This window comes from Gopherus evgoodei, chromosome 22 (assembly GCF_007399415.2).
Source record: "Gopherus evgoodei ecotype Sinaloan lineage chromosome 22, rGopEvg1_v1.p, whole genome shotgun sequence".
Classification (NCBI taxonomy): domain Eukaryota; kingdom Metazoa; phylum Chordata; order Testudines; family Testudinidae; genus Gopherus; species Gopherus evgoodei.
Genome location: NC_044343.1, coordinates 8,105,673 through 8,227,242, shown reverse-complemented (window position 1 = coordinate 8,227,242; position 121,570 = coordinate 8,105,673). Strand labels below are relative to the sequence as shown.

At 57.2% G+C, this 121,570-nt stretch overlaps 4 protein-coding genes across 6 annotated transcripts; 1 reads left to right on the top strand and 3 right to left on the bottom strand.

The window, feature by feature from the left end:
* Nucleotides 1-3,231: 3,231 nt before the first annotated feature.
* On the bottom strand, nt 3,232-4,281 carry LRG1 (leucine rich alpha-2-glycoprotein 1). Its single transcript, XM_030540612.1, has one exon. It carries the CDS (start codon nt 4,279-4,281, stop codon nt 3,232-3,234), a length of 1,050 nt encoding a protein of 349 aa, XP_030396472.1.
* Nucleotides 4,282-22,011: 17,730 nt separating this feature from the next.
* SEMA6B (semaphorin 6B) lies at nt 22,012-115,611 on the bottom strand. Of its 3 annotated transcripts, none has more exons than XM_030540593.1 (17): nt 115,139-115,611; nt 58,842-58,981; nt 58,075-58,204; nt 51,918-51,978; nt 51,352-51,414; nt 47,416-47,517; nt 45,309-45,399; nt 43,971-44,090; nt 43,563-43,651; nt 42,016-42,233; nt 39,061-39,192; nt 37,355-37,504; nt 33,783-33,977; nt 31,076-31,216; nt 29,173-29,250; nt 26,905-26,963; nt 22,012-26,636 (listed from the first exon to the last, which is right to left on the bottom strand). In XM_030540593.1, exons 2-17 carry the CDS (start codon nt 58,948-58,950, stop codon nt 25,636-25,638), a joined length of 2,739 nt encoding a protein of 912 aa, XP_030396453.1. In that variant the 5' UTR covers nt 58,951-58,981; nt 115,139-115,611; the 3' UTR covers nt 22,012-25,635. The 3 variants fall into 3 exon arrangements, with proteins under 3 accessions (XP_030396453.1, XP_030396452.1, XP_030396454.1); XM_030540592.1 differs by lacking the exon at nt 115,139-115,611 and adding an exon at nt 94,093-94,172; XM_030540594.1 differs by lacking the exons at nt 51,918-51,978; nt 58,075-58,204; nt 58,842-58,981; nt 115,139-115,611 and having other exon boundaries at nt 47,416-47,578; nt 51,352-51,383.
* On the top strand, nt 37,511-39,054 carry LOC115638701 (basic proline-rich protein-like). Its single transcript, XM_030540611.1, has 2 exons — nt 37,511-38,182; nt 38,222-39,054. Exons 1-2 carry the CDS (start codon nt 37,868-37,870, stop codon nt 38,984-38,986), a joined length of 1,080 nt encoding a protein of 359 aa, XP_030396471.1. The 5' UTR covers nt 37,511-37,867; the 3' UTR covers nt 38,987-39,054.
* LOC115638705 lies at nt 45,406-47,405 on the bottom strand. Its single transcript, XM_030540616.1, has 2 exons — nt 46,518-47,405; nt 45,406-46,478 (listed from the first exon to the last, which is right to left on the bottom strand). Exons 1-2 carry the CDS (start codon nt 46,656-46,658, stop codon nt 45,804-45,806), a joined length of 816 nt encoding a protein of 271 aa, XP_030396476.1. The 5' UTR covers nt 46,659-47,405; the 3' UTR covers nt 45,406-45,803.
* Nucleotides 115,612-121,570: the final 5,959 nt, after the last annotated feature.

The window sequence follows — 121,570 nt, the reverse complement described above, 5'->3', positions numbered from 1 at the left end:
GGGGTCAGTCCTGCCCTTCTGCCCCACGGGCAGGTGATCTAATAGGTCCCGTGTCCACGTCTCATTCCTCATGGTGCTGACGGGTTTGTGGGTGCAACAGCTTCGACGCGGGGCCTAAGGTCCAAGCAGCACCACGCTCTAGCGGAGACGTGCTGCTCCCGGCGCGAGGAAGCCCATGATCAGGAGACGGGGCAGTCGCGTGCCACGATTGCCCCTGCTCTGGAAGACTGGCTGTGTATGGCCGAATAAGAGGGCAGATCCAAAACCCACTGAATCAACCCGAGTCTTTCCACTGATTTCAGTGGGCTTTGGGTCAGGCGGGCCCCTTGGGGAAGCGTCTCCGTCGCCTTCAGTGGAGGTAGGAGGGTCTGCTCCTGTGTCCTTTGGGCCCTCTGGCTGTAGCCCCAGGCACCTTGAGAGGCTCCTGCGGCTGCCATGGCTGATGGCTGCGCTGTTCCCATGGAAAGCCAGGTGCAGGTGGAGAGAACAGAAGCCAGGTTCATTGTGCGCTAGCCCCTGCCAGACCCTGCAGGCATCACCCGGAAGCACTGACGGTCCAGGGACCTGGGGCTAGCGGGGGGCGGCTGCCTGGCGCTGCGACTTCTGTTTCTCTGAGGTGCAGTGGAAATGGTGTGGACATTTCTGGGCTCAGGGGGACGCCATGAGCGTATGGTTCACCAGCCGGCTGGGTTAGGGAAAGGGCTGGATTGCCAGTGATAATAACAATGCTAGGTGCTTCTGGGGCCCGATCCTGCGAGGGACTGAGTGCCCTCAACTCCCATTAGCTTCCCTGTGACACTAGGGTGCTCGGCACCAGCAGCTCTTTCCATGGACGAGCTCAAGCGGGGATGGAGCTCGGTCTAGCCACTGGCCCCGATTTGCCTTTTGCTGTGAACCAGAAGCAAGCCAGTGGAGTCACTGGGGTGCCCAAGTTATTGAGAATCAGGCCCCACGAGCTCTACCCTCTCCCTCTCCCCAGTGGCACAGCACTCAGCTAAGGGCCCATTGGAACGTGCTGCCCCATTGTTCTGTGACGCACTCCCTGCTTTGGAGCTGCTCGTGGGCTGAGTGCTGCCCAGCCGGTGGCCCCTGCGTGGATGCCGCGCCGTGAATCGTAGGTGGGACTGGGCCAATGGACCCAACAGCACCTATTACAGAGCTCTAGCTCGTACAGGGGGCCGTGCGCTGTGGGATCGCGGGAGGAAATCTGCCCCGAGGCCTGTCACGCGTGGCAGTGAGAAGCTTGGCATGCTGCAGCTGCAGATTTCCAAGCGCTTTTACACGTCCACAGATACTATCACCCCTTACAGCAGCCCAGCCGCCAGCCCTGGGCCTGGAGCCTGGGGCGGAGAACCAGGAACAGAACCCAGGAGTCCTGACTCCCTTTTGGCCAGGAAGTGGCCATCTGGAGCTGAGCTTGGCCATTGGGTCCATCTCTTTGGAAAGGGCTAAACTGAGCTTGAGTCAGGACCCCAGAACTTTTGGGGAAGCTGAGGGTCCAGGGTCAGGGGCTGAAGCTGCATCTCAGGAGCATCTGTAGAACAAACCGGCTCCTAGGAAGGCCCCCCCCCCCACACCCAGCCTGAGTTTGCAGATGGTTAAAGTTCCGAGAAGGGGCCAAACTTTTGGAGGCTTTCCAAGGCCACCAGTTAACCTTCACTCCCACCAGCCCTTATCCTCCTCCCCCATGCCGCATCGAATCAGAGACTCCTTAGTGTCCCCCGTATTCACCGTGATGATTTTCAAGTTACGCCAACAGCCAGCAGCCTCTCTTTATAAAACAAAAGCCCAGCCACCCACACCGGGGTCCGGAGGTGCCGCTCGCTCACGGTTTTTATTGGCATGATAAATCAGGACAAATTGTGCGACAGCTTTAAACAATTCAGTTTAATTTAAACCTTCCTTAGGACCCTAGTTGCGCTATAAATTTGCCAGCGAGACGTTAACGTGTAACATTCCGTGTTTTGTTTCCAATTAAAAAAACACAATGGCTGCAATCAATGTATCACGAGGGCCAGAACATTCACAGGGACGGGGTGACATTGACCAGAGCAGCCGGATTTAGGCATGGCTTATGTTTCTCTCTCTCTAGAGCTTTCCTTTCAACGCCAGCCTTCCCTGATCTTTGGGACCAGGATGGGATGCCTTGTCCTAGCATCTTTTACGGGATAACAGAGGCCTGGGATGGGGGATTCATGTTCTTGGACCTTGTAGGGGGAGCATCCATCCAGCCTGCAACTGCCTGCCTTTGCTTCTACAAGAAGATGCATTACAGGCATGTGGTTGAGCTAAGCTGACTCCCCTTGGTAGCCAGATCAGGTCAGTCCTATTAGGATCTCTTTCTGAAGAGGCCAGCCAGGGGAAGGGCGGGAAAGGGAAACACTGCCCGTAGCCAGCTCAGAAGGGAGCTTTGCGTACGTGTTGCTGATTGCGGAATGGTGCTATGTTTGGGATGAGGTTGGAACCTTGCCCAAGGACAGGGACCCTGATCCAAGCCAACCTCTTGCAGAGCTTAACTCCAGCCCATCCTGTTTCCTATAAAACCAACTTCCCAGAGCCCACCCAAACCCCACAATTTAGGCTCCTTGATGCCTCCAAGGTTACTCGGTGCCAGGCAAGGGATGTGGGTGCCAGGCTCGAAAGCTGGGGCCTGAATAAGAACAAATCCCAGGTGGACGAGAGTATCCTAAGAGACGTCTGGGCTTTTTTCTAGGGAGGGGTTTCCTGGGTAGGGGAAGCGGGAGCTGTTGGGTGCTTAGTGGAGACCATCCCACACGAGCGTGTGGCTGTGCAAGGGAGCTGCCTGGGGGGAGGCGTGTGGAAGCTCCTGTCTCTGAGGCATTGTAGGGGTGAGGGGCTGAAAGGATCAGGCAGGAGGGCATGGAGGAGGGGTGTGGTGGGGGTGTTCTCCTCCTGGGAAATGCTGTGCAGCCATGGGCTTCTCTGTGGGTGGGACTGATCCTTCCTGCTGCACGTGGGCAGGTATTTGATCAGTGACCTGGCAGGTGAGCTGGTAGTGGCAAATGGGAAAGACCTGAGCTGGAAAGGCCAGTCCTATGGGAAGGGTGGTGGGTGCTGCTGGGATTCCCTGGTAAGGAAGGCACCAACATCATCCTGCCCCGGGGGCCCAGTGGCGGGGTGAGGGGTTGAAAATGGCAGTGCCCGCAGCTCTCACCATGTCTAGCTGCCCACCGGAGCTGGGTGTTGCCACCTGGGTCAGCCACGCTCAGCTTAGGAAGCCTGGCCCCGAGGGAGGCTGCAGGGGCTCGGGCGCTCGGCTGGGGCAGCTGAACAGGAAGCAGTGAGCTTGTCCTTGGTCGCGGCTGCTACCGTCTGGCCCTTGAGGTTCTCGGGGGTCCCACAGAGGGTGTACTGTGAGGCGTACAGGCTGACTGAGTGGCCCGTCACCCACTGCACGAAGGAGAGCATGGCGCAGTCACACGCCCACGGGTTCCCGGACAGATCCAGATCCAGTGTCAGGTTCTGCTCCGAGAAGCAGGGGGCCAGTGAGGTCAGGCTGTTGTTGGAGAGATCCAGGTGGCGCAGCTGGCCCAGCTCCCGGAAAAGCTGCCCAGGCAGCGAGCTCAGATTGTTGTGCTGGAGGAAGAGGTAACTGAGGTGCGGCACCAGGTCGAAGGTGTGCTCGACAATGGAGTGGAGCCGGTTGCCTTCCAGGTTTAACCTCTCCAGGCTGGGCAGGCCGGCCAGCAGCTCCGGGGCCAGCCTGTCCAGGTGGTTATTGGACAGGTCAAGGCTTTTCAGGCTGCTCAGGTTCTGGAAGCAGTTTGGAGGCAGGGCCTGCAGCCGGTTATTGGACACATCTAACCACTCCAGCTGCCCCAGCGTCTGGAACCACGCTGGCTCCAAGGCCGCCAGCCTGTTCCCATTCAGAACCAGGTGCTGCAGAGGGCTATAGGAGTTGACGATCTCTGGGGGCAGATCTTCCAGGAGGTTGTTGGTGAGATCCAAGACCCGCAGCGCTGGCAGATCCCGGAAGAGGCTGCCGGGGATGCTCCTCAGCTGATTGCTGGAGAGGTGCAGCTCTTGGAGCTTGGGGAGCTTCTGCAGGGCATCGGGGCCGATGCTGGAGAGGTTGGTGAACTCCACGGAGATCATCAGCGTCTCCTCGGGGAAGCCGGTCGGGAAGCTGCTGAGGGATGGGGAGACGCAGACGAATTGTGTGATGTTGCTGGGGGTGGGCACGGGTGGGCAGGGGGCGCCCAGCCAACAGGGAAGGGAGGACATGAGTACAGCCAGCACGGCGATCCCCAAGCGGCTCATTCTGCAGGGAGGAACACACAGTGGGCCATCACAGCTAGTCGGTGGTAAAGGGACCTGGGAAGCAGAGAGGCTGAGCAGGGAGGCTGGAGTCAGGCAGGTGCTGAACAAGCACCCTGCTCCCTGTGTCCGCACAGGGCTCCTCAATCGTGCCCCACAGCCCTAGGATGCCCCCCGCCCCACAATCCTGCCAATGCCCCTCCATCCTCACCCGCTGCCCCCTGCCGGTCCAGCCCTGGGCTCCCAGCCTTGTTCAGAGTCTCCATTTTTTCATCTCTGCCCAGGCACACTGCTGAGGTTCCCCTCCTCCCCCAGCCGGGAGGACACTCTACTGGAGGGGAGAGGGGAGATCCTTGCTGGCAGGTCCCTCCTGGGGCCACATTTGGGCTCTGCTCTGGCATGGCAAAGCAGCTGCAAAGCTCCCTTGGTTGGCCACCTGGGGTTCCCTTAGAGTAAGGGGGGCACACAGGCTCTAGGCCAGCCCTTCCCAGTCCCCATCCATGGGGAAAGCGGGCATGGTCAGGGCACGTCTTCACCTGGCCTGTTCCAGAATGGCCCCTGGGGGCTGTCGGCAACAGGTCCTGACCTTACACGGGGGAGCAGATTGGTCCTCAGGCAGCCCCTGGTCAAGGACAAGTGGCGTTGAGCCCCCTGATCCCCAGTCTCGTACTGAGCTCAGCCAGGCTAGAGGATCTGGCCTCATTGCCCCACGTGCTGAACACCCCGCGCCCCCCTGAAGGTAGCAGGAGCTGTGGGTGCCCAGCACTGCTGGGAATCGGGGGCTCCTGAACACCCCTGGGAAGATTATCCTGGCTGGGATGTGCCCCGACTCCCTTTGCAAGAGAAACTCTCCCAGGCAGAATCAATAGCGAAAGCCTCGAGTCTGTACCTACCTTTCCCTGACTGCGATGCCACCTGGCTGAGTCTCGTCTCTGGCCGCTCCTCGCTGCTGGGACACTGGCCTGTGTGAGCCCGGGGGTGGCTCTTTATAGCGGTCCCGCTAGCCCATCGGCCCTGGGGCTGGGGGAGTGAGCGAGGGGCGGGTGCGGGGCGGCCTTGGGTCTCCTTCTGGGAACTGCCCCCTCGCTCTGTTGGGCTGAGAAATCGCCTCTTTGCGAAACCCGCAGGAGCGACGGGCCTGCTCCTGAGTGGCTAGACAATGACATCGCTGAATTCGATGGAGCTGCGCTGGTTTACACCTGCTGAGGATTTGGCCCAACACCTGTGATCGCTTTCCCACTCTCCTCCCCTACCGAACTTTGTTCCCCTGATGGGTAAAGGCTCCCCAGAGGGGCCGGGGTTTGTGCTGCTCCTTGCACCAGTAGTTCCCTGGGCTCAAATTCACATGGCCCTGGAGTCACTGACCCCAGGGCAAAGCGGGGGCTGGGCATGACCGCCCTGAGCTGGCAGCATGTCATGCCCACGGCGCCTTGATGCGAATGATGGCACAGGTGTAGGGCAGCCCTGAGAGATCCCTGTATCGCCAGGCGCTCTTCCCCCAGCCCCCCAGCTCTGGGTGTGGGGCTCTGCCCTGCCCCACCTGGCAATGCACAGTTAAACCAGTGAGCAAAGTGCACCTTGACAAACACATTCCCCTGCGCCGTGCCCCCCCCCCCAGTGTTTACCATGGCAGGGAGTTTTGAATATGTTTATCTCTGATTGATGCAATTGCCAGGACAATGCCAGCAGCTGTGCAGATTGAAAGGGGCTTTTGTGGCTGATTTCCCTGTGGTTTATTTAGCCAGCTCAGCTCCACGCCTGGCTCTGGGTCTGGATTTGCTCAGGTTGGAACCCAGGGGATGGGGCCAGGGGGGTAGTGTTTTTCTGGCAGTTGCACAATTGTTTGCTCGCCTGTATCCCCACGCACGATCCGTCTGCAAACACAGCTCCCGATCCCTTGTCCTCCAGCTCTGGGGATCGGGCAGATAAATCATTGAGCAAAGGCCAGCGAACGTCTGTTTTCCCAATCTCTCCCCCCACACCCCGATCCTCTGCAGTGTAGCTACTGGCTATGTTTGCCAGGCGACAGACACAGAATTTGTTAACTGTGGGCATAGACTGGCATGATGAACCTGCTGTGTGGGTGGTAGTGGAACGAGTCAGGTTTGATGCCTGCAATTTTTTGGGGAGGGGGGAGCAGAAATGTGGGTGCTGTTTGCACCCACAAAATGGGGAACTGGGCATCAAGAATATCCCCCCTAAAGTCCCTGGAAGCAGATGGGTCCAAGGACAGGGGAAGGGCTCTTCTTGCTGTGACAACGATTCTGAGCAGGGGTCTGCCGGTTGGGATAGACCAGTGTTTGTGGGCTGGGGTGGGAGGGCTAAGTCTGCTCTTATGGGGAGATCCATGGGGTGAGCGAACTCTGTCCCTGGGAGTGACAGCCGCTGGCCTCAACCATAGCCCAGAGCCCACGCAAAGCTCAGAACCCAGACTCCCCATCCCGGCCGATCAGCGCCGGACCAGCCCCTTCCCGAGAACCCTCTCTCAGATGCTAAATGTGGGGTCTGCACCCTGGGCCTTCCCCAAAGGCGCCAGTGGGCGACCCCCGGGGTGGGAACGTTCGCTCCCGGGGCACCTTGGAGGCGGGTTCCGAACTCGGACCCGGGGGGCTGAGTCCGGAGGGCCTAGCGGGGAACAGGCCAGCCCCTTGCGAACTCAGTGTCCGGTCACAAGGAACCTGCGATGGCGTCAGCTGCATTCTTGGCCGCTGAGTTATTCTCTGTTCTGAGGCTGAGTCATCTGGGCCCCTGTTTCACTCGCTTTTTGCTGTGTGGTTTCCTGCCTTCCCCTCTCTCCAAGGGATCATTTCTCAGCTAGACCCTCCCCCAATGGGATTCCCGGGCCAGTCACTCCCACGCCCCAAACCTGGGCCACTTCCAACCGGGCCACAGGTGACAGAAAGAGACAAACATCCTGGCAGCATCTTTCTGGCAGGTGCCACCTTTGCTATGACCAGCCGGCGGCAGCCTTACGGCTCCGTTAAATCCCGGGTCTCTCCCAGCTACAATAAATTCCTCCCCCAGCTTCTGCTGTTCTCCGGGCCCCGCTGGGAGGCTGCATTCCAGACCCCTTCCCATATGGCTCGCAGGCTAAAGGGACCCCCCACCCACCCCCACCAGGGTGCAGGGAAATGCAAGTTGAAAAACAATCCATCCTGTTCCTCGTTAATCTCAATAATTCCCAGCTCTCCCAGAGCCCTGTGCCGATGTGGACAGATGGATCCAGCTCCTCAGCGTTCAGGACAGGCGCCGAGAAGGCGTCACGCCCGTCCCGTCTGGCTGGTGGGAGGATATTGTGGGTGACCCCCCCCGAGCCACAGAGCCGTGCGGGCAGTGCCCCGCCAGCCACTCCCCTTCTGGCCTTGGACGGCGAGGTCCGGCTGCTGCGTGCGTTGTGCTGGAAAGGGGCAGAGGGACCCATGGCTCGCAGGCAGGAGAGGGAAGTCGGTCTCTGGACTCTGCTCTCGGCCAAAACCCCTGGAGCCAGAGGGCGTTTGCGGAGTGTCAGAAGAGAATTGTATGGGGGGGTGGCCTGCGATTGCTGGGGAATGGGCTTGAGCCAGAGAGCCCGTCCCGTCCTATGCTCCTGTGGGGTGCAAGGCGTCTGCCCATGGGCTGCAGCGGGATTTCCAGCGGGCTGCTGCTTCTGCCAGCTCCCACCTCTAGCCTAGGAGAGGGCTGGGAAGCCCGGCTCGGAGTGAGAGGGGCATCCAGCCTCCGCTGCCATCCTGCCTTTGCCAGTTGTGCCAGTGAGCGCCAGCCCTTTGTGACGTGGGTACCTCTCGAGTCGGCACTCGGCTGAGACCCAGCAAACTCATTTCTCCCAGGCCACTGCCAAAGTGCTGGCAGCTGGCTGGAGCCCTTGGTCCCAGCCGGCCCAAGATGGGCTTTGTACCAGTAATGGGTGCAGGTGGCCAGATACCACAGCAATGGTCGCTTTAAAGAAGGAGGCCGTCTAGGGCAGGGCCATTGCCAGCAGTTCTTCCCCTCGCCTCCTTCTGCTTGCCCGCAGGGTCCCAGCTCTCTTTGCGCACCAGCCTCCCCCTGCCTGCTGGTGCCCCTCTGCAGCTCTTACGCTCAGCGAGCCAGGTGCTCTCAAGCAAAGCTTGGCCAGGACAGACCAGGGAGGAGGGAGCAGAATGAGCCAGCTCTGCCCCTTTTGAATGTGTATCAAAATCTCCATGCCACAGAGGGGGAAACTGAGGCACGGGTGGCATGGGCCTGATTTTCAGCTCGTCTTGCTCCCAGTGGCGTCAGTGAGGGCTGTGGCTGCCACATGCCTCTGGAAAGCAGGCCTGAATGAGACACACCCGGCTCGCCCAGCAGGTCAGTGGCACAGCGGGGAAGAGAACTCAGGAGTTCTGATGCCCAGTCCACCGCCCGTGAACCCGGAGATCCTCTGGCCTCCGAAATCAGGGCACTGTGCTGATTTGCGCCCGTTTCCAGCCTCACTGGCGGGTGAGCAGCACTAAGGGGCACGCGGGAGGCTGGCAAAGGGGCACCGGTGAGCCCTGGCCAAAGGCAGGATTGGTAGGCAAGGCAGAGCCCGGCGCAGCCCTGCAAGGTGAGCGCCTCCCCCAGGGCCGCCCCCCTCCCCCCAAGCTCTGTACTGCGCGGCTCCGCCGTGAAGTTTTTCATTGTGTTACCGATATTGTTTTCTCTTTTATTATCTCCTGGGGAGCAATCGGGCTGTGGATTTACAGCAGGGCTAAAATCACCTCCCCATCTAAGTGAGCCATCCATACTCCCCCCTCGCTACGCGCAGGCAGGCTGACGCTGTGGGGAGCGAAGCTATTTAATAGCATCAGGCCTGGGCCCGGGAGCCCCCCACTCTGCCCTGGGAGGGGGGCTGGCTGGGCTGCAGGGGACTTGATTAGCAACAGCACAAGATACTTGGCGTCTGTGTAGGACTTTCCGTTCTGTGTTCCACGGGGAGCCACTGCCCGCCCCCACCACCTGCCCCTGCCTCCCCTTCCCTCCCAACCCCTGACACCTCCCCTCCCACCCCCACCTACCCCCCAACCACCGAGACCTTCCCTCCCACCCCCACCTACCCCCCCAAACACCGAGACCTTCCCTCCCTATTCCCCAACCTCTGCCACCTCCCCTCCCACCCCCACCTACCCCCCAACCACCGAGACCTCCCCTCCCACCCCCACCTACCCCCCCAAACACCGAGACCTCCCCTCCCTATTCCCCAACCTCTGCCACCTCCCCTCCCAGCCCACCTACCTCCCAACCAGCGAGACGAGACCTCCCCTCCCACCCCCACCTACCCCCCCAAACACCGAGACCTCCCCTCCCACCCCCACCTACCCCTCCAGCCACCGAGACCTCCCCTCCCACCCCCACCTACCCCCCCAAACACCGAGACCTCCCCTCCCTATTCCCTATCCTCTGACACCTCCCCTCCCACCCCCAACCACCCCCCAACCACCGAGACCTCCCCTCCCAACTCCCTCCTACCCCAACCCCTGACACCTCCCCTCCCATCCCCCCAACCACCAAGATCTTCCCTCCCAACTCCCTCCCTATTCGCTAACCCCAACTCTCCTCCCACCCCACCTACCCCACAACCACTGAGACGACCTCTCCCTATTCCCTAACCCCTGCCACCTCCCCTCCCACCCCCAAACATGGAGACCTCCCCTCCCAACTCCCTCCTACCCCAACCGGACACCTCCTCTCCCACTCCCCCAACCAGTGAGACCTCCCCTCATCCCCCCTACCTCCAACCACCAACACCTCCCTTCCCACCCCCACCTACCAACACATCCCCTCCCAACCCCACTTACCCCCAACCCGGCACCTCCCCTCCCAACCCCCCCACCAAACCCTGACACCTCCCCTCCCAACCCCCCCACCAAACCCTGACACCTCCACTCCCAACCCCCCACCTACCACCAACCCGACACCTCCCCTCCCAACCCCACTTTCCCCCAACCACAACACCTCTCCTCCCAACCCCCCACCTACCCCCAACCACTGACACTTCCCCTCCCAACCCCCTGCCTATTCCCTAACCCCAACTCCCCTCCCACCCCACCTACCCCACAACCACTGAGACGACCTCTCCCTATTCCCTAACCCCTGACACCAGGGGCACGGAGCAGCAGTGGCCGTTTAGCCACCTTGGCAATTCCCAGCTTCTGCAGCTGCGCAGGGGCTCTGCAAAGCAGCAAATAGCTCAGTGCACTTGGCCACCCCGGAGACGCTGGGAGAGGCTCCTGGAGCCCAGCCAGGCCGCTGGATTCTGGATGATCTGCAGCTGCGGCTCCTTGACCATCCCACGCGTCAGGTTCCCTAATTCAGAGTCATCTTGGCTTCGTGTCCATCCTGTGGCTGGCTTCCTGCAGCGCAATCTCCATTTGCCAGCCGGTGCATCCCCTTCCAATCCTCCCCTGCCCCAGCTCCTTGCACCCATCCCCTGCCTGCGTGCACGGGAGTCATGGGCCGGTTGGAGAACTCACAAATCCCGGTGCATGCTCACAAATTCAAAAGCTCGAGCCTGGCATGAATTCCATTAGTGCAAAACCAAGGAGGAAGCAGATTCAAATGACATGCGGCCCCCATTGGTTGGCTTTGTTTTCACACGGTGAGTGTGCATGTGTCGGGCAATGAGGGTGTGTTTGTGTAGCTCTGCATGTGGTTGGCCACATACAGGCACATAGATGTGTTAGTGTGAGCATGTCGGTGTGCACAATATAGGTATGCTAGTGTAAGCATGTGTGTGTGAGTGTGAGCATGTCAGTGTGCACGACATTGGTATGCTAGTGTAAGCGTGTGTGTGAGCGTGAGCATGTCAGTGTGCACGACATTGGTATGCTAGTGTAAGCGTGTGTGTGAGCGTGAGCATGTCAGTGTGCATGACATTGGTATGCTAGTGTAAGCATGTGTGTGTGAGTGTGAGCATGTCAGTGTGCATGACATTGGTATGCTAGTGTAAGCATGTGTGAGAGTGTGAGCATGTCAGTGTGCACGACATTGGTATGCTAGTGTAAGCATGTGTGTGAGTGTGAGCATGTCGTGTGCACGATATGGGTATGCTAGTGTAAGCATGTGTGCACATGTGTGTGAGTGTGAGCATGTCAGTGTGTACAAAGAGGGTATGCTAGTGTAAGCATGTGTGCATGTGTGTGTGTGAGTGTGAGCATATCAGTGTGTACAAAGAGGGTATGCTAGTGTAAGCATGTGTGCATGTGTATATGAGTGTGAGCATGTCGGTGTGCACGACGTGGGTAGGCTAGTGTAAGCATGTGTGCACACCCGTGTGGGGCTGTAGCTGTGTGACTGTTCGTGTAAGTCTGTGCATACAGGTGTGTGCCTATCAGCATACTGATGAGTGCGAGTGTGCACAATGGGGCGTGTCGACGTGTGTGTCTATGCACACGAATGTGTGTGTTGGTGTGTCCGCACATGCTTGTGCATGTGAGCAAGTAGCTGAGTGAGCAGTTCTGCCTGTTAGCATGTGTGAGTGTGTTTGCGAGTGTGGCTGTGTGCAATTGTACATTAGCGTGTCTGTGTGAGTCTTTGTGCATGCTAGTGAGTGTCTGTGTGTGCACGTGTGTGTTAGTCAGTGGATCTGTGTGCACGCAATTGTGTGTGCGCCGCCCTGCTCTGCTCACACCTCCCCGGAGCTGCTGCTGTGCTTTGGGTTTTTAGTCTGGGTTATTTCTAACTCCCGTGCCTGAAGAATCCCAAGTAGGTGGGTTGATGAGCCCCACTGCAGCGCCGCAGGGAGAGTTATCCCTGTTGCAGTGACATGGATGGTGGGATATTGGCACAGCAGGGCTGGGGGTGGGGGCTCTGCGCTGCTGCAGGGCCATGGGGCAGGCTCAGTCGCAGGCTGGGTTCACTGCTGTGTCAGCTCTGAATGGTGCCGGTCTCTGTGCCCCGAGGGAGTGGGCTCAACCCTGTCCTGGGGCTGGGCTTGCAGCCCGGGAGTGGGATTCTGCAAGGTGGGGCCATCCAGCTGGGGCCCAGTTAATCTGGGAGGTGCACGCGGAGATGGCTGGGCTCCCGGAGGGCTGGGAAGTGGTTGGCTACATACAGGGAGAGCAGGCCCAGAGGGGGAAAAGGGAGCTTCCCTTCACTGGACTTGGGCCATTACAGAGAAAGCGGGTCGGGTCCCCGGGTAGCGTACGTTGCCCCAGTCACGGCAGGGGACTTACCGCACGCTGGCCCCGCTGAGCAGCAGTCACCGAGTTCTGCCTCCAGCCTGAGCTTTTCCACCGGGGGTTAGACTACGGGTGCCGACTCCAGGGAGAAAAATGGTGGGTCCCCTCCCCATAGCGCCTCCTGCCCACAGCAGTCAGCTGTTTCGCGCTGTGCAGGAGGCTCTGGGGAGGAGCGGGGAGGAGTGAGGACATGGCGTGCTCAGGGGAGGGGGTGGAATGGGGCAGGGCCTTGGGGGAAGGGGTGGCGGGGGTGGGGCCTGGGGCAGAGCTGGCAGTCAAGTCCCCCCCACCCCCAACACATTGAAAAGTTGGCGCCTGTGGGTTAGCCCCATCTCTCCCCTTTGCTGGGAGAAGCCTGAGGGGTGCAACCCCCAGTCTTGATTATTGTTAGTGCAGCGAGAGCCTCCGGCCGAGATCAGAGCCAGGAGCAGCACAGACCCATAGCGAGATGGCCCCTGCCCAAGGGCTTGCCCTCTGAGCAGCCGCCGGGGTGGGGGCGTAGGAAGCCGTATTATCCCCTGGCACGGGGGCGGAGAGCTGAGCCCCAGAGAGCTTCAGCGATTTACCCAAGGGCGTCTGAGGCAGAGGTGGGACCTGAACTGACATCTCCAGGCCAGCGCCTTGGCCACCAGACCAACCGTCTGCTCAATCCCCGCAACCCTGCGCTGCGGCCCTGCGCGTTCACCCCCCCAGCAGCCTGGCCCCTTTGCTCAGGGCTCGGCTAGGGTAGCTGAGCTGCCAGTCCCTCAGCAGCTCCCAGTGCCCCTTTCCCGGAGCAGCGGCCCCCAAGCACAGACAAGCCAGAGCAGCGGTGCAGGCCGGGCCGGGCATGCTCCAAACGCGAGCCGCGTGGCACCGGGTGCTTTAATGGAGGCCATTGCACGTGACTGGCGCGAGGCTGGCCGGGGTGAGCTGGAGCAACGCGGACATCGAGGTCTGCCTGGAAGCCTCGGCTAATGCGCTCACAACAGGCAGCTGGGTAAGAGGGGTTCTTATGGCCACTTTCGAACAGGTCATTACGCAGGCGCCTCGTGCCCGCGGCGTTGCAGGCGCTATGCGGCTGCCAGGGCCAGGGGGGGCTCCCTCCCCACCAGCATGGGCCCCGAGGGGCCTCAGAAAGCCTCTGCCGAGACGGGCGGCTGCCCGGCTGTGCACGAGACGTATGCGGCTGCCGGGGGAGGTCAGCGGGCGGTTCTGGGGAGCAGAGTGTTAGCCGAGGGAGCTGGTCTGCACTGCCAAATGCCTGCTGGGTCAGGGGCTGGCCCAGCTGCTGCCCCAGGGCAGCAATTCTGGGGCAGCGCAGGGCCCGATCCTGTGCAACGACCACGGACGGTGCCCAGCACAGGTGCATGGCTGAGCTGCGGGCCGAGGGTAACGGCTCCCTTGTGGGTAACAGGAAAGCCAGCCCCAGGCCTGGCACCATGCCCGTAGCTCAGACTCCAACGTCCCCTTTCCTGGGTGGGAGAAGCGGCTTAGGCAGGGCTTTCCCTGCACACCCAGGCCCTGTCCACGGCTTCGCTCGAGGTGCAGAGGAGCCCAAGGGGGTAGGGTGGCAGGCCTGGGAGGCAGATGATCTCTGAGATGCATCATCATGGTCAGCGGCACCCTCGGGGGTGGCAGACCCTGGGGAAGAACTTGCAGGTCCTGGGAATAGGACCACGGTCTACTTGGCCCAGGCCTGCTGGGAAGCTGGCTCAGACTCATCCCAAGTTTATCCTTGGGCAGCTGCTGCCGCAGGCCTGGCTGGAGCCTGGGGCTCCAGGCATCTTTAGGGTGGATTCCCGCGGCTCCTGCTTGCTCCCCAGTACTGAGGCAACGTGCCCGACTCCCAGAGGGTCCGTCCTTTGCACCCCTCCACTTCGGAGCCTGTGCCGCATGTTTCTAGGCTGCACGTACATTTCACTAATGTCAAGTCTCACCCTGGCTTGCCTGAGCCCCAGGAGGGGGCCCTGCCTGTTTGCCAGCGTCCAGATGTGTCCCTCTTCCCGGAAACCATCAGCAGGCAGGGCCAGGGCCAATGGTGTGGCAACCGCTACCCCCCGTGCCCAGTGGAGCATCGGACTAGCCAAGCCAGGGGCAGGCCGAACGCCTTCCCACTCCCGCCCGGATTCCGCAGGTGAAGCTGGCTGCTTCTGTGGCTGCTGTTGCAGGCAGTAAAACCCGGGCTAGCGTCTCTGTTTTCTAATGAGTCGTGGCAGGCGGCGGCTGCAAATTGGACACTGAAGGAATTCATTAAGCGAGCAAGAGGCAGGGAGCAGGCAGATTCCGAGAAGGTTTTTATTAAACCCCAGCCTGCCGCGATGCATGCATTAGTTTGTATTATTTCTCACCATCTGTTAGTGCCAGCTCAGAGCTGCCCCACTGGGTCATTTATTGTCCTTTCTTCCCCCGCCCCGTTAAAGGAGAGTGTGCATGTGCGCGAAGGGGGCTGTATCTTTCTCCATGTGCCTCGTTCCGCCTGCAACCTGCTAATTTGTTACCTAAAAAACTCGAGACACTCTCCGAGATCAGTTTCTGGTTTGGCCGTGCTGCTAATGCAATCTGATAGGCTCGCGTTCGCTCCTGTGCTTGCCCTCCATCTAGCGTCTCCTGCTCTTGCTAGCTGGTTCATGTGCTCTGGCTCCGGTGTCTCTCGCTCGGCTCGCTCTCAGATCTCTGTCCTAGCTGTCTGGCTAGCTATCGCTTTTCTGTAGCACTCATTGCCAGCTTGGCAAGTACAAAACCAAAGAGCTGATTACATTTGTCTCTAGAGTACACTGCTGGCCACCGCGCCTCGATTCAGGTGCCGTTAATCCACCTTCTCCCCCAACGCCTGAATCTTCTTTTTTCGTCTCCCCGCCTGGCATTGTCTGGCCATGGGAAATGGTTACAAGAAATCCTGTCGCCTCCACTGTTGTGGGAAGGGTTTTTCTGGGCTCCTGCTGTCGCCCATCCCACCATGCGTATGACCTCCCCTGTGTGTGCCCCTATGTGCAATGTCACCGGGGCGCACTGCCATCGGCGCAGACACTAGCCCAGACACTCTCGCCCTCACGCGCTCTCCTGGTGCTGCGTTGCCCTACCTTCACCGGCAAGCACCCACTAAAACAAACACAGCCCACCGCTGTCGGAACAAAGGCAGCCCCCCCAGTGCAAGGCAGGCGCCCCACACGTTAGCATGGCCCTCATGTCGCTCAAGGGAATTAGCCATGCTAAGGATGCTCAGCTTTCTGTGGTGTTCACAGAGGCCAGGGAATTCCAAATGAGCCTGAAAGTGGGTCATTTTATCCCGTTTTAGGCACCTAAGTGTGCTTGTGAAAGCGCCTAACGACAGATCCAAAGGCCGAGTTTTAAATCCCCAAGCTTGAACAGTTTAGTCTAAGGTCCCAGCCCTTTTCCTTGGGAAGGTAGCCCTGAATATGTAACTTGATCACTAGGAACACAGGAGTTGTCAGGGCCAACCAGACCATCAGTGCATTGAGATCTATGTCCTGGCTCCAGGAGCAGCTGGTGTTATGTGCCTCAGAAGCCCCACAAGGAATAATTACGGAGTAACCTACCCATCAGGGAAGTTCCTTCCTGACTCCTATCAGTGAGGGGTTTGGGTTTTGCCCTGAAGCATGCGGGTTTATATCCCTTAATACACCTTTTAAATCTTCCCTGCTATGATTGCGGATGCTCTCATTGCCCATTTAAATGTCTAATCCTTGATTGTATCCTAATAAGCTCTTGGTCTCAGTGTACTCTTGTGGCATGGAGTTCCATGGATTAGCGATGATGTGTGTAAAATAAAGTGTATTTCCGTCTATCTCTTAGAAATGAATTGTGGTTCAGTTTCATACTGTGAATGGATGTGAGTGCTGTGTGTGTGCGCACACACACACACACACACACACACACACACACACACACACACACACACACACACACACACACACACACACAAAATACCGCCAAACATAGCAAGGTGAGTGCATGCAGGTTTGCAGTAACATAGTCAATTTCACGTCAATTACATTCAATAAACTTTACTGGCATGAAAGGGGGCTGCCAAATCTCAATCCCCTCTGTTTGCAGGCGAGGCCTTTGCTCTTGCAGCGCTTTCCAGGCTATGTCTGTGTGGGCGGATTGTTCACTTCTAATCCGTTGGCTGGCTGCCCCATATCAGGAAGCCAGTTCTGCCTCCTCTTGTACGTCTCCCAGAACCCTGATGCCTCTGCCTTTCCAACTTTGGCATGGGAGAGCCGTTAGTTCGACAAATCATTCCTTACTGGGTGTCTGGTGGCTCTTACACCTCCCAGGCTGACTTCCGAGTTTGCCTTCGCTGCCTCTGGGCTGGCTAGTTCACGTCAGCAAGCCAATCTGGTAGAGCGAACTGTCGGTGCAGGGATCTATAGCAATCTAGCCTCTCCGTGAGTTTAATCTGCTCTTCCTGGAGGCTGTGTTCTGATGGCCATTTTTAGAGCTCGGCCGGCGCGTTTGAACATTCTCTGTTTCTCCCTGGGACTGTTCAGGTCCTAGCCTCAGTGTTATTTAAGACGGGGAGCAACGTTGCATGCAAGCGAAGTGTGTTTTTCATGAATTTCCACCTTTGATTTTCTCCTGCTTTGTGGTGGAAGGAGCAAGTAGCGCTTATAAGATGAGTCTAGCAGCTGTGTCACTTTGGTGATATTGATTGGGAGCGAGAAATGCCCTAGTTCTGCTCTGCAGCCATGGCCAAGAAAGAGTTTCCGGCTCCTGTATGTATCGTGCTGCATGTGGGGCTTTGTCCCCTGGCTACATTTAGGGCTTAATCCAGCGCTCATTGCAATCAATGGAAATAATACTAGGAATTAGCACCTACTTTTCCACTTGCAGATCTCAAAGCACTTCAGGGGCATTATCCCCATTTTACAGATGGGGAAACTGAGGCACTAAGCAGGGAAATGACTTGCTCACGGTCACCTGCAGGCCAGTGACAGAGCCAGGACTAGAACCCAAGCCTTTTGAGTACTAGGTCAATGCTGTCTCCACTAGGCAACGCGGCCAATTGACTTCATTTGTGCCTAGATTTTGCTCCTGTTAAATACGCTGGCAGAGAGAGACAGTGCCACTGGCCTTTGCTCTCAGAGACTCAAGTTCAATTCTCTCTGCCACAGGCTCCCTGTGTGACCTTGGGTGAGTCACTTGCCTTTGTGAGGGTCAATACAGACTGTGAGCTGCCCAGATGCTATGACAGGAGCCATAAAAGTACCCAAGATAGGCAGGTGAGTTTGAAGGAGGAGACTAATATAGATTCTTATGGGGTCTGAGGGAGCATGATCTGGACCATGTTCCCTTTAGTTGGGCCTGATTCTGATCTTGTTTACACCCCTTTCACCCTAGAGTCCCTCCTTAGCCTGCCCTGAGTTACTCCAGGCTCCCAGCTGGAGCAGTGGGAGTCAGATTCATTGGCTCTACAATATCAAGGTGGGTTTGGTGGCTTTGCTGAAAAAGCTCCCGTTTTGTCTTTTCCCCACATGTGTGAGGAGGCCTTTGGTGTGCGAGGCCCTTTGTAAGGCTGCCTTGCATGGCCTTGCTTGCCTAGAGAAGGCATTTGATCACGGAGACAGCCAGAGGCAGAGCTGACATCTGCCCCTGTGCAGGTGCTGGCGATGCTGGAAAGGCTGGGGTTGTGGTCACGTCCTTACATGCCCAAGTCTCCATTTGCATGTGGCTGGACTGCCCCAGCATGCAGGCTGAATGGGGGCATATGTTTCCCTACCAGTTCTGGTTTCAGGCTCACCCTGGCTGCCAGATTGATGCAAACGCTCTGCTAAAGCCTCTCATGCAGGCAAATCGCTTCCCCTGCGCTGTGCGTTTTACATGTTTGTTCAGAAGGCAGGTCTTGGGGGGGCAGATGTGGTCAGAAGGCGGAAGCTAATGTGGCTTGTGGGTTATGTCGGCACCAGTCAGGTTCAATCTTGTTCTGTGAGGGTGAAATTAACCCCGTACCATCGGCCATGCTGAGCCTTATTGAGTGGGACTGGTTCCTAGACCTCCGGCCCCAGGGTCACCCTTAAGGAGAATGCTCCCTCCAGACCCGTTTGCTGCTGCTCGTACAGACACAGCCAGCGTTGGATTGAACCACGGGGATCTGTACGTAGCCACATATGCATTCAAACACATATATGCACACAACCACACATGCAAGTCACACGTATGCACACACAGGCAGGCACCCACATAAACACACCTGCGGACACACACAGCATTCGTACCCCCACATGCACCCCCACAGACACACCCCCTACACAAACCCACAGCCTCTTTGTCTAAGCTTAGGCCTGGTCCACACTACAGCGTTAAATCGATTTAAACAGCGTTAAATCGATTTAACGCTGTACCCATCCACACTATAAGGCACTTTAAATCAATTTTAAGGGCTCTTAAAATCGATTTCTGTACTCCTCCCCAACGAGAGGAGTAACCCTAAAATCGATATTACTATATCGATTTAGGGTTAGTGTGGACGGAAATTGAAGTTATTGGTCTCATTCTTTTACTGAGCTACCCAGAGTGTACCGCTCCAGAAATCGATGGTAGCCTAGGACCATGGACGCACATCACCGAATTAATGTGCCCTAGTGTGGACGCGTAAAATCGATTTTATAAAACCGGTTTTAATAATTTTGATTTTATGCTGTAGTGTAGACGTGGCCTTAGGCTTCATTCAGGAACTACCGTGCTTACCTTACCCCTCCGGCTCTGTGCTCCTCGGTCTTGCCCATACTAAGCTGGGCCAGGCCTGGCCAGCATTTAGCGGGCAGACCTCTGAGCATGCTACAGGAGACGGTGGTGGGAGTCTGGTAAGTCGTGCTGTACTCTCTGCGTTGGTGCTGAGTTAATGAGACCAGGAGGCTCTCTGCAGCTGGAAATGTTCTCTCAGGGATGAGACCTTAAAAAACCCAAGGTCCTGCACACCTGTGGTCATGAAAGATCCTCCGTCACCTTTTGTAAAAGGAGGCATGTTAACCCCAGTGTCTTGGCCAAATTCCAGCGTCGGTAATTACATCGTGCCTGCTGGTGCAGTTTGATCTCTCCTGTCTAGGCTTGGCAGGTTGAGGGTTTTATCGGTCAATGGCAGTAAACATGGATTTCACAGGACACAGAAACGCTGACGATAATTGAAATGGAGAGCTGGGAAAATGGAGTCTGAGGCCTTATGCGGGGGGGCCCCACCTTTATGTGTATGAATCGTGTCGTAATGCTGGCCGTAGGGGCAGCTATTTAGGTCGCTTTAACTTTGTGGGTCTGCCGATCTATAGGCCTTAAACAATTATCGTGCAACTCCTTCGCCCGTGATTTCCCACAACTGTGAACATTTCAAGCGATGAAAAAAAAAAATGCTTAAGACTCATAATTTTGCACAGCTGTGACCATTTACATGGATTAAAAAAAAAACCGCTTCAAAAGAAACATCAATATTATCTGTTGCAATTAGAAAAAAAATCAAACGCAAATTCTGCCAGGCCTACACACACCATGGCACCTCCTGGGCTGTGGCGTTGCTGGGAGCTGTTGTGCTCCACCGCAGAGGTGGCTGCATTTCAGAGGCAAGGAACGCAAGGCCTGTGCGCACAGATGCTGAGAAAACGCCTGTCAATGCATTTGTTTTATGTCATGCTTTAGCAAACGCAGGACGAGGCCCATAGTGAGCAAGACGGGCCAGCTAGGGTGTGTATTCATCAGCCATTACGTACACACCTTGGGTGTGCTGGCCACTAGCCATGTACTGGCGGCTAGTGTTTGCTATGCGTTGTATGACAGTACCGCCTAGCGGCCCCAGATGAGCTCAAGCCCCTGTTGTGCTAGGTGCTGTACAGACCATAGTGACAGCTGGTCCCTGCTCCAGAGTCTAAACAGCCAAGAGAGTCCAGGGGTGAGAAGCAAACGCACATAGTGAGGAAGGGCCGTGCGCAGCAGGTCAATGGCAGGGTCAGGCACAGGTGACATGGCTCCCAGCCCAGTGCTCTCTCCACTAGACCTCACTACCTCCTAGAGGCACTGCGTAAGTGACTGCCCAGCCAGAGTGCATCACTGTGCTTATAACATGGGCCAGCTCTTTTTCATATTAAAGGTTTCGCCTGGAAGGGCAAAATAATCAAGCCGCAGCCAGGCCCTATAAAAACAGGCTGTCCTGTCATTTGTGTGCAGGGCTTGCCTGAAAAATAGCAGCCCCCAGCTCCGCACTAGCCCTCTCCTCTGCCAGGGCCTTTGCATTTAGCAGACTCTTTGAAAAGGCCGGCTTACCTGAGCTGCTGGCATTGCCAAAACCACCCGGGTGTCACCAAAACGGCATTTTAACCAACCAGCCAAACATGCTAGCTCTGGGCTGAACGCAGGGCTCCCCAGGGAAGGGGCTCTGGCTGCCCAGAGGATTCAGGGGGCCTGGAGCAAAGCAATTTTGGGGCCTCCTTCCATAAAAATAAAGTTGCAATACTATAGAATACTATATTCTCGTGGGGGGCCCCTGTGGGACCCGGGGCAAATTGCCCCACTTGCCCCCCCCCGGGCGGCCCTGCTGTGCAGGGGATCAGGTGGGACGCTCGTCATGGTCCCTCTGGGCCTAACCGCGCTGACAGTCGTTGGCAGACTTTGGTGCTTGCAGCTTGTCTCCTGCTGTGCTTGTCTCCTGCCGCGCTTACCCACGGCACCAGGTGGGAGCACACGGGGTCTCTAGTCACACAGCACCATGAGCTGGGCTGGGCTCATCCAGACAGCCTGAGGGCGTTAGGCACCCGGCTCCCACTGATCTCAGTAAAGCAGGAGTCTTTGTGTCTGGAGACTGAGCACCCCTCAGGCAGCTGGTGAGCAGACCCACACAGAGCCTGGGGAACTCCATGGGGCTGGGAACATTGCAGCGAGCGAGGGTTGCAGGAGCTAGGCCTTTGTTTTCAAGCTGGCTCCGTTGGTGTGATCCAGGCCATTCTGCCCCTAGGGGAGATGATTATGGTCATTCCTGTCACTCAGCTCCGACCCAAACACTTGCCAGCCAGCCAGCGCCAAGCCCCCGCTCTGGGCTAACAGCAAGCAACCAGCCACCCAATACTGGCGTCGCTCTGGGGCTCACAGGGACCGAGCCAGCTGCCCTGAGTCCAGCTGGTTGGGAGCCTGTCCACCAGCATGACTGGCTGCCCATTGAGAAGCTGAAGCCTGAAGGAGACACGCTGGCCCTAGTGAAGGTGGTAGGGGAAAGCTGGCCCTTGCTCTGTGGGTGGGATCTGCCATCTGGATGGGGCACCATGGGGCGGCGGGGTGGATCTTCCCCCGGCCCTGTGTTCAGTCCTTCAATTGCTGCTCTCAGCTACTGCGCTGCAAACTGCCTTTAAGTCACAGCAGATCTCAGCCCACTGGCCATGGCAAAGTCAAGCTGGCACAGGTGCCAGGGACTGGCACAGGCTGGGTGCCAGGGGCTTTTCTCACCGGGTTAGTCCCAGAGCTGGATACGACACAGCCTGGTTCTTTGTGGATTCCCGTCCTCCCACCCTTGGGGAACCTCTGGGGCAAACGAAAGCGAGAAAAGACAGCGATGCTGGGAGGGGCGGGGGGTGTCCAGTCTTGTAAACAGAACTTTATTGGCAGGGGGAACTCCAGAGTTATACAGAGAAGGTTACTGCTGTAGCATGCATGGCCTGCACAGGTTAAGAGGAGGAAGGTCACAGGGGGGCACAGGTCACAAGAGAACTTGCATCGTACTGGCCCACTCGCTTTGCAGTGGGTCGGCTCCTTGAGGGCTGCATGCCTCGCACACCGTATTTACAGTGGTGGGGAGCGGGCGGCCTGCAGGCCCGGCTCCCCCGGGGGGCAGTTAGAGACGCTCACCCCTTCTCGCAGAGCCCATCACAGCTGTCCTGTCCCCCTCCGCATCACCACGGTCCCCTCCCCTCTTCCCCCAGGCCTGGCTCTGCTCCCTTGTCAAACTCCCCAAGGCGGGGACCTGGCCCCCCAGCCTCCCTTGGGAAAGCAGGGGCCTGGCTGGCAGGGCCCAGGCTCCGCAGTGGACAGGGCAGGAGCCCTGCTGAGCAGTCACCATCTTCCCAGAGCTTTGGCTGCCATTTTAAGCTGGCCTGGGCAGCGCGTGGGCAGGATCCGTCCAAGTGCAGGCTAACCGGGCCACAGCCTGGGCATGGTACATGCTTCACCCACGGGGCCGCAGCCTGTGCATGGTATATACTTCACCCACAGAGCTGCGGCCTGGGCATGGTGTACGCTGCACCCACGGGACCGCGGCCTGGATGTGGTATATGCTTCACCCACAGGGCCATAGCCTGGGCGTGGTATATACTTCACCCATGGGACCGCGGCCTGGGCGTGGTATACGCTGCACCCACGGGACCGCGGTCTGGGCGTGGTGTACGCCGCCCCCATGGGACCGCGGCCTGGGCGTGGTATACGCTGCACACGGGGCCAGCAGCCTGGGCGTTGTGTACGTCGCACCCACGGGGCCGCGGCCTGGGCATGGTGTACGCCACACCCACGGGGGTGCAGGCCTTGTTGGCCTGATTTTCACAAGAGCTCAGCTCCCATTCAGGCCCCTAATGGAAGTGGTTGGATTCACCCAGCCCTCAGCACCCCCCATTCACCTGGGGCTCCAGCACCAAGCTGGTGCCAGGCGAGAGCTGTGCTGGGGGCAGGCTGCAGGCTAGCTCGAGGAAGGGGGGCAGCTGCTTCCAGATTACCTCTCCCAGCCCAGCAAGCACATCCTGCTGCCTGCCTCCACTGCCCATCCAGCACCCAGGCGGTCACCCCCTCCCTCAGGTGTCTTTCCTTGCCCTGGCCCCACGCTGCCAGAGGGGCCGGCCTCCAGGCAGAGACTCTTCATTGGGCTCTGGGTCTCAGGCCCTGCCTGTCCTGGTGGTCAGACGGGACCCAGCAGCAGGATCTGACCCTGGACCCAGTGCTTCAGCTAACAGGCCTGGAGAGGACAGGAACCCTGCTCCCACCTCCAGCCAGACCCTGTGGCCCCAAGGGGGCTGGGGACCTCGTTCCAGTGGCTTTTGTGCTTGTGCTGGGACATGCCGAAATGCCGCGGGGGAAGCCGTCCCTGTCAGCTCTGTGGTCTGAGTGGGGTGCAGGGTACCTGGGGAGCAAGTGAATCCCCGCACCCCACTGGTGACTTTGCACCCTCAGCGAGACTGGGAGAAGCAGCTGAGCATTGGGGTGACCGTCTGAACCAGCCCCATCCCTTGCAATCTTCACTGGTCCCCACCACCCGGGGAGCTGCTCCACCGGCTTAGCTGCCACCAGGAGCAAGTGTAGACGAGAGCCAGCCCCAACACCTCAGGGAAGATGAGAGCTGGAGGCACCCCGGCAAATCGCAGCTCAGGCCCGGAAAGGCTGGCTGGGTGCCTGCAGGGGGCAGCGCCAGGCGCGCACACAGACACGCCGACGTGTGCCCGCGTTATCGTGCGCTCCCCGTGCCCGGGATCGGTGCCAGCAGCTAGGCTCCAATCTGTGCTTTAGTGAGAGGGGGGCAGGAGCCAGACTTCCCAGAGAGCCCCTTCCCCGCCTGGCTGCGGGTGGGTGGAGGCGGGGGACCCTAGGCGGAGATCTGCTGGCAACACCCCACCCACTGCCCTGCCACAGCCGGAAACGCTCCTGACCCCTGGCCCGAGAGACGCCTCCGCGCTGGAGGGATTGTGCAATTCGTGACAGAGGAAAGGAAAGAAAAAGAAAGGCCGCCACGCCCCCCAATAAAATAAAATATAAACAGGCCAAGATCCGATCCTGGAAGCCCCCAAGGAATCCGCGCCTCCCCAGAGCAAGCCGCACACCCGGAGCCCCTTCCCGCCTCGCGGGCAGTAGAAAATCAGCCACCAAACAGGTTTAAAACAAGGACAAAAAGATTGTGCTTCCTATTGTTCCAGAGACAGACACCTTTGCTTCCTGTCTCCCCGGGGGAATCCACAGTCCCCAAGGCTACGGTTGTGCCAATCCTGTGCTCCCCCCTCCGCAGTCAGCTCCTGCTGGAATCGGGTGCCATGTGACCGACTGCATGAAGGCACGGGGGCAATGGAGCCGGCAGTGGCACCACGCGGCTGTGGGGAGGCAGCTGGGAACCGTTTCACCAGCCAGTTCAGAGGTGCCTCTTTAGGGTTGCGGAGGGGCCGGGGGGGGGGGCAGTATCAGGAAATGCCAAAGGGAAGGGGGATGGGTGGTTTTGGGGAGCGTAGCGGTACCCTTGCTGCAGTGTCAGCCCAATGCCATCCGCTGGCATCTGCCCGGCAGGGGTGACGGGTAAAGTGCTGGTCTGTCTGCAGAGAGGCAACCGGACGGGCCATCGGGGAGCCAGGACAGATCGGCCCCAGCCAGGCAGGAAGAAAACACCCCTGCGGTCCTCCCCTCTCTTTGCTGGTCCACCAGTGGAGCGGCCACTGCCACCACGCCAGATCCTAGTGCTAGCCAAGCTGGCAGGGAGCCAACCGGCCGGATTCCCTGGAGGTCGCAGCCCGAAGCCCTGTCCTGGGATAGACAGAGGGGGTCTTGCCCCAACAGAGCAGGGCAGAAGGGGTGCTGCCCACCGCAAGTGGAGGAATGGGCCCAGCCCTTGCCAGGGGTACCCAGGCCCTGTGCCCTCCCAGCAAGAGGCAGAAGGAGACTTTGGGCACTGTCCGTGTCAGGTGGGGGGAACAGAGGGGAGCTGTGGCTTTGGCCCCTCCCAAAAGAAAGAGGAGAACTCTGAGATCCTGGGGAGGCCGCTCTGCACCGGGGGTGTCAAGGAGCAAGAAAACCTCACCCCCCCCCACCATTTACAGTACAAAAACGAGGAGGCGACGAGCCGGGCGGGGTGGGGGGCCCAGGTTCACCGGGGCCTTGTTCAGCCAGCTGCCCTCCACCCCCTCGCGCTGCTTTGTTATATCTATGGTGATGACGAAATCCTGCTTGGAGGGGCCCCAATCCTGCCTAGGTCCCACCAAAAAGAAGGCGCGAGTGGGGCAGGTTCATGGAGAAGAGTCCAGTGCAGAAGCACCAGCTGCCAGAGAAAACGCAGAGACACTCCCCTCCCGCCCACAACCGGCTCCTCTCCGGCGCCCGCTACAGTCATTCGCTGGAGACACCTGGGTCTGGGGCGTGTCTCCCTGGACGGGAGTGAGGCTCCCTAGGCTCCGCCCCCTCTGCTGAAACCCCGCCCCAAAGAGGAGGCTATAAAACCAAATCACACCCCCTCGCCAGCCGGCTCCTATTTGACCGAGGGAGTCCGCTCGATGCCGTACTTGAGGAGCTGGCTGAGGTCCGTGAGGGTGTGCTGGCTGCCCAGCGTGGGGGGCTGCGGGGGCCCGGCGTGCCGGCTGTACACCCCCGGGTTCTCCGCGCTGTTGAACGTGTGGTTCCTCTTGAGGTGGGCGGCTGCCTGCCTGGCGGCGTTGTTGCTGTTGAAATTCAGCTTGTCAGGGTTCCAGTGGCTGCCGTCCCTGGCCTCCCCGCTCGGCGCCGACACCACCCGGCGCCGGTCCGGGCTGTCGTGCGGCGTGACGGGGAACTCGCCGCAGGAGCTCCTGCCCAAGCCGGGCCGGTGGGAAGGGGGCGGCTGCTGCTGGCCCCTTGGCCCCTCGCCCCGCTCCCGCGCCCCGCTCACCGGCAGGTAGTGCATGTCCACGGAGGAGTCGCTCACCTCGTCCTCCAGCTCTTGGTCCATGAGCATGGAGTGGCAGATGGGGATGACGCGCCCGGCCCGGAGGTGGTGGGGCATCTGGGCGTGGCTGGAGTGCAGCAGGATGACGGAGGAGCCCGCGCAGGGCGGCTCACGGATGGAGGCGTTGATGAGATTGTGGCTCTGCTCCCAGCTGCAGTTCTTGAGGTTGCTGGGGCAGCGCTTCTGCTGGAGGGGGGTCTGCTCGGGGGTGGGCAGCACCCCCGAGTCCAGGTCGTGCTGGCTCACCTTGATGAGCCCCTTGGGCCAGCCGTTCTGCATCAGTGGGGCCAGGAGGTTCTCGGGCTGGCCCCCGCGGGCGCGGCGCTCGCCCAGCCGGCTGACGCTCACCACCGACTCGCTGTGCGCCAGGATGTTCTCTTTGTCCTTGCGGCGCGCCAGCTCCTTGCGGTCCCGGTGCCCGATGAACCAGCACACGCTGAAGCCGGAAATCACCGCCCCGATGACGAAGGCAGCCACGGAGGAGATCACCAGCAGATTCACGGAGACCAGCCCGTCTGGCTCCTCCACGAAGCTCTCTGTCACCAGCCCTGGGGGGAAGGAGGAGCGGGTGAGCGCGTGGGGAGCGGGCACAGCCAGAGCCAGGCTGCCTGGCATGTTGGCACCGTGCATTCACCCCGTGTGCCCGGCAATCAGAGAGTCCGAAGGGCGGAGCACGGCTCAGACCAGGACCACAGTGCCAGCTGGGATCTGGCAGCATGAGCTTCCCCACAGCAGTGCCCTGCCCAGACCAGCTGCTTGTCCTACCCCGTGAGTCGTCCCCCTCCCCCCGCCGCCAGCGAGCATGGGAGCTCTTACCCTCACACTCCCCGAGGTGCGAGGTGCTGCCTCCAGCGATGTCCTGTTCGAACACAGCCCTGCGGGATGGCCACAAGGAAGGAAGAGATCAGTCAGAGGGAGGAAACGGGCCAAGCCTGTGGTGCTACCTAGGACTTGAGCATGGCTGCTGCCCGGAGGAGGGTGGGCGGGGGGATGCCAGGCTCAGAGAGGCCAGCTGTCAGCTCATTGCTGGCTCTGTGCTTCCTGCGCCGGGAAGCAAACAGAGCCCGGCTGGGTCAGCACCCGGGTGGGAGACAGCAAACCCAGAGCACTAAGGGACGGGCACTCTCCCATCTGAGCCAATGCAGGGCACAGTGTTGGGGGCTGGGAATAGAAGGGGGGCTGACTTCACCCTTGCAGTCAGGGCAGACCCCAGTGTAGTGCTAGGGGGCGCTGTGCCGCAGGGGCCCCTGCAGTCGGTGGTGTTAGGGGCCCTGGGCTGGGCTGCTGGGGGGCCCCATGGCAGCTGACACGTGGAACCAAGTCTGGTCATTACAGATCCCGGGATAGGAGACAGCCCCAGTGCCCTGGCCCGATTCCTGCAGAGGAGGGAATTCCATCCTCCACCCCCTCACCTGCCCCAGTGATGCCAAATGGAAATGACATGCCCCGGGGTGGGGGGATGCTCAGCTCGGGCTGGGCCGGGGAATGCAGCAGCAGAAGGTTGGATGGACGCAAAGAGCTCAGTGTTCCCAGAGGATGAGAGATGCTCGGTGGATGGTCCCCCAGCAGTGCTCCGGGTCTCAGTATGTAGCAATAGGATTTTATGTTCGTATTTTACATAATTTAGAATGAAGGCATGTATTCAATGTAGGGGTGTATGATTTGATCATAGCCTGCCAGCCAGCCTTTTTCAATCGCAGAACGGAACGGCCTAATGGGCCACAGAATTTGTGTCTGTGCTGATTTCCGGGCAGTGACAGACCTTTGAGGGTCACCCATTTGTTGTAGGTTTAACGCTGTAAAATAAGTCAAAGAACGCCATGCTTGTTTTCTTTTGCGTTGCAACTTGATGTTCTTGTTCCAAATGTTCTGCGTAAATTAATTGTTTTGTGTGTGAATAAAAAGTGTGTGTTAAAAGAGAAGTGTGAAGGCCATCGCTGAACCAGACCGTCTGGGGAGGAACCGGAGACAGACGCAAGGGCGCCAAGAGGCGGCAACACGCCCCTATTGAAATGTCAGAGGAGGGCAGATTGACGACTCTAAAGATGAGACAGGTACCTATCAGTGGCTGTGCTAAAGAATGAGAAGGACAATTTAAGAAAACAAGCGCTTGTTAAAGAAGAATTGAGTATAGCAGGACAGTGCAAAACTCGTTGGTCCCAATGAAGTAAAATCACGATCTGAACAGGGTGCCTTGCCATGAAACTTTGGGTTCGTCCTGCCAAGATTTCCCCGGAGCAGCATGTCATGAGCGACGGAACCCGGCTCCTCCGTGTCGGTGATCAACCTAGCTGGCCAATAGGTCGATCTGGACTCGTAACTATAACATGAACTGGCAGGAGTGTGCGTGTGTGTGTGTGTGTGTACACATATGCTAATTGTTGTATCTTCAATGAACACGGCGTATTGCCTTTTCCCCTGAAAAAGATCCCGTGTGCTTCTTATAAGCATAACAAATACGCCCCACTGGCAAATCCCTCCCCTCTCCGTAATCTGGGGCTTGGTCCAGCCCTATGTCCGTGGAGCACCCCAGGACGGAGCTACTCCCCAGTACACCCCAAGGGGTTGCTGGCCTCTGAGCATCTCTCCTTTATCCCCAGATGCCTAGCAAGGGGCAGGGACATGGGGAAAGGGCTGAGATGCTGCATGAGATAGAAGACCCCAGGATCCTTTCGGCAGCAGAATTCCGGGCAAAACCTCTCACCTGGGCACCGAATTCCTGCCCTGCCTGGTGGGGCCACACACTGTTACCGTCTGAGGGGGCTTGGGTTTGAGATGAGTTTGCTGGTTCTCAGCCCAGCTGTTAGTAGGGTCGCAGCATAAACCCCACCTGTGCAATCAGTGGTAGGCTGGCTGGCTCAGCAGAGAGGCTGAAGACGCAGGGAGGTGGCCCCTCCAGATCAGGGTGGAGGCAGAGTATCAGGGCAGAGAGGTGGAGGCTCATCCCACAGCCTGGGCTGCCCCAGCTCCACACAGTTCCCCGGGCTCTAGGGCTGTTCACCCAGCATCACCTGCAGCAGCCAACTCTCACCAAGGTGGCTCCCCATCCCCAGCCCTGGAGGGGTCCTCGCTGGCCAGCATTACCTGGTGCTGGTTTCCAGGAAGATGCAGGAGCCCTCGGGGGTCCAGCCGCAGTAGGGGTCCCGGCTCCCGAGGCAGTTCCTGAAACCCGGCAGGAAAGAGGGGCTGGTTAGAGAAGTCCGCGTCCCGGCATGGTGGATCGTGGGCGCCTGGTCCGCAGTCGAGGTGGGACAGTTCACTGGGTGGGGGATTTCACACCTACTGGGCCAAATCTATCCCTGGTGTAGGCCCCTTGGAGGCAGCGAGGTCACATGGCAAAGATACTGGTTCACAGGCTCTTTGTAAACCTGGGTGTGACTCGTGAGAAGGCTGCATCCGGGGTGCTGACTATTAATAACGAAGGAATCCGGGCTGGCATGTATACAGGCAGCGTGGACTGGCCAGGATCTCAGGACACCTGGGTTCTCGACCCAGCTCTGCTATTGGGGGACGTGGGGCAAGTCACTTCCTCTGTTTCCCTTCCCACCGTTCGTGTTGTCCGTGAGCCCGTACGAGCAGGGACTGTCTCTCGCTCTGCGTGCAGCGCCTGGCACAGCAGGGCCCTGATCTCTGGTGAGGGCTCCAGATGCAGCCGCATATAAAGAATTACCTCCGAAAAGCTCCATTACACAGCCCAGGCCTCCCAAGGTAGAGGCGGCAGCATTAATGCCCGTGTTACCTCAATCCAGGGTAGAGGCGGCTCTAGGCATTTCGCCGCCCCAAGCACGGCAGGCAGGCTGCGTTCGGCGGCTTGCCTGCGGGAGGTCCGCTGGTCCCACGGCTTCGGTGGACCTCCCGCAGCCGTGCCTGTGGGAGGTCCAGAAGCCGTGGGACCAGCGGACCCTCCACAGGCAAGCCACCAAAGGCACCCTGCCTGTCGCCCCCATGGCGCCAGCAGAGCACACCTTGTGGCAAGCCACCCCAAGCACGTGCTTGACGTGCTGGGGCCTGGAGCTGCCCCTGATCCAAAGCCCTAGTGCATCTGCGTTAGGGTCCCGTCTTTAAGGACCACACGCTATTTTTAACATGGGGTCCTCTGCTTCATTCAGCTCTTGGTCGACTCTCAGCTTCAGGGGACGGAGGCCACGTCTGCTCAGATGGGCAGCTGGCCATCGACCGAGCTGGAGCTGATGGCAGGGAAGGAGCCCAGAATACCACGGAGGCCCCCTCTTGCCTACCCCATGCAGCAGAGCCCTGGAGCTGATGGACAAAGGCTGCAGCTGGAGGGTGGGAGAAATCCTCCCCCCACACCACACATCTGGTTGATCCTTCAGTGGTGGTTGTCCTGGAAAAATCCCACACTGCCCTGGGCTCAGTCCCTTCCCAGCAGCCAGAGCTTTAACTTGCCAGGAGCTTCCCTAAGGGGGCAGGTATTAAGCCGAGACGTTCTGAATAATTGCATCTTGGGCTCTGATAATGAGGCAGGGGAATGTGGTGGGCGAGGACCCAGGCACTGGCCCTCGGGCCCCACCACGTGTGATGAGTGGCATTACTTGGGGGGCAGCTTGGCTCCTACTCCCCCCCCGAACCACAGTCCTGGGACAGCGGGGACTAGAGCTGGGGAAAAGGCTCTGGGGCAGAGCCAGGGTGATTCCACGTTGTGGGAGGATGGGTTTGAACTCCTCCTGCCCCCGCTGTTATGTTCATGCCCCTACCCCAAAGAGAAAGGTATAGCCAGACTGAACCCCCAAACAAGTGATGTCGCCACCTTCTCAGGGCTTTCAATGGAAAAACCAGGGAGAAGTTTGTCTGTTGTGGGGGTGGTGTACTTGACAGAAGCCCCGCCCATAACCCAAAACCCACCCACAACCCCAAACTCCGCCCACTCACAACCCCAAATCTCGCCCGCTCACAACCCCAAACCCCGCCCGCTCACAACCCCATGCCACTGAACTGTGGTGGCAAGAGCCGAGAACGAGAAACTCACTTCATGCAGCCCGAGTGCTGCTGGCATCGGGCAGTGGGCACCCTCACCACGCATGGGGGGAAGGCCAGCAGTAAGGACCCCGTAGCTTTGTCCAGCTCCATGCCCAAGAGCTTCCTTTCATCCTCGTTGTCTCGGCCGCACCTGCAGACAGACCCGGGGGAAATCTCAGTCTCCCCACGTCCCGGAGAAGAGCCCGCCAGCCCTGGCTCTGGGCTGCCACTGTGGGGAGTGGCCAGCGTGCGACTGGGACAGGTCCCCAGGAGGGCACGGGGCGGAGGGACCTTTGGCATCCTTCCCAACGGACAGAGAACAGAACCAAAACCCCAGGCTCCTCCCCCCACCTGAGAAAGTGCCAAGTCAGGCAAGGAAACCGAGGTCCTTTTGTGCTGCAGGAGATGGGGGGCCGGGATTCACTCTGCGTTGCTGTCAGGAAGGCTTGAGACCCGAGGACCAATCGCACCCTGCACTGGGTGGACATGGACGGGAAGGGGCACGAAACGTGAATGTAGGGTGACCAGATGTCCCGATTTTATAGGGACAGTCCCAATATCAGGGGCTCTGTCTTACACAGGCTCCGATTACCCGCCACCTCCTGTCCCAATTTTTCACACTTGCTGTCTGGTCACGCTAGGTGAACTCGGAGTGTGTGTGGGAGCCACTAGGAATCGGACCCCCTCGGAATCCAGCTTCTGCACCAGGGCCTGAGAATGACGTGGGAGACCGTGACAGAGACCTGCCCAGGCAGATCTAGTACCAGCATCGCACCATCAGCTCACTCGTTCACCACAGGCGTGCGCGGTCTCTGCCGTAAGCTAAGAACTCGCCGCCCGTCGTGGTCAGGGTGAGATGTTGGGAGAGGACGTCGTGGGAGAGAGATGTAACAGGGAGGAGATTAGCTTTGAAGTGAAGCTTGTCTGACTGAATCAGCTGTCCTGAGTTTTCTGTCTCAGCTGCAGGCCTGAGGATTTACAAGGACTCAAGTACCCCAAGAAAAGTCTCGGACTCGGGGACCCCCCGGGGCAAGAGACAAGAGTCTGTAACTGCAGGAGAAGAGAGGGCATAAGGATGGGTGGCAGGTTTGTGGAAATTGTGGTAGTGCCCAGAACCCAACCCCCCAAACTCTGGTCCCACACCTGCCTAAGGCTCTGGGAGAGAGTTTGGGTGGGGGGAGGAGGTCTGGGGTGCAGGCCCTGGGCTGGGGATTGGGGTGCAGGCTCTGGAATGGAGTTTGGGTGGGGGAGGGGGTCTGGGGTGCAGGCCCTGGGCTGGGGATTGGGGTGCAGGCTCTGGAATGGAGTTTGGGTGGGAGAGGGGGTCTGGGGTGTAGGCTTTGGGAGGGAGTTTGGGTGCAGGGTGCAGGCTCTGGGCTGGGGCAGGGGGTGGGGGCATAGGAGGGGGTGAGGGGTACAGGCTCTGGGAGGGAGTATGGGGGTGGGAGGGGGTGCAGGCTCTGGGAGGGAGTTTGGGGGCAGGAGGGGGTGTGTGGGAAGGGGGAGTATGTGCATGCTTTGGGAGGGAGTTTTGGGGCAGGAGGGGGTGCAGGGGCGAGGGCTGTGGGGCTGAGGATGAGGGGTTTGGGGTGTGGGAGGGGGCTCAGGGCTAGGGCAGAGGGTTGGGGTGTGGGGTGAGGGCTGTGGGGCTGGGGATGAGGGGTTCATGATGCAGCAGCGGGCTCAGGGCTGGGGCAGAGGATTAGGGTGTGGGGGGATGAGGGTTCTGGTTGGAGCTGGGGTTGAGGAGTTTGGGGTGTTGGAGAGGCTCAGGGCTAGGGTGGAAGGGCAGGGTAAGGGCAGCCTACCCTGCCATTAGTGGATGGGGGGCATGAGGACCCTGCAGCAGCAGACAGCAGTTGATGCCGGGAGCCGGCAGAGCAGAGTCAGCGTGAGCTGCAGGCTCTGGGGCCCACGGGAGGTGAGCGGGGGCAGCAAGTGGGGCCGGGAGACACTGGGGGAGGCAGGTGGGACCGGGGGAGAGACCCGGCCCCAAACATTGGTGGAGCCAAGCCCTCGGGCCCTGAATATTGCTGGAGCCCAGGCACCATGAGTGTATAAAACTCGCCGCCCATGGGCACAAGATTTTATCCATTTCTGGGCTGGACAAGTGCTACACGGACTGACTGTTTGGGTGAGAAACACCCTGCTAAACAGGAAAGCTGCTTGTTACTAAGCATAGATTATAGACTGGGGTTTTTGGTTTTTCTTACATTTCCAAATCCTTTTACTTGCTGCTATTTGAGCCTATGTCACAAGCTCTGTGCAATACACTTCACTTTGGGATTGCTACAGACACGTCGACACGCCTTGCGCTGGGGAGAGGGCAGAACCAAGATGAAACCAGTACCCTGGGGTGTGCTGCGGGTGCCCAGACGCAAGGGACCGGGCGCTCCAGTGCACACGAGTAGGAGCTGGGGAGCGTAACACCAGGTAGTTGGGGAGAGTTTCCCCAGGTGGGCACAGACAAGGCTCCCTGCTGCTGTGAGAACGCCGTAGGGACTCACCTTAGCATCACAGGGACTCGGATCCATCTGTCCAGGTGCTTACCCTATGCCCATTCCCATGGGATTTCCCACTCTCTGATTGGCACCTCTGGGTCCCCAAAGCCCACTGCATGTTCCCCAAACCCCTCCATCCTATTTCACTTCATTCCCAGCCCCTGGGTGCCACTGTTCCGAGAGCGCTCGCCGAGCCTAGGCAGTGTCCGTGCCTACCTGCCGGGGTGGTAGGTCTCAAACTCCTCCAGGAGCAGGCTCTGGCTCCCGGCGCTGACGGCTGCGGGGCTGGCACTGATGTTGGGCTTGATCAGGAACTTGAGGACGGTGCCGGTGTTGGAGCCCAGGAAGACCACGGTGCAGTTGCCCCAGGGCCCCGCTGCACTGTCCACCACGATTTTACGGAGCTGAAACCTGCAGAGCAGGGGGTGGAAGTGGGGTTGCTCATTATTGTTCATGACGGCTGAGGTCCAGGAGAAGCCCCAGAGAAGTGGTGATGCCATCAGATGTGGGGGAGCAAGGCAGGGGAGATGGGATAGTGTCCTGGGGTTAGCACACCTAGTGTAGATTGGACTCGCTGTACCTATTGGGTTTCTGGGAAACTGGGCAGGCAGAAGCCTGCCCACTGCTAAAGGATCCCCCCCAGCCTGAGGGGAGGATCTACAAGACCTCAACAACCCAACTGATTTCAGGGGACAACTAATAAAAGAACAGGGACAGGAGTGCGGTCAAAGGGTCATAAGAAGGGAGCCTGATGGGGACACTGAGCAGAGAACCCCAGACAGCGCCCACTGCTCCTCGAAGGCGTCAAGGGAGCCAGTGGATGCCGCCCAGAGGAACTCCGCCCGGATGCGTGAACGGACAAACGATCGGAAACAAGCCCCACAGTCACAGGAGTCTCCACTGGCCAACCTTCTCTCCCTGGTTGTGTAGATAGCCGTTTTAGCCAGGGTGAGGAGGAGGTTGACCAGGAGGTCCCGCGACTTAAAAGACCTGCTGAGTTACCACTTACTGCCCTCCTGCTAGTGCGTATGGGAAATCTACATCCCCACCCAAACCCAACCCACATCACAACCAGAATCCACCCAGATCCTCATGAGACCCCAATCCAGATCCTCACGAGAACCCAGATCCCAAACTGCACTTGATCCAGATCCTAATCAGAACCCAACCCACATCCCCAACCAGAACCCACCCAGACCCCCATGAGAACCCAACTCAGATCCTCATGACAACACAGCCCAGATCCCCATGAGAACACAACCAGATCCCAAACGGAACCTGAAGAAACGACAATCCAAGAAGGTGTACACACATCTACACGCCCACCCATACTTACACACACGCACACTCCAGGTATCCATGCACATGCCAGAAGCCCATGCACCACACACTCAGAGCAGAAATGCACCGATCCTACATGCATTCTGGACACAATCCCTCTCCACACACAGGGACATCCCTGCTTCCACACATTTACACACTTGCACATCAGGTGTGGGCACAGACACCCCTGCACCACTCCAATGGCTTTCTTGCTATGCGACATACATCCACCCAGCTCCAGGCCCGCCCAGACAGACAGACCCCCAAACCCACAGACAGGCAGACCCCGGAGGCCGAGCTAAGGCCCGGCAGAGGAGAGAAGAGATTTCGGTGGGTATCACAGCCTCTGCAGAAAGCTGCAGCTAAACAAGAGGCTCTTTGTCCCCCCCACCCCCAAGGGTCAATTAGAATAAGTTTTCTGTTGTCTCATTATAGCTGTAATTATCAGCAACAACGGGCTCCGGCTGCTTTGCATTTTCACAGCACTGGTACCATGGGGTGAGGATTGGGAAGAACTCTGCTCCCCACCCCCTCCTGCTCCCTCCTGTCGGCGCGCCATCGGGGCCTGGCTGGCGACCGCATACCCTCCGGCACGTGCACTTGTCCCCGTCCCCCCCGCCGCCTGCATATGCACCCCCAGACGTGCGGTGCAAGCTCCCCACCACACCCCGCTGCACTTCCTCTTTCAACACCTCGAATCCCAGCGAGTGATGCATCTGCCCACCAGCACGAACCCGCAGAGCCTCTGGTTGGGAGCTTTTGGCTTGAGAGCCAGGGAGTGACGCTTGATTAATGCCACATAAAACAGCAATTAAGGCAGATTTAATTAGAATGAGGCAATCTCGGCAGCAAAGTTTAGAAGATTTATCAAGCCTCCTGGTGCACTCAATCCTCACACAGGCACAGGCGCGTACACACACACACACACACACACACACACACACACACACACACACACACACACACACACACACACAAAATCACAAATGCACATTTACACACTGGTACATACATTTGCAAGTGCATGCATACACACACAAGTGCATGTGTACACCCATGGGCATACAAGTCCACAACTCCACGTGTCCACACACTCACGGCTGCACACACGTACATGAGTGGACATGTACACACATACACACACACAGCGTGTGCATGTACACACACAAGTATATATGTGTGTACACACACGCAAATGCACATGTACACGCACAACTGTAGACATACAGTCACAAGTGCACATGCACACACACAAGTGTAGACGCATTCACAAGTTCGTATGTATGCACACATGTCCACACTCACAAATGCACACATACACAGGCATGCACCCACTCACAAGGCACATGTGTACATACAGAAGTGTGCATGTACACACGTGCCCATACACACTCAATTGCATGCATTCACACACATGTGCACACACCCTTCATATCATTTATCTCCCTCTAAGGGAAATCATAGAATCATAGACTAGCAGGGTTGGAAGGGATCTCAGAGGTATCCAGTCCAACCCCCTGCTCAAAGCAGGACCAATCCCCAACTAAATCATCCCAGCCAGGGCTTTGTCAAGCCTGACCTTAAAAACCTCTAAGGAAGGGGATTCCACCACCTCCCTAGGGAACCCATTCCAGTGCTTCACCACTCTCCTAGTGAAATAGTGTTTCCTAATATCCAACTTAGACCTCCACCACTGCAACTTGAGACCATTGCTCCTTGTTCTGTCATCTGCCACCACTGAGAACAGCCGAGCGCCATCCTTTTTTGGAAGTCATGTGACCCAGCCCCCTAATCATTTTTGTTGCCCTGCGCTGGACAGTCTCCAATTGTCCACATCCCTTCTGTAGCGGAGGGCCCAAAACTGGACGCAATGCTCCAGATGTGGCCTCACCAGTGCCGAATACAGGAGAATAATCACTTCCTTCGATCTGCTGGCAGTGCTCCTACTAAGGCAGCCCAATATGCCGTTAGCCTTCTTGGTAACAAGGACACACTGCTGATTCATATCCAGCTTCTCGTCCACTGTAATCCCCAGGTCCTTTTCTGCAGAACTGCCGCTTAGCCAGTCGGTCCCCAGCCTGTAGCGGTGCCTCGGATTCTTCCGTCCGAAGGGCAGGACTCTGCACTTGTCCTTGTTGAACCTCATCAGATTTTTTTTGGCCCAATCCTCCAATTTGTCTAGGTCACTCTGGACCCTATCCCTACCCTCCAGCATATCTACCTCTCCCCTCAGCTTAGCATCATCTGCGAACCTGCTGAGGGTACAACCCATCCCATCATCCAGATCATTAATGAAGATATTGAACACAACCGGCCCCAGGACTGACCCAGCCGCTCCAGGCAGCTGAGACAGGGGAACAAAGGGGGAATCCAGTCCCACCTAACACTCAATCCGCCCTCCCTAATCACCAGCCCAGCCACGCTTGTTGGCTTTCTGCTCCGGGCTGAGCGGGCGGGTTTCTCACCGAGTCATGCTGCGGATGATCCACGGGGCGTGGCCCAGGGAGGGCACTGACTCGTCCATCAGGGGATGCGTCTTCACGAAGTTGAGGATCTCGTCCGGGAAGGAGCTGGAGGAATTATAGCGCATGCCGGGGGCTGCGCAGCACCCGGGCCTGGGGGCAAAGGGGAAGGCAAGGGCTGAGAGGCCGTGTCTCCCCATCTCCCGCCCGCCAACCTCGACCCCTCCCACTCCTGTGTGTCCCTCTCGGAGGGTGCTGCTGCCAGCAGTGCCCCGGGGGAGCAGGAAGCAGGGGTAGGGGGGTGACCCCGCCTGAACAGGGGCGTGACCAACGGATCACGAACGGATCGTTCCCGCTGTCGCCCCCCTAAGCCCTGCGCAGGGGCAGGTCCCGAACCCTTGCCCTGACCGAATGGGCCACATGTGACTCTTGTGGAGTCAGAGCTGGAGGTGGGGGCGGTGGGGGGGGCCATGGGGGAGGGGTTGATACTCTAAGACACAGGGCCTCCGGTGGGGGATGGGGTGGCAAGCCAGGACTTGGGTGGGGAGGGTTGACATCTCAGGACCCAAGATGGACACCACAGGACATGGGGACCAGGGTGGGGGAAGGACACTGCAGGACAGAGGATGGGGAAGGGGAAGGACCCCCCAGGACACAGGGCCAGGGTGGGGGAATGGAAAGACTCCCAGGACAGTGGAGGAACCCCCCCAGAACACTGGGCCCAGGGTGGGGGAGTGGAAGGACCCCCAGGACCCAGGGGCCAGGGTGGGGGAATGGAAGGACCCCCAGGACCCAGGGCAGGGGAGCAACCCCCCAGGACACAAGGCCAGGGTGGGGGAGTGGAAGGACCCCCAGGACCCAGGGGCCAAGGTGGGGGAATGGAAGGACCCCCAGGACCCAGGGCAGGGGAGCGACCCCCCAGGACACAAGGCCAGGGTGGGGGAGTGGAAGGACCCCCAGGACCCAGGACCGGGGAGGGACCCCCCAGGACACAGGGCCCAGGGTAGGGGAGTGGAAGGACCCCGAGGACCCAGGGTGGGAGAATGGCAGGACCCCCAGGACCCAGGGCAGGCGAGGGACACCCCAGTACACAGGGCCAGGGTGGGGGAATGGAAGGACCCCCAGGACCTAGGACCAGGGAGGGACCCCCCCCCAGGACACAGGGCCAGGGTGGGGGAGTGGAAGGACCCCCAGGACCCAGGGGCCAGGGTGGGGGAATGGAAGGACCCCCAGGACCCAGGGCAGGGGAGCGACCCCCCAGGACACAAGGCCAGGGTGGGGGAGTGGAAGGACCCCCAGGACCCAGGACCGGGGAGGGACCCCCCAGGACACAGGGCCCAGGTTGGGGGAGTGGAAGGACCCCGAGGACCCAGGATGGGAGAATGGCAGGACCCCCAGGACCCAGGGCAGGCGAGGGACACCCCAGGACACAGGGCCAGGGTGGGGGAGTGGAAGGACCCCCAGGATCCAGGGCCCAGGGTGGGGGACTGGAAGGACCCCCAGGACCCAGGGCAGGGGAGGGATCCCCCAGGACACAGGGCCCAGGGTTGGGGAATGGAAGGACCCCAGGACCCAGGCCCAGGCTGGGGGAGGATCGATAACTGGCCATGCTCTCTGCTCTGGCGGCGCTCCTGATCCAGCTCCCCCAAAGCTGCGGGGTCCTGGCGATACCCACGGGTCGTTGCCCAGGGCGCGTGCCATACACTCACCGCGGCTTTGGCACCATCTCCTCCGGCACGGGAGTCCAGATGGACTCAGGGGATTTCTGCTCCCGGAAGCGCCCCTCAAAGACAGACGCCACCTGTGCCATGTCGAAGGCGCAGACCGCTGAGCCGGGGATGCTGCAGAGACACAGGGGCTATGAGAGCCATGTCGCTGGCCCAGCCTCCCAGCACCCACTCCTACCCTCCTCCCGCCCGGCCGGGACCCCCCGCGAAGGTCACAGAGGACGTTATGGGCCTGGGCTGAGCAGCTCACTTAGGACTTGGGTGAATTTTTTTGGGTGTCCCAACGGTTCTTCTCTGGGTCCAGGGCTGAATTCTGCTTTGACTCTGCGCTGATCCTTTGTTGGGTTCTGTTTGGGATCTGGTACCGTGTGGGATCTGGTTTGATGTCTAGGCCCAGCTCTGTTTGGGATCCATTTGGGGTGGGGATCTGTTTGGGATCTAGTTTGGTGTCTGGGCTTGATTCCTTTCAGATTTGATTTGGTTTCTGAGTCTGGTTTTGCCTGAGATCTGCTTAGGGATCTGAGCCAGGTTCTGTTTGGGAGCCAGTTTAGGTTGAGTACTGGTTGGGATTTGTCTGGATGTAGATTTGTTTGGAATCCTGTCTGGAAACTGGGCCAGGTCCTGTCTGGGATCCAGTCTGGAGCCTGGGCCGGATTCTGTTTGGGATCCAGCCTGGGCTGGGTTCTGTCTGGGATCCAGTCTGAGCCTGGGCCGGGTCCTGTTTGGGATCCAGTCTGGAGCCTGGGCTGGGTCCTGTCTGGGATCCAGTCTGGAGCCTGGGCCAGATTCTGTTTGGGATCCAGCCTGGGCTGGGTTCTGTCTGGGATCCAGTCTGAGCCTGGGCCAGGTCCTGTTTGGGATCCAGTTTGGAGCCTGGGCCGGGTTCTCTACACAGCTACTTAGCTGCTCCCAGTCACACAAAGCAGCATCCTCACACCTTGGGGGACCCCTGGCCTGTCCCCGTCCCTGGCTGGCACCTACACTAATGTGGCGGCAGGAGCTGGGGAGGTCTCTGCAGCCGGCATGGCTCAGGGCGCTAACGCACACAGCTGTGTTCCCATCTGAGCCCAGGGGGCTGACAGGCAGGGCTGTGTGTATGCAGCTGCTTTCCCAGGCAAACGTGGCTGCTGGTGATCCAGGAAGCTGGATCCAGGCGCCCTGCAGTGACATCACCGGCCCTGGGAAGACAGGTGGGATGAGCAGCGACTGAAAGGGACAAGCCAGAGGTGCCCAAATCCTGGAGGGGGCCAAGCTGCCTGCCCCTCTTGGTGGCTACTGCCAAGGCTCGGGGGCAGGTGGGGCGAGGAGGGCTGGACTGCGTGGCTCAGATAGCAGGAGCAGGGGCGGGAAGCCTTCAGAGCAGCCAAAAGGCAGAGAAAAACCCATTCGCTGCCCACTGCCCACCCTGGGTGGCTCTTGCCATGGCAGATTTGTTACCAAAGTTACCGCCAGACCCAAAGAGCTGGGACCCCCCACTGCACAATCAGCCCTCGCCCCCTAGCCCTGGACTCAACGGGCACTGAATACCAATCGCCCACAGCCGCCAGGGCTGTTCCCGGGCCTGTGACGGGAGATGCCCTGGCCTCCTCAGAGCAGGGGAGCGGGTGGCAAGTCTGGATTTTTCTCCCTGCCGCCCCTGTGAGTTTGCACATAATCCCAGCCATGGAATTTATCCCCTGTGGGTGAAACTGATGTTCCTGTGGGTTCCCGTGGTGCCATGTGGCAGGAGGCTCCCAGTGGGCTAGGGAGTGGATAGGATTTCTATCCAGAGGTGGTAGCCAGAGGCGCTGACTCCGTGTGTGCTCCAGGGCTGGCGCACCCATGGGGAAAAAATGGTGGGTGCCGAGCATCCACTAGCAGCTCCCCATCAGCTTCACCCCTGCCCCCCCAGTGCCTCCTGCCAGCCAGCGGGCCCTGCTGATCAACGCCTCCCCCTCCCTCCACAATCAGCTGTTTCACCGCGCAGGAGGCTCTGGGTGGGAGCGGGGAGGAGCGAAGGTGCAGTGCACTGGGGGCAGGGGTGGAATTGGGCAGGAAGAGGCAAGGTTGGGGTGGAGCGGGGGCGGGAAGAGGTGGCGGGGCCTTGGGGGAAGGGGTGGAGTGGGGGCGGAGCCTGGGACAGAGCCAGGAGTCGAGCACCCCCCTGGCACGTTGGAAAGTTTTGAATTGGGTCAGGAATTCAAGGGCGCGAGATCGGACCTGCGAGGAGCTTCAACCTCCCACCCGGCCTGGTGTGACATATGCACGGTGACCCCCTAAATCACCCGAAGCCCATTGCACGGCTGGGGGATGGGAGACAGTCTGAGCCCAAGCCTGCCTGGGCTAGCGCAAGGAGCAGCTCATGATGGGCCTGATCCAGTGGCCGTGCAAGGCAACGGGAGTCTTTGAGCTCTGGATCAGGCCCAATGCCGGGTGTGCAGGTGTTTTCCCTGAGCCGCAGCGGCCACTCAGCGAGGCTGCATGGAAAACCTGCCTCAGTGGGGGCGGTGGGGGGGTGGCGTTTGTTGCAGCCCTGATCCCAAGCCGAATGGAACGAAATGCAAAGATTCCCACTGACGTCAAGGGCCTTGGATCTGGCCCGCAGGGTGTGTGCACAAGTACACGTGCGAGGGTGTGCACATTGTGCACGTGAAGAGACTGCGAGTGGAATTCCAGAAGGGAGGACGATCTGATCCGTGCCCAATTTGGTCAGGACATTGGGGTTCTCTGCAGACGCCTCGTGGGAGCCACCGGCCCAGCGCTGAGCTCCACTAGCCTGGGGGAGCTTTGCCTGGGCAGACTGCAGGATTGGGTCCCCAAGCTGGCCGGGGCAGAGGCCTGCTCCTTTGGGAAGGTGGCGCTAACATCAGCTGGGGGCAAAATGATCAGCAGGGAGAGACCCCCAGCTGGACACGGTGCCCAGGGCCCCTCCCTTCCCCGTGGCTGAGGAGGACCGACCTGTTGGAGGGTGTGGAGAAGACAGCCAGCACCACGGGCCGCCCGTCCAGGTACAGGATGTCTGTCACCGACTGGATGACGTTGAAGTAGAAATGCGAGTCTCCCGGCACGGAGCAGTTCAGCCGGGCCTTGAGGAAGGACGTCCACTGTTTCTCCAGCACGCGCTGCGAGCCGCCCTTGTCGTTCTTACACACCCGCGCCACCCGGGACACCACCACCTGCAGCCAGGATGGGGGTGTCACGGGGAGAAGGCACCTACGCCCGCTGCCCTCCCAGCCCAGCCAATGAGCTGCCTTCTGTCCCCGCCTGCCCACATCGGAGCTGCTCTGCCGCCTGCCCCCCGGCTAGTCAGTGGCCCAGGATTGTGGAGGGAGGAAGGGAGCGATTGAGCTTTGGGGGGCGGAGTGTGGCTAACTCCCATGCAGCGGTCTCTGTGCCCCCACCCGTTACAGCCTGGCCTGAAGATGCTCCTGTGGGTGGATCTTCTGTCCGACCCATCCCCAGGTCCCAGGCCAGTGTTTAAGGCCTGGCACGGGGATGGCAGTTTCCCTTCTCTGGTAGCTCATGGATGCCAGCACCCAGGATCAGCAGAGTTGTGGGTAGACGGGGGAACTGCCCCTCCAGTCTGGCCTGCAAATGGGAAGCCAGAATGGTGCCAGCGCCCTTTCGCTTGTGGCTCAAGGTCCACAGCCCCCCTGACTCCAGCTCCAACAGACCCACTGGAGATCAGGGCCCTTGCCGGGTCTCCCCACACACCCGGCAGCCTCACTCCCTGAGGGCGCCCCGGACATTCCCTGCCTGGCTCTGCTTTGCTACAGGTCTCCCCACCTGTCTGGAACAGCCCCAGGGCAAATGCCCCACCCTCCCAGGTTGCGACCTCTCCTCCACATCTGCCCAGAACCTGCCTTTGCAGACATGCGCTGGGGCCCCGTTGGAGAGACAGCAGGGCGGAGCAGGGCACGGGACTGGGACTTAGGAGACTTGGGATCTATTCCCTGCTGCGCCACTGACCAGCTGGGTGATCGTGGGCAAGTCACTTCCCCTCTCTGTGCCTCTCCCTCCCCTGCCTTTGTCTGGCTTGCCTGCTTACACAATATGTGCTTTGGGACAGGGACTGTCTCATGTGTGTCTGTGCAGTGCCCTGCTCAGCGGGGCCCTGATCTCAGCTGGGGCAGGGACTTTCTCTCCCTGTGTGTCTGTGCAGCGCCTTGCACAGCAGGGCCCTGATCTCAGCTGGGGCAGGGTCTGTCTCTCCCTGTGTCTGTGCAGTGCCTTGCACAATAGGACCCTGAGCCCAGCTGCTGCCTCCGCGTGCAGCTTTGAAATGAAGGCAATCCTCCCAGTACTTTGCCCTGTAAATTCATATCCACGGGTGAGAAGGATTCACTGCCCACAGAACCATCGGTCGTCCATGTGGTTCCCGAGGCCTGTGATCGCCATTCTCCACCCCAGCCTGTCTCCAAGGCTTCACCCAGGGAAGCGAGGAAGTAGAGCCCCTGGAAAGCGCTGGCTGCATCTGGGCCATGCAGCCCAGGAAGGCGCCTCACCTTTTCCAGGTAATTAAACTCCATGGCGATCTCCCGGAAGAAGAAATAGACGTGACTCTTCCACTCCACAGCGTGGACAAAGTAGGGCTCTGGCGGGAGAAGGGCAAATGCAAGAGAGTCAGGGCCTAGCCACGGGAAGCGGGGAGGGGGGCGGGGGGAACCCAATGAGAGTCAGCAGGGCATGTTCCCTGCGGGGCACCCTCGCCCTGAGACAGGGCCTGGCGGGAGTGGCCCGGGAGCAGTGTAGGGGTAGCTGCCACAGGAGCCTCCAAGATGAGCAACTTTCTAAGGCAGCAGGTAACTCAGCCCCCACATCAGATCCAGCTTGGTCCCTAGGACAGAACATTCTCCCCCTCCCCCTACCCCACTGGGAATGGCCTCTGGGCCTCTGTAGGGATGGGAAACCACCTTTGAACCACTTGGAGTCATGCTTGACGGTGCGCAGAGTGGGGCTGTCCCCCAGGCTCCGGTAGATCACCGTGTCGATTGCCAGGAAATCCGTCACCGTGGCTGTGAACAGCATCCCGCCTGCCAAGGAGAGAGAGGAAATAGATAGATTGATAGATACTGGGGTGATAGACAGCTATTGGGGTGTGTATGGAGACAGATAGATAGATAGATAGATATTGGGGTGTGTATGGAGACAGAGATAGATAGATAGATAGATAGATAGATAGATAGATAGATAGATAGATAGATATTGGGGTATGTATGGGGATAGATAGATAGATAGATATTGGGGTGTGTATGGAGACAGAGATAGATAGATAGATAGATAGATAGATAGATAGATAGATAGATATTGGGGTATGTATGGGGATAGATAGATAGATAGATAGATATTGGGGTGTGTATGGAGACAGAGATAGATAGATAGATAGATAGATAGATAGATAGATATTGGGGTATGTATGGGGATAGATAGATAGATAGATATTGGGGTATGTATGGAGATAGATAGATAGATAGATAGATAGATAGATATTGGGGTATGTATGGGGATAGATAGATAGATAGATATTGGGGTGTGTATGGAGACAGAGATAGATAGATAGATAGATAGATAGATAGATAGATATTGGGGAACATATGGGGATAGATAGATAGATAGATAGATAGATAGATAGATAGATAGATAGATAGATAGATATTGGGGAACATATGGGGACAGATAGATAGATAGATATTGGGGAACATATGGGGATAGATAGATAGATATTGGGGTATGTATGAGGAGAGAGAGAGAGAGAGAGAGAGATAATGAGAGAGAAAAGGTGGGCGACGTGATATCTTTTATTGGACCGACGTCTGCTGGTGCTAGAGAAGCTGCCGAGCGACAGCGAGCTGAAGACAAGCTCTGTGTAGCTCAAAAGCTCGTCTCTTTCACGAACAGACGTTGGTCCAGTAACAGATATGACCTCACCCACCTTGTCTCTCTCATATCCTGGGACCAACACGGCTACCACAACACTGCAAGACAGACAGATAAATGGGTATTTATCGGAGTCGACGGACAAAATGACAAAAGGAAGGTAAGTAAAGCAAAAGAAAAAATGAACAAACGAAAGAAAGAAAGAAGGAAGAAAATCAAAAAGACAACGAAGCCGCCAATTTGGCATGTTGTCCCGCAGGCCAGGTGGGCTCACTTCGGGGAGCTCAGCACTGAGTCCAAGCAGAGACGTTCCCCTCCACCCCCCACCCGCCCCCACCCGCCCAAGAGCAGGGAGCAGGCTGGGTGGTACTGACCTGTGAAGAGGGCGACATTGGCATGTTTGGGATCGTAGGGGCACCGGGCCATGCCGCTGATGCTGTCTCCAATGGGCTCCAAGGTGTCCATCTAAGGAGAGGGAGAGAGGTGATAAGTTCGCACCGGGGCCTGACAACTCCCAGCCTCCCCGCACTCGCCCACGAACAGCAAACTCAGCAGGCGACTAAAGCCAGGCCCCTAAATCCACAACCAGGCAACTCATTAAGTGACTGGCCTGTCGGGGTGCCGAGTGCTGCCACCATGCTGGGTGCTGGGCACACACACAGACCCAGCCTCAAAGACCTTACAGTCTAAATGGGCAAAGAAGGGGAAACTGAGGCACGGCGAGGGGAAATGACTTGCCCACGGTCACACCCCAGAGACGGCAATAGAACCTGTCTCTCCTGAGCCCCAGGCTGGGCCAGGCTGCCTCTCATACAGCCTGCACCCCCATCCCCTCTTGGCTTCAGGAGGTTCCCCAGGCTCCTGCCCCATCAGCCTGGTGCCATCAGATCCATGCCTGAGCGGGGGCCACTCTCTAGTTTAGGTCCCACCCGCTTAGGAGTCCCACCACGGACGCCTCCTTGGCTTCTCCCTGGAACATGCTGCTCCCTGGCCTGTCTTGTCCTGCTCTGCTGTGCCAGGGGACGACAGCAGCGCGGGTTAGTGTCATCTGTTCCCATCAATATTGGATACACTGTGACTCTTTGCCTTGCGCCCTGCTTCACCGCTCCCTCCCGGGCTCTTCGTTGCTCGGCCTCCTTCGCGCTGGGTCGGGGCCTTCCTGCAGCCCGGCCTCCTTCGCACCGGGCCGGGCCTTTCACCACAGCCCAGCCTCCTTTGCGCCAGGCCAGGCCCTTCACCGCAGCCTGGCCTTCTTTGCGCCGGACCAGGCCCTTCACCGCAGCCCAGCCTCCTTCACGCTGGGCTGGGCCCTTCGCCACAGCCCGGCCTCCTTCGCACCGGGCTGGGCCCTTTGCCACAGCTCGGCCTCCTTCGCGCCGGACCAGGCCCTTCACCGCAGCCCGGGCTCCTTCGTGCCGGGCCGGACCCTTTGCCATAGCCTGGCCTCCTTCACCCCGGGCCAGGCCCTTCACCGTAGCCTGGCCTTCTTCACGCCGAGCCGGGCCCTTTGCCATAGCCTGGCCTCCTTCGCGCCAGGCCGGGCCCTTCACCACAGCCCGGCCTCCTTCACACCGGGCCGGTACCTTCACCGTAGCCCGGCCTCCTTCGCACTGGGCCAGGACCTTTGCAGAACTGGTGCTTATCAGCTCTGCGTTCTGTCTGTCCTCTGGGGCCTGGCAAGGAGGTGACCGGGGTTCAGCATAGGGAGCAGGGACAGCCCCCATGGGGAGATGCAGAGATCCGGGCCTGATGAGGGAATGTCTCCAGTGCACTGTGTTGCCCCATTGACACCCTCCCCCCAGCTTTGCTCCATCCCAGAAGCTTGCCCCAAGCACCACAGGCAGTTCCCCTAGGGCTGGGCCGCTGCCACTGCTCCTTGCTCCCCAGGGCAAGGGGGATGCAGTGGGTGCTCATGCCCTGCACTTTGCCCGACCCCTCTGCCCGCGCTGAGGAGCATAAGGAAAGCAGCCCCAGAAGGAACAGGGCACCGTGTGCCCAAAGGGGAGAGTCCCCAGGCAGGGCAGGGGGGTCAGGGAAATACACTTGTACAGTCAGTGATTAAATGACACAGAGACCCACAAATGCTACACAGGGGCCCATGCTACACATGTGGGACTCTGCACATGCGAACATACTATATATATATGTTACATGCCCAAACGATGCCTGCATGCTACACACGGACCCGCACGACATACACACCATACGTGCAGGACACACGCCAGCCACCGGAGCACGTACATGGGACACACACGCTCCACTCCACGCTAAACACATGAGCACGTGCCACATACACATGTTCGCGACACACATGGGACACACCCCCCTACGTGCATGAGTGCCGAACACGGGCAGACCCTGCGCACAGAGAGGTGCCCCCCGCCCCTTGCCCCTGACACACACAAGTGGGCCCCGCCCCGTGGGTAGACCCCCAAAGGCCGCGTTCTCCGTCCCTGGCTGGGTGGGGCGGGGGTGACTCACACTGTAGTTGGCGCAGATGGGGTTGAAGGCATTGGTCCCACACACGAAGAGCGTGCTCTCGTTTCTCACCAGCAGCACCTTGACGAAGTTCCGGCACTCTGCCTGGAGAGGACAGGGGAGGGGGGTCAGAGCCAGCGGCCCCGCCCAGCGCGCTGTGATTACGCTGCAGGGGAAGGAGTTGGGAAACGTTGCTTTGGGCCAACCTGAGAGGACGGGCCTGTTCCTGCTCATAGAACTCCTGGGCGTGGGGCGGGAGCCTGGTAACGGGGAGCAGAATTTGGCTTCATGCACTCAGCTGGCCAAACTGTGGGCTGGTCCGGCCACCTTGATGCCTGCTGGGCCCAGCACCGTGCCATGGGGTGAGGACCGCACCAGGCAGCAATCTCACTACATCAGGGAAAGCACAACCTTCAAAGGACATGGTCAGGGAGCCTTGCCCCACGTACGGTAAAGGTAAAGAAATACATCTCTCTCAGTCATCATGCACCCCGTATCCATCCATCCTATCTACCCAGTCACCCATCTTATCTATCCATCCATCCATCCATCCCTATTCGTCCCTATCCATCCACCCATCTACCCACCCACCTATCGAAACTATCCACCCATCCATCCATCCCTATCCCCCAACTATCCACCCATCCATCCCTACCGACCCACCCATCTATCCACCCCATGTATCTATCCATTCTATCTACCCATCCACCCATCTAATCTATCCATCCATCCATCCCCATTCATCCCTACCCATCCACCCATCTATCCACCTCCTGTATCTACCCATCCTATCTATCCTCCCACCCATCTAATCTATCCATCCATCCATCCCCATTCATCTCTATCCATCCATCCATCTACCCACCCACCCATCTAATCTATCCATCCACCCATCCATCCCTATCCATCCACCCATATACCCATCCCATGAATCACCCTGTATCCATCTATCCTATCTACCCAGCCACCCACCTAATCTATTTATCCATCCACCCATGCCTATTCATCTCTATCCATCCACCCATATATCCACCCCATATATCCATCCATCCTATCTACCCAGCCACCCATCTAATCTATCTATCCATCCATCCCCATTCATCTGTAGCTATTTAGCCATCCACCCATCTATCCACCCCATGCATCCCCCTACATTCACCCCCATGCATTCCTACCTAGCTAGCTACCCATTTCGGTGGTACGGAATACCTCTATCAATCCTCTATCAATCTCTTTATCTATCTATCTCTCCCTTCATTTGCATCCCCATCTATCCATCTCCATGCACACCCTCTATAAACTCCACCTATCTCTAAGCAAACCCCTCTATCTATCTAGTCATCTAGCTAGCAATGTCTCCCTGTTGCTTTTGTTTTTAAATCTAGGCTGGAACAGTTTTCTGCTTCTATTTAAAACGCTCTGGAGGGTTTGCACTGAGAACACTGCAGTGTGACTGGGCTATGCCTGGGAACCCAGACATCCCACTAGTTAAAGGCTTCGCTTAGCTTCATTGTCCAATTGGAGGAAAATGCCAAAAGGGGACAATATGCATGCACAGAGGCAACAAAGAGGTGTTAAAAATCCATCCAGCCTTAGTCATCTGTGATGCCGTTGGCTGCCCAGGTGAGGGAATGATTTTGCATGCCGGATTCGTAACCTGACAGTGGCCCTTTTAACCTTGCACAGAGGCATCACTGGCTGGATGCAGATGGGCTCCTTCTGCCAGCTCCAGGTGCCACTCCAGATGGCAGGGTGGACACAAACAGATGAGAGGCAAGGTTAGGGGCAGATGGTCACCTGCACCCCCCACAGTTGGCCCTCGTGAACCAAAGCTCCAGGAACGAGGCCTTAAAAAATGTGCAGTGGGGAAAAAAAAAAAAAGAATCCAACCAAGCACCTTAAAGCGCCATTTTTCCAGGCCTGCTAGGAAACCATGGAAACACGCATTCATGCGCTTTGATTGGGAAACAAAGAGAGGCCGAAAACCTGTGAAGCTGCCTGGGCAGAGAGACAAGACGTGAGCAAGGGCAGGGGTGGATGGAAACCGCTGAAAATGCTTCTGCAAAGCTCAGAGGTGCGGGAGAGGCTGCGGGGGCCGGGTGTGTGCCCGTGCGAGGCTCAGGAACCTGCCAGGGGTTCCAAGTTGCTGTTGATGAGCGTTCCCTCATTTGCAAGGAATAAAAACTGGTCTTGGTTTGGGGATGGGGAGGGGGATGGGGAGGGCAACAGTCCTTTAAACCCTCACCTGTGCCCCATGTCAGGCTCCAAAATTTAAAAAAACCTCAGATCAACAGAAAGGGGTAATTAACCAAAAAAATCTCCACCGGCAACTGTTCAAAAAATTAAGAAGTAAAAATTCCCCAGCAGCCTCAGAGCCCCAATCCCAACAGCCTTGTAACCCGGGCTGGAGAAGCTGAAAATGAAACTGACTAGGGAGAGCCGTGAAACTGACGAGCCTGTTTTCCTTCTTCCCAGGAGCCAGCCTGGTTGTTCAAACCCTCTGTGTGTGTTCGGAGCTGAGGCGTTATTTGTCAAATGGAGAAGACGAGGAGGGAATTTATCAAAGGCAGAAAGGGAAGGGTAGGTGCCCACCCCCCACTGAAAGTCTAGGGGAGTTGGGTGCTTAGGTCCAATTTCTGCCTTTTGAAAAGCCTTCCCCCAAGACAGGCACAATGTCCACACCTGGGTGCCTATGGTTAGGCACTTGACGTTGGATTTTCAAACAGGACTGGGACCCTGAGATAACCATGTAAATAGCTGGATTCTCACAGGCGCCCATTGGATTGAGTTAGAGAGGGAGGCTTGAGTGAAGGGTGATACAGAGACTGGGAAGTGGGTGTTGAAAGAGAACACACTGTAGGGAGAGGAGTGGGAAAGAAAGGGAATGGGGGGGGTTGTGCTGCCGATCAGCCAAAACTTCCACTGCACGGATGCTGCAGGTAGTCCGTACCACCGAAATTGAGGCCACTTGTACAGAGGTGTCTAGGTATGGACTCGCGGCTACAGGCTAATGGAACTGGGATCTCAAATGCCACGAGAATTCAGTGGGAACCGGGTGCCCAATTCCATTAGGTTCTCTTGAAAATCCCACTCTCAGACCCCAAAGTCTGAAAACGTTGACCTCCGATGTTTTAGGACGATTGTGGGTCAGATTCTCCCATCCCTTACACTGGGTGTCGATCTGGAGTAATTCTTTGGGTGTGAACAGATTCACTCCCAATTCAAACTGGTGTAAGCGGGCTCAGAGTCTGGCCCTCAGATGTTTAACGAGATAGCACCCCGTTCAGCTAATGCTGATTTAATCCACTTCCTGGCTGTAATTGTGAGCCAGAGCTCCCGCTGGCCTGGGTTCGGATCCAGCGGGGCACCAGGCCGCCACTCTCTGGGGAGCCTGGTGCTCTGCCGTTTTCAGCCTGAGGAGGCATTAATGGAATCTGGAAATTGGATTTCTCACCGATTATGAGATGTGTCTGTTCTGATCACCAGACCAGAAATAATTAATTACAAAGCCAATTATACTAGCATCTAATAAATCACATTTGACACAAATGTTTGCAGAGAGTTAAAAGGCAGAGAGTATGACAAACGCAGCTCACGGTGGGGCCCACGCCGATCACCCCACAGCGAGCGGAAAGGCAAAGGGGGGAGCTGGCCAGAGAGCTGGAGCACCAAACAAGGCCAGTGTGCTCAGTGAATAGTTGTGGGAGTGGGCGTATTGGCAGCAGTGATCCCGGCGCACGCCCACGCTGGGAGCGTGAATCCTGGCACCAGTGTGCACAGCGTGGTGCCACTATTTTGAGTGATGGTGAGCAACTTGGAGTCCTAGCCTGAGAGGAGTGGGGGGCAGAGAGCTGGGGCAATATACAGGGGATACCTCACTTCCCCTCCAGCCCCCCCCCCGCCCCTGCAGGCCAGGCAGGGGGCAGGCCGCATCCTTACCTCATGCTTCCCCTTCATCCGGCAGATGCTGATGTCGTGCGGGTTCGACCCCCACGTCAATTTCTGGGTATAAAAGCAACAAGGAACTCAGGTCAAACTCAGGTGAGCGAAAGGTCCAGATTTCCTCCAGCCGTAGCTGCAGCTGCTCCCCCTGCACAGAGTTAGCCTCACCCTGCCATAGCCATCAGCGAGATGAGTTGGCTGGGTCTCAGCTCCCTGCATTGGGCACATTGCTGGAAGCTGCCTGAGCATCTCTATGCACAGAGGGAAGAGACCAGCCCAGGCATGCTGCCCCCTGCATGCCAGTGGTGACCTCAGGGGCTGGGCTGACGTCTGTACCTCGGACACCTGCTCAGGGCTTCTAATTGCTAGGAGCCCCCGGGGCTGTGTGACCTGCTCCTGGAACTGCCTGGAGAGATCCTGCGCTCAGGCTCCCACCCCAAGGCAGCAGCTTCGCTCTGAGCCCATGAATAAGTGAGGCCGGTCCCTGGCAGAGGCATGGGGGGCCAGCCCCAGGGGCCTGGGAGAGACCTGCAGTGCCGCCAAACCCAAGGCCCGGCACTTACCCGCTGGTAGCGCATCTCGCTGGCTGTGGCAGGCTCCAGGCTCACCCGGTACAGGTTATCTCTGGTGGAAGAGAAGGTGGGCAGGTGCCTGAGAGAGTGCTAGGCCATGGAGGTGAATGTTATACACAGCCCTACACAACCCACACGCACACAAAACGCTCCTCAACCCACACTGCCAGCCCCCATCACACATCCTCCAAAACATCTCCAACCTCTCCCTACCAACCTACCCACTCATAACACACATCCCTGAGTCACCCCCCAAAAACCTCCCCCGTATGCACCCCAATTCATTCCCAAATCCCCAAACAAACCTAACCACTCATAACACACAAACGAGTCACCAGCAGTCACCCACTCATAACCCACCTCTCAAACACCAATACCACCCCCCAACACATGACAATCTCTAGGATTGTCCTACCACACAGTCACACTCACACACATTCCTAAACAACTCCAAGTCCCCAAACAAAAATGCTCCCCAAACACCACCCCTTCCTCCTCCACCCCATGGCACACCCCCACACTAGTGTAAGAGCCGGGCCTGGTGGGTGGGGCAGGCTGTTCCCTGGCCAGTTGAGGGCATTTTCCCAGTTTGACATGGGAAGCACTCCACTGGCCGCTCTGACTGTGGGGCACATGGTGTCCGTGACGGGAAAGGGACAGCGGGGTCTGGGGGAGCACAGGGCCTGTGCCGCCAGCCCCAGAAGGCCCTGTGTCCCAGACTCATCCCAGGGCAACAGGCAGGGATGCCCAGGGCTCCCAGGGCGGGCCGGCCATGTGCCCCACGCAGGCTCCAGGTGGCCGGCAGCAGAGCTGGGCACTAGCACAGGGCACTGTATGGCCAAGCAAAGCCGTATCCCCACAGCTAGCGTTGTCCTTGCAGAGGGCACGGAGAGGCAGGGGGGACCCAAGGCTGGGCGCACGAGGCTGGGCACAGCCAGCAGCGGGTGAGAGGAAGGTTAGCAGAGCAGGGCGGAGGGATGGGTGCTAACTTCCGCGCTGCCAGAGCACCGGACGCCTGAGGCTCCCCTGCCTCCCCCGCCACCCGCCAGTGTGTTCGGACTGACACGCGTCTGCCATCGGCGTGGGAGACGCTACATCCATCCGTCACCGTGACAATCCCGCCCCCCCCAAACCCCTCTCCCACAGCCTGTTCTGCGCAGCTGGGGGGTGGCCAAAGCTCCTCTCCAGGGACAGGAGGGGGGATCCCCATGGGGAGCAGAGGTCTTCACCAGGGAAGGGAGGAGGGGTCCCAGTGGGATGGGGAGAGGGGGAGCCCTGTGCTCCAAGCCTCCTCCCTGGAGCTAAGGATCACATCCGAAGGCTATTTCAAAGAGATGCCTTCCTAGGACCTTTCCCCCCAGCTCCCTCCCCATTTCCACCACTGGCTACTATATACTTCCCAAATACCCCCACCCTGCCACTGGTCCCTGCCCCCTTTCCTGCCCTCTGGCCCCTTCCCATCCCTGCATACCCACCCCTTCCAGCAACCAGCTGGTCCCTGTGCCTCTTCCACTCCTCCACATCCCCCCCACAGGTGGTTCACGGTGCCCCCCCTGTGATGCAGTAGGGACTGTGTGAGGAGTGGGAGAGCAGGGGAGGACTTTAGGGGATGGACGATGCCAGGGCCTGTAACCTGAGCTAGGTAAGGGAGGGGAAAGGTCAACACCTTTGCCCGGGAAGGGGACAAAGGAAGGGAGTGGCAAGAGGGAAGCAGTTTGAGTTTGGGCTTGGGGCTGGATGGGCAGAATTCAGGGTATCCTAGCTAGGATCCAAGCACCCTGAAAGCCCAGATGGACTCGGTGGAGGGGTCCTGACTGTGCCTGCAAGCTCTGCTGTAACCTGTGTTCCTGTTGTCCAATAAACCTTCTGTTTTACTGGCTGGCTAAGAGTCACTGTGGGTCCCCGGAAGAGGGGTGCAGGGCCGGACTCCCCCACACTCCGTGACACCCCCCTTACCCCACCTGACTGGCTCCTGCATCAATTACAAGTGATGGTGCATTAATGAACCTCCAGGAAACTTCCCCCTAATTGCTGTCTCCTGGGGCTCTGGCAAACGAGCAGAGCCGCATCCTCATTAGAGGCAGAGGCCTGCAAGCCGGGGGGAGAAGAGATGCCTCCGGGTCACTCTTCTCAGCCCCATCAGGGATGTGGAGCTGCTGGCCGAAAATTCCTTCTCTAAGGAAGCTGCATCATCCCCTGCTCATCCAGCTGCTGCCGAACTGCCCTCCCCCTCCCCCAGTGCCAGGCAAAGAGTTTGCGGAGAGAACAGGGGCGAGTCGCACACACCTGCTGGGGCCTCCTAGGAGATGGGGTCTGGGTGACAAATCAGGGCATGGCCACTTAATGGTGGGGTAGGGTGGGGGGTGATTATAGCACCTATTGAATCACTGGGGATGGGCAGAAGCCCGCCCACATCCTAAGGGGAGGAGCCACCAGAACCAGTAATCAAATCATTCCAGGGGACATGACATGAAACATCAGGGCCGGGAGTGAAAGTGACAGGGACAAATGCAGGGATCCAGAGCGGGACACCAGTCAGAGAACCCCGGACAGTGCCCACTGCTCCTCAGGCAGCCAGGAGACACGGCCCAGAGGAACTCCACCCAGAGATGTGCCTTGAGGGGGGATCAGAAATAGGCTCTGCTGTCGCAGAATCCCCGCTCCCCCCAGTCCAACTTCCTCCTCCTGGTAGGGTGGATGGCCACCTTGAGCAGCGTCAGGAGGAGGTTGACGAGGCGGTCTCGCGACTTCGTGGGGACACGGACGGGGTGTGCATAAATCAGGAGTTGCAGGGAAAAGTGCAGCAGGACTGGAGGAGGAGGAGGTTCTGGAGGAGCCAGAAGAGGAGCTGCAACCTGGTGCACTCGATGTAAATGCCTGCCAGGGTCTCCCTCTTGCTGTGAAAGGGGCAGGTGTTGGGGGAGGTGGTACGCACCCGTGCTCACAGCTCTGCGAAGGAGCCACCAACTAACATCCCCAGCGGGCTGTGGGACCAGGGTGGAGCACGGGCTGGCCCACCGGGGCTCCCCACCCTACGTGGGGGGAAGTAGGTCCTGCCACTTGGTGTCAGGGTGGGACACAAGGGTGAAGAAATGAAGGGTGTGGAGGGACTTATGAGGAGAGGCTGAGAGAACTGGATTATTTAGCTTGCAGAAGAGACGAATGAGGGGGGATTTGATAGCTGCTTTCAGCTACCTGAAAGGGGGTTCCAAAGAGGATGGATCTAGACTGTTCTCAGTGGTACCAGATGACTGAACAAGGAGCAATGGTCTCAAGTTGCAGTGGGGGAGGTTTAGGTTGGATATTAGGAAACACTATTTCACTAGGAGGGTGGTGAAGCCCTGGAATGGGTTCCCTAGGGAGGTGGTGGAATCTCCTTCTCTACAGGGTTTTTAAGGCCCAGCTTGACAAAGCCCTGGCTGGGATGATTTAGTTGGGGATTGGTCCTGCTTTGAGCAGGGGGTTGGACTAGATACCTCCTGAAGTCCCTTCCAACCCTGAGATTCTATGATTCTATGATGGGATGAAGGGAATGATTCTTGGGCCCTGCATCCACAGTATCCCAAGCGCATGGCAGCTCCATTGCTCCAGCCCTGCCTGACCCGGCTCTGGGGGAAATCACGCGGCTCTCGCTGGCAATTTGTTTCTCAATCTGGCTTTTTATGCTGATTTATGGGGGTGGTTTCCACCATAATCGGTGCAGTTAAGTGGCAGCCTTGGATGTGAAAAGTTCGCTGCCTAAGTGCTGCTGCCGGTGTGTAAGTGCTGAGGCAAAATTATGATTCATGGAGCCGATCTGGGAGTGGGTAATTTATGCTCTGAGTGGCCAGATCTGTTTTTATTCATCTCAATTAAACTTGGATGGCAAAAACCGATACATTTGGGCTAATGAATGGACAAGTTAAATACACATTTATATTCATTTGTGTTCTAATGCTCGTGGGCTGGCGTGCCCGGCACGAAGCCCCCAGACAACAGTGCCAGGAAAACGTTCCCTTCTCGGCACCCGCCAGCAGGGGGGCCCAGATGTTGCCCAGCCAAGGGCTATGCTGGGAATACGCTGGGCAGGGGCCCAGGGCTGCCTGCTTTGGTGGAGCATGATGTACCCCTCCTTTTTTAACACTGATGCAGCCTACAGAAACTACAGTTCCCAGCATGCATTGCTCAAGCTGAGCAGAAAGCCACTCAGAGCTAGATGGAGCACTGCATGCTGGGATCTGTAGTCTTCTACAGCCCACATCCCCTCCACAAGGAGAGGCAGAGTATTGCATGCTGGGCCCTGTAGACTTTGGGGTTCACACCTCCTCTCAGGTCTAGGTGGAGCATTGCATGCTGGTATCCAGAGCAGGTGCAGCCTGGGCAACAGCAGGGCAAGAGTCCTCTCAACTAACTGCCTGGCCAATGTGCCACAACCCTGCCCTGGAGACATCAGCCTCCAGGGCCCAGTCAGTCCCAGACTCCACTGCCGACCAAACTGACGGCTGCAGCGGCAGTTGTATGAGGCAGCCTCCTGATCAGGACTCAGACTGGGCTGGGCTAGAAATGACACTGGCCGCCACGGCTCTGCAGGGCTGAAGGTTGAGCCTGGCTAGCGAAGGCCAGCCTTGAAACCAAGGTGGTGGGTCAATGGCAGTCCGTGGAGATGATCTCTCTTCCAACAGTGGCCAATCCAGGTGCCCCAGAGGAAATGAACAGAACAGGGAATCACAAAGTGATCCATCCCCTGTCACCCATTCCCAGCTCCTGGCACACACAGGCTAGGGACACCATCCCTGCCAATAGCCATTGATGGACCTATCCACCATGAATTTATCTAGTTCTTTTTTGAACCCTATTATAGTCTTGGCCTTCACAACATCCTCTGGCAAAGAGTTCCACAGGTTGACTGTGCATTGGGTGATGAAATATTTCCTTTTGTTTGTTTTAAATCGGCTGCCTATTAATGTCATTTGGTGACCCCTCGTTCTTGTGTTATGAGGAGTAAATAACACTTCCTTATCTACTTTCTCTGCACCCGTCATGATTTTATAGGCCTCTATCATATCCCGCTTTAGTCATGGTGAGGCATGATTTCCCTTTACAGAAACCATGTTGACTCTTCCCCAACAAATTGTGTTCATCCAGCCAACACACAAAGCCCAGAATTGCAGATCCGCCGCTGTGTTTACAAATGATAGTTGCGTGTTTCATTAACCAGCCACTGAGATGGAAAGCCTAGTTCAAAGTCATATCAAGTTATACGCTCAGAACTGGCTTTCGGCCTTTACAAGGGAGGGGTCACAGAGCTGTGAGCCACGTATTGGGGTCCCCCTGTGAGGGGAGGAGTCACAGAGCTGTGAGACACATGTGGGGTCCCCATGTGAAGGGCAGGGTCACAGATCTGTGAGACTCATAGGGAGGGCTCCATGTGAGGGGAGGGAAGTCACATGGTGGGGTGTGTGAGATGCAGGTTTTGGGGTCCTCTCTGTGGGGGGAGAAGACAGAGGATAGCAGGTCAGAACCAACAATCAGGGCCACCGTTGTTGGAGGGCCAGACAGCAGAGGCCCATTAATGACTCACAGGGGGGCGCATTGGCATCAATGGAGCACTGAACCCCCATTTCCATTATCACATGGGGGGCTGGACCCCATCTCTGGGGGACCTCAGCCCATCCTCCACTCTCACCAGCGTCCTCTCTCCCCCTCCCTCCCTGTAGGCTACAGGTTGCTATGGCGCACCTGGGTGCACCTCCCCAGGTTCTGCCTGTTTGGGACTCAGGCTGTGGAGTGCACCCCCCACACACCTGTCCTGTCCCCTCCCCTGGCCTGGCCTACTGGTCCTCTGGGTCTTCCCCTGCCACTCCACCATGCCAGCCTGCAGGAAAGGAGGAGGAAGCGGAAAGGACAGCTGGGAGCACAGAGATCTCCTGCCCCTACTTCTCCCCCCCAGTCCCCGAATCCCCTCCTGCTCCCCTGACCCCCTCAATCCCCTTTCACCCCCCACACCCCAGATCCCTCTCCTCTTTCCCCCATTTCTTGCCCTGGCTCCCCAGGACTCTTCTCTTCTCTGCATTCCGTGTCTTGTATCTTGGGGAGGGGGCACCCAGACATCTCTGGGGCATGGGGCCCCATTAGAGAGGGATGCCCAGCCCTGCGAAGGGGGCGTTACCTGTCGCCGATGTACAGAGTCCTGTTGACCTTCAACATGCGCTGGATGTTAAGTCTCTCTGCCCCGCTGCCGTCCAGGCTGGAGAAGTGGCTCAGCCCGCTGCCCACGAACACCGAGTAGTGCTTCACATCTGCCAGGGGAGAGCAGCACCCGCTAGCTCCCCCTCTTCAACAGCACCCCTGCTCTGCCCTCCCCCAGCCCCCGGCCCCACTGCTCTGGTCTTGCCCAGGCCATAGGCGAGCTGAGTTTTGCAGCCCCAGCTGAGCCGGGGGTTCTCACCCATCAAATCGGTTTGATTGGTCAGGAGCGAGGTTCTGCCCCCGGCCTCGGTGATGCCCCTCAATCCTGACCTGTAGACACTCCCATCTTTGGCTTGGAATAGCCTCCCACCGCCCCTAGCTCTGCCAATGTCCCACCCCTCCAGTACCAACCCAGCCTCCACACGCCAGGCCACCTGCTCAACCTGACGCATCCGGCCTGACCTCCCTGCAGCCGCCCCCTGCGTCCCAAAGCAGCTGCCACCTGCACCCCGATGCAGCCCCCTGTTCTGTCAGCGTCCTGCCCCTGTGCTCCCCTGCATCTGCCCCAAGATGGGACCCAATGTTCCAAGTGAAACCGGGGTTGGGGAGATTGGCGAGCGAACGCCCCCCTTTCGTCCCCCCAGGAACCCGCACTGTAAAGTTGGCTGAGGGCCCCTCTGGGCCAGACTGTGCCCCCACTAGCTCTTCCTTGCCTGGTCCCCCTCGCTTCCACAGTCCCTCACTTACAGTCTCCGGGGGCCACGCTAATGGGCCCGGGCTCTTCAGGGAACGCGGCGTCGGCTGCCCCCTCCAGCAGCAGCAGCAGCAGGATGAGCAGAGCACAAGGCGGAGTCATGGTCTCCGGGAGGGACGGGCGCCCTTCACACCTGCGGGGGCACAGAGAGACAGGGGGTGCAGTGGTGGTCAGCAGCCAGCAGGGGGCAGGCAGAGAAAACCAGCCCCCCCCACCCCCCCCCACACACATACCCACACCCCTGCCCCCAAAAGGCGAGAAGGGGACGGAGAGGGAATGTCCGGCCGTTCCAGTTTGAAAGGCGCTAATGAAAGCAGCTGTTTGGCACCATCACGGCCTGCAATGGGGGGTGGGAAGGGGGCACGGCTCAGGTTTCCCCCTGCCCGGGGGACCAGCGAGGAGGGGGCTAGGGGGAGTCAGACAGACGCTCCCCACCCCCACTCGGCTCCATTACTGTTGGAGGGTCCCTTCCACACCGAGCTCTCGGCTCCTGCCTGTGTGGCCAGGATAGGGGAAGGCTGTGTGGGACTGGGGACCTGGGGTTTTAGCCCCAACTCTGGCAGGGGAATGATCCCGTGGTTAGAGCAAGGGGCTCTTGGGAGCCAGGACTCCTGGGTTCTGTTCCCGGTTCTGCCACTGACTCATGGTGCGACCCCACGCAAGTCCCACCCCCTCTGTGCAATGCTGCTGTGCCAAACTGGTGGTGACTGGGAACTGTTGTCCCAGCGCTGAAACTGCCCATGGTTGTTCCCAGAGACAGCAGGGAAAGAACCCAGACTCCTGTGTTCCCAAAGCACCGGCCCCGCCGCCGGGCACCCCTCTTGGCAGCAGCTGAGCAGCGTCCCATCCCTGCGGGAGCCCAGCGCTGCCTGAGGCCGGCTGCCAACCCTCCTCATAGAGGGTGGGACACAGGGAGGCCCGGCTGGGAAACTCTCTGCTCTTCCCAGGGGCCCTTGATCCCAGACCAGGGCACAGGCTGCCTGGATCACCGCTTGGGCAGAGGGGGCTTGGGGCAGAGGCTACTGGGCGGGGGGCCAAGAGCTGCTGTCTTTTGCCTCTGGAGGAGGCCCTGGGTGGGAGGGGATTGTTTCTTTGAAGGGTGAAGTAAGTGGGTCATTCCCAGACGAAAGAATCCCAAATATGCTGGGAAAAGCTGTTTTTTCCACGTCCTGCTCAGCCCCCTCCATCCATCCCCCATCTCTCGCTCTCCTTCCCTCTCCTCCACTTCCTCCTTCCCTCTCTCCCCCGCTCCTCTGTCATCCAACCCACTGCTCTGCCCCTAGCCCTCTCCTCCGGTCTCCCCAGCCCTCTCTCTCAAGCTCCAAGGAGGGCCATAGAAAGCAGGAAAATTTGATTTTGCAGAGACAGCATGGACCGGACTGCCCCGGGGGCCTTCCCTCCTGCCCCCCACATCCCTGATCATGCAGCGCAGGCCGCTAGTTCCTCTAGGTCTGGGCTCTCAGCCCCGTGGCACATCAGTGCCTCCTCCCAGGCACCCCCATGGGCATGATGTGTCCCCCAGCCCCAAGGACTGGATCAGAACCGAGCACAAGGAGACTGGAGCGCCGGGTCATCTAGCACCAGGGAATGTAAAACCTGGGCAGGTGGCTCGAAAGAGCTGTCCCAGCCTCCGCCCTCCCTGTGCTCCCCAGTGTCGCAGGAGGGTCTCGCTGGGTTTGGGGGTTCAGAGAGATGCTCTGGCTGGGTCCCAGTGTTTTCCCACCCAGGTACTGAGCAGGGGGCATTTTAGATTTTGTTCAACACTTCAGTGGCATAAAATCGACATGTAGGTGAGTGACAGAGATGGGGAGCTCACGGGGACAGCCACGCAACCCCCCGCCCCCACAACACAACCCTCGGCCCAGACCCCAGCACAACCCCTCCCGTGACACAACCCTCGGCCCAGACCCCCGCACAACCCCCACGACACAACCCACTGCCCAGACCCCAGCATACACCCCCCGGAAACAACCGACTGTTAGACCTCAGCACAACCCCTCCCAACACAACCCACTGCCCAGACCCCAGCACAACCCCCCCGACACAACCCACTGCCCAGACCCCAGCACAACCCCTCCCCCGACACAACCCTCTACCCAGACCCCAGCACAACCGCCCCTTGCCCCTGACACAACCCAGTGCTCAGATCCCAGCACAACCCCCCCGGAAACAACCCACTGTTAGACCCCAGCACAACACCCCCTAGACACAACCCACTGCCCAGACCCCAGCACAACTCCCCTGACACAACCCACTGCCCAGATCCCAGCACAACCCCCCCGACACAACCCACTGCCCAGACCCCAGGACAACACATCTGACAACCCCACTGCTCAGACCCCAGCAAAACACAACCGACTGCATAGACCCCAGCACAACCCCCCTGCCACAACCCACTGCCCAGACCCCAGCACAACCCCCCTGCCACGACCCACTGCCCAGACCCCAGCACAACACCCTATACACAACCCACTGCCCAGACCCCAGCACAACTTACCTGACAACCTGCTGCACAGGCCCCAGCAAAACACCCCAACACAACCCACTTCCCAGACCACAGCACAACACCCCCAACACAGCCCACTTCCCAGACCACAGCACAACCCTCCCAGACACAACCCACTTCCCAGACCCCAGCACAACACCCCCTACACAACCCACTGCCCAGACCCCAGCACAATCCCCCTGACAGAACCCACTGCCCAGACCCCAGCACAACCCCCCTGGACACAACCCTCTGCCCAGACCCCAACACTCAGGCCCGTAACCAGCATGTCATCTTGGATCCAGTCCTCCCTCTAGGGCCTCCCACCCAGGCTGCTTGTCTTCAACTCCAAGGCTCTTCACCACCTGGCCCCACCGACCCGTCAGCCCTTATTCAGTGTCGAGATGTTGACTCCTGCCTCTGACTGGCCCACTCGTTCCATCTCCAGACAAGCCCCTTTGTGCTTTCGCCCCTGCCACCCCTCACGCTGGGCAGACGCTCCCCGTAAACATCCACAACATCCTTTCAATCCCGCCACCAAACCTTCCTTTGCCCCGAGGCCTACACAAAACTAGACAGCGGTTCAGCAGCTGGGACACCCGTTCGTTTTGCTAACCCATATCGTATCATGTCCGTGCGTTTGCTCATCTGTCTGTCTGTCTCTGTTGTCTCTTGGCTGAGATTAGGGCAGGGGCTGTCTTTCAGTTGTGTGTCTGTACAGCGCGGAGCACCGTGGGAGAATACATAATAACTCGCAGCAGTCAAATGCAAGATAGCGATGCCCCCTCGTCACCCCCCAGCAGAAAGCGACAGGCATTGTACAGACAGAACAACACTCACACCCCGCCACAAAGATACACACCGACACTGCCCCCCACAGCCACACCACCAACCCACAAGACAGGCACTGCATAAACACAACCCCTGCACGGTCCACTCCCGTACACACACCGCAGACCACAGACCAGATAGGTATGTAAGAGCACGCGTGTGTGCACACATGCACACACACTGCTACCACCAGGCAGATGCACTCCTCCACAGGGACATCTTAGTCTGGGGCCGCATCCTTGCTGAGTGTAACTCCCCAGAGCTGCCTAGCCCGGGTGGCATGTGGGCTATGGTACAGACGATGGCCCTGCCAAGGCACGGCCTAGTGTGGGCATCAGGAGCTCGGCTCTTGCTCCAGGGAGCCAGAGGAAAGGCGAGCAGCACAGGCAGACAGAGAGACAGAGGCAGCTGCAGAGGAAGAGGCTCTTGGGCATCCATGGGGCTGTGGATGGGATGGCGCCTGCCTCGGTGCTCTGACAACTACGGGGAGAGAAACCGGCTAGGTGCCAGACCTGACCTCGCAAAGACCAGGCCATGCCACCGGCTTCGCAGTCACCAGGCCTCCTGGGTCCCGCTGAGGGGGTGGCGCCCTGAGGGAGAGGTGCCAGTTTGAGTTGCTGCTTCCCCAGGGGTGCAGGGGATGGGAGGCTGAGAGATGAAGTGGGTGATGGAGGGAGAGGAAATGGAAGGGTCTGAGGGTCCCATCAGCGCAGCATCCAGGTGGTGGAGCAGAGCATGGGTTTGCCTCATGGCACGTAAGTGGGGTGGGGTGGGGTGGTGGAAAAGTGAAATCTATACACCCACTCTGCCCCTACACCTGCCCTCACTGACACACATGCACCCCAGCCCCTCCATGTCCACACACATGGCCCACCACACACAAACATACACCCGGCCCACTGGCTACTCACACAGAGACACGTGCTCCTCTCTGGGATATGGACACCCCCCTTCCCACTCCTCACACACTATCCGCTCCTTCTAGACACCCCCCCACAGCACACAGACACCCCCCTTCCCATCCTCACACACTATCCACTCCTTCTAGACACCCCCCCACGGCACACAGACACCCCCCTTCCCACTCCTCACACACTATCCACTCCTTCTAGACACCCCCCCACGGCACACAGACACCCCCCTTCTCACTCCTCACACACTATCCACTCCTTCTAGACACCCCCCCACGGCACACAGACACCCCCCTTCCCACTCCTCACACACTATCCACTCCTTCTAGACACCCCCTCACTCTCTACACACCAACACACACGTGTGCCAGTCACATATACCGCCTCCTCTACACACACCGCTCTCTGCACCCTTTACACAGACATCACCATCTCAACACACACACACACACACACACACACGCCTTCAAGTTTTGTACATTCTCAGCTTTCCCCACCAGCCTCCCGCAGAGACAATAAAACCCCATCCCTTGCAATCTGGGTGTGATATAACTTTGAGGGCCCCAAGCCGAAACCCTGCATCCCAACACCCTGGCAGCACAGCCGGGGACCCACACATTACAAAACCCCTGTGGTCCCTCGGAAACACCGCTCCTGCCTGACCACCTGCTTCTGGCACTGATCGCCTGACCCGCTGGAATTGCTCCCTGTGTTCACCGCAGCAACCAGTTCCTTTGCTCACTCTTACGGCGTCATTTAGTAATTAATGCGACTCAGAAATTCAGAGGTAACGTAGAGGGTTAAGAAACATATTCATGGAGAGTTTAAAAAAGAAGGAGAGAAAAATACAGGGAGAGATGAAGAGAAAGAGAGAGACACACAGCAGATACAGAAGCAAGAATGAATCCCCCACTTCCCATCACTCCTGTGGCGGGGGAGAGGGGATATCCCTTGAACTGCCCCTCCCCTGAGGCTGGGTTGATTAGAGGGTCAGCCTGGTCCATGGAGGCTCTCAGCCTTGCTGGCTTCCACTTCCCTCTCCCCAGTTCATTCCAGCACAATCTTGGCGTTCCAGATGAATTGCCAGCTGGTTCTGAGCTGCAGCTTAATGGCCACTGCAGGCGAAACTCATGCTACTCAATTTAGACGGACAAGAGCCATTAGTCTTTATGGGGGGACCTCTGACTGCTTTCCACGGAGAGGGCTTGGGTCATGGTCATGTGGTCCCTGAACCAAGCATCCGATGGGTGGGGGGATGAGCACCCACATAGCCCCCCTGAGTTCCTAAAGAGCCCAGCCCCAAATCTGTCCCAGTTGAGTGTCACAACCGAGAGTGCTATGGAGAATCCAGCCCTATGAAAAGGAGGCAGGAAGGGACAGTGAGGAGCCAAGCCGCGTGTAGCGAACAAGCAGCAGCTTGGATTTCCCGAACAAAACCTTCTATTAAACCTAGACGAAAAGTCTCGGGGTGGCAAAGATCAAAGCAGCTTCCAAAAGCCGCTCTCTCTTTTCTCACTCAAGGTGATTAAATACAGGTGCGGGTTACACTGCTGGTTGCAACACTGTGCTTATCATCTTTCATCTTTTCCACGGCCTTTTTAGCCAGTGGGAAGACAACCACTCACACAGGTACCGCACAACCGTGTTCCACAACTGGGCTTGCTGAAGAGGAAAGTTTAAAAACACTGAGTGTGTTTAGTCTTGAGAACGGAAGACTGAGGAGGGACCTGAGAACAGTCTTCAAATATGTTAAGGGCTGTTTTAAAGAGGATGGTAATCAATTGTTCTCCATGTCCACCCAAGGATGGACCAGAAGCAATGGGCTTAATCTGCAGCCAGGAGAGTTAAGGTGGATATTAGAGAAAGGTTTCTAACTCTCAGGGGAGTGAAGCTCTGGAGCAGGTTCGCAAGGGAGGGCATGGAAGCCCCGGCACTGGAGGTTTTTAAGAGCAGGTTGGACAAACCCCTGTCAGAGCTGCTCAAGGTTTACTTGCTTCTGCCTCAGTGCAAGGGGCTGGGCTAGACAACTTCTTAAGGTCCTTCCAGACCCCATAGTTCTAAGAGTCTTTGAATTAACTCGTCCCTTGCTGGTGCAATGGAAAACCTCAAATGTTCCTGATACATTTGGACAAACGTTGGCCGAGTTTCTCCACTGGGAATCTCCTGGAAGTTCCCCACAGCTCCATCTGATTTTTTTTATCGAAGGGACATATCCGGGCCCGCTACAGTAGCATCTGAGCGCCCCACAATCTTTAATGCTTTTATCCTTATAACACCCCTGGCTCTTTGTTACGGATAGGGAACAGAAGCACAGACAGGCTCTGCCCAAAGCCACAGAGGAAGTCTGTGGCAGAGCAGGGATGTGAAGCCGGGCCTCTAAATCCTAAGCTAGTGTGCCGACCACTGGACCATCTTTCCTTCCTCATCCAGCCGTCTTGCTACCTTTCGGATCAGCGGGAGCAAGGAAGCCAGTGAGTGATATTTTCTCATTAGAGCCCAAAGATAGCTCAGCGCTTTGCTGCTTTGCACTTGTTTCTTGTCTGAAATGCAATCAGATCGGGATGTACAGAGTGTTGGAAAATCAATTGAAATACTCTGGAGTCTGAAACAGACGGCTTAGCTCCCCTCCTGCCCTTCATTCCCCTCTGCAAGAGCCAAACCTCCTGGGGGTGAAAGGCTCCCTCGCTGTCCCGCCAGAGCCATTCAGTCAATTGGCTGCAGCTCTCTGGAAGCAAGAGCAATTTCACCAGGCAAGTCTGGGGGTGCCCCGAACTCAGGGTACGGGGGAAGCAGAAGGAACTGAACCCAGGACACTTGGCTGCTGTCCAGTTGCTGTAATTAACAAGTAAGCAACAATTTAATTGATTAGTCAATTTCATGTAACCAGCGAGCTGAGACTCCGGTTAAATCAAAACGCCTTCTCCCCCCGTGTCCTATGCAGAAGAAGCCATCAAGGGTGAAATTGCACAACAGCCCCTGAAATATCATGTTGTGACCCCTCCACCCTTCACAGCCCTTCCCTGGGGGGAGAAGGAGGATGCAGGAGTGTGTGTGTGTGTGCGGGATGGGGGCGGGGGGGAGACGACTCACCTAAAAAGTATTTGCAGCTCAAGCTGCAATGGGGCATTGGGCAGAGAGGTTTTAGGGGTGGACAGATGTCCATCCCCCCCTCTCCCCCAGCCTGTCTTTGGGACTCCTCTAACACAGCAGAAGGCACTTGCTTAGACACAGGCTGCATCCATACTGTGCACTTCCCGCAGCGAGTCCGCCCGGGCACCCCAACTCCGCAGGCAGACGTGCACCCCAACTCTGCAGGCAGACGTGCACCCCAACTCCGCAGACGCAACTCTCAGCCAGTCGGTACAACAGAAGGGTTCTTGTGTGACAGAACAGAACTTGTTAGCACAGACATCAGTGACTTTCAGCCAAGTCCATCCTGGGAAGTCCGGGGCCAGGGCTGAGATCTGACAACTCCAGCGGGAGGAACAGGGTAGATTTTGATGGGGGAAACCAACATGACACAGAGACTAGGAGGAAAGGGAGCGGAAACCAGTTTCCCAGTCGGCCCCAAGCATTCCTATCAGCGATGAGAATCTCTGTCCACTGGAGCCCATAGAACCAGCTTAGGCAGCCCAGGGTAAGATCCTGCTGGGCTCGGTTAGGGAGGGGGCACATTCCCCTGGCTGCGGCATGCAGACCAAGGGCCGTGCAGAGCAGGTCTGAGCACAGGCAATGCTCCCTGCCCCAGATCCCGGAAAACGGAGACCACACTGCTTCACAGCACCTGGGATGGGATCCTCCCGCGATGAGACACGATGGGTGCATCCCCCTTTGCTATATCCCAGCCCTTACAACCTCCAGCACCAGGGCCTGCTCCAGGCACCAGCTGAGCAAGCTTGTGCTTGGGGAGGCCGATTCTACGGGGCGGGCTTCCCTCAAATTCGCTTCGGCCGCCCCGCAGGATTTTTTCTTTTTGGTTCGCCGCTCCGGCCGCCCTGTAGGGGGCGGCAGCGCGGAGGAGGGGAGCACCCTGCTGGGAGCGGGCTGTGCCCTCCATCTGCCCCAGCTGGTGCCAGGTCTGTAGGAAGCCCGCGTCCTTCCCTCCCCGCCGACCGGAGCGGCGCGGAGCCCTCCCAGCAGGCAGTGTGACGGAAGCCCTGGCTGCCCCACTTCTCTCTCCCCCCGGCTCCCTCCCCCTCCTCCCCGCTGCCCGGGGCACATCTGCAGCGCCGGGAGTCCCTCTGCACCCGCACTCCAGCCGCCTTGCATGGTTTTTTTGGTCTGCTGCTCCGGCCACCTAGCAGGTTTGCTGTTTTTTTGCTTTTTTTTTTTTTTGCTTGGGGCGGCAAAAAAGCCAGAGCCGGCCCTGCCCAGCACCAAGAGCTAATTCTGGCACCTTTGTTACTGCCCATCACCAGCATCCTCCCTCCTGTGGAGATCTGCACGCAGGACGCATTGCGCTGCACCCTGTCACCCGAGCACCTCCTCTTCTGTTAACAGCCACCCTTCCCTTCACTCCCATCCCCCTGCCTTCCCCTCCCGCTTCAGTGTCTCCCCGACTGTACAACATAGCGCCCCGAGCCCTCCTCCCCTGCCACGCAGGGCCATTAATGATCTGGGCGCCCATGACGGGCAGCGAGAAGGGACTGGCGTAATTAGAAATGAAAAGCCGCCTTTTCTCACAAAGGGGTTTCTAATAAAGGACTCTGGGCAATCAGCCAACTGAACGCCACGTCGATAGTTCATCCCCCTCGCGAGACGGGCGGCTTCCCAGCTAGGCAAAGCCAGACCTGGCCACTCACCTCCCGAAAAGGGCCTGCCAGCTCCTAACAAGCAGCAGGCGGGGGCTCCCAACCCCGCCGTCCCCAGGCACTAGGAATGAGCACTCAAAATCACTAGTCGCTTTTGAAAATCCTGAGCCCTTCTTTTTCCTTTCCTGTGCAATGGGGTTCCGAGCCCTTCCCTTGGGGAGATGAGCCTATAGCCTCCTTCAGTTCAGCATCAGGATGATTTCCCCTGTAATACTCACGGGAAGGGAAGGTGGTTCCAGGGGGTAGGGGAGCTCCCAGAACTAGGGAAACCCAGGTTCAAGCCCCTGCTCTGCCATAGAGACTGTCTCTGTGACTTTGGGCAAGTTGCTCATGGTATGCTGACTTGCCGTGGGGTTTTAAATGCCATCCCTGCCCATCCTCCTCTCTTGAAGCCCTTACGGCTGCATTGATTCAGAGCTGGCATGCCCCTATGGGTATGGGTCAGTATATGTTGGACAGTGACCTGTTCCCCCTACTCAGGGTGGAAGTAGCAAAGGCACTGGGGCCTGGCCTAAAGTTGATAGTCCCCCACCATGCCTCAGTTTCCCTTGTGTAACATGGGGGTAACACTGCCCTACGTCACATGATGAATACATTGTGAGGTGCTCAGATACTAGTTGCAGGGGTCATCTGAGTCCATAACCACTCTAGAGGATCAGATTCATTTCCCTCAGGCTACTAGGCTTTCATTTCAAATTGCTGATCCTCTTTAATGTTTTATAAAGGGGGAATTACGAGCCTTCAGATGGAGGGTGACACGGTGTGGTATATTTTTAAAGACCATTTTGATGTACTCAGGGCTGTACAAGAAACTGAATTATTCTCCAAAGTGTCCAGGGTTGACTTTAAACATGTGAAAGAATCCCGGGTGGAATTCACAATGCAGCTCGCAGAGAAATAAAAAAAATGGCGCTTCATTTGCATGCCAATTATTTCCCCCTTTGTTATCACGACCGCATCTCAAAGTTTAAGTAACAACTTAAAAAGAGATTGCCTGGCACCAGGTCTGACCTGCCTTGTTTTCATCTTCTGTCTCTTTGCAAATTCCGTGCAATTCAGGATGTGATTTTTTTTCCCTCAAAGAAACAGCTTCAGCTGTTCTTTTTTAAAAAAAATTTCCATTAAAAAAAAAAATAACTGACAGGTGCCTGGACATCATAAGCAATTCTGCAATGACAAAGCAAAGCCCATCTGCTCTGTGCAGCCTGACAATGGTAAACTGGGACTCAGAACACAGATCTTCCAGGCAACAGGACGCAGAGTACAGCTTTCCTTGAGCTATTCTAGAACAACAAACCAGAATGCAGGGCCCAGAATTTAGGAGCAACCCTACCATAACAATCCAGCAAAGTGGAAGAAGAAACAAAACGAGAATTGGGGAATATAAAGAGATTTCAGACAGATGTTTCCCAGGGCTTATTATTCTGATGATGATCAAAAAATGAGTGAAAACAAGTAGTTTTTTAACAGTGCAAGATGCTCTGATGGCATCTGTAGAAATACAAAAGCTGCCCCAGAAATAACTCAGTGCCAAACCGTTGAGTCCTTGCCAGCTCACGAGTGTTTCCATGTGATGCTCAAATAGCAAACATCTGGAGCTGGGACAATTTCAGCTTTTTCCCTCTGCTTTTGGGGGCTATGGAGCCTTTTGTCTTTGGGTCACCAGTTCAAATCCACCTTGGGCATGAATGCCAGTGGTATCTGGTGGCTGCCTGGAGTGTGTAGCTGTTCTCAGTCTGGTATCTAGCAGGCCCCATCCCCTTTTAATAGAATCATGGGACTGGAAGGGACCTCGAGAGATCATCTAGTCCGGTCCCCTGCACTTAGGGCAGGATTACATATTATCTAGACTATCCCTGCCGGGTTTTTGTCCAACTTGCTCTTAAAAATCTCCAATGACAGAGATTCCACAACCTCCCTAAGCAATTTGTTCCAGTGCTTAACTACTCTGACAGGAAGTTTTTCCTAATGTCCAACCTAAACCTCCCTTGCCACAATTTAAGCTCCCTGCTTCTTGTCCTGTCCTCAGAGGTTAAGAAGAACAATTTTTCTCCCTCTGCTTTGTAAAAACCTTTCACGTACTTGAAAACAGTTATCATGGCCCCTCTCAGTCTTCTCTTTTCCAGACTAAACACACCCAATTTTTTCAAATCTTCCCCCATAGGTCAAGTTTTCTAGACCTTTCATCATTTTTGTTGCTCTTCTCTGGACTTTCTCCAGTTTGTCCACATCTTTCCTGAAATGTGATGCCCCAAAGTGGACACAGTTGAGGCCTAATCAGCATGGAGTAGAGCAGAAGAATTACTTCTCGTGTCTTGCTTACAATACTCCTGCTAATACAGCCCAGAACAATGGTTACTTTTTCTGCACCAGGGTTTAGAACTCAGGACCGCCTGGCTCCCAGCCCTCTGCTCAGATCACTGCCCCACCTGTGTCTGGCTCTGCGCAGCCCGTGGGGCGTGAGCACTGAGGCTCCCTGATGGGGGATGCTTTGGGAGGCCAGGCGGCACCAGCGGCAGTCACAAAGACAGTGCTGAGCAAGTGGGAACAACGCCCTGCCGAAGCACCAGTGGCAGGAGCTCAGAGACAGTCTCCGCAGGGGAAGGCACCTGCCAGCTCAGAGTGAGGTGGGGCAGAGCTGCTGCCTGTTGAAAAGATGCTCTTAATCATTAAAGCAGCTACTGAAGCAGCGCTGGTGTCAGCTGTCCTGGGTGGGGAGCTGCAGATGTGTGAGTCCCAAGGAGCTGCCAGCTGTGCTGCTGTGAGCGCAGGCGGGCTCGCACACATGCTCACATTCATGCATATAGGCGCACACACACACACGTGCACATTCACATGCATGCACATAAACTCTCGCTCAGACACATTTGCATCCCTCCACATGCATATTCTCTCACACACTCACTCACGTATACCTGCACTGGCATGCCTGTTCATGCACAAGCAGTTTCTCTCACACACACATTTGCACAAATGCACACACTGTCACAGATGCGTACACACCCACGTTCACCTACAATTATGCGCATTTCACAATTGCGTGCACACACCTACATGCCCCCTCCCATGCTTACGTTCACGTGCACAAACTCACGCATTCTCATGCATACGCACACCCGCTCCCAGGTGCACTCCTGCTCACATTTGCACATGGACCCCTCCCCCCCGCACACATACTGTGTCTCAGACAGTCCAGGGAAAGGCGTTCTGCAAAACTGCTCAGGCCCTTTGAGCAGCCAAAGGGGGCAGGGAGGTCCAGAAAAGCGCTGGGTCTCTGCACTAATGGCTGGCGGCATCTCTTCCCCGAGTCTTTACCAGACTCCTCTCCCTGCCCTTTGAAATTGGCTTGGCAAACAGGCTGCGCGGCTCATTAGTGGCTGTGGTTCGGGAGGGAGGGAAGCAGATGGATTTCGAAGCACTCGGAGAAGAAGGGAGCTGAGGAGATGAAGGGAGCGTTGGCCCCGGGGCCCTGATCCTGTGTTCTCCCTGTGCGATGGGGGAGGGGGCTCGGATCAGGCACAGTCAGCTGGCCGAGCACCTGCACTGGGGAGATGGGGTCACGCACACCCAGAGGTGCATCAGCACCCAGAGAGGGGTCTTGCCGGGCCAAACAGCCTTCTAGGGAACAACCCCACCCCATCAACACACACAACGCAACACTCACTCCCTACCCACTTTAGCTCAACATATACACCCCACAACACCCCACCCGAGTACACACAACCTCCCCACCCCCAGCCCAACATACACACAACCCCCTTCTGCAATCCCTATACACACAGCCCCCTATAATCCCACCCTGGCCCAATATACACAACCCCCACTCCAGCCCAATACCAACTCCACCCTCACAACCCAATATACACAACCCTCCCACAACACACCCCACTCGATACACCCACAAAAACATAACACAACGTTCATGCCTCACACGCTACACACACACACTCCATCCAAAACAACACAAACACCCACATATGACTTAATTCCTCCCATAACACAACACCCATGCCTCATTTAGCCTCATGCAACACATGCACAATTCAAATGGACACAAACACCATTCATGCCTCACATACCACATCACATGCAAAACACCCCACACCTTCCAGGCAGCCCCCGCTGCCCCCTTACATAATGCAACCCAGTAGCAATGACTCACTCCTTCTCCAGTTCCCTCTTCCCTCTCACATCTGATCCACCCCCTTTAGTACCTGACAGGTAGTGCTATCCTTTACACACACACACACACACACACACACACACACACACACACACACACACACACACACACACACACACACACACACACACACACACAGAGTACAACCTGCTCAAATTCCAGACTAGAGGGTGGCTGGGTGGGTGTGAAATTGACACTGCAATGGAAGGTTCCTACAATGGAGGGAGGCCCTTGGAAAGCCAGGCACAGAGAGGGGGCAGGTTCCTGTCCAAAGCTGCTCTCCCCAGGGGGTACACAGGTGGATCTCTCTCCACTGGGGCAATTACTCTCAGCTCACCACGGCTTGGCCATTCCCAGAGGCCCAGGGATCTGCCCAGGCAAGGCACTGCTAAGGTGCAGGGGGCAGGATGACTCTGGGTCATGGTGAGGCAACTTTGCGCTGCTATGTCACTGGTCCCAGCCCAGCCCCAGGGGAACTCTGCTCCCCTCTGATGGCTGTTGGGTGACCCGTGGAAATGGAGCTGTGCAGCTCTTAGCTTGTCCCCAGTAGCCATGTCACACAAAGTACCGGGCAGAGGGATTTCAAGACACCCTGCTGCCAGCTTTCCCCGGGCACGTGAGCAACGCAGGTTGCGTGTGCGAGATGCCCACCCTGCTTAGAGCCGCCTCTCGTCTCCTCCGCCATGGGATCCGGACTGGCACTCCCATGGCATCTCCCCTCGCCCCAGATGTTGCCTGTGTGTGGGGTGGGGTGGGGGGCTACGGTTGCTCCAACAGCCCCTAGCCAAGATCAGGGCCCCATTGCCGCCTGCTGTGCACACACACAGGGAAAGAGAAGAGCTCAGAGTCTGAGCAGACAAAAGAAAGGATGGCTGAGCCCATGTTACAGATGGGAACTGAGGTACGAGGGGGTTAAGTGACTTGCCCAGGGTGACCCAGCAAATGGGTGGCTGAGCTAGGAATCAAGCCCTGGTCTCCTTAACCCCAACCTCCTCCTTCCTCCCTAGAGAGGCGCTCAGAGAACAGAGCTGTAACCACGTGGGAAGGTGCGACTGTGCGTGCGAGTGCAGATGTGTAAGTGCACATGTGTGTGAGTGTGAGAGAGAGAGACTGAATGACACAAGGCATGTCCTCACTAGGGACTGGAGATTTAGTGCCCAATGACTCCGCCCGTTCCGTGCAGCACAGCGCCCCCTAGCACTGCACTAGGGCATTGGGGTCAGCACTGACGCACAGGGCAGAGCGCCCCCTACTGAGCCAGCCACAGCACTGTCCGCGGCACGGTGCCCTCCCTAGCACTGAGATCAGCACGGACTGCCAGACCCAAAGCCAGACGCCATTGCCACCCTGCTTAGCACATGAGATCCAGCCAGAAGAGAGCCAGGCTTGGCACACGCCACGCTGAGCGACGCCGGGAGGCATGGAGCCAGGGAGGGTAAACACGGGTAGGTGTGTGAATAAACAGAACCAGCGCGGAGCTGGGGCCTTGCAATTGCAAGGCGCCAGGGGAAGAATGTAGCCATGACCATGAAGGGCTGGGGGGACAGAGCCGCCTCGAAATAGACGCCTTGGCTTGAAAGTCACCCAAGCATCGGTCTCTTAGCTCACCACCCCCTCCGCTTTTGGAAAGCCCGACAGGAACACCACACTCGGCTGCGTGCCGAATCAGGGACTGGCAGCTCGATTAATTTCTAAATCAGAGGGACGGGGGATCTAAGAGGTGGAGGAAAGGCGGGGGTGCGTGTGGGGAGAGGTGGGGGTTCTGTTGACAGGGAAATCAGCCTTTAATTAATGAGCTTGTTAGAAGGGTCTGAGATGGCAGACAGATACCTCGCTGCTATTCAGCGATCTGTCAGGGAGTCCCATCAGACATGAGGCAGCCAGTTCCTCCTCCGGCTGATTAGATCTGGGGAGTGGAGGAGAAACTCTCTAACCATCCTTATCAGGGGTAGGAGGAGATGGATGAAAGAGACTGCCTGGGTCTGCAGCATCGATCCCCCCCAAGCTTAGCTGACCAGCTGCTGAGAACAGGCCATGCCGGACGCAGATCTGACTACACTCAGGGATTCTGATCTCACAGTAGCTGAAAACTGGAATAACCTAGAAGTCATTAACTGAGGGCTCGTCTACATGGATCGTTACTGTGTGGCAAGGCAGGGTATGAATATACAGCATGCTAGCTTGCCATGCACAAACGCCCCATGTGGACACTGCTCCAGCACAGCGAAAGGCCCAGTGTGCACTTTGGTTAATGCTAACGTCAAGTACTGTGAGCTACTCGGATTTACACCAGTATAACTGAGATCGGCCGACCCACACGGCCTTGCAGTTTGTCTTTGCATCTGTGGGCCTGTGCTTTGTGGTGCTGGTGGTCATTTACACATACATACGCTCTTTAAGTGTGCAAGAGGTGGGTGTCCTGATGCATTTGTGCACACTCAAACGTTTGGGGGGGCACATGAGTGCGTTCTGTGGGTGCAGCTTAAAAACACCAAGTGCACACTCGGGGAACATGTGGGTGTGCTCAATGAATGCTTATGAGCTCAGGTCATATATTTGGGTTTTGGATGCACACTCATCTACTGTGTCTGTTTAATATCCCGTGCATGCTTGTGCACTCTGTGCATGTGTTTTGTGCACACACCACGTGTGGGTGTATTCTTGACAGTGGATGCACGCAGTCTGTGGCTGTATTGTGGGTACAACTTGTGCATTTTGTGGGCGTCTTGTGTGAGCAGGCATGCGATTTACATGACTAGTCTGTGCACAGGTGCACTTCATCGACCTTTTCCACACACTAAAGTATTTCAGTGGTATCTGGCAGGTGCACCGGGTGCACTCCGGTGTGCTTTGGTGGATGTACTCCAGGCACGGGTGCGTATATTGGTGGTGGATGGTGAGTGAATTCCACACGCACACGCACATTTGGAAGGGGAATGGCAGGTGGACTCTCCCCGCACTTATCCATTTCTGTGGGCGTTGTGTAAGTCATGTCCCGCTCCATCACTTGGCCAAGTTGTTCCCATCCCCTAGTGATTTCCATGAGCACTGGAACCACGTCTGGGTAATGACCCAGCAAAGGAGAGGAACAGACAAGGCCGGGTTAACCCAGCATCGAGCCCGGGGCAAACACACACTTTGGGCCCCGGCCTTCTGATACGGAGGAGGAGAGATGGAAGGAAAGAAACCAAAAGAAGGGAAAAAATACCCGTCAGTGACGTTCCCGCCCCGACACGTCCCTGCAGTAAAATCCCATCCCAGGCAGCAGGAACTGATCTGCTCACGACGGAGAAAAATTCACCCACTGAGCAAGTGGCCTCGTGAGCCCATGCGCCAGGTCGCAAGGCTGCTCAAATCGGGCCCGGCCACCCTTCCGTCACGACAGGGGTGGACAGGGGCCGAGAAGCCCCCTGTTTGCCCATCCATCCACTGCCCACCCTCCTGTTTTCACAAGAGTTCTCGGACTGCCTGGCGCACGATTTGCAGGGCACCCGCAGAGACCGGGGCAAGAGGGAGCCGCCCCCTCCACCAGTTCAGAGTGGGGCCCAGCAGTCTGGGAAAGATGCCAAACCTTTCGGAGCTGATAGAGACACGGCAACAGCAGGTGAGCAGAGCTTTAATGTCTCTTCCATACCCGGCTACTTGCAGCCCCTATCCTGCCCTCCTCTCTCTCACCCCCCTCCCCAACACACGTGTGCGTAATCAAAGCAACCACACACATCCATTTTCTCATACACACACCCCACACCTTTCTACACACATGCATTCACACACACAACAGGCACAAACCTCTCTCACACTCAGATCCCTTTATATGCAATGCCCTCACACGGACAACCGGGCCATTCTCAAATCAGTCACGCATCAGCTACATCTTTCCACCCGCATAGCCAATGGTGGCGTTACCTGTCTTACTGTCACAGCGCGGGGCCCTGCCCAAATTCGGGTGCTGCACAGATGCCCAGCAAGAATCACCACCAAGCTCATGTCTAGCTCAGCTGGGCCGAAAGGAAGGATTCTTAGCCGCACTGCAGTGGGGAACAGAGGCTAAGTGATGTGACCAAGGTCACTCAGGGAGCTGGGAACTGAGCCCAGGTCTCCTGACTCCTAACCCAGGGCCGTAGCCACAAGGCGACCCTTCGCTGTTAGATGGCCAATGCAGAGAGCGGTTAGGGCCATGCACCACCCAAGCCCCACTCCTGTGACCATGTCGCTGGCTTGTTACCCCTGTCTGTCCCTCTCGCCTGACTTGCTGGCTGCCGGGTGGCTTCTCTGGCTGCCTCCTGCTTGGTGAGTCGCTCCTGGATCCCAGCCAGGCCATGGGAGCGGCCGCGGGTGGGAAAGGCTGGTTCCCCGCAGCTGCTGTGGCGAGCTGCTCCGCCAAGTCCGAGCTGGACAGCCACCTGCTCCCCCAGCCCTGAGACCAGGTCTTTATCTGGGCCGTTTTTTAAAAAGCCATTATCAACTTAATTGCAATAATTAAAGGCTCGGTGTTTCCCCCCAGGGCGGCCATTCCCGGCTTTTGCCACCTGTGCTGAATTATTGGCCTCTCTCAGTGGGCCCCCCAGGAGAAAATGCAGCCGCCTTTTCATTTACCTGCAGCCTTTTACTAGCTGCCTGAGAATCCTCGTTACCCAAACGAGAGTTCCTGCTTGGAATTAGTGTGCACTTACGTCTCCTCCTCTCTCGCCTCCCCCCCACTTCCTTCCCAGCATCACTTCTCCTCCCATCCTTCCTTCCGTCTCTGGCCCCATTCTTCCGCTATTCTTCATTTCCCACCTGGCTTAAGGCTGCCTGGCAAGGTGCTGGGGGGGTTTTTTGCACACGGAAAGGGCCGAGCCGCACGTGTATAGGAATGAGTGCACAACTGACCTGCACCAAGCCTGCAAAACACAGGACACACCCGCGAAGCGGGACCTGCGGGCACAGCGCATCTCCCCTGAGCAAGCAGCAGGCACCAGCTAAGCGGACACGTGCGCACAGGGGGCACCTCACAGAGCACTGCCCAAATGCACAAGAGCACAGAGAGGAGCCCGGGTGCATGCCGAGGGCACACAGGATTTGCACGAGCGTGCGTGTGTGCGCAACACACTCACACTGCCCCAACCAGACACGCAGGAATGGGGAGGACAGGCCAGAAGAACTCCCCAACGTGCACGGAGCGCAGGTCGTGCGCTGAACACACTGGCCAAGCAGGAGGGTGCACACTTGGTAGCTGGTGCTGAATCAGCTGCCCCCCTTCGTCCTGGGAGGCTCCCTGGGGGTACGCAGGGTTGGCAGGCACCTCGCTCCCATGCGCCCTTAACGTGAGGACGTCTTGTCCATGCCTGCTGTGGATCATGCCCCTCACTCCACCCGCCTCTGGCGACACCCACATGGCCTCCCAGGCCTGCCTCTCTCTGTCCAGCCGCACTCCAGTCCCCAAGCCCTCCGACTGTCCTGCCCTGCTCCACCGGACGCTCACAGAGCCCTCACATCCACTGCTCCCAAAGAACAGGACACGCCAGCGGACCCGGGATCACCACTCCGCTTCACAGCCAGCCCGCAGATCTAGTTAGAGTGAAAACAAGCATCCGTTTCTTATCAGCCACCAGGGATTCCAAGGGGGAAAAGTCGCAATAGTGGGAAAAAATGGTTCCATAGAAAACAAAACAACAACAGGCTTCTCAGAGCCTACATTTAACTCACAAGCCCTTCTCTGGTCTCCTGCAAGATAGCTCCCCACGTCCTTCTCCCAGCGTTTTCAGCCGGGAGAGCTAAGATCCCCCTGTGATAAGATCAAGCCCCCGGGCAGCCTGTCTTCACAGATAGAAGGATGCAGGGGCGGCGGGGGGGTCATATGCACCCTAGATATACCAGATCTCTACCTGAAAACCAGGGGTCCCCCTCACCACAGCTCTGCCACCTCTTCCTATTAATTTCCTTCCTTAGCCTCATCGCTTAAAGCACTAGTTAATGCTGCCTTTTGGAGCACAGAAACCTCCACACTGGCTCAACCCATGGGTCCAGCATCCCACCTTCAGCACTAGCCCTTGTTAATGCTTCAGAGGGAGATAGGCTCTTTCCTCCTCCCCATATAGCCCCATGGCAATGCTGCCTGGGCAAACGGGAGCGCAGATTCCTTCCTGACCACTCCCCCACAGCGGCCTGACCAAGCTCTGAAGCATACGGTTTGACTATGCTTATTAGTACCTTGGCTCACACCACCACAAAATGTTATTAATGGTCATAAAAATTACTCAGCTGGGTTTTAAAGCCCAACCGCCCGTCACCTCCCTCCTTCCTGCTGCAGCGCCCAATGGCTGGTCAACCCCCACCCCACCGCCGCCTCCTCCATGTTCCAGGCGGATCTTTATCCACTCACATGCCTCCCACCCTCCTGCACCACAGCGATCCGGTGACCTTGCAAATAAGCCTTTTGTGTGCGTCTGTGTCGGTAGCGTTCTCCAGTCCGGGTAAATCATGTCTCCCTCCAACAACCCAGCGCGTGCACAGTGCTCCATGGGCTCTGTTTAATTAGATTGCTCCTATCCACCCCGTCAGAGCTGCCAGCCCAGCAAACCCCTGGGATTTCCCCCTAGCCCTTTATTAACTGGGGAACCGCGATGTCTAGGAGACTCAGTATCAGCCCTAACACGATTTCTTTTGATCTGGCTGTGAAGTTTTTTCTGTTTTTTTGCTTCTCTCTTCCAGCAAGCACAACCCCAAACCATGGCGTGTCGCCACCCGCAAAATGCTGCAAATCAAAAGACAACCCCACCGTATTCACAGGGCAGGCTGCAGGGGCTAGCCCTTAGGAACAACCTTACCATAACAAACCAACGTGGGGGTCCCCCCCTACCCCACGTAACCCTGTATCCTCAATCAGGATGCAGAGCAAAGCTCTCCTGAGCAACTCGACTCGTAACAGGCTGGCGTGGAGTGCCCTGCCCTGCTGAGCAAACCCATAACAATAGCTCTGGTTGCAAGGCAAAGATCTTACTCACGGTGCGCACAGCTTTACCCTCCCAGGGAATCCTACAGTGTCAGACCAGACCGGACCTGGCTGCAGAGGCCTCCATGGGAGCTGCCCAGCCCTCATCAAAGCTCAGAACCACGGGAACCTGCAACCCACCAGGGAGCCTTAAACCGCCATCTCGTCTAGCGCCCCCTAGCGGTGCTCTGGGGAGGGAACCAGGGGGAGTTCAGCGAGGACGTCTGGTCTCATGTCCATCCCCAGGAGCCACTGCAAATTTCAGGCAGAACAACAGCCCAGAGCCTGGCAGGAGGGGCGGTAACGTCATCTGGGCCCGGAAAGGCCCCCCCGGTCCCCCAGGGGGTGTTCTGTGAAGCTCCTGCAATGGCTGGGCTGGGAATAAGGGCCCCGCTTTACTGCAGGAGAACGGGACGGAGGGGGGTAACGTGAGCCTCGAGCGACGACGTTAATGCCTCGGATTGTCTAGGCGAAGAAAGGAGAGAATGTGAAAAGGGGCCAGAGGGGAAGGGAAGGGAGAAGAGAAAGAAGAGCTGAGAAAAAACAGCCTGTGAAAGGCCGAACCCAGCTAGAAAGAGGGACCTATTCCTGGCTTGGCTGGGTCCCAAAGCTAACTGGGGGGAGATGGGCCCAGGATGGGGTTTGTTCGTGGCAGCCGCGTGTCAGGAATGGCAAGCCAATACAAGGAGCCCTGCCTGCTCCTCGGGGGAGCGTTCTGCAGGTCGTCCCAAGCGCGAGGGAGGTAGGCAGGGAACGGACGACCTCCTCTAGCCCCCTCCATCCGAGGATCTGAAAGCACCTGGCAGGCAGTCACTAGTGAAGGGCCTGGATCCCACAAGGATAACAGGAGTGGGGGGTGCACAGCACCCCACGGGATTGGCTTGAGGAGTGTCACGATCCCCCACACAAGGCAGGCAAATATCATTAGCCCCATGGTAGAGATAGGCAAACTGAGGCACAGCCCGGGGAAATGACTTATCCAAAGTCAGTCAGTGAGTCAGCGACAGAGCTGGGAGCAATGCTCTCTCCGCTAGACCACACTGTCTCTGCAGCCACCACAAGCCTCTCTAGGAAGGAACGACAGAGGGTTGGTGTTCCCTGGAGGGGCAACGTATATGGGGGGAAAGCCTGCCTTGGAAAGAGCATGGGACGTCAGATACAGCCCCACTGACTCCTATGGCGATCCCATGGGAAGGATCTAGCCTGGAGTCTCAACTCCTGTCACATCACCTGTTCCTCCAGGGCAGGCCCAGCCTCTGTCCATCTAGGTCTCCTCCCACATCCCTGTCAGAGCTGAGAGCCCACCAGTGAGTGCTGTGCAAAGACAATATGTGCTGCAGGACAGTGTGGTCTAGTGGACAGAGCACCAGGTGGAGACCTGGGTTCTATCCTCAGCTCTGCCACCGACTGGGGGGGACCTTGGGCAAAACACTTCCTTGCTGTGTGCCTCAGTTTCCCCTTCCTGCCCTTTGGCTGTTTAGGTAGCTGTTCGGTGCAGGGACTGTCTCACACTGTGTCCGGGCAGTGCTAACACAATGGGCCCGGATCTCAGCTGGGGCCTCTGCCTGCTTCCAGTGAATTCCCTTCTAGCTGGTGAGGAATGGTGCTTCTGGGCCGGGCCTGGACCCCACTGGGAGAGCTTGGCACGGAATGGCCTGGGAGGGGAAAAGCCAAAGGAAGGAGAGTTTCCAGCCCAGCTCTTCTGTCTCCTGTGTGGAGCCAGGGTTGATTTACGGAGCTCTTCCCAGCATTGCACCGTCTGGTCTCCCCATTCAAATGGGGAAACCCGAGACCGGGCCACACAGCTGCCCTGAGCCCCGGCTCCGGCATGTTTGCTCTGAGTCCAGCCCAGCCAGGGGGCACGTCGGAACCCACCGCGCGGGACAAACGGAGCAGGTCCTGGACCGAGCCAGTGAATCGACACCGCGAAGGAGCCGTTACCAAGGCGATTTGCAAAGCTGGCTAGAAATAATGGAACTTACCAGGCTAATTCCCTAGGTGACTTTGAAAATCGGTGTGTGTGTGTGCTTGTGTCTACAGCTGTGTGTGTGTGTCTCTCTCTTTAGCTGTGTGTGTCTAGCTGTGAGTGTGTCTCTCTCTAGCTGTGTGTGTGTGTCTAGCTTTGTCTCTCTCTAGCTGTGTGTGTCTAGCTGTGTGTGTGTCTCTCTCTAGCTGTGTGTGTGTGTCTAGCTTTGTCTCTCTCTAGCTGTGTGTGTCTAGCTGTGTGTGTCTCTCTAGCTATGTGTGTCTAGCTGTGTCTCTCTCAAGCTGTGTGTGTGTGTAGCTGTGTGTCTCTCTCTCTAGCTGTGAGTGTGTCTCTCTCTAGCTGTGTGTGTGTCTAGCTGTGTGTGTGTCTCTCTCTCTAGCTGTGTGTGTGTCTCTCTAGCTATGTGTGTCTAGCTGTGTCTCTCTCAAGCTGTGTGTGTGTGTAGCTGTGTGTCTCTCTCTCTAGCTGTGAGTGTGTCTCTCTCTAGCTGTGTGTGTGTGTCTCTCTCTAGCTGTGTGTGTGTGTACGCCGTGTGCTTGGAGTACTTTTGAGGGAGATTTGCCATCTAAGCAGGTGCTGCATAAACTGGCCCAGTTACCCCTTATGGCTGCTCCCTTCCACTCCTGCCATTTTCTGGCTGCCCAGCAAGAGATCTGGGGCCTGACGCTGCCAAGGAGTCAGCCCCCAAAGCTGGGGGTGATGTCGGCAGGGCCGCCCCGGCCCCTTTCAGGAGTCTCTGGTCAGGCGCCTGACAACCAAAGCCCCCCAGGTGAGTGACCACTTGCGTCAAACGTTGCACCCCACACACATACACACCTCACTAAGGTCTCCACCACTGGGGGGACATCGGCATCCACATTTCAGCAGCTCCAATTCTGCCCCGCCAAGGTTGCTGTGGCACACACACCAGTAGGGGGGCAACCTGGGGGGAGCGAGGCAGAGCCCCCCAGCCCCCCATCAGCGCTGCTCAGCGCCGTGATCCGCCCCCAGCTGGAGCGGAAGGGGATCTTTGCTGAGGTTAGCTAGGCCGGCGCCAAGTATCAATTAGCTGACACGGTGTTTAGCAGTGACACTAATTAACTGTGGGGTGTTTAACGGGGCCTGCTTGGCTCGCCTGCTCCTTATCGAGTTCCCATTGAATTCCGATTGGGAGCTGTGCTGCTTCTCCCCGTCAGCTGGCCACGGGCAGAGAGCACTGGCGGCCTCGTTACCGCAAGCCCCCCGTGCACGCCCCTCCACGGGCCCTAGCAGGGAAGCATGGGGAGAGGAGGAAGTGGGGAGGGACGGGGACAGGTGAGAGGGGGTGAGCAACTGGGTCATGGGGCTGGCCCCAAAGCAGAGGGACCCGTCACTCTGCCCCATAGGCCACCTCTGCCTCGCTGTAACTGGAGCCCAGCACACCCGGTCTAAATGGGTCAATGACAGGAGCCCTCGGCGCCTGGCCGCCTCTCTTGGCAAACCCCCTCGCGAGGCGGGACGGCGGCTGTGCTGAGATCCTGGCTTGGGGCTGAGTCCCAGGGAACTGCCTCCAGCCCTGGCCTCTGTCACTCTAGTGTGCAGCTCCTGATCCCAACAGGAGCCAGAGACATGATACTACCAGCCCTGGAGCGATTCCAGGACAAACATCTCCTCGCCCTGGAAATGCACTTTTCACCCACCGGGACCCCGAAATGCCTTAGAAACAGTGTGATGCGAAGGAATCACCTCACCGCCATCCGTGGAATGCAGCCACCTCTGGGGTGGAATATGGCAACTGCTTAACAGTGGCACAACTGTGCAGCAGGGCTAATTCTCCCAACTATATACCCGGGGCCTGGGCCAGGCTTATTCTACCACTGCGCTACCTGGATTCACACTAAATTGGGTAGGCTAGTCTGTGCATAGCTCTTGCTGCACAGACATAGCCCCACTCAACACGCAACCTTGGACAAGTCTCTGCCCTATTCTGTGCCTCAGTTTCCCCATCTGTGAAATGGGGATGGGAACTGTTCCTTGCCACAGGGTAGACCCGGAAGCCTTCGTCCATCCCTCTCCGTAAAGTGCTTTGAGACCAGTTCCTCACACAGAGAAGGGAGTATTATTCCTTGTTTGTACAAGGCCTCGCACAATGGATCTGGGTCTTGGATTAGGGCCCCAGGCATTACTGGAAACTTTCTGGGCCAGATCCTTGGGTGGTGTAAATCAGTGCCAGCACTATGCTAATTGGCATCATCTGAGGATCTGGCCCTGCTTCCAAACCTGCTGTAACACTCGTGTGCTAGGACGAAATAAAAACAGAGTAAATTGAATGTCCAGAATTGGGTCTATTTAGTGCCATTTATCAGAGGATTCCCTCCCCCTACCTATCCCAGACGCATTTATTTTTAATTGTTGCTTTTCACACGGGGAGCTGCCCAAGTTCCTCCTTCATCCTTAAGCCATTAGCAGCCAGAGTCCCTCTCCCTGGCCTGGGTGATGTTCCATCTCTGTCAAAACCTATTGAAAATCGATACCGAAGAAATCACCCCCTTCCAGTTCAGCGCCATGTCATCAGCGCTGCTGGCTCTGTGCATGTGTCAGAGGGTGCTGCGGCGGCCAGCCCAGCACACAGGGTATGGACTTGGACTCCAGAAGCAGAGCCTGCTCCTGGCTCTGACACTAACTCGGTGCTTGCCCTTGGTCAAGTCATTTTCCCTCCCCCTGTGTCTCAATTTCTCCGTTTGTCGTGTAGGGGATAATGATCTTTACCTCCTTTGTAAAGCACTTGGAGATAGCAAGAGGAAAGGAGCTAGGGGTTATTGATGGGGGGACTATGAGCTGAGCAGGCCCTGCTTTTAGGAGGTACCCAGGCCAGCATATGATGCAGGGGCAATGCCCCCTCCCCACCCGGGTGTCGTGTCCAGGAGGCAGGCACTTCCATTAAGAGGCTGATTCACTCTTGGAAATTTCTTTGTTGCCTGAGTCAAATGCGCTGGCTCCTTTAGCAACTAGCCCCTCCTTTACCCCGTCAACCGGCCGGTTGGGTGCAGCGCAGACACTATCCACGTTGAGGGGAGGGGGGTCTCCCCTCGCTGGAGTTAATCCACCTGCCCGAGAGGAGGATGGAAGAATTCATCTATTGACCCAGGGCTGCCTATCCGGGGACTCGCGTTGGCCTAACTATGTCGCTCAGGGGGGTGGATTTTGCAATGTCACTTGGCAGATCTAATCTTCTTGTGTAGACCAGCCCCGAGTCATCATTTCTCAAGGATGGTGAAAGGCCTAGAGAACATGCCCTACGAAGGAAGGCTGAAAGAATTGGGTTTGTTTAGTCTGGAAAAGAGAAGACTGAGAGGGGACATGATTGCAGTTTTCAGGTCTCTAAAAGGGTGTCATAAGGAGGAGGGAGAAAACTTGCTCATCTTAGCCTCTAAGGATAGAAGAAACAATGGGCTTAAACTGCAGCAAGGGAGGTTTAGGTTGGACATTAGGAAAAAGTTCCTAACTGTCAGGGTGGTTAAACACTGGAATAAATTGTCTAGGGAGGTTGTGGAATCTCCATCTCTGGAGATATTTAAAAGCAGGTTAGATCAATGTCTATCCAGGATGGTCAGTATTTGGTCCTGCCATGAGGGCAGGGGACTGGACTCAACGACCTCTCGAAGTCCCTTCCAGCCCTACAATTTATGAATCTATAAGGGCGTGTTGAAATGTCACATGCCAGTTAGGGCCACTGTCACCTCTGGGCAAGGGCAGGGGCAGTGGCCAGCCCAGACCATGGCTAGCTGGACGCTGGACAAGGAGAGGGACAGTGGCCAGCCCAGATCATGGCTAGCTGGACGCTGGACGAGTAGCAGGGACAGTGGCCAGCCCAGACCTTGGCTAGCTGGACGCTGGACAAAGGGCAGGGGCAGTGGCCAGCCCAGACCATGGCTAGCTGGATGCTGGACAAGGGGCAGGGGCAGTGGCCAGCCCAGACCATGGCTAGCTGGATGCTGGACAAGGGGCAGGGGCAGTGGCCAGCCCAGACCATGGCTAGCTGGACACTGGACAAGGAGCAGGGGCAATGGCCAGCCCAGACCATGGCTAGCTGGACGCTGGACAAGGGGCAGGGGCAGTGGCCAGCCCAGACCATGGCTAGCTGGATGCTGGACAAGGGGCAGGGGCAGTGGCCAGCCCAGACCATGGCTAGTTGGACGCTGGACAAGGAGCAGGGACAGTGGTCAGCCCAGACCATGGCTAGCTGGAAGTTGGGCAAGGGGCAGGGGCAGTGGCCAGCCCAGACCATGGCTAGCTGGACGCTGAACAAGGGGCAGGGGCAGTGGCCAGCCCAGACCATGGCTAGCTGGACGCTGGACAAGGGGCAGGGGCACTGGCCAGCCCAGACCATGGCTAGCTGGACGCTGGACAAGGAGCAGGGACAGTGGCCAGCCCAGACCATGGCTAGCTGGAAGTTGGACAAGGGGCAGGAGCAGTGGCCAGCCCAGACCATGGCTAGCTGGATGCTGGACAAGGGGCAGGGGCAGTGGCCAGCCCAGACCATGGCTAGCTAGACGCTGGACAAGGGGCAGGGCACAGACCAATCCAGAACCTGATGATCATGCAGAACCCTCCCCTCCCCTCTAGACACAGGGGCACTCACCCTCCACCCCAGACACAGGCGCAGCAGGGTTTCTCCTAGCTCTGGACAGGTGTCCTCAGCCTTTCTCAGAAGCTAGGCCATGGGGCTCCCAAGTCTCCCGGCTGGCCAGCCGACCAGCCCAACCCCAGCAGCTTCCAACAGCCCTGCCTCTTGCCGCTGAGCCTGTCCAGACCAGGGAATGTGGTTAGATTTAATATCAGGGCTAAGGGAACACCAGCCAGGGGACTTGATTCACGACTCCTTAAATCAACAAGGCAGCGAGCTGCTCTCCCCACCTGAGCTCAGCGGGCTGCTGACGAGCGCCGTGTGGGCTGACTTTATTGGGAAAGTTATTACTCTTCCCTGCTGCAATGCCAGCCCTGGGAGGGGAGCTGGAGCTGGAGTCAGGACTCCTGGGTTCTATTCTTTTGATGTAAGAGGGGAGTGGGGTCTAGTGGCTAAGAGATGGGGGAGGGGGAAGAGTCAGGACTCCTGGGTTCTATTCTTCAGAAGCAGGAGGAGTGTGGCCTTGCGGGTAGAGCAGGAGGTGGCGACGTCCTGGATTTCACTGGAAGCGCTGCAGGGCAGCGGTGGGAGGGGCATGTTGTTGAATGGTTAGAGCAAGGAGGATGGGTATCAGAACTCCTGGGTCCCATTCCCAGGCCTGGGGCAAAGGGTAGTGTCATCCAGTGGTTAGAGCAGGAGGGGGCGAAGGAGCCAGGTGAGGTGCCCTCTTGCCTCCTAGTATGCCCCCCCCATTCTTATTCCCCTCCCAAGGGCTCAGAGGAGGCGGTTCTTTCCCATGAAAGGCCAAGCTGTTTGCATGCCCAGAGAGCAGGCATGGGCTGCCTGGGGGGGGAGACCCCTGGGGGAGGCCCTAGCTGATCAGCTGTCACTCGGCTCCTGCTGGAAAGGGAGCCAGGAGATGCGCCCGGGCCCCTCGCACCACGGCAGGTGGCAAGGTAGCGCTGATGTCACCGCGTAACCGGACCCAGCGCTCATGGCAGCTGTCAGCATTGCACAGAAATGGGTTTGATTTTTATTCCTGCGGTGACGTCTGAGGAATTTTGTCTTCCATTGAGGAATAGGGTTACCGTGGACCCCGTCCCACAGAGTCCCCTGGCCTGGGAGAGTCTAACAATGGGGGATCGAGAAAGCCGCCCCCTTCTAACAGGGCCTCTAGACAGGGACGGTCCCTGGGGGCAGGTGACAGCAGGGAGCAAGCAGAAAATTACATCCACCCCTACACACGCTTGCCATGAGCTCCCTCATTAAAAAAATATGATGTTATGGGAGTGACCCCAGATCCCTGGGCTAGTGGATAGACCAGAGAGCTCTGAATCAGGACTCCTGGTGTCTATTCCCAGTTCTGGGTGGAAAGTAAGGCCTAGTGGTTAGAGCGGCGGAGGGGTGGGAGCTGGGAATTAGGACTCCTGAGTTCTATGCCTAGCGCTGGATAGGGGGTGATGCCTAGTGGTTGGGGGGAGGGGGCAGGGCTGAGAGTCAGGACTCCTGGGTTCTATTCCTAGCTCTGGATAGGGGATGATGCCCTAGTGGTTACAGGGGGCAGGGTTGGGAGTCAGGACTCTTGGGCTCTCTTCCCAGCTCTGGTTGGGGAGTGGTGTCTAGTGGTTAGAGTCAGAACTTCTGAGTCCTATTCTGGTCCTTGGATGCTCTCCCTTCTAAAGCTCCACCCCCCCCACCGCCCTTCCTTATCACCTTCTGCGCCCACCCCAGGTCAAAATGTCCTCGCATAGAGCAGCCTGCCGGCCACCCATTTCAAATAGCTGAAATCCCCATGGCACTGCCAGCCACGTGTAAAACCCTGCACGGCCACAACTGCTGCTGCCTGGTTCTCCGTCTCCAACGCAGGCAGCAGCGAGGAAGCCCTCGATATTATTATAGACGTGTGCTCCGCCAACCTCTTCTCGCTCCTTTTAGAAGCTAAGATGCCCCCAGGGGACTGCTCAGGAGAAATGGGACCACAGCCCAGGAGGGTAAACGATCCGGAGGGAGATGGGAGCAGCTCCAGTGCGGAGCCGGAGATTTAAACGACAATATGACCCACAGGCCAATGTGCAGCTATGAGTGGATTTTAAAAGCTTGGCTTTGCCTATAACAGCTCATCACCCGTAACCTTTTTTAGCCATAGGGGCGGTGCGACCAGCAGTAACTTACTGCTGCTATTCGGTGGAGAACCAGCCGATGTGTCTATTTCCCTCCTGAGCTACAGCCAGGCACAAAGATGACTAAACCTTGGCTAATTTTCTATCAGTGCAAGGGAGCTGACATTTTTATCCAATCCGCCTCAAAATAGAAAAACCATGAAAAAAAAAGGAGAGAAAACGCAGGCCCGCACGCACGTACATCCAAGCCTGAAAAGCTCCTTAAAACCCAACCTGCTTTGGAATAACGTGAAAAGCCGCACCAAGAACAGACTTCAAAGCAATCCGCGAAAGATAAACCAATTCGTTAGGAGCCATCTGATGGCAGAAACACTATTCAAAAACATATACAGGGGCTTTGGCATATTATCTAAATATCTAAATGACTTGTCTTTTAATACGGATTTGATTGGAGGCTTAGGGTCATTTGCGTATTGGCATTAGTTACCTGGTAAAGGAATCAGCACAAATCACTACAGAGAGGTAGCAATTATGTATGCAGATGAGTCCCTTATAAGCACCAAAAGTAAATGTTCACAGAATGAGTGCACACTTGCGGGAGCTGAAAGAGACACCGTACAGAAAAAGCACGCAAGAGAGTGGGTAGGCACACAGCCAGCTAGGTTTCTGACAATAACGTAACTTCTGTGATGTTGCTGTGCTCTGTTCAACAGCTGCTTAGTTTCACCCCAGCAGTGGCTGCATTTCCACAGCGGTGGAATGATTTCTACACAATACAATCCGGAAATCACACAGAGATCTTCCAGAATGACAAGCCCTTTGCAGCGCATGCCTCGGAGATTATTTATCGCACGTGTAAAGATGCAGACACGTTACCACAAATTTGCCAGGCAAAGCTCAGCGAGTGTGTAGCCTGCAAAGTCGTTTCTGGGTTGCAAAGGTGGCTGGGTGGTCTGATGAGGGGGAGAGACAGGATGCCTGGATTCTAGTCCTTTCTGCGCCACTGTTTCATTCCGTGACCTTGGGCAAGTCCAGTTAGTCTCCTGGTTTCCCAATTTGCATAACAGGACTAATGACAGACTGAGGCTTAATTAAATAATGGCCATGCCGTGCTTTGAGATCCTTGGATGAAGGGGGCTAGACATGAGCAATGGAGGGTATGCTACTAATAACCACCCCTCAGGAGATCATGGTTTGTTTAGGGATGGTGCCAGGGGTGACGGGGACGGTCCATTAGCCCCCAATTTCCCTCAAGGGGGTAAATCTACCCAGGGAAGAATCTGGGGGATTCTCTATGAAAGGAGCCTCATGGAGTCTCTGTCATGGAGGCTTTCCGGTGGGGAGGGGGCAACCAGCCCCCCTACTTAGACAAGGGAGCTGGCCCTTGGGCCCCCTCACCCTGCCGATCCTGCCAGCCCCCCACAAGGGGAGCCTGGAGCCCAGCTGCCGCTGTCACACACTGGGCAGCACGGGAACTAGGTGCCCAGTTCAAGGCTCCGGCAGCAAAGGGAGGGAGGGTCGGGCTCAGAGGTTTCCGTTTCGCCCGGACTTGGCCGCGCTGTCAAGGGACGGGTCAGATGGCAGGGCCAGGAAGCAGCTGCTCTCATGCCGGGAGGGTGGGAATGTCACCCCAGCCAGCTGGCAGGGTGAGCCATCCGACCTACCCTCCAACCAAGCCTTTCTGCTTCCCCCCAGCGGAGAGCTGCAAACACCAGGACGGCAGGCAGGCCAGGGCCTTACCGGATGCAGAGTGCCCCGATGCCGAGCAGCCCGGGGCCTTACTGGATGCAGAGTGCCCTGATGCCAAGCAGCCCGGGGCCTTACCGGATGCAGAGTGCCCCAGCTGGGCAGGCCGGGGTCTTACCAGACACAGAGCGCCTCGACGCCGGGCAGGATGGGGCCTTACAGGACGCAGAGCGCCCCGATGCTGGGCAGGATGAGGCCTTGCTGGACGCAGAGCGCCCCGAAGCCGGGCAGGCCGGGGCCTTGCCGGATGCAGAGCGCCCCGATGCCGGGCAGGCTGGGCATGCCCCTTCCCTAAACTGAGGGGGTCATGGTGGGCTCTGGGATCAGGACACATTCAGCCTGGAGTGACGCTGCTCAGTGGCTGAGAGAAGTGTCCCCCCAAAAGCAGGAAGACAGGGGGGGCCCCTGGATTAGCTGCTCCGTGACTCAGAGAGCAGGGTCACCCCACTCAGGCAGGGGGCTGGGCTTCCGCCTCCCACCCGTGGCGGCCCATGGCACGGGCAGCTCATTAAAGCCAGGGGCTGTGTCCAAAAGGGGGCTGGCTCGCACGGAGGGCCTGCAAGAGCCAGTTCTCCTCTCACACTTCCCGGTCGGATTGAATGACCCGGCTCCCAGGCAGACAGCTCCAGGAGTCAGGGACCCACGCATCCGATTACAGGATCCGCTTACCGCTGCTGTTTATAGGACATCCCTCTCCAGTCCCCCCCTACACTTGTCAGGCCTGGTATAAAACATTAATCACATCCCGCTGCCTGCCTTCCTCCATCAGGAACGAAGCTGGGATGGGGGGAGGGAGGGAACGCAGGTGTCCTCTCCAGCTCAGGTGATTCCCTTCCAGGCTCCCTTTGCCATGGTGGTAATTGGATATAGCTTCCTTCCTCACTTTCTGCCCTTGCCTGGTGTCCTCCTCTGCCAGGCGCCACCCCAGAGGTGGCTGCATTACAGTGGTAGGTGCACACCCCCACCTCCTCCAAGCTCAGGGAAAGCCAAGGTCCCAGTCCCACCTCCGCAACTGGCACCTCTCACCCAACTACAACCCACCGCCCTTGAGGATGCTGTCTGGGGATTCAGGTCAGGGGTTACTAGCGTTCCTCCACAGGGAACCAATGGGTTTGAAATGGCTTCTGGATTGTCTCTGGAATAGGGGGGCAAGGTTCCCTGCCCCTTTCCAATAGACTCCCACCCTCCGATTTCACCCCCATTACTGTAATACTAGAGTACTAGACAGTAACAGCCCCACACGCTGCAGTAACTTGGCAACTAGGGTATAGGTGGCATGAACACAGAGGGGCCCCCTGATATGCCAATCTGCTGCCCAGAGACCCCTGTAGCCCAGGGTTATTCCCCCGGGGCTGGATCAGCCCCCTTAGACCCTCAGAGGGGCAGAAAGGAGCCAGGGCCTACCCCAGGCCAGGGGCCAGGGTTCCTGGTTACTAAGCAGGAGGCTGGCATAGCCATTGGTTCACTCTCTGTGTCAGGGGCTGCCCAGTCCTTGCGGTGCGGAGGGAGGCCTTGGCAGCCTGCCAGATCCGCATGCCAATTTGCATATTAAACACACATCAATCTGCATACTAAGGATCAATTTGCATGGAGGAAGCATCTTGAACTTGCACCGAAGCTAAACACGAAGCGGCTGCACGAGAGGCCCGTTCCCAGACGGGTCTGTACGGGTCCCTGACTGGGGGCAGGGGTTGGATCTCCGGCACCGGGGCACTGCCTGCATCGGTGGCCCTGCCACAGAACAAAGCACTGTGGGAAGTGGAGTCCCCTGCCCCACCAGGCCATGCTGCAGGGGATCCTGGCCCACAGCTGGTCCTGAGGAGGAGGGGGGCCAGGGGAGCTCCCCACCGCACCCACTTTTCGCTATCAGCCCAGCAGAAAGATGGACATCCCAGGTACTGCCCCTGCCCCTAGCCTGGTGCTCCTGCGCGCTAGCGCCAGGCTGGCCCTCAGAGGACTGGCCGCTCATCACACTGATGATGCCATGTGTATCTCCTGGTCAGGAACAGGAGGGGCTGGGCTGCAAACCTCCCGCCCCAAGCCTGGGACATACCACTCCCCCGCCCCATGAGCACCCCGCCCCCCCCAGCCCCGGTGCTGCCACGCTTGGCGGTGTATAATTCCTGAGACCAAGGCCGCAGTTCAAGCCCAGGCAGCAACAGGTCCTCAATAGGCTCCGTGGCAGGGCCCGTAAATAATTTAGGAGGCCACCCGATCTCCCCACCTAGCAGCTCGCTGGCTGCAGCCGACTCCGCGGTTAATTAATTTTAATTACCGTCTTTCACTGTTTGGAAATTGGGCAGGTTTGCAGGGGGAGTGTGTGTGCGGGGAGGGGGGGGGAATCCAACCCTGGTGAGTTGCAATTAAGGGGAACAAAAAATCCTTGCTGCGCTCAGCGAATGATTTCAAGGAAATTAAAGTGTCATTTAAACCGAGCGTAGAATTACCAGGGCTGAGCGGGGGAAGGGGGCTCGGGGAGGTGGGGGGAGCAGATGGCTTATAAATGCAGCCTTACACGTGAATGACAGAGACACCGGTAATGATGGGCTCAGCTGTCCACTTCTCCCAGGGAGCATATTCTAGGCCTACTGGTTAGAGCAGAATTCCCATGGCTCTGGGAGGGGAATGTGAGCTAGTGGTTAGAGCAAAGGACTGGGAGCCAGGACTCCTGGGTTCTATTTCTAGCTCTGTTGCAACAGGCATGAGCACGTTGCTCCACTTCTCCCTGCCTTAGATTTCCCCCTCTGTAAAAGCACTGGCCCAGATTCCTTGCCACCATACACCTTGTGGAGTCATCGCCCCCAGGCACTGGGGCTCGGACACTCCCAGGATGCTGTGGGAGCATTTCACATCCTCGGTGGACCGGCACCTCTACCTGCCCAGCTAGAACACCCGGTGTCACTCACAGCTTGGCCGCCCACTCCCTGGTGACATCACTCCACTCCTCAGTGCCTCAGTTTCCCCTTCCCTGAAATGGGGAGGATGGTTCTGACTCACTTCCTGGGGTGGGAGGCTGAGCTGGGGAGTGTCTGTAACACAGCCCACAGTCCTGGCACCTGGCCCTTCCTCACCCCACCCCTTCCTGGGGGGATCAGTTCTGAGGATTAACCGTGGTTCGGTCTGGATCTTATTCCCCCCCATCCTATGGGGCTGGCGAAGGCCAGAGCTGGCACAGGAAGCAGAGTGCCGGGCTCCGAAGAGGAGCTGGCCACTGAACACTGAATTAACAGGTCCCCACGGAGGGGAGGAGAACAAGGCGGCTGCTGTGGAGAAGGCGAATGCACCGGGAAAGGGCCCAGGTAACGGGGTTGGGCTCCCTTCCCCAGTGGGGAGCTGCTCCAGGAGTCCTGCCACCCAGCATCTTCCCCGCTTCAAATCCCCAGGCCATATTCCCACTTGGGAGCAGAACCCAGGCGTCCGGACTCCCTAGCCGCTCCGCTTTAACCACTAGGCTATGCTCCTCTGCTGAGGCTGGGAAGAAGACCCAGGAGTCCTGATCCCCAGCCTCCCTGCTCTGATCACTAGACTATGCTCCTCCGCTAAGGACGGAACTAGAACCCAGGAGCCTGATTCCCAGCCCCCCTGCTCTAATCACTAGGAGATGCAGCTCCTCCTCTGAGGCCGGGGACGGAACCCAGGGCTGGGCTGCATCCCCCAGTATTTCTCTCCCTTAAGTACTCATCTGGCTCCTCTGCATTTCTGTGTCTCAGGCCTCGGGCCAATCTGGCCTATGTGTTAATAAAAATCCTGCATGGCAAGGAATTCCATTCGAATTCCTGCAGCCCCAGCCTCTCCTTTGTTCAATTTCAACCCCAGTTCCTTCTGGATCCTACATTTTCCATTAGATAAGTGGGTGCAAGTGACCGGGAAAGCCACAGATGGAGGGGTGGAGGGGAAGGTGGGTCCGTATGAGAACTCACCTCCAATTTATTTTCCTGTCACCCCCTGAGAAACCCTACAATAACAGAACAATGAGGGACGTTGTGCTCCCAAACAATTCCACTCCAGAACCCAGCTCCTAGGGAACCCTACAATAACAAATCAGTGGACGCAGCCCCAGCACTCAGCAACAAGGACAGCCCCAGTGCTGACGACCGACCCTACAACAACAAAACCGTGCTCACAGCCCCAAGCGCTCAGTGGCAACCCTACAATAACAAACAAGTGTCCGCAAACACAGAGCTAACAGGAAACTCTACAAGAGCAAACAAGCAACCAGAAACTTTAAGAACCAACCCAAGGATGAGAAGGGGGACGGGGGTGGTGGTGGGGAGCAGGCCGGGAGAGAGATCCAGAGACAATATGCTGCTCATCATCCTTATCACTATCTGAAGCCCTAATAACATTTATTTTGCTGTTGTTTTTACTTCCTTTTTAATCTTCCCTGCACCAGGTCCTGCCGGGCTCTGGGTAGGAAAACATTCCCTTTAATTCGACACTTCCAACAACTTATTTGTAGTGCAGTAAAATGAAGGATCCACCGGAGCTCTTGAAAAGACCCCGGGGGCTGGGTGCAAGGATGGAGACTCAAATGAGGGGGGTCGAGGGGGAAGCGAGGACAAAGCTACTGTCAGCGGCTGTACTGGAGGAGCTCTAGAGAATCGCCCATCACCTGTGCCAGGCCCCGAGTGCCGAGTCGCCCGATTCAGCACCTCGATCGAGCAGCTGCGAGAACATTCAACAGCAGCAAAGCCCCCGGTGCAGCTCCTGCTTGGCGGGACGAGAGAGGTGGCTGGATCAGGGCACGCAGGGTTAAGGAGGGAGGCAAACAGCTTTGTGCTGGCACCGGCAGGACACTGTCCATCTATGGCCCCATCACTGCACATCTGGGCACCTCAGTCTTCACTGGATTCCCCTTCGGGAGCTGGACAGGGCTATTCTACCCATTATACAGGTGGGGGAAACGAGGCACAGATAGACCAAGGCGCGCCTGCGCTGCAAGCCACAGGTGGAAATGCTAGCTCAAGGGGACATACTCATGCTTGTTTGCATCGCGTCACCGTGCCGAAAATAACCGTGTCGCCGCGGTGGCTGGCTGCCTGATTCGTCTTCTGCGTGAGGCCCCAGGCATGGACTCAGGGTGCTTAGCACAGTGTGTGTGTGCATGCATGCGCACACGCGTGTGCAAACCTGTCCCTAGCATGAAGCAGGCAGCATTTGGCACACAGCAGTGGCCCCTGCCCCAAGGCCATCATTCTAAACTGACTGGAAACAACGCAGATAACCAAGCAACTCACCAACCAAGCCAAGTGACTGGAACTGCCCTACCAGGGCCCCCCTCATCCCATCTCCCTCCCCAGCTTTGTCCCAAACTGGCATCAAGAGACGGGGACGTACCTGGCACCGGGGCACAATCAGCCGAGCACTTGTCTACCAAATCCCAGCTCCGAGCGCTGCTGCACTTTGGCTCCAGGCTGCCCAGCTCATCCCCATCGCTAGTGGGTTCGGGTGACCAGGAAGCAGCACGCAAGTGGTCACAGGAAAAGCGACAGCTTAATGCCAGGTTGGCAGGTGACCACGGACTTCATCAGCCCAGCTCCTCTCTGAGCTACAAAGACCCCATGGCAACAGCAGCAGCCTTGCCCAAAGCACTGTCCACTGTGGGCCGCCCGGCAGCTCCTGCCTCACACCCGAGATGGTTGCAGTCCAGCAGCGTCATCCTTGCATGCATCAAATTGCAAAACACAGCTATTAATCTGCTGAAAAGGTAGATGCAACTGTAAGACATGCTCATTAACTAGGTCGGAAGGTGGTGGTTGTTATTACGATTAGCCAATGTGTATTATTAACGAGGAGTTCTCCACAACGTCATGCACCGCCAGCCCTTCCCACGCTGCAGCCCCGCCAGGCCAGGCCAGCCTCCTCCGGGAGCCAATGCTCCGAGGTCTCCATTCCGGGGCACACCACAGATCTAGAGCTGTATTTCGCAGCCGCCACTTCAAAGGCTTTGAACTTGGCGTCTGCCCTGTGAGCTGTCAGATCCCGTTCCATTACTGACTGGGGGAGCTCACGACAGGGGCTGCAGGGAAATCAAAGCCCCAGACGGGGACATCAGCCAGCGAGGCACGCGGCACCCGGCTTTGTAATAACTGTGAACGACACTGAGACGAAGGAATCTCAAGAGCAAAGGTGGGAAGGGGGAACCTGCAAATGATCTCCTGTGTCTCGGAGGCAATGGACCCCAGAGTCTCGCTCCTTACCCATGGCAAGTCCCGTGCCGCGCCCGCCGGACCAGGAGAGCAGCTGGTGTTAATAAATATTATCTTAAGGATCCTGAAGTGCTTGCAGAATTCTGCCCACAGTAATGTAATGACCTGGCTACTGTACCACCCTCCAGTAGGATCTAGCACACTGCCCTCTGCTGGGTGCAATCTGAACTGCTCCACCGTGTGTCATACACCCTATATGGAGAATCTTCTTGAGTTCAAGGGGTCTAATCCCGGCTGTGTGACAGATGGTGAAGATCTCAAAGCAGCTGTGGATGTTCGAGGACACCCAGAAATCATGTTGTCCGTCACTGCAATGCAGCCACCTCTACGGTATAAAAGTGAAAGGAAGGGACAAAAGAAATGGGGACAATCCCCTAACCATGCCAGGGGCTCCTCAGCGCCGCATAGGGAACAAGCTTGGACAAGGAGATTTTCAAAGGAACAAATAAAATCGGAGCGAGGAACTGGACTGCGCTCTGCAAAATCTCCCACTTGGCTTTTGGAGTCTTCTCTGAAAATCACCTATGCAGGGAACTGCCTCTAATCCAATGCATCGACCCAGGGGATGACACTGACCCTGCCAGGCCTTGAACCTGCTCCCTCAGGCGAGTAGGTATTTCCAACCGGATGCGAGAAGTCGGAGGTGCTCAGATGGCACGGATAGCTCCGAAACAGGCCAGGTTGCTGGCTGCTAATGCTGCCTGGGAACAAAGGAATATTGTTCTAGGAGTCCAACTGCACGAAGCTGCCTCCCGCCTCCAGCTTTGCCCCTGTGCTGGAAGGTGAGCTGTTTCCTGGCAGGCCTAGAAATAGCTCATTGCTCTCTGCTAGGAGCCGGGAATCCAAGCTGGAAGGAGCCCTGAGCTGTCACTGATGGCAGTCATTCCTCAGCCCTGCTTGTGCAGACCCCAACTGTGGCTTTCATTAACGACTTCCCTTTAGGAATGCCAAGCAACAGAGATGCAGGGACCGAACCTGGGACATTCCACACCAAAAGCCACCAGCCTTGACCCCCTAAGATAAAGGCACAGCTCAACCAGTGGGGGGTAAATAGGGGGCTGTTGCAGTGGCTGGGGCCAATGACTACGGGAGACATGGTCACACTAATTAAGCTGGCGTACAAAGCTTTGCCAAGGTGCATTGCAGAGAGGTGCACCAGTGCCAGGTGAGGGTCACGTTGCAGCAGATGCTGCAGCCCCTGTCTGTGCTGCTTTGCACGACTGTTTGTGCCACTGAGTCACATACTCGAGGTTTCCCAAAAGCACGTGCCTACTCCTTCAATCAGAGAACAAAACTAATACCGTGTGACTCATCCAACCAATCCCATCACTCATTCCCTTGTTTGACCAATCCCAATATCTCAAATCTGAATATCAAGCCACGGTGTGGAAGAGAGATCTCAGTCCAATACATGTAAAACTATAAGACTCAGGGAAATCACACTCTCTGAAAGGCTAAATCAAGATGGAAATGGTAGAATTATCAATAACGAGGCAAAAAAGGCAGTGGAGTTGGATAAATATTGCTGTTCTCTATTTGGGGGAAAAATACATGATACAGTCTCATCATGTGGTGAGGATAACACGCTTTCCATTCCACTAGTATCTCCAGGGGATGTTAAACAGAAGCTACTAAACTCAGATATTTTTAAATCAGCAGGTCCAAATAACTCCCATCCAAGAGTTATGAAAGAGCTAGCCGAGGAGGTCACTGGCCCACTAATGTTGATTTTCAGTAAGTCTTGGAGCACTTGGGAAGTTCCAGAAGACTGGAAGAAAGCTAAAGTTGGGCCAGTTTTTTTTTTAAACGGTAAAGGGGGGGACCGGGGTAATTATAGGCCTTTCAGCCTGGCATTGATCCCAGGCAAGATAACGGAGTGGCTAATCCGAGACTTGATTAATAACAAATTAAAGGAGGGTAGTGTGACTAAGGTAAATCAACATGGGTTTCCGGAAAATAGATCCCATCAAACTAACTTGTTATATTTTTTGGATGACATTACAAGTTTAGTTAATAAAGGTAATAATGTGGTGGTAACACATTTCGACTTCTCTCATGTGTTTGATTTGGTACCTCATGACATTTTGATAGAGCGATAGAAAATTAACAGGGCACGCATTAAATGGATTAAAAACTGGCTAAACGATAGGTCTCAGAATGTAATTATAAATGGGGAAATGTCACTGAGTGGGCGTGTTTCCAGCGGGGTCCTGCAGGGATTGGTTCTTGGCCCGACGCTATTTAACATTTGTGTCAATGAGCTGGAAGAAACCATAAGATTGTCACTGATAAAGTTTGTGGATGATGCAAAAATTGGGTGAGTGGTAAATACTGAAGAGGACAGGTCACTGATCCAGAGTGGTCTGGATCACTTGGCAAACTGCGCACAAGCAAACAGTAAGGGCATTAATACAGCTAAATGTAAACGTATACATCCAGGAACAAAGAACGCAGACCACACTCACACGACCGGGGACTCCATCCCGGGGAAGCAGCAACTCTGAAAAAGATTTGGGGGTCGTGGTGGAGAATCAGCTGAACATGAGCTCCCAGGGTGACGCTGTGGCCAAAAGAGCTAATGTGGTCCTGGGATGCATAAACAGGGGAATCTCGAGTAGGAGCAGAGAGGTGATTTTAGCTTTGTATTTGGCACTGGTGTGACAGCTGCTGGAATCCTGCGTCCAGTCCTGGCGCCCACAATTCAAGAAGGATGCTGATAAATTGGCGATGGGTCAGAGAAGAGCCACGAGAATGATTAAAGGACTAGAAAACCTGCTTTCTAGTGACAGACTCAAAGAGCTGAATCTAGCTTAACAAAGAGAAGGTTACAGGGGGACTTGATCACAGTCTATGAGCAACTTCACAGGGAACAAATATTTAACCATGAGCTCTTCAGTTTAGCAGAGAAAGATCTAACACCATCAATTGGCTGGACGTTGAAACTAGACCAAATCAGACTGGAAACAACGTGTACATTTTTAATGGTGGGAATAATTAACCATCGGGAACAAGCACCCAGGGTCATGGTGGATTGACCATTTTTAAATCAAGGCTGGATGATTCTTCCAAAAGATCCGCTCTGGGAAATCTCAGTTCTCTGGCCTGTGTTCTACAGGTCAGACTAGACCAGGGGTCTCAAACTCAAATGGCCACGAGGTCCACATAATGACAAGTAGATTGCCCCCAGCTCCGTCTCACCCCACCCCTTCCCTGAGGCCCCGCCCCTGCCCTGCCTCTTCCCCGCCCCCATTCCAATCCCTTCCCCAAAGTCCCCACCCCAACTCCGCCCCCTCCCTGCCCCTATTCCAACCCCTTCCCCAAATCCCCGCCCCCACCTCACCTCTTCTCCGCCTCCTCCCTGGAACACGGCTCCCTGCTCCTTCCCCCCCCACTCCTGGAAAGCGCTGAGCGCTGCCAAACAGCTGTTTGGCGGCGGGAAACGCCTGGAGGTAGGCAGAGGAGTGGGATGCAGCAAGATGGGGGCGGTGGTGCGGGAGGGGAGCTTGGGGGCCGCAGGAAATAACTTGGGGGGGCGGGCTGGGCCACGGGGAGCTTGGCAGGCCGCGGGGAGCTTTGCAGGTCGCAGCAAATAACTCCACGGGCCACGTGTTTGAGACCCCTGGACTAGATGATCACCATGCAATCTATGAAATCCTTTCCCAGAAATGATCCGTCGGAATTTGCTCAGCCCTCTGGCTGCTAATCCCTTCCCATCCGTACAGTGTCCTGCGAACAGAAACCACTGCCCGCGGGTGCTCAGGCATTGCTGCAGAAGGGGAAGCAGACGCACCCAGCGGAGAGGTGACTTGCCCAAGGTCACGCACTGAGTCAGTGGTAGAGTTTGAGAATCGAACCCAGGAGTCCTGGCTTCCACCCTCTGGCTCTAACAACTCCTCTCTGCTGCCCCCCCATCATAATTTTTGCGGGGGAGCAATTATTGTTTTAATTAACCCTTTGAACTCTCTTTAGCACGCTGGCTTTGAAACAGCAGTAGGTTGGGGATGGGCATCAAGCCCCTGGGCCGGGAGGGCTGGGCATGAATTTGGGATGAGGTGGAGGGGAGTTAGGGAGGGTGAAAGGCAATGGGGGGAGGTGTCTACAAAGGGCCCATGGCTGCCCTGGGAATTAACCCTTTAGTGCCCCGGGAACCAAGTGCTATTGTGTGCTGAGAGAGAGGCCTCCTGGGATATTTCCTCTGCTCCAAGTGCCTCTTCTGCTGGGAGGTTGCAAATCAGTTATAGCATCACCACCCCCCCCCCATACACAGAGACGCACAAACCCCAGCCTCCCTTTGCACGCTGATTTCCCACCCACCCCTGCTCCCTTTTCAGCTGCATGGACCATTCCCTGCGAACACTTCAGCGGCAAAGAGAGATCACTGATGCTAAGCTACCAGGTTAAAAAAACATTCAGAGGCTTCAAAGCCTCGCCTCTCTCGCCACTTGCCCCACAATATGCTCTTATCTCTGCAGCGGGGGTCTCTCCTCGCTGCCCCAGCTCAGCCTGGCCTTGCGGAGGGCGGGGTGACGAAGCAGAGGTGCAGGGCTGGCCAAGTGTGTGGATCCAGGCCCAAGTAACAAGGGCAAAAAAAAAAAAAAATTGATTCAGGCTTCCTGGGGGAGGAACGGTTCAAAGCGAGCGGACCTTTGAGGAGGATTTCAAAGGGATTGGGAAAGCGCAGAGCGGAAATCTGTGCGTGTGCACACGTGTGCTTCACTTTCTGTGTGCACGCACGGATCCAGAAATCTTTGTGGGTCTGCAGTGTGAGCGTGTGCGATCTGCAGAGAGGTGCAGGTGTGTACATGCCTTGTTTTGTTATTTAGGTGTGGATGCATATACCTGGGAGTGTGGGAGTGTGGTCTGCTGGGGGGGTTGTGCACACAAATATATATGTTTCGCATGCGCACGTCTGTGTATCATTGTGTGTGTATTTGTGTGACTTGCAAGGATATGTATCTGTGTCCTGCATGCGCCCGTGTATCAGTGTCCGTGTGCGTGCTTAGCCATGGGGCTTTGAGGATGGATTGCATGTATGTCTGTGATTTACAGGGGTGTGGAGCATCCCTGTGTGTGCTGTAGTCAGCAGCTGCACGGATTGCACACGGATGCATGTGGGAGTGGTGGGTCATTCAGAATCAAGGCTTTATTCAATGAGTTTCACCTCCGGTTCTGCCTGCAAACTGATCACCACGGTCCCAAATTTATTTGTCAGTCAAAATTCACCACACACTCATTCCGGGGCTGCAGGGCAGCGACTTTGCTGATCTGATCTCTTCACTGACCCGACAGGCAGGTCGCGTGGCATCGCCTTGCTGCCCCTGACTGGATGAACAAAGCGCCTTGAATTCGGAAGCAGGTGCAAACCTCTCGTGATCTGCCAACGACGACCTGCCTGCTAATAAAAGACGCTCGCTCCACACCGGCTCCTGCACATTGCTAGAAAGCGAATGCAGGGCTTTGGGGGCAGGGGAGAGGGAGTTTGTTACAAAATTCAGATGACCGGTCAGGCCCAATTTCGCTTGGCTGCTGTGTGCGACGCGTGTGTGGCGGTGTGCGTTGTGTGGCTGTGCGGTGTACGCGAGTGTGTCTCTGGGTGCGTAGGGGGATCTGTACTGAATTAAGCGGGAGTCCGGTGAGTGGTGCATGCCGTGGCCTCACCGTGTGTAGTATCCATGTGTTTGTGGTGTTGTGCCGGGCGTGTCTGCAGGAGCACGGCTGTGGGTGTGCAGATGAGTGAGTGCATATAATGTGCACATGTCTCTGTGTGTGGGGGGGGATGTGTACAGTTTGAGGGCGTGTCTCTCTCTCTGGGGGCAGGGGGGTGGACAAACAGGGCAGAAAAATGAGCCCATTACTGCAAACTAGAAGTGAGGGGTGGGAGACAGCCGGGGAGCAGAGCATTCTGGGACAGCTCCTCATCTCCATGCACAGGGATTAACGTGCAGCTCCCAGCGCATGGAGATGAGAATACACCCCTGGGCTACGCAGGCCTTGGAGGATCTGTCTGTCACACTCGGGAATGGGAATGCTGGGGATTGGTGAGGGATGGGGAGATGGATGGACAGATGAAGGGGGCTGGTTTGACTGGGGGGAGCAGACAGCAATGGGGGGGTGAGAGGGCAGATGGGGGGGCTGGTTTGACTAGGGGGGAGCGGACAGTGATGGAGGGTGAGAGGGCAGATGTAGAGCTGGTTTGACGGGGGGAGTGGACAGTGATGGGGGGTGAGAGGGCAGATGTAGGGCTGGTTTGACTGGGGGGAGCACACAGTGATGGGGGTGAGAGGGCAGATAGGGGGCTGGTTTGACTAGGGGGGAGCAGACAGTGATGTAGGGGTGAGAGGGCAGATGTAGAGCTGGTTTGACGGGGGGAGCACACAGTGATGGGGGGTGAGAGGGCACACAGGGGGCTGGTTTGCCTGGGGGGGAGTGGACAGTGATGAGGGTGAGAGGGCAGGTGGGGGGCTGGTTTGCCTGGGGGTGAGAGGGCAGGTGGGGGGCTGATTTGCCTGGGGGGGAGTGGACAGTGATGGGGGTGAGAGGGCAGGTGGGGGGCTGGTTTGCCTGGGGGTGAGAGGGCAGGTGGGGGGCTGATTTGCCTGGGGGGGAGTGGACAGTGATGGGGGTGAGAGGGCAGGTGGGGGGCTGGTTTGCCTGGGGGAGAGTGGACAGTGACGGGGGTGAGAGGGCAGGTGGGGGCTGGTTTGCCTGGGGGGCAGCAGACAGCGTTGGGGGGTTGGCTGGCTTTGATGTTCAGGCACATGCAAGTGGTGGATGGTGGTTTGAGGGAGTGGACGGACGGGGCTGGTTTAGGGGGTGAGCTCTGGAGGGGGATCTGGGGAGTCGAGGGGACTGAGGACCGTGCTGCTTTTTGGCTTCCATTTGCCAGGCCGGCTCTCTCTGGCCTGGACGCGGGGGCTGCTTCCCTGGCAGGCTGGGCCCTGAGCGGTCACGGGTCTATTCGCAGCACTGACCTCATCCTTCCAAGTCAGAGCATTCCCCTTGGAGGTGACCCGAAGGATATTACACAGCGCTGCAGCAGGCACTCCCATGCGGCAGGATGGGGGCCAGCCGGCCTGCCCAGTTCGGAGCTCCTCCCTTCTGACCCACACTTATTAACCTGCTGCCTCTTCAGCCCTACCCCCACCCTCACCGGCCTCTGGGTGCAGTTGGGCTGATCTGCACCAGTTGGGGATCTGGCCCCGGAACAAAAAACAATCAGAAGAGCTGGACCCCTGGGGCAGAGGTGTTTGCAACAAACAGACTCCCGGGTCTGAGCACAGAGGGGGGCGTGGTGCCCATGGAAGGGGGTCTCAGGGAGTCAGTTCCACCTGTCGAGACTCCCCTCTGAATTTGGCCCGTGGAGCAAAGCGTCTGGTATCCAGATCTGACGACCCCACTTGGACCAAATTCAAGGGTCGGGGCAGCTCTTTCCAGCATTGGCCACAGAGCACGCTGGGCGCCTGGCGTTAGCAGCCCTAGACTCAGCCTTGGGCGGTCAGCTCCCGTACCAGAGAGGTGCCCGCTCCATCGAAGCGCCGGAGAACGCCCTGGAGGGAGGAATCCTGCCCTGGTAGGGAGATCCTGCAGGGCTCCCCTATCACGGATTCCAGCTCCCAACCTCCCACTCCAATCTACCAGGAAGAGAGACAAGCCCATTCACAACCACTTGTCTTCGCCATCAATGAGCCTCAGTCGTGGCCCGCAGCGAGAGCCCTGGCAGAGAGAGGTGAGTTTGCCCGCTCACTCCTCGGCCTCTCTGCTATTGCCAAGGTGGCTTTGGTGTGTCACTGACACACATCCCCCAGGAACTGAACCGGGTCCTCCAGCCTCTTGTCCCATGGGTCGCTCCGGCCAATGAGCGCACCGGTTACCCAACAGTAACCACCCCTGAGAACTACTGGCTGGGAACACAGCCTCTGCCGGGCCAACAGCTCAAGATCAGGGGTGCATCCGCGTGTGTGCAGGCTTTATGGTGCAAGAACAAAGAGTTCCAGGCCTGGTAGCGGCTACCAAAGGCACGGGTAGCGCCGTGGCGTGGGAGATGAGCACTGGGACCTAGTGGCTATTCCTGAGGAGGGGGGGCGTTTTCGTGGTTTGCTGGCCACGGGCTGGCCTGGCATGTCCTTGTTCCCAGGGCAGAAGAAAGATTTCTAATCGCCCCAGGCTCACAGCCTCCCAAATCGTCTTCTTAACACTTTCTAATTTACCGGCACTTTATCTCGACGTCCCCCGGCAGAGAGATGATGAATGGGGCTGATCATAAAAAAGAGTTATGTTCCCACCGCTTGAAACTGGAGTGGGATTTGCTGCTTCCTCCGACAGAGCCAGGCTGCTGGGGCTACACCGCCAATCCCCTTCCCCTGGAGGGCATGTCCTGCCTCCCTGGCCTCTGACGGTACCCACCTCATCCTCACCTGCCCTGCTGAAGAAGAGCCAGCCAGATGTTCCCTGCCCAAATGCAAAGGTGCATTGGATCCCTCCCTCCAATCCCAGCGTGGGATTCTCCTGCTGCCCATAAGCCAAGGACACGTCACCCCGTCCTCAGAAGGAGAGGACCAGGGGATGGGAAATGCTCATGGCCAGCGGAGACCTGACACGGAGATTTTAATGGAACTTTCCAAAACAATTTCCCCTCCCTATCCCCCCGCCCCCATCTTCAATTTCAGCATCATCTTCTGGTCAGGGCAGGAGAGTGGGTGTCAAGAGACCCGAGTTCTATTCCCAGCTCTGCTCCTGAGTGATCTTGGGCCACGCGGTTTTGCCGTTCCGTGCCTCAGTTTACCCATCAGTCACATGGGGGTAATGAGACCCGCCCGCCTTTGTAACACGCTCTGATGACACCTGATCGTGTCCCACTCAGTCTCTGTTTCCAGACTAAAGAGACTGAGCTCATTCAAATGCAGCCATCTGAGCCAGGTCAAGTTTGGCCACTGCTTATTGTACTAAGGCGAGCATTAGGCACCCAATTCCCTTTGGAAAATCAGTGGGATTTGGGCACTTAACTCCTTTACACCCTTGTAAAATCCTAGTCCAAGTCCCCTAGAGATGGGGCCCCGCTACCCAACCCCTAGATGCAAATGCTGCTGAATAGAGGCAGAGAGGGAGCAATGTTTGGAGGACACATCCGAATTCTTTAGAAGACCACCTCTAGTTCCCTGCCAGGCTAGCGTGTCTGGGCAGGGTTGAGTAAATCCCCTTCCTCGGTTCCCAGGAGTCAGGGGAGGAGGCCTGGATACAAACCCGCCCTCAGTCCCATCACCCAAAACAAGTTTCCCCACCCCGGCCCCAAAGGCAAAAATTATTTTCCAGCGGAGTTATAAACCCAGTGAAAGGACAAAGGAGGGAAACAGACATCAAAGCCCGACAAGATCCGAGTTCCTCAGGAGCCTGGCCACGGAACAGCAGCCCACGGATTGCCACGCACCTGGCCTGCCAGGGCGAGCAATCCCCCCTGCTGGTGGCTAGGAGCCCCCCTCCACCCCCCTGATCGCACAGCTCTGCCAGGCGACACCTATCCTGGGCACCTGCCCGGGACGCAACTCAAGGAAATGTCCATGGTGCGGCCCAGCCAAGGTCACCAGTGGGGCCGTCTGGCCTGAGATTATCCATGTCGGTGCATTACGAACGCAGAAGCACCGGATCAGTCGTGGTGCATCAAAACGCCAGCCCTGCTGCCTCCATCTATGCCCAGAGCTCAAGAGCAAGCATGACTCATCCACGAAGGCTCCCAGGCACCCTGGCTGGAATGCCCTCCTGACCTGGCTCACCCGGGCACGCGTCTGCCCTCTGAGAGCAAGGCCCGAGCCGGGCGGGACTCGAGGAGCCGCTCGGGCGGCAGGCAGCCAGTGGGACAGATGAGGCAGAGCTGAAGCTGCACTCAGGCTGTCCTGCCAAAGAAGCGGCTAAACCTGTCTGGCGGCAGCACCGCGGAGACGCTAGCGCAGCCGCCGGGGAGAGAAACGCCAGACCCGGGGCTGTGGAGCCTGTGTGGGAGAAGGAGGCAGGATGCAGTTGGGAAACATTTCGCACTCACAGGCCCAAGAAAACACCCTGAAAGCTGAGAGCGGCTGAGACGCTCCAGGGGAGATGGAGTGGCTGGAGGAGTGATAGTACGATGGGCATCTCTTTGCCGCTCACACCCCCTATCTTGGCCCCAACCTGCGTCTACTCCTTAAGAGACACCTGATCTGCCACAGCAACCAAGTTCCTCCCCCGCTGCTCCCCTGCAAAAAGCCTGCCCAGCCTCCTTGGGCTTCTAGGACATGCAGCCTGGGAGCAGCGCTCCACGAGGAACCCATGCCAGCTCCCATCTCTGCCACCAGCTCTCCAGGAAATGGGGGGCTCTCGTCAGCATCCACTTCCCTTCAGCGGGAGAAGGCTCTGCCAGGCTCCCAGAGGCCGGCAGAGACATGCAGAAAGAGACAAGGGGGGGTTATTTTGCTTTTTTAATTTTACAAAATTGTAATTAAATAGAGAGTGAAATCCTGTTAGCTCAATCAAGCCCCGCTGGGAGTTCACTCTACTTCAGACAAGCTTCTTTCTCCCCCTCCCTTTACTAAGAGAATCAAAATTGTATTATCAATTGGCTCTGGTGCCGGCACACGCAGAATCTGCAAAGTTAGGGCTTGCTCCAAAGACCACAGAAGTCATTAGCCGAAGCAGCATGGCCTAGTGGAATGAGTGCAGAGCTAACCCTCTAGAGACCTGGATTCTACTATCCCTGGCTCTGCAGGGTGATACGGCCAAGTCATTTCCCCTCTCTGTGTCTCAGTTTCCCCCGCTCACTTTGGGGGCAGGGACTGGCTCTTACTGTGTGCGTACAGAGCCTAGCACATTGGGGCCCGGACCTCAGCTGGACCACCTTGACACTACATACTATAATTAAGTCAATGGAAAGATTCCCAGGCAGGACTGGGATCAGTCTCTGTGGCAGAACGCACAAACGCAGTGGGGCAGGGTGAGCCGGGAGGTGCCACTGACTGATCCGATCCCTGGGAAGCGGCTTCCCCGTGCTGGGCCTCTGGGTCCCCATCTGAGGAATGAAGATAACAATACTCAAAAGCACCTGGATCTGTAGATCACCCACCTATTAGCATTAATTCATGCCAACGAGTGTTTCAGAAGCGATATCAGGCGTCAGGGTTTAAGCTGATCTCTAGCTATTGGGGATCAAGATGGGACCTAATGTGTGTGTGTGTGTGTGTGGCAGGGGGAAATGTCGGGTTATCTCACTTCCACTCCTCGGGGGGTTCGTACACTTTCCTCTGAAGCATCAGCTGCTGGACGCTGCCAGAGACCGGATAATGGGCTGGATGGATCTGGGGCATTGGCAGACTGGATCAGGCCTAGGAATGAGAAGCTCCACCCCCACCCAAATAGCACCCAGCTCCACAAAAAGACCCACCAAGATCTATCAGGTGATAGGGGAAGTAAGGTGCTCCTCCCTGCGAGGAAGGCTGGGAAAAATCTATTAAACACAATGGCCAGATTCTGCCCCCTCATTCATACCCAGTGGCATCTGATTTCAGTGGCACTGCTTCTGGGGTAAGTTACCACTACTTTCGTCTAGCCCTCTCTCTGTCACGTCCTACACTTCTTCCTTCCCTGCCTCTGTTTCTTTAAAAAACAAACAAACAAAAACCCACTAGGGAAATTAAATTACAAAAACTCCGTCAAATGCTCTCCAGGCAGGAAATGAATGAGTTAAACATCCTCGCTCAGCAATGCAGCGCATCTGTAGTCTTTTTGATTCCTGCGTTTCTTTACTAGTGTTTATGTTGATGAACGCATGCCGTATGCTATGGAAGAGGCAGGAGACGCAGTGACTAAGCTGAGACTCCCAGGAGGAGAGTTACTTTTGCCTTGCCAGACTCCAGAGAGTTGTCATTATTAGCAGCACGTATAGAACTCAGGGTCCCGCTGTGCAAGGTGCTGCACGTGCCCGGAGCGAGAGCCAGCCCCTGCCCCGAAAAGCTAACCATCTAAACAGATAACACAGAGGGTGGGCGAAAGGAAGTCGGGGGTAAAATTCACATTGCCTTCAATAAGTACAGAACTCCACCTTCAGTGACTTGCCTGACGTCACGCACAGGGGGCTGCGACTGAACTGGGAACCGGATCCCAGTCTCCTGAGTACAGCCTAGTGCCTCATCCGTTAGCCCAGCCTTCCTCTGTCAGCAGTAATTTCATGAGCATAAGTTTGTGTGGGTGTTTGTACTGCCTCCCCACCCCCCGACCCATGCTCCTTTAAAAACATAAGCCTACAACTTGAGAGGTATTTAGGCTCCTAACTCTAACAGGATCTGGGCCTTAAGATACGTTTTCGGCCTGGTTTCTAACCTCGGTAACATGCACGTGATGGTCCTGGATGCACAGCTGTTCCATCGGGTTGCACAGATACCCACTGGGGAGCACAGTCTCGTGTTCGTGCAGATACCAGTGTGCGTAAAGTGCATGTGCAAACAGCAGAGGTTGGTTTCAAAATTTGCCTCTTAAACTGGACTCATCAAAATGACTTGAAGATACGCTGTGTTGGAAAAATCCTGCCCTGGCATGGAGGAGGCACAAGCGACCTCGTTCTGTCCCTATCCACTGCCTAGATATACGCATCCGTATCCAGCGATTGCTACATCAAATTTTATATACGCCAGTATCATTAATTACACAAACCACAAGGTCAGCTGATAACATTAAGCCAAGGAACATCAGAGAATTTAGCATTAAGGCAGCAATTCTTTATTCACTCTTCGGCAGCCTAGGCAAAGCTGGCTCCCCCCGAAACCAGAGCTCCCACAAGTCTCCGAGGGGCAGAACCTCGGCCGGCGTAAATGGACATAATGACATTAACCTCAACGAGGCCTCATTGATCGGGAGTTTTCTTTCAGGCTCTGAGTCAGGGCAGCACTTAAGCAGGAGTGTAACTTTTGGGGTGCGGCAGATTCTCTCTCGCTTGCAGCCTTTCGATCCAGCCCTTCCTGGGTTTCCAAAAGACAAGCTCTCGCTCTGCCCGAAGTTATGGGCTTTGACTGACGCAGGAATCGTTCTCTGGCCTGCATGAACGCAGGAGCTCGGGCTAGATCCACATTATGGTACCTTCTGGCCTGAAAAAAATCTATGCTTTCCCATTGATTTCAATCCCTCGGGAATGCATAGAGGCTGTCCTGAACAGAGGCCTTAGATTGTGCATGACACCCCCCCCCCAAGGTGAGGATTGTCTCTTCTGTGTCTGTACAGCCCCTTGCACAATTGGGGAATTTGGTCATGCCCATCAGATAAACTTTCACAACTAGTAATAAACTTGCCCCTCACCACCTTAAACTGGACTGCAGTGGGAGCAGCCTTCCCCACCACCCCAGCCAGGAAAGCATTCGTCTGCCATCGCTAGGGGTTACGCACAGATCCTGCCCCAAGAGAAAAGTACCAGGCACCCCTGTCCTTGCATTACAGCGGAGCACACGAGCGTGGAGTCCTTCAGCCCTGCTTCTGAATTGCTCGGGGTTTGAATTCATTAATTTCCCATTGTTTATCTGAACGGCAGGGCGGAAGGAAGACAGTATTTACAAGTGGCTCCCCGGTTGACATGGGAGCTGGGCTCCAGGCAGCGTGGGTGGAGGAGAAAAGACCAGTCCTCTCTCCAGCGTCTGGGATGCAGCTCCTGTGGGCTCAGGGCAAGGCATCCTGACCCATGGCAGCTCCCGCCTGGATCCCAAGCCGGAGGAGCTGCAGCACGAGGGCAATAAACTGCTTCTTGGAGTTTAACAGCCAGGCCTTGAAAATACCTGCAGCAAATGAGAGCCTCATCCTGCGAGGCCTGGCTCGTGGGAGCAGCCCTTCCTCCCCCGAATTGCTCCAGTTGCTTCAGTGAGGCCCTGGCTTGTGGGATCAGGCCCTGTGACCTAGCAGGACTCCCACGGGCACTCGGGAGGCGCACGATGAGCAACCAATCCGGCTGGCCTTTTGAAAACAGATTCCCCTTGGTTCTCCACTCACCCCCCTAAGCGAAGAGGGGTGAAGCTTGGGCCTCTCCAGGCCAGTGAGTGCCAGGGGGCAGCATCAGCAGGTCTCCCCACTTTGTGCTCCCCAGCACGTGCGGCCAGATTAGAGGACATCCTGAGCAGGTGCCCTGGGGACAAAGGGGATCTATGCTCCCCCTTTGCCTCTCAAGGAGATGTGATCATTGCTGTGGTAGCTGAATGCTGTCTCCCAGCTCCAGCTCATCCATGCCAGCCAGAGCGGGCAATCAACAGAAGAGACAGACACATGCTAGATTAGCCCGAGGGGCAGGTACGGGGATGCAAGAGTGACAGAGTCAGAGGGGTACGTGGGGGAGGACAGAGACAGACCAGAGGGGCACGTGCCTGGAGGGTGGACGTGTGCAACCAAATTCAACAGCGTCCGACCGGGAACGCTGGGAAATTTCTCAGGTTTCTCGGCAGCCCCCCCCCCCCCTTTGGGAGGAAAGCCTCAGCGCCAGATCCCAAGCTCCCTTTCCAAGTAGATCGCGTTTGGCCCAGACACCTGCCAACTCTTGCAACGCTGCATATTAATGAGCCCCCCTCCCCCAGCCCCCATTCTGCGCACGACTCACACAACGGCCAGAGCCACAGAAGGAAGAAAGTGGCCAAATAACAGCAAGGTGGGCAGAGACCTTCGCTATTTCATTCGTAAAAATATTCCCCATGCTAGCTGCAGGGGACGGCCCCTCCAAGCAAGATCCTGCTCATTTTCAGTGACCTCAGCTCCCACGGCCCCCAGGGTGATCCTGGATTGCCGAACCGCCTCTAGAGGGTGACAGAGTCTTACTGGATGTTTGCTTGTGGTAGCAGGTGTCACAGTAAGTAATAGGGGGTCCTGTGCTGCCCAGGTACCAGGTCCCTCTCCCTGTGCCCTCCCGTCCCCAGCTTCCCAAAGGACCGACAGTCTCAGGGTGAAGGTGGAAGCAGGAGGCATGCGTTGATCACTAGTGACCCACGGGTGCTGCCGATGGCCAGCCGGGGAGTCCAATCCTCCTGCCCGACTGTAGGAAACTGAGTTTGAGACCGACTCAAGTCAGCAGCCTGCTCAGAGGTGGGAGTCCCCAGTTAGTCTGGCTCTGAAGCAGCAGGGCCGCCCAGAGGATTCAGGGAGCCTGGGGTCTTTGGCGGCTGGTGGCCCCTGTCGCCGAATTGCTGCCGAAGACCTGGCACTTCGGTGGCGGGTCCTGGGGCAGAAGAACCCCCCACCATGGGTCTTTGGGGCACTTCGGCGGTGGGTCCCAGAGCAGAAAGACCCCCCGCCGCCGAATTGCTACCGAAGACCCAGAGTGGAAGAAGCTCTGGAGGCCCCGCGAGAGTTTTCCGGGGCCCCCGGAGTGAGTGAAGGACCCCGCTCCAGGGCCCGGGGCAAATTGCCCCTTTTGCCCCCCACTCTGGATGGCTCTGCGAAGCGGTGTCCATAAGCCAGCGGGGTTGGAATAGCGCACTCAAGGCTGGGTTCCCGCAAAGCGGCCAGCTTCTTTATGGCCGGAGTGTGCCTGGATGTACCATAAAAAACACACACATATGGTGACCTTTCCAAACGGCCGGGAAAACTGCAGGGCCAAGACAACTCGTGCAGCCGGTTTGCAAACATTGCCATTAAGGTCGGCTCAAACAGCAGCAGGCTATAAACCCTGCGACAGCCAGCTCTCCAAAAGCCATTGACCCCGAACCCGGGTGAGATCCTGCTCACAGAACTGCACAAAGCCAAGCGGCTCTATCCAAGGCGGGTTCCACGGTGCCTGTGGTCACAGCATCCAAGTTTGAACCCATCTGCGAGCTGGTACCCGCAGCGCTCTGAGCCAGGGCAAAGTTTCCCAGCTGCCTTCAGTAAAGTGCTGCCTTTGCAGGGATGGGGCAGGGAAGGGGAGTCCTTCCCCCCATGTTTTCCCAGCCCCGACCCTCTATAAACACCGCCAATTCTCCCCCTCTCCATAGCAACCCAATGAATACCGCCCCCTATCTCAAGATGCCCCCTGAAATACTCTATTTTCTCTGTTCCATAATCTCCCACCCCCCATCTTCTCTCTTACGAGGCCACCTTCCCTGCAGCATTGCTACCCCATGGCACAGCCCTCCGGCACATGACTCGCCTCCGCCCAGACGCCACCCGCACGCTGCAAAAGAATCCGGATCGGCAGCTAAGACAACTTGGGAGCCCCCTGATTCTGACCCTTTGATCCATCAATCACTGGCAGATGGTGATGACAGAGCCCTGAGTTTGGCTATTCCAGGGGGATGGCATCCCACCAATCACAATGGGGCAAAATTCGGGGGCAGGCTGTGGGCCAGCATCTTGGACAACTGCATGTTATATCCACACGGCTCTGCATCACTCAGCCAAGGGGCAGCCTGCCTCCCCCACACCCCGCACAGCACCTGCTCCATCGGAAGGGCCCAATCCGGCAGGCAACTGAGCACCCTCACCCATTTCAGTGGGGACTGGCCGGACTGGGCCCCTCATTCACAAACACGACCCGATTTCAAATTAAAAGCACAAAGAAAAAAACAAAAACGACCCAATGTCCTCAAGACCCCCCTCCTCCCAACTGCACAGGCTGCAAGTGAAGGGCCCGTGTTTATAATTTAAAGGGATAGCGCCATCAGCATGGCAGCTGCTGGGTGCTAAGCGGTTGAAAATCCGCCCCCTAGCGTCATGTCGCCCATGTCCTACATTTAGGTTCAAAATACTAGGCGACGGGGCCGAGGGGTGTGTGAAGGAGGTTTAGATGGCAACTATTTTATTATGACTATGGTCATTCCAATGAAAACTGGGTCTTGGAGTCCTGCATTCCCCTTACGCCACAGGATAGGAACCAGAGGTGAAATGGGCAATGGGTTAAGATTCTTCATAATTATTCACAGGGCAGGCTACAGCGCGAGCTCTCCACAGCCAGCGGAGAGCCTCTGTAGCTCCATCTCCAGCAGCCGAAGGGTCTGGCCCAGAAAGTGAAACTAAGCGAACACCTTGGAGAGGGGGAAAGCCCAGCACAAAAAGCCCGGCCTGCCTTTGTCTGTCTGATATCCTCTCCTGAGGTCTCTGCGGAATTCTTACTGGTGAAGCAGATCAGAAAAGTTTTGTTCTGACGGAATTTTCACCCGGACGGTGTCCTTGCCCAGCGCCGGTATTCATCATCCGTTAATAACACTTAGCTAGACGAAAAGCGCCTCTGGAAGAGCACTCTCAAGGGGCTCTGGTCTCGTTAGCAGCTGGGTAAAGTGGGGCAGTGTGAGCGAGTGGACAGCCCATGGGAAGATGGCTCAGGAGACCTGGGCTCTCGGCAGTGTGACCTTGGGCAGGTCGCCCTGTGCCTCTGTTTCCCCTCCTGCCCTTGTCCATTTAGACTGTACACTCACAGGTTGAGGGACTGTATCTGAACAGAACCGAGCACAAGAAAGGCCTGATCTCAGCAGAGACCCCTAGGCGCTACACCAACAGCCCCATTCTACAGAGAAGCAGACTGAGGTGCAGAGAAGGGCCGTGATGTGGCCACGGTCACGCAGAGAGAACAATGACAGAGCTGAGAACAGAACCTAGGTCCCCCTGCTTCCCCATCCAGAGCGCTACACTGACCCATTGGGCCACGCTGCCTGCCAGGATGTTCAGGGCAGTACAGGACTCTGGAGACCTTAAGTGCTTAATGAACTTGCAGAGAGATGAGCAATCACCTCCTTGCTCCAGGCCAGGCTCCGCGTCCCGCTGCTACAACGCTGCTTCTGCGGGCTCCGGGCACGGCCCTCTGCCTGCCCCACTTCCCCATCCCCAAGCCAACCGCTCCTGCTCCCTGGGAGCCGGGAGAACCTGGTCTGCAAGGCAGAGCCGGCGTGCTCCGTGCGAGCCCCACACGGGAACACTGACAGGCCCTGCCGTTCTGATGTCATGAGTGGCTCCAGATCCCACGGCTGCCTCTCTATTGATTCCCCCATTACGTGGAGGCTGGGTGCGCGTTTAGGGAAGGGGGGGCGGGGGTACTGCCCCAGCTGCTTAGCCCTGTCCTCAGCCACATGCCTGGCGGCACTCAGGTCCCTGCCCCTGTCCCCCACCCCTGACAGTGACTGTCCCCAAAGCTGCCCCTGACAGCAGTAAGCAGGAGGGGCTCAACATTAGCACAGATGTCAGGCCAATGGAAAACCAGCCAGGAGGACCTCTGCGGGCCCGATCCTGCGCTGAGTGCCTTTGTTTCTCAGAGCCCTTATCCAGCACCCTGCCGGATGGGCCCCCTCATGAGGAGCAGGAATGCAGGTGGGCTATCTTTAGCATACCAGCATCAGGGGGTTCACAGGACCGGGCGAGGGCAGCTGATGCCCAGCACCGAACCATGAATGCCTGGTGGACTGACATCTAGTGGGGCTCCCCCTGCCGAACCCCCACCCGCTCTTGTAAATCGAAGGGCCTAGCCCCCCGCGTCTAAAAGCATTCAACTCCCCTGCTGTTGGCTCCTTTCATGCCAATAATCCTATTCCTCAACAGGAATGTCATAAAGCAGGACCCACAGCCAGGCAGACACCTTCCCTGCAGCTGCAGGGTCCGGAGGCCACCCAGCACCCGGAGGCAGAGGTAACCCGCATGGCTGGGGAACGGAGCCTTCCCCCCACCTCGCCCCTCATCGAGGGCAGGGCCAACCTTTCCGGTGGTGGCAAACCTCAGATCCGGACAGAGCGGGAGCTCCCCTCGCATGGCTCCCTGGGGTGGGGGCACTGTCACCCTTTCTGCCCCACCCCGTCTCTATGGCGGGGCCCCTGGCAGCCCTCCCCAGCTCACCCGTGTGCTGGATTCTGGGTCAGTGCCCTGTGCCCGGTTCCAGCCCAGGCAAGTTCTGCCCGACAGCCTGGGGGCTGCACCCCAAGTGAAGGGCAGGTCCCCCCTCAACTCCAGCCGGTTACCAAGGGGCTTGTGGCAGCACAAAACAAACCCAGGCAGCACTGCCTGGTACCTCGTCCACCTCGCCCCCATCCAGCCCCCTGCAGAACAGTTCCAGCTGGGGGGGGTCCTCACCGCTTCTGCCCCTCCCCCTTTGTAACAGCCCCCCCCCCGGTACCCACCAGCTGCTGGGAAATGCCAGCCCCCCGGCGGGGGGGCAGAGCCAGTGACCCTTCAAGGTTCCCCTCTGCATTGGAGCCCGTAACAAAAGCTCGCTTCAGGCTCTCCCCCCCCCGCCCCCCAGCTCTGATGGGGAAGGCAGGGGCTGCTCGCTGACTACACAAAGGCACGTTGCTGCCCGGGCAGAGGATAACCCCCCCCGAGTGAAATCGCCCCCCACCCCGCCGGCACCACCGCCACGCGCCCCCTGCCCTGGGCTGCCCCCCCACAAACGGACCCGGGAGGCGGCGATCGCCGGCCGAGAGCCGCAAAGTTTGCAGGGCTCCCGGGGGAAAAGCCCCCCCCCCATCAAGGCAATGCCCCCCCCCAGCAGCGCCCGGCGCCTTTACCTACCGTGCCGGCGGCTCCCGGGAGCCAGGCTGGAGCTGTCTGCAGCGTGCAACTCGGAGCGGCTCTTTCCTTTAAGGGGCGGCGCTCCTCCTGCTCCCCCTCACACCTGTCCCTGCCTCGCACCCGCCTGGCATCCTGGCCACGCATCCAGCAGCGCCCGGGAGCCAGGGCGCAGAGACCCACACCAGGCGGGGGGGGGTCCCCCGACAAATCCCCCCCGTGCAATGCAGCTCCCCGCCAGCTGTGCGCATGCAAACCCCGGCACCCCCCTCCCCTGGGCCAGGAGGGGGGCTGGGAACAGCTGCAGCCAGGGGCTCCTGCCGGGGGGGTGGAGGAGAGCTCCTGCTACCCCCCCACCCCTCCCTGCTGCCTTTGTCAGCCTGCGGAGGGAGAGGGCTAGCGGGGGGCGGAGAGCGGGTCTCTTCCCCCCTCTCCCCCGGCGCTGTCTGTATCTGCTGGCTCCGGCCCCTGCGTTATCTGGAGCGCGCACATTGCAGGCTGCATCTTCCCCTGCGCCGCAGCTCCAGCCCGCACCCAGCCCGGCGGGCTCCAGGCAAGAGCAGGGCTGGATTCCGGCGCTCCTGCCCGGAGCTGGAGCGTGAGGGGGACCCGCTTGGCGGGGGGGCAGAGAGGCTCCGAGCGGGCGGGGGAAGATTTGAAGGCCGGGTGGGGCTCGTTCCTTGCCAGCCCAGCAAAGGGTGTGGGGTGGGGGGTTGGTTTTAGGCCAGAGTAGGCGAGGACTCCAGTTCCCAAATCGCTGCCCCGCTGCGTGCCTCAGTTTCCCCCATCCGCAGCATCAGGAGAACTCTTTCTTTGCCCACCCTGTCCCCAAGGACTGGAAGCTCTTCGGGGCGGGGGCCGTCTCTGACTCTGTACCCACAAAGGGGACACAATCGCAGCCCTCGGTATTTCTCCTAGGCCTTTGTAGTATCCGGAGCGCGGGCACTGTGTCTACACTGGAGCTAGTTAGGAGACGGTAGTCTTTGATTTATGATTGGAACTGGAGCAGCACCCAGAGGTCCTGACCAAGGCAGCGCTAGGTGCTGTACAGACACACAGTGCGAGCCATTTCTTGCCCCAAATCTCAGACAAGACAGACAAAGCTGCTGGCCCCGTAATTAGGGGCTGGGCCATGATCTTTAGGGAGGGTTCTGAGGATGCCAGGTGCCCAGGGCCCCAGACCGCCTTCAGACAGCCCTGCTCACCCGGCACAGCTGGGAACTAACCCCAGGCTGGCAATCCGGGTATTATTATGGTTTGTTTTGCCACAGGGCCAAGCAGCGCCCGTCATACACCAGGCCCCTGTTGTGCTAGGCTTATGATTCTCAAACTTTTGCACTGGTGACCCCGTTCACATAGCAAGCCACAGAGTGCGACACGCCCCCCCTTATAAATCAAAAACACTTTTTGAGATATGTCACACTATTAGAAATGCTGGAGGCAAAGCAGGACTTGGGGTGGAGGTTGACAGCTCGTGACCCCCTCATGTAATAACCTCACGACCCCCCTGTTTGAGAGCCCCTGTGCTAGGTGCTGCACAAACACAGAACTGACGATCCCTCATGGCCTGTCTTCATTATTTAATGTGCATGGCTATTACATACAGCAAACCTCATGCAAAGAACGTTAAGGTTGCAAAATCAAGCACTCAGATATTAGGAAGTGCCAGAATGAAGGTAGCTTTTGCATCCTTAATTCAGCTGTCTGGGGCATATGCATTGTGATCTAGTCTTTAATTATACCCACTATTTTTTCCCCCCAGACCCTGCCTTGTTCAGTGCTCAGGATGGACGGTGCTCACTGATGGGTATCTTTCCAATATTCCTTTTTATCCTCATGCTTCAGTGCATGGCCCCAGGCATTATTCACTGCCCGGCGCCAAGCCCTGCACTGAATACAGAATTATTCATTCCCCTGTGGACTTTTCCATGCTGCTCTCATTGGAGGATCTTAGCCTGTTACAGACATGAATGAATTTATCGTTGTGACACCCCGGGATGGTGAGGGCATATTATCATCCCAGTTTACACCTGGGAAACGGAGACGTTAAAGCCCAAACTACCAAGGAATTTTGGAGGCCTAGTTTGACACGTGTAGGATTTTTTGTAAAACATTTGGCAGCTCTTCATTATTCAGAGCACGGTGCCCTGTTGACCTCAGTGGCAGTTGTGAGTGCTCAACACTTTTGCAAGTCAGACCCAAGGCGTCTCAGGTTAGGTCCCCAGAAAATGAGGAACGCACAGTGGCCGCTGTGAAAAGTTTGCTCTAAGTGACTTGCCTAGCACCATCCGGGAACTCTGTGGCAGAGGTAGGGATGGAACCCAGTTGTCCAGGACAGCATTCCACTGCCTCCGTAGCGAGGAATCCTTTCCCTTCCTGCCGTCCCCTGCCTCATTCACTGCACAACTTCCAACTTCTGCAAAAATGACTCGAGGCGCCAAAAGGCAGCTTCACTACACAGCCCTGAGTCATCCCCAGAGCAGGTCCAGCCTGTGCACTGACTGAGGCAGGGGACCTGTGGAAAAAATCGCTTGTGATCATGTAATTAAAGAGTGTGTCATCACCGCCCAGCATATGCACAAGAGGGCTGAATTAAGGTTGCACGGACAACCCGAATGCCAGTATTTCCTAACTTTGGAGGGCTCGGTTCTGCGCAGAGAAAGAGATGAGACACGCTTTGCCGGGGGGTTTCACCGCTATTTGCTGACAGCCGAGGAATGTTGACACTCAGGATTCCTGGGTTCATTCCATGTTCTATAGAGGAGTGTGCTTTAGCGCTTACAGACCCTTCTGTCCTATTTCCTCCAAATTTCCTTCTGCTCCTATCCACCCCTTCCCCCAGCCGTCCCCTCCTGCTGCTATTCCTCCCCCCGACACCTGCCTGCCCCCTTTTCTGTTCCCTCCTCGGTTCACGCCCTTCTCCCATCATGGCTATCCCTAGCCATTTCTTGTGCCTATTTCCACTTTGGGTCTTCTGTTCCCCTCTGCTCCTGCTTCCGCCCCGTCCCTCTGCCCTGCATCTCTTCCCCAGCCCCCAGTTCCTCACCCCTTTGAGTCAGGCAGATTCCTCCTCTCCTCCCCTGGCCACAGCCTGGGTTCCACGTGCCAGCAAGGGGCTGGGCCATTGAGCTCACTGGAGAGATGGCGTTCCCACTGGCCGTGCCTGAATGCGATGTCTCGGCATCCTCTGGAAGTCAGACGGGGCAATTGCAGGAAGAGTCCAGCTCAGCTCCTGCCACCCTGAAGATGGAGCACAGTCAGCCACTCTGCAGGGAAGCCACACGCCTGCAGGAGCTGGATGGGGACGGAGCATGCTCATTGTAGACGGATTCTTCGGAGAATTTAGCTGCCTGACGCTAACTCTCTGAGCATGTGCAAAGAGAGAGTTTTCTAACTGGGCCAGATCTGGGTGGATTTTCATGGGGATGGCAAAAAGGTGAGCTCCCTGCCAAATTTCACATCCGCGCTCCAAAGCACAGAGGCGCTAAAGTGCCTCATGAAATAATTGGAAGATTTTTTTTTGAATATGGGAAAAACAAGGTATTTCCCCCCTACCCTTAGAACTAGTTGGCCTGCTTTAGCTGAAGCTTTCCAAAAATCAATCAATCCGTCAGCCCAAGGCTGACGTTCGCCATGGAAAATTTCAGCCTGAACAGTCAAAGCTTAGCAAAGCTGTAAGCAACTGAAAACAGGATCATATCGTGGCAAATGCTGGGCCACCTTAACTAGAGGTGTCATTACCTGCACTGCCTATGATACTACGTATTGGGCCTGGATCTAGTCCATCTATTTATTCATCTGCTTGCAGACCCTGTGCATGGAGCTGGAAGCATACGGCCAAATGTAAACGTTGCTGCTGCTTTGCCAACTCAGAAACAGTTTGCACGGATGTCAGCCAGTGACTGGTAGGTGAGTCACAGCCAATTCCAGGGGGAGCTCCGGGCTTCCCCACAGTCTGTAGGAGGCCTGGACTAACCAGAGCAGAACAACAGCTACTCAATGGGGCCCAGTTCACGCAGCCAGTGAGATTTGACCCCATATATTTAAGGATACCTAAACGCCATGAAGTCTTGTCCGATAGCTCATCAGATGGTTGATGCTAATGCTTCCCAGCCCCAGGGGTGTTGGGTGGATTAATTAGTTAATATCTGCACAGTGCTTTGAACACAGAACACATTAGATGAATGCTAAGTATTATTAGTAGCTAGCAGTCTAATCTGTCTCCAACTGGTGGCCAACGGATTGAACTCCCTGCCCCTGCAGAAGACAAGGGGGGAAGCTTTAGTCGCGTGGCCACCCCCAATCTTTGGAGGTGGGATTTCTCCACAAGGACTGTCCGTCAGGGCCAAACCGCTAGAGGAACCCCAGCCCTCGCTCCTGTGCCAAATTGCCTCACACTTTAGAGGGGGTGCTGCCCGGGGTCAGGACAGGCGAGCAGCACAGGAACCTTAGTGAGGCAGAATGGCTGCCTTTGGCTCAGACCCCCAGGGCTACCCACCCTGACGCTCATGGAAAGAGCCCTGGGATTCCCAGCGGCCAGCGGTGGGCCGCAGGGCTGCCCAGAGGATTCAGGGGGCCTGGGACAAAGCAATTTCGGGGGCCCCTTCCATAAAGAAAAAGTTGCAATACTATATTCTCGTGAGGGCCCCTGTGGGGCAAATTGCCCCACTTGCCCCCCTCGGGCAGCCCTGGTGGGCCGGACCTGGGTTTCACAGCTGGCTTTGGAAATGGCACTTCTGGCAGCACAGCGCCCCCTGGCACTGCTTTGGGGCATCAGATCAGCATGGACTCGGAGAGGGTATTTCTGGAAGGCCTCCCACACCCGCATGGCTTAGCGCGAGGGGTCATATATCACTCACATTCGGGCCATTGAACGTGAGGCTCTAGCCCTGTCAGACTCCACCAGTGTCAAACCCCTAAAAACCACTCGGCAGAAAATTAATTTTTATATTATCTGTTTCAAGAATGACCTTTAATATTCCCCCCCCGGCCGAGCCACCTTGAGCCGCTTGCATCAGCGCAGCCACCCCTACCACGCAGGGAGATGTTAAAAGGATCCTGTCACTTACTCACTTTATAGCTCATCTCATTTTCTTCTCCCCCCGGGCAGGGCACTGTGCTGGGACTTGGGAGACCTAGGTTCTATTCCCAGCTCTGCCACTGACCTGCCAGATGACCTTGGGCAAGTCACTTCCCTGCTCTGCCTCAGTTTCCCTTCACACCCTTTGCCTGGCCTGTCCATTTAGACTGCAAGCTCTTCAGGGCAGAGCCTGCCTCTCTCTATGTGGATGCATGCAATGGGGCCATGATCTCAGTGGGTGGTACTGCTGTGTATGGGGGTGCCTTTAAGGGCTGAGCTTCCCAGACACAGCATCTGGGCAGAGCACTATAAAGCTCATATAATGCAGAGCCAATTGAAATGGAAGATGGAATACATCAGGTCTTTAGCAAACAGCTCAAGTGCTAAGTGATCACTGAATGCCACAACTGCAGTATAAATAGATACAGCTGCACTCTCTGCTGCTCTTAAATCCCCCTCTGGTGCCTGAAAATAAAATATATTCCCAGCCCGCCTCCTGGCTAACACTGATTCTCCTCTGCCTCCCTCTCCCGTATCTGTAAGAGCAGAGACACCAACATGGGCACGGCTCCCGGCTGCTCACTTCTGTCTATGCCCTGAGCGCGACCAGGTCTCGGCAGGCAGGGAGGATGCATGGCAGGGGAATGCTGCACCCCAGCAGGGAGTGCTCACGCACAGTCTCTCTCCCCCAAACCATGACCTTCTTGCTTCTTCCATGTCCCAGCAACAGAGAGGGGCTTTCCCTGCCGGGCAATGCTGGGAGACCTCCCAAAACTGAGCAGCGGGGAAATGGGCAATGTCTGTCTGAGGGTGCAAACGACTCCTGGGTGGAGGGCCAGCTCCAGGGGCAGATTTCATTCTCTAAGCCAATGCCCCAGCATGATGCTAGGGGGCGCTGGGCTGCTGGAAGTGCCATAGCTGGGATCAGCCCCCGAAAGTCCTAGGGGCTCCTTATCTGGCCTGCCGTCTGGGCTGAATTCCCACTCAGGTGGTGCCATCCTGCCTCCCCCAGATCCCTGTCTCAATGACAGCTGGCTAGGAGCGTTCTGCACTGCCTGGTCCTTAAGCATCACCGTGTGGCAGGTGGACAGCTGTCGCCCTCCGGCCCAGAGGTGGCTGCATCGCAGTGGTGGGCTAAGTCATGCGGTAGCAGGGCTGTGGTGAGGCCGGGCTAACGAACGCTGGCAAAGCCCGTCACAGTCTGTGGCTGGAAGGGGTGCTAGAAACACAGAGCATTCACATGAAACAGGGAGCTCTGAAGGAAACCATGGGCTACGCTGGAGCCGTTTTTATGGTCCGTTGCTTATCTACTTTCCAGGCAAACAGCTCGGCTGGGTCTCTCTCAGGCAGCCAGG

Coding starts and splice junctions, on each gene's coding strand:
- LOC115638705 (XM_030540616.1), bottom strand. CDS start 46,658: ATGGGGGCTGTCCCTGCTCCCTATGCTGAACCCCGGTCACCTCCTTGC. Junction 46,479..46,517: donor GAGGCCGGGCTACGGTGAAG/GTACCGGCCCGG, acceptor GCTGTGGTGAAG/GGCCCGGCCTGGCGCGAAGG.
- LOC115638701 (XM_030540611.1), top strand. CDS start 37,868: ATGGGGTGGCAAGCCAGGACTTGGGTGGGGAGGGTTGACATCTCAGGA. Junction 38,183..38,221: donor CCCCAGGACACAAGGCCAGG/GTGGGGGAGTGG, acceptor CCAGGGGCCAAG/GTGGGGGAATGGAAGGACCC.
- LRG1 (XM_030540612.1), bottom strand. CDS start 4,281: ATGAGCCGCTTGGGGATCGCCGTGCTGGCTGTACTCATGTCCTCCCTT.
- SEMA6B (XM_030540592.1), bottom strand. CDS start 94,157: ATGTTCTCGCAGCTGCTCGATCGAGGTGCTGAATCGGGCGACTCGGCA. Junction 51,415..51,917: donor GCGAGATGCGCTACCAGCGG/GTAAGTGCCGGG, acceptor TTTTATACCCAG/AAATTGACGTGGGGGTCGAA. Junction 29,251..31,075: donor CAGCACTCGGGCTGCATGAA/GTGAGTTTCTCG, acceptor GCCGGGTTTCAG/GAACTGCCTCGGGAGCCGGG.